Here is a 144,179-nt window from a genome sequence, read left to right on the forward strand (position 1 = left end):
AAGTTGACAGGGTTTAACCCTTGTGTTGACTTCGGGTCACATTGATCCGTTTTCAATTTTTGTTTTATATCAGAAAATATGGGACGTAGAAATAAGCGCAGAAAATGTGTAGAAGAAAAATTTAAAAATTTAAAACGTTGGAAAAAAAGTTTTTTTCAAGGTTGACGGGAAGACAACACAAGGGTTAAAAGACAGAAAGTTAGAAAGTTGGAGGTGGCTGGTTTATGTACTAGAAGGCTGGGGGGTGAGATGAGCAGCAATGGGAACATGTATGTATGTAGGCCTATGTACGTCAGTCCGTCCGTCCGTCTGTCTGACTCCAGTTGAAAGCTCCAGTTAAAATATGAACAGAATAATGCACAATGCATTCGAAGGCCTGAAAACTTGCAGTTATGCAGAATTTCACACATTTCAAATGGCTGAAAAACGGTTGAGCAACCTAATTTGAGGTTGTCAGCACTCACTGCTCCTCGTCATCGCCCAAGTCTGATTCAGTCTGAAATGTCTGCACAGGATGTGAAGAGCATCTGTCGGTCTGCTGCTGACAAATGTTAGAGGTCGCAAAGAGCAGGCAGCCATGCAGAGACCAACACTCTGACGAAGCACTTCCTGAGATTCCACAACACGGTGCTACAAAAGAGAGTTACCGTGGAAACCAGATTGGGTGGGGCTGCTTGGAGAGTGACAGCGAGGGTTTGACATGACAAGTGAGGGGCAGCGATGGCAGTGCTTCATCGACTGAATTATATGTTGAGTCACACAAGACAAACACGGTGTCACGAGTCCAGAGGAGGAGCAGAGGGACCAGATAAAACATATTTCATATCATCATATAAAATATCATAATTTCAATTATTTGATCCTCTTCAATTGTGAAAAGTGATTCGCAGAGCTGTTTTGGGGGTCTTTAGGGGAAAGTCCAAGTGAGGTTATCTGTCAAGTAACAACTTTTTATAAGCAAATTGCAAGTCAAGATAAGTCTTTCAGGTGTCAGAATGCTAAAATTACACATCATTTGAACATTGTTATACATACATACTTCCACAGCTGTGTTAATAGTGTTTGAGACCGCACAGGCCCAATCATTCAAGGTGTGCAGGATCTGTCTGTCACTGTTTATTTTGTATTGTCTGAGATTTTAAGTCAAAAAGAATGATGACGTGAATGTTTTTGCTTTCAAGTCTCATGTCGTCTTAATTTTGTGACATAACAGATTTTTGAGAAATGTCTGTCTCTTTAGCTGCTAAATGCTTAACTTTGTCTGCTGAGAGTGAACTAGAAAGGTTAAATTCCGATTACGATTTATAGAGCTGAGGGGACCTGTAGCATGGGATGATTCTCTGTGGGTTTGTCACTACAAGTGACAACTTTCAGGTAAGTAGAGCTTTGGGTATGCAATCTTAACTTTAAAAGACACTTTGTTCACCTGTGGAATATGGAATATGACAAGGTTGACAAGGTCTCCCACCTCTTCCACCTATCTAACCCTGGCCACATCCTGATACAAGAACAGCGCACCCACTGAAAACCTTCGTCATCGCTGACCTACACCCTCCACCTCTGCTGACAGCTGTGTGTGCACAGTTTATACCTGATCCAGTCAAACCTGACATTAGCTGTGCCATTTCCAGGACAGCAGTCTTTCCTGACACTTCTCCATCAATCAGGGATGTGGAAACCTGCGTTTTCACACCATGACACCAAGTGTAAATAAGCATGACCTTAATAGGGTAACACATGTGTTCCATGTTTGCAGTGTGCTGTGTGTTTGTGTGAGAGAAAAAGAACAAGAGAGAGTTCTTGGCGGAGGTGGTGTGCTCCTTTCACCTTTGCCCTCACACACAGTCAACCATTTGGCCATGGTGAATATACTCAATGTGAAAGGGAGAAACATTTCCTGTGGGGTTAATTTCCCAGACTCTCCCAGTGGTTTTAATATGGCCAATGAGAAAAATAGAGGAGACCAGTCTGCATCTTGTTTTTCCGCCAGAATTAAAAAATAGCCACTTTGTTAGCATTGCTAAATGAGCTTCGCAAACATGCACAGAATTTGGGACTCATGTGAAAATGTCTGTGCCTTTTCCTGCTGTCACACCAACTAAGACTGATTGTCTTATGAAACAGAGGCCACAATTCATCACATTAATGAAATTATGATTTCGGAAAGCCAGCGGAAAGGTGATGATATTCACACAGACAGGGCACATTTCCAAAGGAAAGTAAGCTCCAAAGGCAGTGAGGTAGAGAGTCACTCTGACTGACCTCGGTCAGTCGTGTTACTCACACTGTTGGTGTGTCTGCAACGTGCGTTTGCACACCGCCACCCTTGCAACAACTTGCCTTGTCATGTCTCACTGAGCAGGTTGTCCTCAAAAGCTCCAGGAAGAAGGAGACAAAGAGGGTCTTTGACTAGGCAGAACTTTAGCTGGCCTTCAGGAGATGTGAAACACACCGATAAGCCAGCCAACAGTCAGGCAATACATGTACAGGAACACACAAAGATGTTGTTGTTGGTGAGTAAATACATGAATTTCCTTCCGCAGTGAAGACTGTTTGTGCCTAAATTGCTGAGCCAATTTGGATCCATGTCCTAGCTGTTTAACTTTTGGTATTTCTCCCCGTCTTTTAAAACATTCATGAGTAAGCAGTTTCCATTATGTTGTGTTTCACTATGTGCTTTATTGGACAATAGGTTGTTTTCTCTAGATTATGGTAAGCAGACATGCACACAGCATAGAGCAGGTCAGAGCAGGGTATATTCCAGCTTCCTGACGACATTTTAGACATAAAGCAGACTTTCACTGCAGCAACCCCGCAGGGAAGCTGAACAGGGGTTTATGAGAGCCTAGCAAGTGAAAAAATGTAAATTGTCTCACCCTCTCTCTGCCGTGTGTTTTTCTCATTGTCTGCACTTTCCCTCTCTCTCTGCAAATGTGGACTTTTAAGGTCTGAAGGGGAAACTATTATATCTACTAAAGAAGCAATCCTTTGTTGAAACTCCCTAACTTTGTGCGCCACAAACACACAAAAATGTGATTGTCACTAAATATTTTCTGCAACTGAGCCCTGATGATGCAGACACACTTTCCAAACAAGTGAGGGGAAAGATCATTAATTGTGTACCTTGCTGTAAGCATCACCATTACTCACTTATTCCTGTCTAGACGACATGGACATGCCAGCGCACCTGGGGCTGTATGGAGGAGGAGACCCACCTGCTTCATCCCAGGTGAGGTCAGCCTGTTTTGGGAAATGCATGACAAGCTCCACTGCTTCTATTAACATTATATGGTAGGGCTTGGTGGAAATTACAGTAATGATCAACAACAAAAATAACAACCTCTGTCATTTGAGATGCAAGTGTAGGAAACAGTGTGGCTCGTTCCTTAACTGGAAAAGGTCTTTAACAGAATCATGTACAGACCACCACAGTCCCCTCAACACACGCACATAGTCAGACACCTCCACAAATATACACATCCACAGAAATACACAGACACCTCAGCAAACAGTCTGAAAAGTACGCCGACTTTTGTGTGTTGCATGTGGTCACCTCAGGATCTTGTAGCCTAAATGAAACAAGAATTGAAGTACTTCAGTGTAATACTTCTCACAGCAAAATCTTTCCTCCCTGTCTTTGGTTTTGTAGACACACTGGTGTTAGCTTTCTGTTCTGACACCTCTGCTAGATATTATTCACTGGCCTCCATATCAGCCGTGCCAACATGAGCACAGCAGGGCTGGAGAGGCCTGATTCAGAGGGGAAGATGGTGGAGGAAGGGCGGAGCAGCTGTGGATGAGCTGTCCTTGTAGTTGCTGAGCGAAGCTTGGGTCACGGTTCACACCCAGACATTGGTTCTACCAGTGGCTAACAGGAGGGATATAATAGCATTTCTTCAGCATTGGTATGGTGGTGATAATGTTGGGACTGTATATTGTGATCTCTCCTGCAAAGACAGACAAGTAGTGAAATTACAAAACTATCATCAGACAAGAATGTTGAGGGTACCTGGGTAGCTCACCCGGTAGAGCGGGCGCCCATATGTAGAGGTCTACTCCTCGATGCAGCGGCCGCGGGTTCGACTCCAACTTGCGGCTCTTTGCTGCATGTCATTCCCCCTCTCTCCCCTTCCATGTCTTCAGCTGTCCTATAAAAAATAAAAGCCTAAAATGCCCACAAAAAAAAGATAAGAATGTCGATATTACACGATTCTGCAAAACCCTGGATTATGTTCAGCTTGACCTTACTTTCACATTTTTTTCACCCTTACTTTACATTACTGCAATAATACCACCTTGCTTATAACTTGTCCTGCTTTTCAGGTAGTCGTTTCAGTTATTGTCAGTGAAGTAAAAACTGATTATTGAAAAATTTGGGTCTTAGACCTATTTAATTAAGTTTTGGATATGCTTGTCAATACAGCACTACTAAACAGACTATGTTAAACTCTCTGATTCTACCCTGTAGTGTTTCAAGTCTTATCTAGGAACTATCTAGGGCATGTTTTTGCAAGTTGATTTTCATATTATATCTGGGGATAGTAAGTCAAAGAAAACCTGATTTACAGTTTTCTCCTGACAAGGGGGGTCAGTTCCCACACATTTAAACCTTTATGGGTTGTTCACACATTGATGTCATATTATCTCGACACCTGACCAAGACCAAGTTTATTTTTATATTTCTCAATACTGAAATAAACTGAGCTCATTGGCTACCTGGACACTAGAAATGTAATCTAAAAACCTATGGTCGGTTTGGAGAAAAAAATGTTACAGTAATGAAGAATAATTGTGAATTTGTAGTTAAATTGGTAAGACAAAAAAACCACTGGAATGATATTTCAAGCTAAGATATAATGATCCAAATAGTGTTCAGGCAAAGGGAAAGTGGAGGCAGTTACATCACAGCAGCATCATCAAAGAATAATTTTATGTGGGCAAGGATATCATACCACCTTGTATTGTATTACCCTTTCTTTTTTTCCAAGGCACCATCCCCCGCACTCCTCTTTCCTCTGCACTACCTTTTTTGGTCTCAGTCTGAATGCCTTTCTCCATTTGGCTCCATGTGAGACTGACTACAGCCCTCCTCACACCATTTGCCACAGTGCTGTTTTCTGAGGGAAACGTTTTCAGGCTTTGCAACAGAGAGCCAAACACTATGACCACAACGCTTTAAGCCTACAGTGTGTTTGCTACTTGAATGTGACTGTTAATGGTTTACTGGGGAGCATCTTTGACATCTCAGACTGAGAGCCAAATAAAGGAAACTTATTGTTATAATAAACTGTAGGGCTTATTTGGCTCGAACAATACTCCAGGTTGGCTGTGACTCACATGGCAATGCAGCACACAAAAAAAAAGAAATCATAACCAAGCTGTGAGAAAATGACTCACAGTCTGTGGATGGGCACACTGACAGACCTTATTACATTATTTCCCAGCAGAATACTTTTCTGCATGGAGAAACATTAAGAATGAACTGAAAGGAGTTTCCAAAGCTTTCCCTGTTAAATCGAAAGTAGACACACCATTTTAGTTCACCACTGCAAGTGGAGTTACTCGCACTCTTGGAAACAAAATGATCTTGTAATATAACCAGAATAGTTTGATGTATGACTTAGTACTTCCTTACTCAGTCATGCCAGTAACAGAAATTTCTGATTTGTGCTGTGCTTACGAGAAATAGTAACAGGCGAGTGGGCAATGAAGCTGCAAAAATCACAAAGGACCCGAGGCCCAAACCAAACATCGTCCGCTGCCTTACAGCCACCTTGGCTGACTTTGTAGTTTATTTGTCAGACAATATCCAGACTGTCAACTCGGGGTAATCTGTCACATCCTTCAGCTTTGAAGACTGTTAAATAGATGATAATAGAAGACACAAGTATGACATCATGACAGTGTGCATGTGCATGCATGTTTGTGTTTGTGCGTCTCTCTTCTCCTATAATTACACAGCTCATCCTCCCCTGAAGGAGATGATATCATAAACCACCAGCCAGGTATTTAAAGGTGAAAAATGGGAACATCTTCACAGGTTCACACATTATAGAGGCTTATGTGACCTGCTGTTCATCTGACTCAGCTGAGACAGTGTGACGCAACAGAAGGTGTGAAGTGCACATATAGGTGGAGGGAATGGCATATCTGGGATTAACCACCTTTCAATACCTACCTGTGTGGACAACAAACGTCTCTGCTGATATTTATGTGGATACTGTATATCAGTTTGAACTATAGTTGAACTAAACATTGCATACATGGATTAAAGGACATCTAAATGCAGAAGTGTTTGACTCATATACTGTACAAACCTATATTTAACTCCTGCTGTTGCAAATGTGCAATGACGTGGAGAGGCATTGTGAAAGCTTTGTGTTTGTTGTGGAGACGCTTTGGTCAGCGGTGAGTGTCTTAGAGCCAAAGAGGAAGTCCAGAGGTTTCTAATAAATCCTTTGTGCAACGCAGTAATTAAAGCTTTAGTGCGTAACTTTTGATATTAATGAACGTCCGTTACATTCAAGCCATTGCCAAATGAGTTGCTACAAAGCTAATTAAGACTATCAGCTACACACGGGCTCCCAGATAGCTCAGTTGGTAGAGCAGGCACCCATATAGAGGTTCACTCCTCGACACAGCAGGCCCGGGTTCAACTCCGACCTGCGGCCCTTCGCTGCATGTCATTCCCCCTTTCTCATCTGTCCTGTCAAAAATAAAGGCTGAAAATGCCCAAAAAATCTTAAAAAAAAAAAAGCACCGCACAACTCTCTCTGTATTTCTCAGTATGGCTATGTTCAGAAAATGGTGTTGTCCACCGACTTTCGCACACAGAAACTTGAGTGAAGATAATGACCTCTTCTGAAGAGTCCATCATGTTTTATCAATCCTCCTTAAGCTACTAGCAACTGTGTGGAGGAGGAGGGGTGGGGGCTGTGCGTGCTCACGGAAGGCTTGTATCATGTGGACGTGCCGACAGTGTTGTTGTCATTACTTAGAATTCCTCATGAGCACTAATTTCTGTAGGTGGGCACCATTTCCATGCACTCTAAAAGTCTTGATGAGTTGAAGGATAAAGTATCACTCTATTATTCTCTCTTTTTTGATTTTTCATTGGCTGTGAAGACATGCAAGAAAAACACATTTTTATTCAAGAATTCAAGGTAACACGGGATGAGTACATTATATACAGATGATCATTTTGAGGTTGAAGTATTCCTTTAAGTCATGCATATTTCCTTAGCAACATTCAGTAGAAGGTAACTGAGCAACCCTTTCTGCAAACGTGTAGAATACAAACATGTCTCGATAAACATGTCTAATACTTGAGATAGACTGGTTTTAACAGCAAGTCATTTGATCATTTGAATGAATTTGAAGAGCATTAACGGTATCTTGGAAAAAGCAGGAGCTTGTAAATAACTCTGATGACTCTGTTTCTTAAAAAACTAATTCTGACATCCTACACAAGTCTCTTTAAGAACATGTGTTTGGTGTTTTATCCACAGCAGCAGGAATGCTTCATCACCATGTGTCGACATCTTGCTTTTGTCTTCATCAAACTTATTAGCCAGTGACTCAGTGACATCATTATTTGGCAGAAAAATATTAGACTAATAAAATATCCTGTACTGACATTTAAGATTCACTTGGTGCGGTTTTCCAACTGTCTGCAGGAAAGATGAGGAGACAAAACAGAACAGCTGTTTGACTTCACTTCCCACTACTATTTTTCCAAGAGGTTTCGGCTTTCTCAGTTAAAATATGAATAATTCCACCTGAATTATGGATTAATATAATTTATGCATGTAATACAAAATGAAATAATCTTTCCATTTCCTACACTCCATTATTCTTATCTCGTTAATGCCATTCTGAGAGGGCAAATGTTTAATGTAACCATAAATTCAGGGAGGAAGAGTAAATACACTATGAAATGGAGAGCCACTGTGCGTGTGTGCGTGCGTGCGTGTGTGCGTGCGTGCATTATTGACTTACATAACATTGACCCAGACGGTGAGGCCCTGAAAACCAGACCAATGAAAACAGCACCTCTCTTTTGTGGTTGTGTTCAATGCAGCCCCCTTGCCTATGCAAACGCAGCCACTCTGACTGCACGTCACTAACTCACACACACACTCGCTTCATCTCTGCAGGCCCTCTGCTGTGGTGGAAACTCTGCGGACAGTGACATCATCATTTCGAGACCACTGAGTAACATTACAGAGAAGACTGGAAATGTAGTCCCAGGCAACGAGTACCATCACAACACAACGGCACCTTGTTACTGTCATTACTGTACCACAATCTCTCTCAAACACACACACACACACACACACACACACACAAGCAAAAACATCTAAGTGACAAAGTAAGCTCATTTAATCCCTAAAATCTTCTCTGTTCCCCAAAAAAATCTTGCTTCATGATGAAAACATGAATCATCACTGATGCTTAAATTATTTATTCTGGACAGCCATGGATGGCCTCTGTGGACTTGTTTGCTATGATATCCCTCCTTCCATCATTTGTTTCTTCAATATCTCAAGAGTCACCTTTAAACAAACACTGGGGCGGGTCTGTTTATCTGTGCTGTGGAAGATAAGAGGTTCTGGTAAATTGTTGTGCTTATTTGCTCTTGACTCTCTCCCAAGGATTGGAAGCATATGGCTTCATTGAATAACATAGACAAAGAGGGCAAACATGGGGAGAGATGAATTCACATTATTATAAGAAATGGCAGGTCGGGAGACTCCCCTGTTGGGCTACAGCTTTGAATTTTGACCACTTTCCTTCCCTGCATACCCCAAGCTCCTTAGCACATGCCTGAAAACAAATGGAGTGTTAGTCAGTGTTTCCTTTTCCCAGGAATCAGCAGCTTAACACAATTCGACACAATCCAGAGAACGAGTTCCCCATCCACACTGCTGCATTAAACTAACATCTGTAAAGCAAGACAAAAACAGTAACATAACATCATAATAAAATAACTGTGTTCACAAAAAGTGTTCACTTTGAATTGCTTCTGGAATCCAAATCTCTCTCTTTGCTTTTACATACCAGTCTTCCCGAATGCACCAAAGACACAACCTGCATTTAAATTGGCTTTTTGAGAATCCACTCTGAATTTCATTGTGCAAGAAAACATTTTTGTTTTGTTTTTAAAATGGAGGGGTAAAATGGCAACTTGCAGTTGGTTCCTGTTCAGTTGACTATGAAGTGTAAACTAGAAGACCAATTAAAAGGCTGAAATACTTTCACTAAAACTATAAAATGTCAGCTTCTGTCAACTGGCTGCATAAAAGTGATGTATTTGTAATCAAACGACAAACTTTTTTTATATTATTGTTGTCCACACTTATTACCTATCTACAGCACTGTGGAGATAGGTCTGGCAATGTGAGACTACCCACAACCTAAACCATGACAAATAGGCCTAAATACCTAAGCCCAAGTTATCCAACCCTGGAAGATGCAACTCTGATTCTCATGTAAACAAAAGAATGGCACCACCACTAAACTAACCACTGAAAACTAAATGCATGGACTCAAAACAGACAACAAAATAAGTTACTAATTTTGAGCTTGTACACACAGATGATTTAACTAAACAAATATGCGCTGTTTGTTTTCGGTGTACTCTGACAGAAGAGTCTCCTCAGCAGGACAGAGGCAGCACACACTTTGAGTCCAGAGAACAGAATGAATCATTTCTGTGCTAATGGGTGGGGGTCAGAGCCTGTCACTTGGTTTTATAAGGCCGCAACAAGAGAGACCAACACACCCTCTGTCTCTGCACTGTGGCTTCTACAACCTTTGGTCAGGGAAATGGTCGTTTGTTACTTTACACTGCTTTACTAAATACAGATCAGAGGTTCCCATAACTTGGGAATAACTTAACTTTATTTCACTCTCATTTTGTTCCAAAACAAAAATCATACAAGTATTCTCAAGGTTAAATGCGGTTGAACTGGCATGCTAGAGGCAGCGTGGCTACTTTGCGGTCTCTGCCATTCATTTATGCTTTCATAAATGGGTTTTGTTGTCTGTGGCTGCTGGCTAGCTCTGCAGACAATTACTGATCGTTCAAACAATGATCCAAGTCTTCTGTCTAGTTCTGAGTTTGATTCAGAGCTAACTACAAATACTGTCCATATTCCACATATCCCAGATGTCATGCTCCCTCTTACAGTAGCAGGCACCATTTTTCACATTGTACACATTAGTATTTGCCAGAGAAAACACTGCAGGTATGATTTTCCCTCCAGCTCTGAGCTGAACTAAAGCAGAGAGTGCATATCTGTTTATTCTTTGGCTAAACAGATGTGTTGAGAGAGTGAAGATCTTTGCAGGTTAAGGGCACTCTGACTGATGGGAAAGGGAGTCAGACTCTAAGCTGATATAACACAGCTGTCTGGCAGATTGTGTTACACTAAAATGCCCAAACGTCCACATTAATCTTGCTTGGTTACATTTAATGGGCAGTGAGGAATAGTGAAATACAGTTGGGATGGAGAAAGTGCTCCATGGAGACTGTGTGAAAGCAGACCTGGGTTGAGTGTTTATCACCCCAAAGAGATGCTCCTCCAGATGTGCACACATGTAGACATGTAAAAATTCACATGCAGCCATGTTAGCCGCTCTGTGAGGCTGTAGCCTACTTAGGCACATAGGTGCTTTTAGATAAATGCTTATGTCGGCATTCTAACAATGACAATACTAACAGGCTAATGTTAAGCAGGTAGAATGTTTATAAACATGTTCGCCATTTTAGTTAGGCATGCTAGCATGCTAACATTGGCTAATTAGCACAAAACACAAAGTACAGCTGAGGCTGATGGGAATGTCTAAGTTTTGCAGGCACTTGCTCATAAAGTATTGGACAAATTAAAAATGTTTCCTAATGGTGGCACTAGATGAAAAGTCAGAGGATCACCAAAGTAGTAACAATTGATCCTAATCGGGCATGAATGTGTGCACCAAATTTGATACCAATCCATTTACCAGTTGCTGAGACATTTCATTCCAAACCACCACCTGCTGTCGAGCAGTAGTTGGTTCAGTCTGGACCAAAATGGTGGACAGCCCAACCAACATAAATAACCAACATATAACACCATCTGCTGGTGAAGGATCGTGTGATATGATCAAAAGCTTCAGAACAGCTTATAAATGAACCGTAAAAGGAGATTGTTTTGTCAACAGCCGCTTTCAAGGTCCAGAATGAACTCTGAAATTTAAGTAAGGGAAGGATCTCAAACTGATCATTTTGGATTTGAAAGCTCACAGTACCGCCTCGCCTCATTTCACAAAGACTTTGACTCAACAACAAAGAAGACAAGATTTAGCTTATTTGCATTTTTCATTCTGTAGTTCACATGCTATGACACTATTAACTGTTCATCTGTTAGAGCACGAACTTAGAAAACCTCAACTCTGTCATCTTATGGCTCCCGTCCACTGAGGCGGGGCAGTGTTGTGTACTTGGCCATGGCCTCATGGGAGTGATCTGTCCTCTTAAACCACACCAAACAGTACCAGCATTTATTAAAGCCCCTTTCTTGTTTACAGTCTCCCTCTTGAACTCATCTGCTTGGAAGTGGTTTGCCACTAGAGGAAAGCAGGGATCAAAACACTCCGTTGAAAATGAATGCTACGAAAGGAGGAGGATGCGATGAGTTGGTTCTCATTTGGGCCTCCATGCAATGAGTAGGAGCAAAGACTGGTAGATTTGTACAGGTGGACAAAATAAGTCAGACCAAGACCTAAGCATTAGTGAGTCTTCTGTCAAACTTAAAACTCTCCTCTTAGATAAAGCTTATAGTTAGGGAGTGAGGAGTTGCAGCATTCAGACTGGCGGGGGAGGGTGTGTGTCTTCAGACGTGGCACCCCTTCTCTTCTCTGCTTCTCTTCATAGTCGTCAGATTCATCTACCATATAATCAATGATATAATCAAAGTAGAGGGAGGCAGGCCAGTACAGCCCGATCCGGCGGGGGAGAGTTCTAGCCCGACCAGGCTCCTCTCCTTAAAGCGTAACTCTTGCCCAAATGCAACCGGAGGTCTTTTTGTGAATGTACGCGAGTCAAACTTTCGTTTAAAAGCATATTTAGGACGGAATCGCCACTTTTAAGATTGACTGTATTTTCGTTTTTCGGTCAAATGGCCTTTTGAATGGGAGTGCTAGGGGCACTTTTATGCTAGCCTCAAAAGAGCTATTTTTAAAACACTAAGAAGGCTCAACACAACATGAAACTTTGCTCTAAGTATCACCAGGGGCTCTACACCTTAGCAAAAGCATTGACAACATTGTTTGTGTACCCAGAGTTTACTAAAAAGAAAGATTTTGAACAACTCACCGTAGGTCTTGTTGTTTCCGGCCACTACCACCTCGGCAGTCAAAACGAGTCGATGTCCGAATGCGAATGAACGGACTCCATGTGAGGCTCCTTTTTCAACTACGAGGTCAATATTGTTTTTCAATAACGACAAAACAAGAAATAATCCGCGCATTTATATGGAACTAAGCTTTAGGAGCTTTCCATCTTAACTCTCCTCCATGTTATGTTGCATTCGCCCAGCATGTTTCCTTGGATTAGGGTGGCACCTAAATCATGGTTGCAGCTGTCGTCGTAGTCCTGCTGCGCATTCCTGCTATGTCCTGTTACACCCTGCTATGCTCTGCTGTGCCCTGCTATGTCCTGTAACGCCCTGCAGTGCCCTGCTATGCCATGAACTACTATTTCTCGTCACTGTTCCATTATCTTAATTGTGACTATTATTGCCACTGTTCATCACATCCCCAACCGGCACCGTCAGACACCGCCTACCAAGAGCCTGGGTCTGTCCGAGGTTTCTTCCTAAAAGGGAGTTTTTTCCTCGCCACTGTCACACTAAATGCTTGCTCTTGGAGGAATTACTGGAATTGTTGGGTCTTTGTATATTATAGTGTGGTCTAGACCTACTCTATCTGTAAAGTGTCTTAAGATAACTCTTGTTATGTTTTGATGCTATAAATAAAATTGAATTGAATTGAAACCCCCAAAGGATCAGGATTACAACCATAGAGTGGCAGCAAACTTTCAGCTTAATCTAAGGAGAAGAAAGCATAGTTGAGGCTTATGTTATCCTGCTTTCAGAAAGAGACCCAGCACAAAAAAGCTAGCTCAGACTTGTGTGCTGCCCTGAAGTTTACTGAGGGGAAGTCTCTTATCTCGGCCCCAGAAAGATAACATTGTTTTGTTGTTGTTGTCCCAAAGCCCACGGCTTCTATGCAGGACCCATGCTAGTTTTATTTGAGTCTGTAATCTCAGTGAGACACATCCTGACGTTTTTATCAGGATAGACCATGTCTGAAAATGTCTCCATGATTTCAGCTGCCTGGAATAAAAAATACTTATATGATGATTCAGCACTATAAACACAGTGGTGACAAATGAGAACACAAACTTGTCTGTGTACATACAGACAGGCTTTATATAGCCCTTCAGAGCTTTCTGGTTTTTAGAGGTAAGCTCTAAAACATCCATTGTATTGATGCAATCACTGAAGATCACTATTTTTATGTAACCTTTTTATTTGCCTTTGCATCCACCTTAACTGCAAGGACATCAGCACTGTAGCTTGCACAGCAAACCCAACAAATATAGCTTCACATACATGAAACTGTATTCATGATTTATGTGCAGAGTTTGACACTAGGAGGCTGTTTTCACATTCATCTGCTAAAGGGGGAAAGTTTATCTGTGGTCACCTCAAGTCTGAGTTTAAGGCATCTACATACAAGCATGATTTTGTGACAACTTGTTTTGAAGCCAATTGTGGTCCACTAACTCAAGTGTGATGTGAAAACTTGAAACTTCTAGTGCACAAACCCTGAGAATGGACTTTCCTGTCGATCCACTATCACACAAAAAAATAACCTTAAAAAAAAAAAAATTATATATATATATATATATATATATATATATATATATATATATATATATATATATATATATATATATATATATTTGCATATTGGTAGATTCTTCAGTGACAGTGGAGGAGTGGAATAACACCATTTACAAGTACCTATACATTACTATTTGCATATACTTTTACTACACTAGATTCAAAAGGGAAATAGTGCTTTAGATTGACTAGATTTAATTCACAGCTATAGTCAATAGTTACTTTCAGATTAACATTTTACATAAAAAAGCTCCACTTCAACCAGCTACAACATTACCATTCTAAGTAAAAACAACCCAATGTCACAATATAACTAATACTGTAACAGGGGCCATTCTACATAATGAATATTTGTACTTATTTATATATAATTAATTTTGTCTGATAATACTTTTTTTTACTTCTTAAATTGAATGCAGGACTTGTAATTGGGTACTTTTGCATTGTGTTACTGATATTTTAAAATCGATACATTGAGTCATTATCAATCTTTGAGTTTACCCTGAACTTTTTACAGATGTTTTTTTTATTATAAAATTATTTATTGCAAAATTCCTCCTTAGAAAACAGTTTTGATTGATTTTAAAATCAGCACTGGACTATAGTGGGGCCCACTGTCATTCCCCCATGCCTCATAGGAAAGGCGTTTCACTTCACAGCCCTACATTTTTTTGTCTACAAGTGTGCTCAGAGAGAAAGACAATTTCCTACAGTGTGGGTTGCAAAGATTTTTTTTTTTTAAATGATGTAACCTTAAGACCCTAGATCAAATTAATCACAGTGGGACCACATCTGTCATAACGCTCTGTCTAGTTAGTATATAGTAGACAGGGAAGAGAAACACCACATGTTCCATGTTTTCTTCTATCACTCGAGTTACTGCAATTTGAGCTGCATCTCTGGCTGGGATCCTGTGAACCCATTATGGAGAATTTATTTTCCTTCAAACTGTAATGAACTAAGAGGGATGTTGGCTGTTAAGGCCCAGCTCTCGCTATGATAACATGACTCCGCTCAGAAGAAAACACTTCATTGGATAAACTGTTGTTGATAATCTGCAAATGCTCTTTTGGATGGTGGTATCAGATGAGGTGTCCTTCTCAATCAAGCTATATGCAGGACCTTCTGTTCATTGCAAACCCCAGATGTAAGGAATATATATTCTGTCTGGTTAATGTCCTCACTGCTGATTATTACTCACTTCTATAGATGCAAATGTAAGCATAACTACACTGAAAAAAGGACAGAGTTCACTCCAGCTGATCAGCTTCTTCTTTTAAAGAGGGAAAAATGTTATCATACATAACTTTGTGCCTACGTGACAAATAATAGAGGAAGGAATCCTAACTTTGGTATTAAGACACAGCCAGTTGCGAAAAGAAAGTACACAGTGCGTCATTGAACAGTGGTTTCAAAGTGGAGCAATAACAACTGGACAGAGAGGATATTATGTTTGTGGTTTTATATTTTGGCGAAGGAATCAGCGAAAGTGTTGCTTGAAATATGCCTTGCTAACTGTTACGCCACAAAACTGTCAAATAATGCTGTCTGTTAATTCAGTTTATGTTTAAGCTCTTGACTGAAAGGTTGTATACAATCTTCAAGGGGCATCTCCTTCAAATGAAACAAACAAGCCTGTCGGAAAATGAAAACAGTTACTGTGATTTTATGTTTTCCATCTTTACCACAACTTTATGTAACTTGCAACTCTTGCACCACCAAGTGGTAAGGATGGGTGTCACATCTTATTATACCAAGAGGCTTCTCTGATGCAGCGTTTTATTCCACCTCCAAATAAATTGCCCTAAATTAGATTGTATTTCATTTAGAACCAAGGAGTACAACAAACCAAATAAGGTTGTTTTTCCCTTGTTAATAATCGTGGATGCATCCAGATAAACACAAGAACACTAGATAACTTGTGTAATAAAACTGGTATCTGTTAATGATGCATTTGTCTAAATAATAAAAAGGAAAACAAATAAAATACAAAATGTAGAAAAGATTTGATTCAAAGAGAAAAAGATATGCTCACTGCCAGAATTACACAACTTAACACTTGCATAATAAAATAAGGTACCGTGCAAATGTCTTCATTCCGTACATACATTTATTTTATATAAAAGAAAACAAGGGTTGTAATATTAACACTTATACACACAGGCCCGTCACTGGAAAACAACAGTATCCAACATGGCAGCTAGGCACTGAACAATGTTGGATGTCATTAAAACATCTACGTGCTCCTCCAAGTGCCTCTTGGGATCCTGTAAGAGAGACAGAAAATTAGGACAAACAATGTGATTTGTGATAAAGTTTTTTAAACACATACAACTTTGGTTTTGACAAGTCTTTCTTTCAACAAACTTCTGGAAACTTTAATGACAAAGCAACCCGATCTCCGCTTTCATAAAGTCTCTGCTTGAACTGACATGTACAGTACATTGTACTCTTTAACGGACCTCTTTACCTCTAATCAACAAACACTGACCTTGATGTAGCAATTTGTCATATTACAAAAAGAATAGTATGCATAAATAAATGTTTTCTTATCTGAAGCTTGAACTTTCGTCCTTACCTGTTTTCCAACATTCTTGATTGCCAGCTGCTCTGGGGTCATTTTGTCCTCCTCTTCAACAGCCTGAAGAAAACACGACAGTGTCTTAATATTGCAGAGGAGCACACCAGGAGCATGCCATGCGTCCATATTTGTAATGCTTTTTGCCGTATTTGCTCTGCAGAAATACTGTATATCATTTTAGGGCCTCACAAGACCCAAAAAATCCTGTATAAGGAAAATACAGTGCGTGTGTGCACCAGTTAAGCACCAGCATTAGTATGATGGGAGTCTACGAGTATCAAAAGATAATAATAACGGGGTTGGGTTTAGGAAACGTGACACGCGGGACACGATCCCCGGTCTCCTGGGTGAAAGTCCTGTTCCATTTGACCCATCCACCACCCCGACCAACCTCCCTACGCAGATTCTCGGTAGGGTTGGGCATCGAGAACCGATTCCTACTTGGAATAGTTTCAAAAATTACGATTCCAGTGGAATCGTTTCTTTATTGGAATTGTTTGAAATCGTTTGGAGGATTTGGTTTCAAATCTGATCATGGCTTCCACATTTAACATGAACACGATGCCCAACCCTAATTTTCGGGCTTTCATACTACTCGCTACGGCATAAACTGACACATCGCAAGGTAATGCAAGTCAATGGAGGCCAAACGCCGTGGATAAACACGCTTGAAAGCGATTATGCGTCTTGATAACACGCCAGAATGGCATACGAATTGGCGTGTCATACACACGCCACTTCTTGAGATCAGTCTGAATCGTGAACAGCTAAACAGCAGAAAGCAGCTTACCGATCCTCCGACTGCTGCACCGGAGTCAACAGTCTTTCATCTCTGTATTACGAGTTTTTAAAAAGTCAATACTAAGAATACCTAATTAAATACATTATTGTAAAAAAGGTTATTAAAACGCAAGTAAACATTTTTTTAACCAAATGTACAATAATCATGAAATAATGCACACTACAAAAGTCGTTCCCTTCTGTGCTGCCTATAGTAAGATCAGTAAAATGAGAGAGAGAATTTAAGATTGTTGGACGAGGTCTCCAAGGTGTACCTTATTGTAGTTCTTGGCCAGCTCCAGCATCTCCTTGACGATGGTCTCGTTGAGCTTGCAGTGCTCGCTGTAGTCCTGCAGGGTCAGGCCCTCCATCCAGCTCTTCTTATGCAGGTTTAACAGCATCTGAAGAACGACACGAGTTAGGTTTCTCACGTTCTATTTAAAACACCAAAATAAATCATTCTGTGATAGGTGTATTCTCAAACCTTTTGCTCCAGCTCGTTTTTCCTGTAATTGATGGTGATGGAGTAGTAGTGTCTGTTAAGGCCATGAATCAGAGCCTGAAAACATGAGAAACCTAAAAAGGTAAATATATCAAGGAATAACACTCATAATCTCTTGGTGCAGAGAGAAAAATCCCAAACATTAGAATTAATATTCCACTACTTTATTATGATTCAATCCTGTTTGGATCATTGGCAGTAACAGAGCATTGCATTCGAGTGGTTTGATACTAAGCCAAGTGTGCATTCTCTCTCATTATAACAAGATGATTGCTGATGCGATGCTAAGCTGACCATTAATGGATGAAACTTTGTTCATCTTCATGAGGAAACAAGTATTGTTCAGAGGTGTGAAAACCCCGTCTCCAAACCACCTCGAAGCATTTTAAGGCGCTGCCACACCAACCCGATTATCGGCCGTCGGACAGTCTGGCGAGGTTGGTGACTCAAGTCTGTTCGGTGTGTTCCGTGCCGTCGTCAGTCGGAGGAGCCGTCGGCTTTAATTTGGGCCGATTTGACTTGTTGAATCGGCCGGTGGACAGTCGGACTCAATGACCAATCTGATTGGTGGAGTGCTTGCCCTTGACCAGCGAATCAGAGCTTCTCCCACAAGAAGAAGCCCGAGAGCTGACAACGCCAGGATCTTCCTATTACTAGCCATCGTATTTTCTTCTGTTCAGCGAGTAATGACAACAATGATCCTTTTAACTACTATCAACACTCTGATGAAAACAATGACTGACGACAGCGTGCTCTGTGTTTACTAGGTCTAGAGAGATCTTCCGTCATTTCCGGTTTTCATTTTTTGGGCAACAATTAGAGGTGTGGATCTTCACTGATCTCCCGATTCGATTACGATTATCATGTCAGCGATTCGATTCGATATCTCGATGCATCACGATGCGTCAAATACATTTTTCTATTAAAGCCATATAGGATATTTAATTTATAGCTTTTCAAGCTTCAAAAACAAAACATTCTGCAGTGCTCTAATACTAAATAAATTGGATACATAAAACTACAGCACTGAGCACATGGCACCTCCTGAATGTGCAAAACATAATAGAATATGTAAACAGAAATGTTGTTAGGCCTACATTAAATTGTCAACAGAAATAATCGATTATGGCCCGGTCGATTATCGATGCAGCATCGTCCATGTCCACGATTCGATGCATCGATTATTTGATTAATTTCAACACCTCTAGCGACAATACAGATTAGCGCCGCCTGCTGTTATGGAGACGTATTACGTCTCGCGCACGCGCAGAACGTACACTGAAGTCGGTGTCGCTTCGGTGTGTTCCGAGGCACTTTTTGGAATGACTTGGGGCGACGGGGGCCGAATGATCAGTCCGACTGCCTTTTCTGCCGACAGTCGGCCGTCGGGTTGGTGTGTCAGAGCCTTTAGAAGAAATCCACCTTGAACGGAGCCGATGGCGCCGTGTACAATGCGTTACCTGGATTGAGGGCTTGTTCAGATGACCCAGGTTGGATGTGGTTTGTCTTGGTTCATGACCCAACACCATCATGTTGGCATTGATCAATCTGAAGGCATCAATGACAACCTGTAGAAGACAGGGAAAACACATGGAGCAGGTTTACGGAGTAGTAGGTCATTTTTAAATCTTGTACGATGCATGGAAAACGAAAGCTACTGAGTACCCAGGTTCTTTTGCAGCAGGCATACATCTTTACCTTTCCTTTGACACTCTGAATGGGGTCCACCACCACTGCGACGGCTCGCTCTGACAGGGCCTCGAAGCTCTGCTGTGTGTTGATGTCCACGCCAGACAACCAACAGCCAAAACCAGGGTGACTGTGGTACCACCCAACCACCATCTCTGGTCTGATGAGCAACATGGGTGGAAGACAGCATACATGTTTAGAAAGAATCCCCCAAAAAGTCTAAATTTTACAGAGAAATGTGTTGTTCAACATCAAAGTGAGGTTTCATAAAACTACTAAGCCCTGGATTTAGACTTAAATTGTTAGTCAACTTGTTCAAAATAGGGGGGAAAAAAACATGATTTTTCTAAATATTGCGTCTGCAGATATGTGTTTTACCTGCCGGTCTGCTTCAGCATATCCAGCATCTTGGCCTGGAACACAGGGTCCACTGCTTCAACACTCACACCCTGTAAGTTAGAACATATTCACTTAGTAATTAAGAGCTAAAACATAAATTAGCACTATGCACTTTCTTGTAAAATTGGCAAGTTCAGCATAGATACAATAGCCTGGTCCTACCAGACTCTCGTACATTTAATTTGTACAGACAGTCTGGCCTCTCTCCATTGACAAGTGTTAACTTCCTTGAAGGCGGGTACTCTGTTGAAGTTTAAAACTATTGGATCTGCCCAGAGCCACTCTGGATCTGCCGTAACCAATCGTTAACGTTAGCCTTAGCCAACTCCTTCACCACTAACGGAGCGAGCTGGAAAATCAAACTTTTCCCGAACCCCGTGGGGAGGAGGGCCACAACATCATGGCCACCAACACAACTCAGCAAAGATTGTTGTTGCTCAGGCTTTAACTTCGGTATATTCAGCAGCGTTGCTGCCAAAACGGACCAAATGGCTTCGCTCGCATCTTTCTCCGCCGCCATTACGGAACTACAACTTAAACTAGCGCACGACCTCAACGCCACTGTTCTCAGCCACTCCCTCTGTTCGCTGATTGGACCGGTAAAGACTGGCCTGAGAAAACCCAAGAATATACCGCTAACCCAGACAGAGTACTGAAGGAAAATGAAAATTGAGCGGAAGTACGTAGGAGGGCGGAGCCAGGCTATAGATACAAGGCATTTACTACCCAACTACACATCACAACAAGAATAGGTAAGCTTTATTAATTATGTTATAGGGGGAATCATCTTGTTATTGATGAAAATACATACTGTTCCAGACTGGGGCATGGCAAACACATCAATCACTCGCACTGTGTAGTCATCAACAAATTCTCCCAGCATCAATCCCATAACCTCCATTGGTACACCAGCACGCCCGTGCTTCAACATCTAATTTAGGGAAAACACGAGAGGGAGAGAAGTCACAACAATGTTATTAAATAAAAATAAATGTAACATAGCACTATAACAAAAGAATATTTAGTGCAGATGATGTGGGATTACCTTGAGCAGGGCCAGAGAGGAGATGTAAACCTGCTCTGCTGTGTCCACAGCAGGTGCATCTGTTGGGGGGCCCTGAGGAGTCAAAGTAGAGTTTATTTATCTTATCTATTATTTTATAATCACAACAATGACTCTCGTTTAGAATTGAAATGCATGTAATATATAATGGGAGATAACTTTGTATCCTTTAATCCTGTGGTACACTACATTAAGACTTTGTGCTTGAGATGCGATTTGTGTGTCAAGGTGTGAGACTACTTTGGGACTCAAGTACAGTGACCTTGGTCTCATCCCTGAGACACACATTATTGATGCAATCAAGGATCCCACCTGTGTTATGGGCAGACATTTCTAGTTTGCCAATCTTTTTTTTCATTATATCTGATCATTTTAAACGTATAGCATTAATACATTAAAGTTTAAATGTAATTTTAGGATATAAAAGATGAAAACGGTTTGGTTTAGGTTAAGGTTAAATAGCTGTGGTTTTGGTGAGAATAAGGTTAGAGTATCTGGGAGGAACTTTCATTTCTGGCCATAGTTCTGCTAGGAAGCATTAGAAAACTTTGTTTATGTTCAGAAATAACAAACAACGATTCAAACTTTGTGTTACCTGGCCAAGCCCTGGCATTCCTCCACCGAGCCTCAGCAGCCGGTCCATATCAAGATCTGACGAGCAAACACAACAGAGTCATTAGCTTGCCTTCAAACTATATAGCTAGACAGCTATACTATAAGAGATATATACGAAAAAGTTCATTATAGGAACAGATATAAATAAATCGAAGAGCATTTTCGGACAAATTCAGTACAAATATTTCAAAATACATATGACACAAGTAAGGTTGAATAGGTGTTTATTTTTAATTGTAACATACCCTACTTTTCAGACCATTTAGCTCAATGAATGTTCAATAGATCAATCTCTGTCCTTTAGGATAAACAATTGACTGAGTATGTAGCGTTGAAATTTTAAGATTGTGTCTGTATGGGTAGCCTATGTGCTTAGAGTTCTCTCTGTAGGTGAATTTGACAGGTGTGATGACATAGAATAGGCTCCTCTCTCCAACTAGTAAGGGTAACGTTAGCATAAAGTTACATAATAAATACCGGTAGTACAACGTTGAATGACGCCGTGACTGAGAACTAATGAACATTAGATCAGCTTTGGGTTTATAGCTATATCATATATAATACTGGTTAACAAAGAAGTCGACTTGCCGAAATATGTGTTGAAATTATTGAATATATTGGGAATCTTATGGCATGAGGCTGTTGAATTCATGGGTGTTATTAGCGTTAACGTTAGCTATAACGTTATGGTTAGTTAGCTTCAGTTAGCTATTTACCCATAGTCACGCAGAGCAGGACAATTACGCATTTATATTTGATTGAAATTATCATTTATTTTTTTTGTTGTCAATAAAAACAACAGGGAATGTAGCTAGCATAAATGTGACAGTAAATCGCTCGGTTCATTAACATTCAACGTTACTAAAAGCGTTAGCTTGCTGTTAGCATCTCACGCTTAGCCTCTGTCATTTCGCACAAGAAAAACAGCCACACATTATTAACAATGATCCCTTCTCATCATGTTTTATGAAACTTACTGACTGTGTTAAATATGTAAGTTCACTTACTTGTTGTTAAATGTTTCGGGTGTTTAGAAAAGTCTGTATTTCTGTGTTCAGTCGCGTCAAACCAACTGGCTACAATGAATCAGCCCGAATTGTCTTTTTTTAGAGAAACTGCTTCCGTCGCACTGATGACGTGTATTTTTGTCGCCCAACTGGCAATTTTACAATTAAGACACAAGGGGGCGCTACAGTCAACACATTTTATTCTATCACTTAACTGATTACTGCATAAGCTTAGAACTGTTTGATATCTATTAGGCTATGTCTTATTTCCAGTGAAATAATACCAAAAGCTTCCACAATTTCCAAATCCTTTTTGAAATTGATGAGAAGAATGATTAACTACGTACTTAATGTATTATAACCTATTAGGATACATGTTTACAATTTCTGGCATTGTGTATATTTGTTTTTTGCACCTTATTAATAATCTTTATTGTTTATATTTTGTTTTATTTGCACTAGCTACTCTTTCCTACTTCGTACTGCAACTGCTGCACAACAACGTCCCCCTGGAGAAATAAAGTTCTATCTTATCTCATCCATGTCACTGGTTCTGTGTTAATTCTTCAGTTTTGATATTAGGAACTTTTGAAATGGATGAGGTCTTATAAGAAGTTAGATGTTAGAAAACTGAATGCAATATTTTTACCTTATCATTAGTCTGTGCTGTTTAGTCTTCTGATAACATGTTATATTGATATTTATTTATTTTTAAATCTGGAAATTTAAAAATTCTGCGTTTCTCTTGTGGTTGCTTGCTTATGTTAGGTTTATGGCTGTTCATTTACTTATAGTGAAAACACATTTATATACAGTAGCTACATGTAGTATGTTTTCATTTTGAAATTAAGTGTGTTCATGGATTGTTAAGGAGACTGGTGGTAAAACATTACATGTAATTGGGATATTTAAGTCTAAATCTTGAGGCAGTTAGCAATATATTTTCAAACTGAACTGAAAGTAAAGATGCACCCTGACCTTGCCTTCTGGGACATACTGTACCGGTGTCATCTTGATACAAAAATTATTTTTTTTAAAAAGAGCACTGATATAATATACAGCATCTCTCTTTCAATACTAAAAAAGAATGAAAACTGCTGTGATGTTTGTGTGGTTTCTCATATTTCAACATGCAAGCATTTCATTATTCCCTGAGGAGCAACAAACTCTGAGTCAAACCACTAGAACATCTCATAAAATCTCACCCAGTAGTCTTACTGTTTACCACACCGCCTGGCCAGACAGGACGTCAACGAGAATTTCAAATTCCCTCATTCCTCAGTGGACAAGGAAGGGGCAGATAATCATCCACATTCCTCAGGCCCTCCCTCTCCACACCCACAGGACCTCTTACTACCCTCAGTTGTAACCAGGATGTTCTTCCTTGTGATGGGCTTAACTTGTTTCTATGGCTTTTAAGATCCAGACTGAGTTAACATACATTAGTAAGGCATATATTAATGTAGTCTCTAAATTCAATACATATAGTATGTAATAATAAATATAGTATGAATGCAGTCTTCTATAATTACACGTTAGCAACTACATCCACCAATAAAGGATCTGATGTAAGCAATGACTTGATCAGAGTCAAGACAATACAGGAAAAAAAAGACAATACAGTCTTTTTTTTTCCACTGAAGTTGAGCGAGTTTATTGTTTGCTGAATCATTACTGCTGACTGGGTTATCTCATTGAAGTCAGCTCTGCCTGTGATTGGTTGATGGCTTCCCAGGGGTTCAATTTGAAACCTACTCTTTTTTTTGCTCCAAACAGAGAGACAGCTTTTTTTTTTTTTTAAATCACCCAAACAAACAATGGATGGATGGACACATGAGCTAAAGGTTACAGATCAACTGACCCATTGGATATTTGATTTATTTTTTAAAGTACAATGTAAAAAAGTGTACACATATTTCATTTGTGATTGTGTCATTTACACTTAAATTATATATGAAATGTCACCTGTCACCAAAAGGGCTTACATACATTCCATGTAATGGGTTTATCAATCAATACAAACTGGGTGACAACAAGCACAGGAAATCAGCTATGCAAAAGCCACTGCAGCTGATTATTCAGATAGGAATGATTGGACTTTTCAAGGAACATCAGAAGTAGCTTGTAACACGACGCCAGCATGAAACCTTAATCCTACCAGCAGAGGAAATAAGGAAGAGAAATATGATGCTTTAAGAGCTTCTCTGCACTCTGATGGGATTTGGATTTAGCTTCGCTATATAAATCTCCAGCAGGATGGCTGTTTGTGGTAAGCACTGCTTTGTGCTCTAGTGTTTGTATGTGAATATAAAAGGAGTTTAATTAGATAAAAGTAAAATACAAATGTGTACCTAGACTGAGAAGTACAACATCTCTGGGGCCACATATGTGCCTGTGTAGCTGTGTGTTTCTCTGTTGCATCTCTACCAATCTGTTCACTTTAGCTGACTGAATAAACATAAAGATAATTGTGTATGGTGTTTTATAGTGTGATGCAAAGTCTGTGGTTTGATTCTGGTTGGATACATTTGTTGAACATCATTCCCTCTCTGTCCTATCATTTCCTGTCATCTCTGTACTGTCCATGTTTAAATAAAGGCAAAAATCCCCAAAACCTGAGACTAAAAAGACCCAAAAGACTGTCCACTTTCTTTTTTATACTGTACCTATCACAGCACACTGAATTTCCCAGTGGCTTTTGCATGAATAATGACTTGTGATATAGATAAAATACTTACAACACAAGTTTAAAAGGCATATAAGGACATTTTTATTGAAATGAACGTCTACAAAACATTAATAAACAGCTTTTCTCTTGAGTAGCTTTAAGTTTGGAAAGATCATCTATTCATGTGAAAACCTACTTGGAAATAAACCTCATTCTGATTCTTATTCATATTTATATATCTTACTTTCTCATTTCTAACAGTTTTAAATTTTTCTTTTACATCTAGGTCCCAGTATTTTCTAGAAACTCCAGTATGACTTGACAGTATTTTAAATCACTGTTCCCAGACTATGAGGTGAAGAGAAACAGGGTCTTTATAGGACTGTGTATTGAATACATTCTGAGAGTACCTGTGTCTGTAGCATCAAAAACAATCATGTAGGCCTACTGAAAAATGGTATTAAATTATTGATCAGATTCTAAGACTTGTTTCTTAATCTTTTATCAGATATTTCCTAAATTTAAATTAAAAAAAAAATGTCATCCTTTAGACTATATTTTATTTAGGAAAAGCTTTTAATTAACGTAACATGCACAGTTTGATACATTCTAAAAAGGGTCAAAACATGGCACAGGCACCAAGATCCCCCCCTCCCCCCCAATTCCCACAAAATAAATTCAGAAGACATGAACTCGGTGTCCTCGGTGGTAGCCACGGCTCAACATATGAGAAGAATTACCAAGCAAAAGACCTTAAACACAAATTTGTAAAGACTATAGCTGTTTCGAAATGACTTCTGGTTGATTCTATTGAGGGGGTGGACCTGCTGTAATGAGGGGGGCTGTTCCTCCATCTGGGTGCAAGTAAAAGCTTTCTTCAAGCCCGTGTCTGATGAACCTAAAGAGGTCTTACAGGTCAAATGCAGGACATCATGTAGAAAGATGGCCACAACAATACCACTGCATCGTAAAATCAATTCTAAAACAGGATTAGACACATTTGACCAGACGCTATAAAGCTATAGTTCCTCTTTTTTTCAGTGGTGTGTCATTTGTGTGCCATATGGCAAAATGCTTAGTTTACATTTTTACAAGCATATAAGCAAATCAATCTTGTGAATGCACTCAAAAGGGAAAATATGAATGCTTCTCTTGATTTATAAGTTCACGAAGAAGTCAATATTGTGCTTCCACCTAACCCTTTATGTCACAAACAGCACTAGGTCTAGAACACAGGCTTCATTTCAGAATACAGTATATTAAAGATAGGATTTAAGTTTTTTTTTTAACGCATGGTATTTCCGAATATTTGTTTGTATCATTGTATATTAATTCACTCTCTCCCATAGTTGGGTTTTTGTAGGGAGAGTGTGACCTCCAGTCCAGGCCGGTCCCTGCTTATATTTCATTGCATCCTGATTCTCTGACATGTTACTGAGTTGGATGGGGGGAAGGGTAGGAAGAGGAAGTGTGTGTGTGTGTGTGTGTGTGTGTGTGTGTGTGTGTGTGTGTGTGTGTGTGTGTGGGGAGGAGGTGGGGGTGAAGAATGCTTGGTATGTGCGGACGACAACAACATGAAAGGTGACGAGTGTTCAGCCCAACCGATTGTGCGCTTACAAATCAAACCCAAAATCACTTTGTATCCGATTATAAACTGAGCCACGGACACCAGACGTTTCAACGTGCCTTTGTCACAGAAACAGAAACCGCCAGTGCGAGTTTGTTTGAGGCGACCACGCAGTTTATTTGATGTCAAACACCCTGCAGAGGCGTAGATGGTTTGGTCTGTAGTAGGTGGGACTGCCGAGCGGTCTGCAGCAGGACGTCGTAGATCAATGAACCGGACCGAAGGGTTGGTCCATCGCCTGGTGTGCATCTGACTGTATGAGTCAGTATAGGCTACCTATGCAGGACCGAGGCTTTTTTTTGTACTGTTAACCAGCTCGTTCAGTATGTTTTAAAACCGACTCGCTATTTCATAGTGCCCCTACACCGCTTGGATTCCGTCTCTAGTGGCTCCTCGTTGCGATTTTCTTTTTTTGGGAAATAAAATATATCTGTATCTCCAGGATGATCTTCGCAAACACAGGCAACCCGCTGAAGACAGTCAATCGTAAACAGGTAGGCCAAACACACACACACACACACACACACACACACACACACACACACACACACACACACACACACACATTATTTTATTATTATTTATTATAGGCTATTTCTTCTGCCTACTTTCCCCCCACACTTGAGGCAGCATTTGAATAAGCAGGCTGAATGATAGCAGCCACAAATGACATTGGAAAGCCCTTTCTGGCTTTCATATGGGACATATTTAAATATCTAATCCTTTCAACAATAAATTAATTAAATTCTTTAAAGAAAAATAGATCCACTGCTTTCAGCCGACTTGTCAAACGGGATGCTGATCCTCTGATAGGCTACATGGAGATATAAAACCAGCTGCTGCTGACCCGATCTATAGCTCTAAAACCGAGACTTTAATTATTATGTCTATATAACCTTGTTTGCCCAGTCGCCCGCCCCCTCTGGTCAATATGCATGACGGTTATTGTAGTCCATTTTATAGATTAATGCATTCTGGGTGAATCCAGTGAGAGAGGGAGAGTGTAATTCAATGCAATGTATGTCAGTGTGCTGGAGTGAACTGTGCTGCCTGCATCCGTCATTTGACCTCTCTCAGGTGAACAAAAAGGTAATTGAAGGCCGGGCCCCTTTGCTTTCCCATCACACCTTTCGATTTAGATGGAAATAGAAAGCAGGCACAGAGGTGAGAGGCAGCTGCCATTCTAACCTCTGATGATGGATATGTGAGCCTTGGGTCAGATGAAGTGGATTGAGGCTGCAGCCTATAATATCCCAAATATCCATCTCTCAGATTAAACTGTAATATTTATTCATCAGAAGGCACTGTATATGACTTGGAGGACAGGAATCTGAAAGCAGCCACATATGAATCCCTGCAGGGAAGCGGTGAATGAGTTTTCAGTGTAGGCGTAACACAGGTTTAGTCTGCTATAAGGTGTGATGATGCCTCTGTGAAATGTACCACTGTTAGCTGCCCTCTAATGGTGTAGGCGTACAGTCTCAGAGGCCTGATGTGAACCCTTGATGGTCTCAAACAAAGTAAGCTTGAATTGCACACCAACAGAAATGTAAGGCCTCTTACTTGATGACACAACAGGCCTAACAGACAGTCCTGCCACAGCGGTCGGTTCTTTATCTATAAAAGAAGCTGCTATGAACATTTTTCTGTCATTATGACTGCGGGAGAATATCTCAAGTGATTCTTGTTGGCATGGCTGTAGTTGTATTCATGGCTTTGGCTCTTGGAGTGGATTGTCCTTTGGTTATGGACAGATGGTGCGATTCTGCCATGCTTTGTCTTTGATCTGATCGGGAGAGGGTTTGGGGTGGCTGGGAGCTATTTTAATGAATGAGTAAGGGGAAGGAAATGCTTTGCAGGGCAGCGCTGCCTGGTTTGGCTCACAAGTATGAAGAAACCTGAACACAGATTTAATCACATTGTGATTCATAAAGGCACACATACAAGAATAGGTATGTTTTAATGTACTCTGTCTGTGGTATAGCCTACTGGTGGACAGAATCACCTTTTTTCAACAGCCGGGAGCTTAAATGTCAAACCTACCATGCCACTCAGACCCTGACCGTGATGGTATTCAGATCATTCACTTAAGTAAAAGTAGAAATACTAGCCTATAGTCTAAAAAATACTCCATTACAATTAAAAGTCCTGTTTTAAAAATGTCACTTAAGTAAGTATTATCCACAAAATGTAGCCTATTTTAATGTTTAAAAGTAAAAGCATTCATAATGCAGGAACGCTCTATTCAGAGTATTATATTATTAGATATAATTACTTTATGTTGTAATTTTTCAATGTGTAGCTAATTTTAGGTACTTTATACACTACTGTAGATTGTTAGTAAAACTATCTGAGTCTGAAATGTAGTGTAGTAGAAGTAGGAAGGAACAGAAAATAAAAATACTCAAGTAAAGTACCATAGAATTGCTCTTAAGTACAGTACTTAAATGTACTTCCACCACACTGGACCCTGATGTTGTCCCAGGCGTGTCACAATGCAGAAGAAGCTAATCTGTTTTGGCTGCTATGTGGATTATTAATGAGCAGTTCTTATCATCTTAAGAATAGTACAGGGGTGACCTTTAATGCAGCATGTACATGAAATAATAAAGTCCAATCGTGCCCTCTGCATGTTTCTGGATTTTCGTTTTGCTCAGATGATGATGTTCTTGTGATCACTGTTGACCTGGGTTTAAATTAGATTATCTAGATCCCATACACTTTCTAACAGTGGGTTTCCTGTGTGCAGTCCTACCCCATGACTCCGTCCAGTCCCAGCAGCAGCAGCAACAGCAGCAGCACAGGCCTGGAGCAGCTCAGCAAAACCAACCTGTACATCCGCGGCCTGCCTCCTGCCACTACAGACCTGGACCTGGTCAAACTCTGTCACCAGTGAGTACACACACATGTACAGTATGAGCATAACAAGTATGCTAATGTGTGTGTGTGTGTGTGTGTGTGTGTTTTGTCCCTGATATTCTTGTTTGCTGACAAAAGAGGCCAAAAGCGGGCTTAAGATATGACATAGGCTACCAATGTCATTCCAATCTGATTTGATGAAGGCCTCTCCCTGACCTCAGGCACATACTGTCTGTAGTTTGTAACTTGCTGTGACATTTTAAGTTAATGTAACAATTAAGTATTGTTTTTTTTTGTAAATGAATTCCTAATGTAAAGGAATATTTGCCATTTCTTGCCAAGAGTTAGATGAGGGGATTGATACCACTTTCATGTCTGTACAGCAAATATGAAGCCACAGTTAAGAGAGGGTTAGCGTAGCTTAGCAAAAAGGGAAAAGGGGGAAACAGCTAGCCTCTGTAAAACCACAACATGTCAATTTTACACTTCAGTTGTTGTTATGGTAATTAGTGAGTTTGTAAGGGCTGGTAACATCAGGCATATTTTATTACCTTTAAACAGAGCCATGCTAGCTGTTTCTCCCTGTTTCCATTCTTTGTGCTAAGCTAAGCTAAGCTAAGCTAACCAGCGCATGCGGAGGCTTCATATTTACCGTACAGATATGAGAGTGGTATCAATCTTTTCATATAACTCTTGGCAAGACAACAAAATGTGGAATCATTCAAAATGAAAAATGTAGTTATTCTGGGTTTCAACGGGGTTTTAGTAAATCACAAATGTTTTAAAGTAGTTTCTGATAGGTTTCCTATTTCATAACAAGAGATGTTTGGGAAAATTTACTGATAAAAGGAAATCTTTTGCACATTAATGACTATAGATAAAGAAATACAATTGAAATGTGTCAAACAAAATACATTGTGCAGTTTTAGTGCCAAATCATCAATGTTGGCATTGTAAGACACACACTGGTTTAACCATAATGCACTCTGTCATATAAAATGCTCCAACCACCACCATACCTCCATAACCAGACACACATGGAAATGTCTTAGCTCGACTGTGGTATGTGAAGCGGACTGCAAAAAACATTTTCTAAAAAAAGAAAGAAACACTCATGTAAAGCAGGGAACATGTTCGATACATAATACTATAGGCTTCATTCCGAGTGGTTAGTGTGGTGAATGCCATAATTAGTGGAGTTTTGTCTCCACTCTTTCCCTCTGAATCACAAGCATATGGAGAGAGGCATTTGCCCATGTAACCAGCAGCACAGCAGCTGTTTGTGTCCTGTTTGCTTGTGTTTTGTTCATGTTCCCAATGGTGTTTGCCAGCACAAAGCAGAAATGAAAGTGCTTTTCATAGCAACAAGGTCTGAATGGTGAGTAAGCTAGGCATTCAGTCTGTATGTTGTGTGCACTCAGATAGCAGCTTACAGCTTTTGCCACAGTTCAACTTGAGTATAAAGTCAGAAATAAAGCAAAGCCTAGATTCTTTGTGTTTGAAAACGTGTAGGAGAGAGTAGTGATGGACATTATGTGCCTCTGACATATGACCAGTTTTTATTATTTTAATAAAGTATTCTTCTTGTGTTGTATTTTATTTATTTAATCTCACTCGAAATGTTAAGTAAAATTACTCTCTATACAAAATCCTCTGGAAATGGATACACCGAAATTTGATATTACCAATACATAATGAGGAGTCCAAGGCGATTAAGAGACATTTTGATAAAATACTACCACTAATCTAACTTGTTGATTAATTTTTTACAAAGAGAGTTATTTGAAAGTAATCTACATGTTGATGTGTGCACAGGTATGGCAAGATTCAGTCAGCAAAAGCAATCCTGGACAAGACAACCAACAAATGTAAAGGTCAGTACGATTATTTACTTACCAGACATCATTTATCAGGTATGTATATGAGTATATTTAACTATATAACTTAAGTCCTCATCCAGTGGTGGAACGTATCTCCACTGCATGTTTAAGTACGGAGACTTATTGTTTAGTTGTGACTGTTGTTTTCAGCTGACGTTCATAAAGTGTCACAACAGTGTTTTTGTGCGTTGCATTACATTTTATACTATATACCCATGTGACTGCACAATTGTAAGATATGGAAACATACCATGTTATTTTAGATGTTTTGAATGAATTTCCATACCTTCAAGGCAGCTCCTGGTTTTCATTCATTTCCATAGTGTATGAAAATCAATTTGCAGCAACTTGATATTTTGCTTGGGTTGGGTAATCTATCCCCGTGTGAACATGTTTTCTCAAACATGTTATGTTTATGCATGACATCACAGCCGAAAGTACAGCTTGATTTGCAAAGTCTGCACTGCAATACAATGCAATGAAAACATAGCAAAACAGATTATGATGGATTACCTAAATCAAGCAGATTTAGAGGCTCTACAAACCGATTTTCACACTTTATGGAAATGTATGGAAACTATTGAGTAACTGGGATGGGAAAACACATACAAAATCAGAAACACCATGGTATGCTTTGGAAAATGATGAAAAGGAAAGGTATGGTAGGTAACGTATTTTTTGTCATAAATCCAGATAAACATAGATGCTGGTTTAGCTTTTCACGTGTCATTTCACGCCATTTAGTCTCTACTGACCTATATTGTGAAGTAGTATAAAGAGTGACAAAGTCTGCATAGGGAGTAAAATGCTGTTTTGTGTCCCGTGTGAAACCAAAAGTCAATGTGGACTACTAGTACAAGGTACAAGACTACTTAACTTACGTACATAACTTAATGTATGTAACAAACTTGCTTATTTTAACCCACAACATTAACCCCGTTTAAAACTGACAAGTTGGGAATGAGAACTTGGCATTAAATGACAAGCGAAAAGCTTAAAATGTGTTGACATGACATGTAAAATGTCCTTAAAAGTGGCGTGCAATTTATGCACCTTTCCATGAGATCACATTGGCTAGACAGATTTTTTTTTTTTTAATCTTTGGACAGAGGTAGTTGTTTCCCCTGTTCCCAGTCTTTATGCTAAGCTCAGCTAGCTGGCTGCTGGCTTCAGGTTCATATACTGTATACCACACAGACATGAGAGTGATACCAATCTTCTCATCTTACTCTTGAGAAGACAGTGAATCATTTCCCAAAATGTTAAACTATTTCTTTAAAATATTTAAGAAATAATTCTGAGAGAAATCCGATTTTTTTTAATTGTTTTGTAGTGTAAATTAAAAAAAAACAAAATTGCGTGTCATGATTTAAAAAAGCTAAATTGTGTGTCATGATTGATAATGTAAAAGATATATCTTGATATGTTTACAGTACTAAACAGTAAGAATCAAAATGAATGACCCATTCCCCAGTAATAGTACAAAATGTACAATAGATGGTTGCTCTTATTATTTAGTGAGTGTTCATATAAATACCATTCTACCAAACTACAGGTTACGGCTTTGTGGACTTTGACAGCCCTGCGGCTGCTCTAAAGGCAGTACATGCTCTGAAAACCAGCGGCATACAGGCCCAGATGGCCAAGGTGAGTTTGGTGCGTGTGTGTGCATATTTGTCTTGCTTGTGAACATCTCTGTGGGGCTGTGCTTCTGTAACACGTGCATGTGGCCGTTGTGTGTTGGAGAATGACATTAGACTGGTCACATGACCTCAACTGACAAGCTGTTCTTCCCGTGACCCCATTTACTTTCACTGTAGAAACCAGATGTCGCCTCTCTGTCAGTCAGTTTGACGCGTTACACACAACCACCAGCCCACACACTAACACACCACCCTGGTTAGATTTTACCAAATAGATTGTACAGATTTTTTTTAACAGTATTATTACTATGTCACTGAGTGTTAACAATTACCATTCATGCTTACTGATGCATATTGCAGCGAAGCACTATAGCAACAGTACTGCTGCTTCAAGCCATTCTTGATCCTCTGTGACTAATTCAAAGCAGTTTTTCATTTTTCACAAATATTTTTAGATGACAAACAGTGTGTTTCTGCACATTTGTGATTTGTCTGGATCGCTTAATTTCTTTCAGTCCCTCCACTTTCCCAGCCCAGCCTGTGTTGCTTTGCTTGAATTCATGGGTGAGAGTTCATTGATGAAGGGTTGCTCTCTGGAGACCTGCATGTAGCTGCTCTGTTTGGAACAAACACGGCAGAACATAGTTTGTGTCTTGTGGTAGCTAGGCTACGCTGCTCTCCTGCTGTTTCTAGGGAAGACCGTAGAGACGCAGAGCTGCTGCACAGTATAGATGGTGTGTGTGTGTGTGTCTCCATCCACAGGAGAGCCTATTGTTCGTTCTTTTGACCCTTAACCATCCTTTGGTCTTAACCCTGATCCACACAGACAAGTTTCATAGCAGAGAAAAATATATTTTGTTAGTCTTTTATTTGTCAGTGAAGAAATAGCGCAGTTATCTGTGGTTCAATGCAAATGTGCCTGGAATTATACTTGCATTTAAGCATGTGGCTCTCGCTCAGGTCAGATGCCACATGCAAAATGTGCTATAAAAATATGACATTCAATGTACTACTTATTTTCCATCTTCTTTTCTGTGAACAGCAACAGGAGCAGGACCCCACTAATCTGTACATTTCCAACTTGCCTCTCGCTGTGGATGAGAAAGAGTTGGAGAACATGCTGCAGCCCTTCGGCCAGGTCGTCTCCACCCGGATCCTCCGAGACTACAGCGGTAACAGCCGAGGCGTGGGCTTCGCCAGGTCGGTCACAGAAGATTGACAAAAAGGAGCACTCGTTTGTTTCTCTGTTGAATTATCTTTAATTGAGTTGTAGAATACACGTTCAGCTTTGATCACAAACCTGTGATGATAAATAATGAACAAACTAAAAATTATCATTCAATGATTTTTTTCTAGTGCTGCAATGGTGCTACTGTTTGAGGAATAATTGGTAAACACAAATGTAGTTGATTTTTGTTAAAGATAAGATGTTGTGAACATTTGCGACAACTTCTTTGCTTATGTGGTATGTTTTTGACATAATATAACACAATAAATTACTGAAGGTTTCGAGACCACGTTCACACTTGCATCTTTGAGCTTGACAGTCAAACTGGTATGTCCTGTTGCCTGTGCAGGATGTGCTTCCGTATTTACACTGCTGTCAGTGTGTTTGTAATAGCAAACGTAATGTAATGTTTGTGTTCACAATTCTTTTTCTTTGACTTTTGCGATCCTCAAAATAATTTTAATGCAATTGACCAACCTGCTATTGTTTTGAAGGGAAGCCAATTGAAGACAAGTTGAGATCATAAGCTCCTGTTCCCATTCATATACACACAGCTAAGCGTATTTGTGTAAGAATCCGAGTATACTTTGGTTTGTCGATCAGACCTGAATGTGAACTAGCATTAAAAATGAGGAAGGGCAATTATGGTCAGTGTAACGCTTATCAGTTCAATTTTCTAAGCACAAACGGACATTTGGAAAAACAGAAAAATGGGTTCAAATATCCAATTTTTCATTTTTTTTCCACCTTGACAAATTAAAAAGTTGGATCTTTAACCTGTTTTTCCAATTTTCTGTTTTTTATTCAGGGGATCAGAAATTGAGAAAATTACAAAATTGCGTCTGAGTTCCAATTATTCAATATTGCAATGGTATTCTCCCCCTCTACTTTGCAGAATATGCAGGTCATTAACTGCATATGGACCAAAATGAAAAACTGATAGACTTTGGGGTCAGAGGTGCTTGCAACTGATGGCTTCGAGTGGGGTGGGGGGGGGGTGGGCATAGCTAGGCGGGACGAGGGAGAGAATACCATTGCAGTATTGAATAATTGGAGCCCAGATGCAATTTTGTAATTTTCTAAATTTCTGATCCTCTGCATAAAAACAGGAAATTGGATAAACAGGTTAAAGATCCAATTTTTTTATTTGTCAAGGCGGAAAAAAATGAAAAATTGGATATTGGAACCCATTTTTCTGTTTTTCCAAATGTCCGTTTGTGCTTAGAAAATTGAACTGAAGTGTTACACTGACCAATTATGCTCAACTTTTGTATGAAGGGGGTCAAGAGTTATCCCAGTTTGCATCACGCCTTACAATCTCACTTTGTGTTTAACTGTAGATCGTCTCTGTGTGATTGGACGGTGAATCATTGTTTTATCTTCTCCCCTGTCAGGATGGACACAACAGAGCAGTGTAATGCAGTCATCTCCCACTTCAATGGGAAGTTTATCAAGATAGCTTCTGGAACTCTGGGTAGGAGAGAATGTCACCTTTCTGTTCACTCTCCCTCTGATGAAAACTGTGGAGGCGCTGATATGTCGGGTTTTTTTGTGCTTTGCCCCCAGCTCCCTCTCAGCCCTTGCTGTGTAAGTTTGCAGACAGTCAAAGGAAGAAACATGCTCACAGCGGATTTGTTCCCAATGGACATACAGGGGATCTAAGACTAGTATGTATCCACTTATCATCTTACATGTGTTGTAACATTTTGCCCGCTCTGTGTGATGAGAATGAATGAATGAAGTTTTTATTATTGTGTCATGCATACGACCATGCCCAGTTCTAAAAAAACAAAAGCCCCTTCACAATCAAATCTTCTGACCTTTATTGTCTACAACAGAATTCATTCATTACTCGCAAAACATTAACAATGCAATACTGGAGAAAATCTGTGTAAACATGAATTAAATAGTCCATCTTCCCTTCTTTTTAAGACTTTTAAGTTCAAATTAAACACATCAAAAGTATAACCATTCAAATCTTTGATTATCTGAGTATGTTTTGTTGAGCCATTTAATGGAAAATGAACTCTCTGTAATGATTTTACAGTACAAAAGAAAATGAGAAATCAAAAGTCATATTTTCTATATCATTATTTTCATTTAGACCCATTATAACATCACTATTTTTGATTGCCCATTTCCTCATCTCAGGGTGCAATGACTCTTACCTATGACCCCTCCTCAGCGGCTATACAGAATGGGTAAGTTACACTACAAGTCATGACACCATTTCACTTTTAACTAGAGTTATAATTCTTGAGCTTTATTTTGAAATACTGTCTTTTCCCTAGGTACTATCCTTCTCCGTATCCAATGAGCAACAGGATAATGACAATGCAGCCTGCGATGTCTCCCTACATGTCTCCAGTCTCTGCTTACCAGGTACTGCAGAAGTTTCCGAATATAAACAAGTCCATTGGCAAGAACTGAATTTAAATCATCTCTCTCTCTCTCTCTCTCTCTTTCTCTTCCCTATGTTTCGTTTCATTTCCGGGGTTGTTTAGATGCTGCCGAATGTCCCTAATTTTAGGCCAGATGTCGGTCACCTTCCGCTTTCTTTGTGTTGGCATTCTAAACTCCGGTCGATTTTAGTGACTATGGTTAACTGCTCCTCAGATCTCTGAATTTCAGTTTTCCGTTGCACAACTAAATTAACCTTTGGACGCACACGTGTTCCACCAAAACAAGTTCTTTCCCGAGGCTATTTTACAGAGGCACCGTAACTGCGTTTGGTGCTTAGCACCGCCCAAGACGATTGTGATTGGTTTAAATAAATTCCATTAAACCAGAGCCCATTTTTCTACCCTTCCGGAATGTTGTCTGGACTAGCCAGACCTTTCTCCTGGTAGGTCTGACAATGCGAGACAACATTTGAGATAATGGTTTATACGTATATGTGGGTAGGGGTGTATTTTTGCTTGTGTGTGTGTTGTGTGTGCTATAGATGGAAAAATAGGTGTTAAATCTGTCCTGGGCCAAAAATCATGTGATATGACAGGAAGCTTAGCGATTCACAGGAGTGAAGTAGTCAAATAAACCCTCCTCTTTTCAGCAGGTACATCCTTTCTGAGTCATGCCTTCTATGAATTGGGTTCTTGCTCACTGTTTTGTAATATTTCACTCATACATTTCGCTTGAAATAAATTTGCACATGGGGAATGAATCTGATTGGTCTTAGTTTTGAATATCTACCAGAGGTTCTTTAGATGAACCCACAACCTGTTTGGGTTCTCCAGGCCTCTCTGGTAGACATTCCCGTCATGTGGAGAGTTGGTAATAAGTTCTAAGTAATAAGTTCAGTCTCTTTGTGTAGTTTGTCCAAGACAAAACAGCCTAACATTAGATGAAACGTATGCAAAGTCGATCATCGACCTGGCACCTTAAGGGCTCTGGTACTATGAACACTTGCTGTGTGAGCTGTCCTGTGATTGAACAAGGAGTTTTTCGTACTAATCCACAACTAGTATTGACATCTAACAAAGTCTCACCTTTTCAATCAGATGGGGGAGGCACTTCCTCCTAGGTACTCGCCTCCAGGTGTCCTAGTCATTGCCAGTGTGAACACTGGAGTCTCCAAGTAAAATGATGGAGTAGGTGAAGCTTTCTCAAGGACCCAACTCACTCATAATTTTAGGCGCAAGCACCCAGACAACAGTCAGACCTAACCCAGCATTCACGCCCAAGCAACCCTCTCATCCACTGAGAGAAAGTGAAAGTTTTACCACATCTCACTCGTTATTATGGAGGAGTTTGGTTCCAGAGGCAATGCTGGATGAGAAGTGAGTCCAACTACATCCAGTTGGTATCTCTCAATTTTATGCTCCAGCTCCTCCCCCTCATACAATTTGTGCCGCCAACATAACTGCATTCGCCCTAGTCCTGCCCTTTGCCCAATTGGCATTGCATCTGTCCTGATACCTACCTTCTGCCTTGAGGGTTGTGGAAGAGGCTACAAAGACCTGTGGTTCGAAGGTGGGCAAGTGGTGGACACCAGCAGTGATGGAAGCTGTATAGCTAAACAGGGGAGCATTTCAAGTATTGTTTTGTCTTAGGCCAAAACGGTTGCACCCTCTACGGCTACATATACAAAAACGTAAAAAAGTATCGGGCACTCCCAGAAAAAAAAGGCTACCAGGATAACCTTCTGCTAGCTTCAAATAACCTTTGGAGAACCATTGAGCACCTCAGGAGGGGGAGGCAGAGCCTAAACTGGGGATATTATAGAGAGCTCCACGAAGAACTTTATTTAACTCCTAATCAGACAGACATACATTCAGAACAGGAGGCCGAACTGTAAGATTCATGGAGTTTGGATGCCATCTTAATTGCTAAGGTCATTGGGTAGTTTAATAGCTCATTAGCCAACAGAGGGGAAAACAGATTGGCCCTAAAAATTTGAATGCGTTGGATATTTTTGGGACTGTCATGGTTAATTAAAATTTCGGAGCAGAAATAGTGGCTTTAAAACGCATGGATGGACTGATGGATAGAGTATATGCTGTTGCAGTCTAAATGTATCAATTAGACTGATAATACTCTTGTATGTCTGTTTAAAAACAATTGTTATTGCAATGGTAAAGTTAGTTTGTAACATAAAAGTTTCATTCAAGACACATGAATAACTCTCTCATTCTGCCTCTCCCTTCCTGTTTTCCTGTCTGACCCTCCATTAGGTACAGAGTCATTCTTGGGTGGCACATCAACCATATATCATGCAACACCCGGTAAGGGAACAACGACATTTGCTTTTTTTCCCCCATACACTCTTAGACCACCTCCTTTTCTTTGTACAGGAAATGGGTGTGTGGCGCCACTACGGCTCTGAGCTCACAGTGTTACTTTAATCAGCCCGTTCTGCTGACACAATCAAACCTACAACATCTAAAACTTCCCCAAATGTAGGAGAAGAACAGAGCTGAGACACGTTCTGGGAAATAGCCACTGTGTATTTACATATTATAAGTGTGTATATGTGTATTAGAGTGTTTTATGAAAGAGGTACAGCATGGAACAACTAAAAAGACATCTAAAAAGACATTCAGCCACCCCCCCCTGGATCCAGCAGGAAATGCCTGGAGCAGAGACAGTCTTGTGACTCTTCCAACAGATGGTTTCCAGTGGAACAAGTGTCTCTACTGATCTGCCCCCTCCCCCACGGTCTATTCCCTTAAGGCGTCATGTTTAAAGGAATATACTCCATCTGAAAACAGACTAGCGCTGGCAACATCACACTTTTTACATATTTTTTCATCCTGTAATGTAACCAAGGAGCACAACATTTTGTCAAACCTTTTTCTCGAAGCCACAAAATATATATTTTCCCCAGCTAATCTTTCTGGTCTGTCCTACATACATAGGGTTTAAACAGTAACTCATGCTATATTTGTACTCAACACACACTGCCTTCCACTGTTATGTGCTATTTTATCTGGTGTTTATAAGAATTAGTTTGTTTTAGTCTGTAGAAATGTGATATGTGGTAAAAACTCAGCTGCCTTGTATTACAGGGTGCTGTGATGTCTCCCTCTGTGGATCCCTCCATGTCACTGCACCCTTCAGCCATGATTACTCAGCAGATGGGCCAGCTGTCACTGGGAAACAATGGAGCGGTGAGTGGAATTCTGGGATATCCTACATCACACACAGCATTGATCAAATTAAGCCTGTGTATTATAACTAAATAAAAGAAAGGCTTACAAATATTAGGATAACATGTTTGTTTCAGTGTAGTATGACAGTGATTATACATAGACTTATGAATATGCCTGAACAGAGGCTCACTAGAAAGATCTTTATTGGGGCATTTTGCACCCCTGGATTAGTGAGGTGAAATACTTTTCATTTATTTTATTTTTCAAAACCGATTACAATGTAATGTTTATCACACTTAGCACAAATTGTTCCTGATATACAAAGATAAATAGTCTGTGGAATTACAAACATATTGTCTGATGAAAAACAACTAGTGTAAAGCCTTATGTAATGCAGAATGTGACTCGAGTCTGTTCGGTGTGTTCCGTGCCGTCGTCCATCAGAGGGGCCGTCGGCCTTCATTTTGGCCGATTTGACATGTTGAATCGGAAGGCGGGCACTGCCGGCAGTCAGACTCAAATGACCCATCTGATTGGTAGAGTGCTAATCCGGAAACGAGGAGCGGGATGAGCATGACTAGAGTCTCTCAAAATCTGATGAAAATCTTTTAAAACTGACCTTTGTTGATCTGAAATGAAGACAGATTCAGCAACTGCATGGCTTATTTCTCGCTTAAAATGTTTTCAGAAACATGTTTCGGTGAACTATTTTAGTACAATATGAGATTGTATCTCAGTCCATCTTTGAATTTCCGGAGAAACCAGACCAATGTGATGCTTTCGTCCAATCAGCTGCCGGTTTTCATTTTTTGGCGACAATACAGATTAGCGCCGCCTGCTGTTATGGTTACGTATTACGTCTCGCCGCTTTGTTGTGTTCCGAGGCACTTTTTTGACCAACTCGGGGAGACTGATCAGTCCAACTGCCTTTTCTGCCGAGGGTCGGCCATCTGGTCGGTGTGTCTGGGCCTTAAGGGACACCGTTTTCATTAAATGTCCTTATTTTCTGATGGGTTCTTCTAAATCGATGATAGCAACAACAAAAAGTGTCGCAATTGTGGCAGGTTTTATTTGTAGAGGACAGAAGACAAAGTTTTAAGTTTGCAATGTTATGTCATACGTAAGAAGTTACATTTATGTCTGACAAATGTTTCCCCACCTCAACAGTTTTTAAGTCCTATGGGCTGGGCACTGTTATGTGCATGGCACAGTAGAAATAGTAGAAAGTAAATAAAGACCTCTCAGGACTAAATGCTTACATGTATGGCAACGGGTTTTTCGAAATAGTTGCTCTCTGCCTTTCCTTACATTTTCTATTTTTAAAGAGTCAACTTAAAACACACTTTTACTCAGTGGCATGGAATTGTGGCCTAGAATGTGCTCTTATATCTCCTCAGAAACCTCTCTAGGAATTTGTTTTCTGTGCATGCTGTAAACATTTTTTGTGTTTTATTTCTTTGTCATGTTTTCTCCTTTCTTTCATGTTTTATTTGTTGAGTCGAGTAGCACAAGATGCATGTATAGCAAAACTTTCAGGACTGACAAAATGCAATACCATTCAATAGTTTTATTTCATTCTTTCTTATCTTACAGTATATTTCAGCCAACCCTGGTGTCCAGGGAGCTTACATGCCTCAGTATCCTCCCATGCAGGCAGCAGCTGTAAGTTTATTATATCTTTGTCCAATTCAGCTCTTCATTTAAGGCATTCAGCTTTATACCTGGTGTCCATTTAACTGTGATTATATCTTTAAACGATAATTGTGTTAGGATATTACATCATAACAGCCCATGCCACTCCAATCATCTTCTACTCATAGGGCCTTGAGTTGTTTTTGTGTGTTTAGTGTTGGTCCTCTAAAACTATCAATTATCTCAGTGCAAACACAGTGAAGATAGTTATTACCACGCTCTAAATGAGAGATGCTGTTTTTCTTTTCAGGAAAACGGCACGCCGCAACAAGTGGATTCTTCCAACAACTCGTCTCCTTACAGTCAACTCAGCAAGTAATCACAGGTACGCTTTAGTTTCTGAGCTGTCTGACGTGAATGCCTGAACGTTGTTTATTTCAGCAACTTTACTGCCACATAATAGAAGTTATGGTACCACTTTCTAATAAGAACACCCTTGGTGTCTTACTTACTGTATATGCCTAAAAGTATTTGCTTTATTAATGGTTAAATATACTGTATATGTATGTATGTATGTATGTATGTATGTATATATATATATATATATATATATATATATATATATATATATATATATATATATATATATACACACACATATATATATATATGTGTATGTATGTATGTATGTATGTATGTATGTATGTGTGTATATATATAAATGTATATAATATACATGGTTAATAAAATAAAATGCTTTATAGAATTTTGGGCTTACCAGGTTGTAAAAAGTTATAATTTATGAAACCTTTTATACAAGGTGCCTGTGTAGGTCAAAGATAGTAAGATCCTAATGTTGCTGTTGAATATTAGTTCATAGTTTCTATATCAATGCTTCTGCTTTCTGTGTCTGTTTAGTTTTAGGCTTGATTCCCGCTCTGTGAGCCAGAGGGCAGGTGGGCAGGTTGCCAATGACATCCCAGGGGTAACAGTCACCGCCTTCTCTGATTGGACCAGATACATGAACTTTTTTGCACAGCCCCAATGTTTGTGGTGGAAAATGAGGACAGTGTAAAATGGACTCAAGCAGTTGGCTAATCACAGAAAAAAAAAAAAAAGATTTATTTTGATAAAAAACAACATGCTCTTTTTTCCCCTCTTTTTTCAAGGATTCTCAAACAAATGCCAGAGGACCCCCACCCCTCCCCCAGTATGATGTGATATTAAAATGCATGAGATTGAGATAGCCCCCCCCCCTCCAAGATTTCTATGATTTTATAGTTCCTTTATTTGTGATATATGAAAGAAAAACTTGCAAAACCTTGTTTGCACTGAAGTTTAAAGTTTCAGAATATCCTCATTTTGCTTTTCAAAGTCGCCACAAAATAGCTTACAAAATCAAATAATGTTTGACTGCAATCGACAGCTGATACAGGTGGCCATTTCATTAGGTAATTAATGCATTTATTATTGGAAAAGGTGCCTTCCTTATGTCACATCAAACATTCTCCAACATTTCTTTCATCGAACTTGATCAGGTGTCATATTTCATATCTGATTAATCAAACGTGTGTGTGTGAAATCATAGAGATTTCCATTGAGTGTTTCGCTATCTAGTCTTCTGGTAGCAATAAAGACAATGAGAGTCCCACGGCAATACTGAGAAAAAAGAACGGTGACAGACACAGAGCAAGGTAATTCCTTATTTTCCCTCTTTCCTTTTTTAAAAAATCTTCAAGACATGACATGAAAAAAAGAGCCGTACTTTTATGAAATTACAAGTTTTACACCCAATGGACATCTTTTAGGAGGTTTTTTTTTTTCTTCTTGTGGTCAGTTTGACCAGTGATCTACCTCATTAGTTCTGCTGGAGTCTGCTGGTGTTATGGGGTTTGCAGGTAAAGCCCCCTTGTTCACCAGAATGGACGAAGCAGAACAAAAGCCACGCTCAGGAGCTGGCTAAATAGGACTTCTGCCCGTCTGTCTCCCACATGCAGCGTTTCTCTTCCTGATCTGTAAAGAAACATTGTGCTTTACTTCATCTTTATTTGTCATTGCTTCTGTTCTGGTGTTTCTTTTTCTCACTATGATGAGCATTGTTTGGTTGTGAGGCTCCATTTTAGAGATTCAATGTAAGACAACTACTAGCTACTCCTTGAAATAGTTGGTTTACAATGTGCTTGAAACAAATGAATGCAGGCTACGTGCATTTATTTTGTACATTCTTCTGCCTTTGCCATTTTAGACAAATCTTAGATGACTCACCACTTCCCCTTACCTTTTCTCTTTTTCCTTTAATCTTGGGTTACACTGCTCTCCAAAAATAACGCTAGGATTTGGCTAAATTGTGGTCATTTGGTTATACAGCAGCTTAATTGTGTACATGCCAAACAATTTGGATCTCAAATCTTGCCTCATGCAAAAAAAAATGCAACAATCATGTATGAAGTACTTTAAAAGCAGCAGTATTTTACAAGAATTTGATGGAAGTTGAGGTTGGCTTGTTCAGAATAAGATTTGTAAAAATATATGCGTTCGGGGCCAAAAGTGAAGAATAAGTGAGTTGTATTGTTTGCTTTGCTTTTTTTCTTCAAAGTGATTATTTCTGATGTAAGAACTCTACACTACTATGAGACAAGAAAAATGGTTTAAGCTGTATGGTCGCGGTGCTTTTCCCCGATCAATAGTACTGTAGCAGTAAACGCTCACCTTTGGAAAATACAAGCAGTAACCTGCTTTTACTGAGTGTGCTTTCCCATTCTGAACTTTTGTTGCTGCAAAAAAAAATGTAAAAATGAAAAAAAATCTTGTACATGTTATCCTCATTGCTTCCCCCTGTCGCCTTCAACTAATTCTCAAGCAATCTTCTCCTTGCTCTCTCCTTTGAAAACATTGGAATAAAAACAGTGCTGAATAAAAGGCTCTTCTCTTTCTCAGATACGACTCGTGTCTCTAATGGTCTTTTTGCTATTGCACGCTTGGAATGTTATGTGTTTGGAAGTTTAAAGGATAATTCTGGTGTTATTCTATATTTTTCTTGGTCTTACCAGTAATGCATTAATCCATCTTTCAATACTTTCCAACCTGTATGTGGGACTCAGGCCATGTAATCATACTATAAACTGGTATAGTTAATTTAAAAGAAGAAAAAAAAGCTAAATAAGTTCCTAAAAATAGCTGGCCACTGTAGTTTTTAGATAATGTAACTCAAACAGGAGTAAATATGGCAATTTGGGTGACTATATTTGGCTGTGGATGAATAAACATTTGGTGCTCTCTAGTGAGTATTTGCATCAGCAGTGTATGTGGAATTAACTCAAAATAAAGTACAATTCCTATGTTCACTGTAATGAAGGAACATGTCACCCAGTGCATCATGTGTCTTTCATTGTTTGATAATTAAAAAAAAACACTATCACCAGCCTTATTCTCATCAACATCAAGCTAATTGATTTTAAAGTTTAAAGATTTAGAGACTTAACCCTTGTGTTGACTTCGGGTCACATTGACCCATTTTTAATTTTTGTTTTATATCAGAAAATATGAGACGTAGAAATAAGCGCTGAAAATGTGTAGAAGAAAAATTTAACAATTTAAAACGTTGGAAAAAGCAAAAACAAACTGAAAAAATGGCGTCAAAAACGTCGTCGACGTTTTTTTCAAGGTTGACGGGAAGACAACACAAGGAGTACTACAGCAATTAAGTACTGCACTTTCTTACACTGGGGGAACTCGGTGTAATCTGTTTAGAGACAGATTAACAAAACCAAAGGTCAAAATCAGCAGCAGAGGCCGTGATATCCTCACTTTAAATCCCTTGTCTGAGTCAAGCTGCAGAAGTGTTCGATCCTACAATTTCCATTATGCAGCTCATAACATTTTTTTTTTTTTTTATCTTCACTTCCTATTAAAAGCTTGCAACTTTCAAACTCTGCAACTCCAGTTTATAACCCATGCTTTCCATTAAAATGTCTCCAACCCAAAGCCAAAATAACTGTTTTTAAAAAAAATGGATCTCCCTCCAGAGCTACAGAAAACTTCATTCATTACTGTGCTCAACAAGAAAATTGATCTTCATATGTTCAATTGGTGAAGTGCCCATTTAATACTTTAATAGCAGAACGTCAAATCAAGTCCATTATTTTCAATAATTAATGGGCTGTACTAATTATCTGGCAGCAGAGGGTGCTGTGAGCCAAAGTTGTCCAGCATATTTGAAACCAGAACTAATTTTCAAGCTTGGATATCTTTTTGTATGTCTGATCCTATTATCCAACTTATGACGGATCGGATGAGCAACAAGTGCAACATGTGTGTGCTCATGCTAGAGCCCTTTCCTGCACTATTTCAGGCATACTGCCTTTGTAGTTTCACTCTTATACCGGATCTCCCTTTAAGCTCAGACTTAGCACAGTTGATCCCAGAGACATAAAGGCACCATGCCCCCCATCTCTTGCCAGTCAAAGGGATCAAGATTAGCCATCACACCCACCCAACACCATCCATTCAACCCCAACTCCAGGAATATACATACACATCCCATGTAGCACACACACATGTCAATCAAGTGCCTATTGTAAGGGCATCAAGTCTTTGAACATAAGACACATGCCAAGTAGAGTCCCTCTCTCTTTCCTCTCATCCGCTCTCTGTCTCTCTTTTAATTCTCCACAGCTGAGGGGACACATGGCACTGATCCCTTGAGAAGGCCCAAGGTCAGACCCGGGGCACAGGCGTTAAGATGGGAGGCCTGTTTCAGTATCCAATATCATTCATTTAGTGTCATACACCACATCAGCAATTCAACACACGGGATGCTTCCTAAAGATGCAGACTGTTACTGCTTGTTGCTCTCAATAATGTCAATTCCAAATTATTTCAATGTGTTAAAAAGAAAATAACCAAAAGGGTGGTCAAATAGACAGTATACTGAAGCTTACAGTAATTCATTATCGATGATATGCAGATGATTTAATTTCCCGATTGATTGGTCGATCAAATGGGTGGCCGGAATAAATAGCAGTTTATTTTAATTTCATGTTACTTTATCTTCTACTACATTTCAGAAGGAAATATTGTACTCTTTACGCCACTACGTCTATCAAACAGCTTTAGTTACTTTACAAATTAAGATTTTTGCACACAAAACATTTAAAGAGCTCATAAAATATGATGCTTTGTTATAAATCAAACTATCCAACAATATAAGGATGTGCTGTGTTTCCTTCTCAATATTTTAATAATAGAATAAAACTATCTTTGAGGTTAGGACTGTTAGTTGGACAAAATAAACATTGGGTAATTATGACGGCATTTCTTACTATTTTCTATATATTTACTATATTCTATATATAGTATATACAGTAATGCTTTTACTTTAATCTGATCTGAACACTTCCGCCACCACTGCTAAATACAACTTCTTACCTGAACAGTACATGAACTTGGTCTGATGAGGAACCACTATGGATCAAAATATAGTCTGTTGCATGAGCCTGGTGATAAAACCCTTCCTTTTTAAAGTGCCCATATTATGGAAAAAAAACACTTTTTCTGGGATTTGGGGTGTTATTTTGTGTCTCTGGTACTTCCACACGCATACAAACTTTGAAAAAAAAAACATCCATGCTGTTTTGAGTGAGATACGGTTTCTGAATGTGTCCTCCCTTCAGTCTCCGGGCAAGCTGTTCAAAATCTGCACGGCTTTCTACGTCACTAGCCGAGACAAGGGGCCTAGGGAGCTAACCGTTAGCATGCTAGCTCGTTCTCAATGGCAAAACACTGCTACAATACACACAAATTCACCCTAATCTACAAAATAAATTGTATAGAACTACTTACATGTCCCTGTTCTGCAGGTATTCCACGCAAAGTTGGAAGTGCACCCTAGTTTAGAAGAAGTCTCCCGGCTAATCCTGCCTTGTACAGGCCGAAGTTGGAGCTAGCTCATGTAATCCTTACCTAGCTACTGCGCATGTGTGACTGACAACAAAGATGTTACAGAAGTTAAGAGGTCTCACTCTGTAGCTAAAACAGAAACCTGACAGCGTGTGAAAGGAGGAGCTGCAGCAATGTACAGTAGAACAAAAATATGGTGTTTTTTGAAAATTAAACCATGTAAACCTATTCTGGTACAACCTCAAAATACAATTATGAACCTGAAAATGAGCATAATATGGCCACTTTAAGTCCGAACAATAAGGCTATCACTGCAAGAGCCAACTTTATACATCACACCACTTCAACATACTGTACATACATACAGTCAATAAACAAGCTACAGGTGTATGTTGCTTCTTATCTTTTCAATCTGTATGTTTATCTTCTTCTAGTACATTCTGTATCACAGTTTTTTTTTAGGTAAATTGAAGGATTAAATGTACTTTTATCGGTTGAGAAAATGACCATACTTCTTAAACTATATAAAAAAAAACATTGGATAATCTGAAAATTGTTTTGTCACAAAGCTAGTTTTCCTTTTTGGCTCATGAAAAGTCTACACATGGTTTTCAAAGGACAGCGATATTTGTCTGTACATATAGCGTTGTTGCACATCTGTCCATCCAGGAAGAAGAATGACTCCTCTGTTGCTCTTCCTGGGGTTTCTTGTTTGTTTGTTTTTTATTAAAGTGTTTCTCGTGAGGAGTTATTTTAGGGATGGCAATGTCAGTCACTCCACCACTTTGGTCCAGACTGAAAAATCGAAAGAATTAGGCTATTGGAAATGCCATGGCATTTTGTTTAGACATTAATGTTCCTTAGATGATTCATCTTAATGACTATAGTTATTCTTTGCCTTTTTCTGTAGTGACACCATGAGGTTGAGTATGTAGTTCTTGATTGAAATATCTCTACTATATCCTGCCAAACTAATGACATTACCATCAGCTGTTAATTTGCAAATACCAACACATAGTACCTGTTATATCTGCTAAACATCAGCATGTTAGCAATATCATGGTGAGCATGTACTGTAAGCTTGCTAATGGCCTCACACTGCCATTACCATGGCTTTAAACTTGGTTTTAATCTAAAGATAGTTAGTGTTGCATGATGTACAAATGGTTAAGCCCACTGAGTCAAAACATTATGATTTTGGGGCTTCAATTGTTTTATAGTGTAGGCCTATGCTCTATTTCTTTGTTCCACTCACATATGCATGAATGTGAACACCTGCATTCCAGCCATACTTCTGTAAGAAGGAGGCTGTATTAATGAACTGGCACTCCTTCTCTCGGCTTCCTCCTCCTTCTCACTGCAAGAAGTAATTGAACTTGAGCAAACATGTGCATGTACACGCACGCACGCACACACACACACACACACACACACACACACACACACACACACACACACACACACACACACACACACACACACACACACAATCCAAACTAGAAATCCAAAGACAGTTTCGCTGCAGTTCACACCAGCTTTAGCCTCTAGAGCGCAACACTATCACATCAGTCAGGTCGTCTCTTAATAAAGAAGCTGGCTCCTGTTGAGGTCTCACAGCCAACAGTTGTTACTGTCACTCATCATCATCCCAGCCTCCCCCTGCACACACACACACACACACACACACACACACACATACACACACACACACACACACACACACACACACACACACACACACACACACACACAGGCAAGTTGGAGCTTGTGCAAACAGCCATACATGACCCCAGTATGCATGCACACCCACTCACCCTCTTTCAGAAGCACACACACACAAAAGCACACATGAGCCAAGGAGCATGGGCAGCAGGGTCACCCTAGCGCCATGCTTCATAAAGGGCGCCGTTACAATAGGTTTACTGTTACTCTGACGACTGCCGGGATACAATAGGACTGAATGTACTGGCCTGACGCTCCATTTCTCTCAATTTTTCACTTGATGACAAGGAAGACAGACTGAGACAAGACAGCATGATATCAGAGGACACCCCTGAAGGTGAGTTGGCTCATTGCAGGGTTAGTAATATGTATCTCTAGACATATGTCTATGCATAGAAAATGTGTAGTGCTTAGAGAGAAATATGTGGGAGAGTAATTTATGGATTGCTGGATTTTTGATGAGACTGACACTCTTTAAAAATCATGTCATGATGTGCTTCAAACATTACTGTCAGATTTCCGTCACACCAAACTGAAAGGCAATGTTTTAAATTTAGATTAAAGTCAAGTTCAAATGTGAGTAACTGTATGGTGCAACTGTGACACCTTATTAAACCATAAACATCTATAATCCACTTGATCATATCATACAGGACATTAAATCACCTTAAAAATCAGAAGTTACAAAAGAATGGTGTTTGATTGCATCATGCTGACATATTTTCTAAGAAATTCAGAAAATAATGACAAGCAAGGAGAGGAGAGGAGAGGAGAGGAGAGGAGGCAAAGAGGTACAAATGAAAGGGCAATTTCACAGACCAACACTTCAAGAAGGCTACTGGGTAAGGTGGATCAAAGTACAGAGAGCTGAGAAGAGAGGGATGCCATTGAAAGAAGAACGGAGGAGGAGAAAAGCGGGCTGAGAGGGATTAGTATAAGAGGGGTGGAGGTGGGGTTTGGTTTGGGGTGACAGATGGGACTCACCCAGATTCAGAGGGGTGTGGTGCTGAATTGTGAGATTCCTCTGAGTTGGGACAAGCAGCGATATTTGCACTGCAGCTGTCAATGATTCAACACCTACACAGCTCCACCCTCCTCCCCCTCGTATTATACACACAGAACAAGCACACATTCATGCTCACATTTCATATTTTGTGATAGGCCTGCATACTCGGTTTTGCCTCGAGTCAATCGTCAAGTTGAGACCATTCTTGTGAGACAATGATTCATAATCTTGTGTCGTTAAAGATTAACCTTATCTTCTGTTATGGTGTCTGGGTAATAGGGGTATACAGCCTGTATTTGCTTATGATGTGGCCTGTCTGTGTTTTATTATTACTCTTTGGCCAGAGTTCAATGATTAAGCCATTTCTATATGAGTGACACTAATTTCAAGCCTATTACATTGTTGCAGTAATGTAATGAGGGTGTAAACAATATCTTAATGTAATGTGGGCACCACAACAATCCTGTGAAGCAAGTAAGTTAACTTTATCTATCTATCTATCTATCTATCTATCTATCTATCTGAAATAGGCATGTAAAAGTACCAATACAATAACGTAAAAATGCTATGTCCTACATTCAAACTTCTGCTAAAGTACTTATGTTAAAAATAAAGTATTAACAGCTAAATGTACTTAAAGTAATAAAAGTAGAAGTATGCTCATTCTGCAGCAAAATGCCAGAAATATACTGTTACATGATAAGCTAGTTTTAACTACTTTATATAGGCTACAGTTTGGAAGTTTAGGCGAGCGGTTCCCAACCAAGAAGTCACAAGATAAATCTGCTTTTTTGTGAAATACTGGAAAATCTCTTTGAGCCTCAAGGTATTATTTAAATTCTGCTAACAACTTGTAGACATCTGACAAGTGACAAGAGGCCCATAATACACACTGCTTTAAATATTTGCATTGAATTTTATACTCTAAGCTATATGTTTTTTTAAAAAGCTTAATCTGGAAAGTAACAATAACTTTGAAATAAATGTAGTGGAGTAAACAGTGCAATATTGATCTGAGTAGAAGTTGAAGTGGCATAAATTAGAAGTAGGCTACCTTGAGTAAATTTAGCCTACTTACTTTCCACCACTGCACTCGTACCACACCTGATAACTACACTCAGAATGGCTATTAATACCTATAACTATTATATTGTTTGCTCTACTATTTACTGGTGTTGAACTTCTGATAAATGTTCCTCATTATATTTATTCTTGCATTCTTTATCACTTATAAATATGACTACATGTTGAAGGAACAACCCTGATTCATAAGGGGTTTGAAACAAATCAGTTAGCGGGCAGCATGTCAGCAGCTTATGGCTTTGATTTCTCCTCGCGCCCGCCTCGCTTTCTCACCTGGACGGAAGTGTACATAAAAGGCAGAGCAGGTAAAGGCAGCCTCCTCCTCCTCCTCTAACCAGGTAGTGTGGGACGGTAGCGCTGCCATCTGTAGTCTACTTTCTGTTGAGGAGAGGAGGCATGACGCTGGATGTGTTTCACTCGTGTAAATATGAGACAACTTGAAATATTCTTCTTCTGTTTCCTCATAACCAGTAACCTCACGGACTAATGGGGCTTATACTGCTGAGCCTGATTCTTCGGTACTGGATCAACACCGTGGAAGGTAAGCGGAACTGTTGTTCGGATTCAAAAATCAATGGCAACACGCTTATAATGCGCACAAAGAGTAACAGTTACTCAAGAGCAAGACCATAAATGCTGTCTTGGTATTTATGACTGGTGTTTTATTGTGAAAATCATTTTTATGCAAGGAAAGATATATATTTTTAAAACTGCACTTCACCGTAGAGTTATATATGTTAATGAATGTATTACACCTTAAATTAAACAAATTTTTCATTTTATCAGGTCCAAATACTTTTTAAAATTCCGATTTTCTTCCTTGTAGAGATTTTTAAGTGTTGCAGGAAAGTGGTTGGTGTTGACATTCTCACTCTGACTGTGCACTGTGTTGATGTGTGCTGCAGGATCATGTTCAGCTGGCAGCGCTGTGACCTGTGATGAGTGTCTGCAGCTCAGTTCTCATTGTGCCTGGTGCACACAGGAGGTAAGCAGCTAGGGTTGCATGTATGAAAAAAAGGTATTCTGGGCACAGGTGAGCAAAATGACATTGCTTGTTTGTTTTTTTTCATGATAATAAAACTTATATTGTATGGCCAACTATAAAACAATCTCAATCTGACTTTTCCTTCACCTTCCAGAATTTTACAGACTGGTTTTCAGTCAGCGAAAGGTGTAACACACTGGATATCTTACTAGAAAAGGGATGTGCCAGGGACCAGCTGGAGTTCCCTGTCTCCAAAGGCCAAATCCTGCAGGATCGCCCACTCGGAAAGAAGACAGGCAACGTAAACAGCACTCAGATCTCCCCACAGAAAATGGCACTCAAGCTGCGTCCTGGTACGCCACACAGCGCATTCTGATATGATGTTGTGGTTCGATGAAGTAGTTCCTTGTTTTCAAACGAGAAATAAGACATAGATAGATAGATAGATACTTTATTCATCCCGAAGGAAATTTTAGGATCCAGTGGCTTAGACAACCTTAACACAACAAACACATATACACACATATAACACACATACATAAGAATAAAAATAAAAATCATGCACAGAAATGCAACGACCATGATAAGGTGCTATGGTAGACTGTGTGCAATGGTGATAGTGCAAAAGTGAACAGTGCAGGGATTGAACAGTGCAGTACAATATTATTTTATTATTATTAAATATTAACTATGACTATGAAATATTAACATAATAACATTAACTGACCGATTGAATAATAATAAGAACAATATATAACAGGGAATAAGTTATAAGATGTAGTTGTTATGACCACAGTCCAGATTGTGTAGGAGGGCTAATATAGCCTATAAGACAAATAAGGTTGTTATTTGCACAGGCATCCAGGTGACTTTCCAGGTCAAGATTCAACACACGGAGGACTATCCTGTGGACATATACTACCTGATGGACCTGTCAGCATCCATGATCGACGATCTGGCGATGATCAAAGACTTGGGCTCCTCTTTGTCTAAAGAGATGGCCACTCTCACCAGTAAATTTCGAATGGGCTTTGGCTCTTTTGTGGAGAAACCTGTCCTGCCATTCATCAAAATCACAGAAGAAGAGCTGGCCAACCCATGCAGGTAAACAATAAATATTAAAGCATGACCTTTAACAACATCCTCTTTTCTGGTGTTTAAAATTTCAGCAAGATGACATTCAACAGTATCCTCTTTTCTGATGTTTGACATTTCAGCAATGTCATTTGGTATCTGAGAGAATCTAATTTTTCAACTCTTTGGTTTTTGACTTCTGCTGTGTTGCAGTAGTGTTGGCTCAACCTGCCTGCCAACGTTTGGCTACAAACACGTCTTGTCCCTGACGAGCAGCACCGACAAGTTCAACAAGATAATCGCAATGCAGCGTGTATCTGCAAATACTGATGTGCCAGAGTGTGGCTTTGACGCCGTCATGCAGGCAGCTGTTTGTGGGGTGAGATTTTGATTTTCAAATATCTATAAGATATTTAGCTTTAAAATCTAAATTAAGTAAGGGTTATGAAGTGATTTGATTACAAAATGTATTACTAGGATTGTACTCAAGTATTTACTTTCATTTATTTGTATTGGATTTCTGGGTGATTCTATGGGGATTATAGGATAGGCAAACATAAGCCTTGGCTTTAGCCTATTCTTTTTTTTGTTAGCTACGGGGGCAAATTGTGGGAAATAATTGTTTCTTTCATGTATGTTAACCAAAATAAAATTATTCATCATCTTCGTCATATTTAGATTGTTAGTTTGTGATCTGTGTTGGCTCAACTTCATTATTTGATTAGTCACTTGATGATATAAAAAGGAGGATGATCAACATAATGTGTCTCCTGATAGGACAAGATAGGCTGGAGGAATGATTCCATGCGTTTGCTGGTGTTTGTCAGTGATGCTGACTCACACTTTGGGATGGACAGTAAGATGGCCGGTATTGTGATTCCCAACGACGGGCAGTGTCACCTGGATGCCAACAATGAATACTCCATGTCCATAGTGCAGGTGAGTCCACAGAGGTTCTTTGTAGAAAGACTTGTCTATCTTCTGCATTATGCATTATGCTGTAATAGATGTGATTCTTTTTTAAATATCAACCCATTCTGTGACCTCAGTTTCATAACTTTCATTACATGAGTGATTTTAGAGTCATCTATGATGCATCGTCACAGCCTTAAAGCACATTCACGCTTGACATTTCACCATTTTTTTTCCAGGAGTATCCAACTCTTGGTCAGTTGATTGATAAGGTGGTGGAGAACAATATCTTACTGATATTTGCTGTGACAGAAGGACAGAAACTCAACTATAAGGTAACAGCTTCTGCTTTTTAAATGTATTCATTTCTTTCCAGCAGGATATGTCTAAACTGTAGAACTGGAAAATGCAAGTGTTTGTGTGAGCACAATGTTTACTGAGGTTAGCATATTTATGAATGGAGCTGCATTCTCATTGAACCTGTTCGAACTAGCCCTCTTTTCTTCTGTACTCGGGATCTTGAGGCAAGTCTGCCCACATTTCTAACATTGACTTTAATATTTATCTGTTGTTTTTTTTCTCACAGAACTATGCAAATCTAATACCTGGCGCCACAGTTGGAGTCCTGGCGACAGATTCGCGGAACATCCTGGAACTGATTGTAACAGCATACAAAGTAGGTAAACAGTCTTGGTGATCTGTGTGTGTGTGTGTGTGTGTGTGTGTGCAGCCTCTGGTCATAAGAAATAAGACACTTGCCATTATAAAAGCAGTAAAACTGTGTTCAATTTCATTAGTTTTATCCAAGACATGAACATAAAGCATTTATGATTTAACACTCCGTACATCTTAAAGCCAATAGACAGTATCTCTGCCTTCTCCAATCCTTTTCATTCTCTTGCTTTATCTCTTTCATTCTTTCTTCTATTACTTTTTCTGTGGTGTCTTGCATCAGCATGTTTGACAGCAAGTCTCTGCCTGTCCCAGCTGTTTGATCTCCTCATCCCTTCTGACTCTGACTTGCTCTTTCTTCCCCACTCTCTCTCTCTCTATCTTTCTTTCTCTGACTACCTCTTGCACTCCTTCTAAAAGGAAAATCCCCCCTGGCGGCAGTGACTGGTGGCAAGTCCTCTAATTTATTCATCAGTTATGTCTTTTACACCCCCTTTTATTCTCCGCCATGTTAACCACACTGAAGAGAGGAGTCCTTATTATTGCACTGATTGAAGATATAGCTGTGGTTCTTAAGGGAAATAAAAAACAAACAGACAGATATTTAGTGATAGAAGACATTTGATTAGCATTTATACTTACCTGCAATTTTGGATTAATGTTTGTTGCTTAGTGGATAGATATTTCAGCCACCCCACTTTAAATACCCTTCAACATATTTACTGAATAACAGTTACATCTTTTGAATCTGTTCTGCCCACTTCACTGTAATCCGTCTTCGATTGTGTGTATCCCATAAACATCCCCATGTTTTCCCCGCCTTAGCAACACTGAAGGCACAGTACAATTACAGGGCTACAGGAAACACACATTTAACTCTCTGTTAGCACCCAGACAGTCCGTCACAGAGTTCATTAGTCAGTCAAACACAGCCTTTCCTCCAGTTGAGACGATCTGTCGCCCTTTCCTCAGGTGCTGTTAAGAGCCCAGCACACCTGGGATGATGACTCACCGAAAAAGAGAGAGCTAAATAGGAGCGTTCAAACTGTTTCAGTACGCTACAGGTCAGAGCAGGGTGAAAGTGTGATTCCACTTAAAGCCCTGGAAATCCCACTTTGTGAGTCAGCATATTGATTTGATGGTGAATGTTACTATTTTGGGGAGGAAAGCCTTTTGTTCAGTGCCAGATCTGCGCTGCCAGTTGCATTTCCGCGCAAGGTGCTGACATATATTTGTACTGTTTTCCAGGAACTGCGTTCAGAGATTGAACTGGAGGTCCTTGGAGACACAGAAGAGCTCCAGATGTCCTTTACAGCCATTTGCCCAAATGGGACCGTCCTCACTGATGAAAAACGCTGCTCCAACATCAAACCTGGAGAGACGGTCAGTTGTTTTGCTTTAAACTGCTTTTTCTTTATATTTGTATAGCACCTTTTTATACAGGCTAGTGCAGTTGAAAGTGCTTAACATGTGACTGACAAACTGATAAGAGTGTTAGGACAATAAAAGGATAGTAACAGTAAAATAATTGGACACACCAAAAATAAAAAATAATCATAGAGATATACTGAAAGATGTACTCTTACTCTCAGGCCACCTGGTGATATAAAATGTAAATACAAATGATAAAAGTAAAATTGAATAAATGTATAAAGTAGAGCTGTGTATTGGCAAGAATCTGGCGATAAGATACGTATCACGATACATGGGTCACTATTCAATATATTGCAATATATTTCGCTACTGTGCGAAAGGTGATATTTTGGGATTTCTTTAAAGTATAATTTTAGAAAAACTAATATTTAAAAAAAGACATGATGTGCATAAAAGTCAAAGAAGTTTACTTTAGGTAAACAATTCAGTATACAGAAAATCAAACTGCCAGTTTGGGATTGTGGTTAGAAGGTTCTTAGTGAGCAATTTTTTTATATGCTCAAGTAGGCCATAATACAAGAAAATACATAGCCCCTGTCACAATACATAACACATTAAGTGCAATCTGAAAAAAGAAAAAAAAATGCTTGCACTATTCCTACACAGGGTACATCCAACACATAACATGTTTTATGTGCAAAAACACGATAAGTCCTAGTGAATACAATTTTGAGGCCATTTTCCCTTTTTGAGCCTTTATCCTTTTTGAGGTGTGAAAGAGCATCAATTGATCTGGAGACACCTCCGCATAAAGCTGTATGTGCTCTCTATTTTACAGAGCTGCAGTGATGTAATTAAATCGATTAGTTAGTCAGAAAACTAGAAATTTGAATAATTGATTAATGATTTTTCATCCAAAAACATTCTCTGGTCCCCCCTTCTCAAATGTGATGATTTTCTGCTTTTCTTTGTCTTATATGATAGTAAACTTAATATATCTGGGTTTTTGACTGTTCTTTGAATAAAACAAGTAATTTGATGACATCACCTCAGGCTGTGGGTAATTACATTTGTTTCTATTTTCTGATATATTATGGAAAAACGTATAAATCAATTAATCAAGAAAATAATCGACATATTAATCGGTAATAAAAAAAAGAATTGATAGTTGCAGCCCTAATTTTTTTTTTGTTTTTGTCATTTGGTGATTTGGGGGAATTAAAATAATAAAGCTGGCAATAGTCTTCATTTTTCTATTGCCAACAAAACCAACAATGCGTTAGTTCGTATCTCAATAGTTTCTGACTTTCCCAGCCTGTCTGTGTCACACATACAAAGTGTATTTTTTTTTTAAATAGGCTAAATAATTTCCTAAAACAGCTGAGCACTGCAGTTTTTAGTAAATGTTACTCAAAGAGGAGTAAACAGTGCTTTGTTGGGGAATAGAAATGTGGTGCTCTAGTGAGTATTTATGGTAGCAGGATGATATATGTGGGATTGACCCAAAATGAAATACAGTGCCCATGTTCTTCATAATGAAGGAACATGTCCAGTGCAACAGTGTGGCTCATTGATGTGTTTTAATAGCTTTTGGACAAAAATGGAGCTCTGCAGAGGAATAAGCTGTATCAGGCTTTGGTAACAGTCAATACTTTTAAGGATTAATTCATTCTTTTCATGGGGCTTTTTCTTTGCTCCTCAGGTAGTGTTCAACGTGTCTGTGGAGCTCCCAGGATGCCTGTCCGGTGTTCGCCACTTCTCCCTCAAACCGGTGGGTTTACAGGACAGTTTGGAGGTGCAACTGGAGTCTCTTTGCTCGTGCGACTGCCGGCAGCCTCCTGAAGCAAACAGCAGCCAGTGCATCGAGGGCCAGGGGGCTTTCCAGTGCGGCGTATGTGTGTGTCAGCCGGGGTTCCTGGGATCGAAGTGCGAATGCAATGAGGAAAGCGCTTTGTTGAGCAACTGCCTCTCACACAATGAGTCTGAGATATGCAGTGGTCAGGGGCAGTGCTACTGCGGACAGTGCGTGTGTCATGCATCCAGCTTTGGACGCATCTACGGACCTTACTGCGAGTGTGACAATTACTCCTGTGTTCGTTTCCGTGGGGAGCTCTGTGGAGGTGAGTAATTACACGTGATGAATTTTACAAATGATTCACGTGTTTTTGAGTTGAGCCAATTGCTTTAGGGATTTTCTGTTTGTAGGCCACGGGGTGTGTGACTGCGGGGAGTGTCACTGTGAAAGCGGCTGGACAGGGGAGTATTGTAACTGCAGCACTAGCACTGAGGCGTGCATGTCAGAGGATGGCGCTTTCTGCAGTGGTCGGGGGAGATGTGAGTGTGGCCACTGTGTCTGCTCTGTACCTGGAGCATCTGGGGACAAGTGTGAGAAGTGCGCAACATGTGGAGACGCCTGTAGCTCTGCAAGGTCAGAACACATTCATGCAATCAGCTCTTAGAGGTGAATAAGGATGTAATGTGAAGGCTTTTGTCTGTGTTACCTCTGTAATTGTTGTTTCTTTACCTGAAAGATATAAGATGTCGTATCCTTGTGCCACATGATCCGTCTGTTCTTTTGAATACAGACATATCAGGTTCTGGTCCCCTTGTTCATATGTGTCTACACCTTCCATGTGACATCAAAAGAAGAAGCTAATGTCCCCAACACAGCACTAAGAGATTTCCTTGCCTCATTGTAAAGCAGCTGTCAGGGCTAGTGCCATTTGATACCATTGTTATAGGGGAGGTGGGTGATAGAGAGTGAGTGAAGCCTTGGGAAAACTGTGATAAGTGACCAACACTGTGATTTCTTTGTACTCACTGCGTCAACGATTGAAGCCTCATTAAAACTTAGCTTCCGGAGAGGTACTGTATCATCTCTAAGGAAAACCTGACCTTTTGTTTTTCCACTTGTTTTAACACCAGGACCTGTGTAGAGTGCCATCTGCTAGATAAGGACGATGCCAAGTTGTGTGATCAAAAGTGCAGCACCCCCAAAATTTCCATCAACACAACAGCAGGTAAAGCACATCATAATCTACCTGTTCTGTATCTGTATCTTATCTTGTTGTTGGCTGGATAATATGGTTCAAATCATAATTGAGACTTTAATATTGGTATTTTCTAATATAGATATAGATATATATCACAATATATCAATGCATGCAAAATCAGACATTAAATCAATTGTGTGACTGTTATGCATTACATGGAGAACAAAGGCTTGGCATCTGCCAAACAAAACTTCAATCACTCTAGAATTGTATTCATTTTGAATTGGATCATCAATCATCAAGTTGGAAAACAAATTTGGATTCCGATTACATAATAAGAGCAAATCATCCTGATATGATTTTATAATGACATTTGATAAACAATCATATTGAATTGTTGCCCAGCTCTTGTCAAGTATGTGTCAAAATTGTCAACGTTAGAATTTATGTAGGCCTAGTTGATTTTGAAAAGGGTTTAATAATTTGTTGTTTATATTTAACTATGTGCATGCACTTAATATTACTTATCTATTTTCCAAAGCATGCCATATGTTTTTAGAATTGTTTTTATACCTTACCAAGCAGCCACGTAAGTAAAGTGTGAAAATCAACTGGCTGATACTTGAAACTTGCTTCAGATAGTCCATGTATCACCAGGGATTTTTTGTTCCCTTCATGTAACATTACCATCTCATGGGCGTGGACTTTTTTTTATTCTTTTGCCTTACAGAAGAAGTGGGAACCTTTAAAATCTTAAAACTTAAGAAATGGTCACCACAAAGAAACCGTTGTTAAAAAAAGTGTCCATGTTTGCATATTGCTTGTCATCCAGGTTTGTTGATAACATACAGTAGCTGAGGACTACATGGCTTTTTGGCAGCCCAACTTGAATGTGATGGTTTCTTGGAAGAGATTAACAAGGAGTAATTTTCAAAACATTCCTTGACAAGGATACAACACTGAAGGCAAACAAGGTCACTAAATCTTCTCTCTGAAGGATCTCTAGCAGGTTTCAACTCTGTGCAAGTTGATATTCATATTGCACTGGCATGGAATTAAATCAGTTTGATTTAGCTAAAACATGCAAAATAAGGTAAGGTAAGCCTTTTTTAGTTTAAAGTTACAATATCAAGTTTTCATCCAGCAGCTAAGTCTTGTTCTAAAATAAACCTCTATTCCTACAGAATTAAAGAAGACTATTTTTTACAGGATGTACACTGACATTAACACTATAAAAATGTACAATAAGTCCTTTTGCATCGGCCTTTTAGCACAATCACTTACCTGTAGTGTAAATGCTTGTTGTCGCTGGAGTTTGTTCTCTCAGCTCAGTTTTTGATAGTGGTATCAACATAGAGCCATGATAAGTTTCCCCATGGGTCAGAGATTAGGAGGAATGCTGACCTGCATCGACTCGGGTGTCTCTCTGAAGCCTGTACCCCCTCTCTCTAACACAACACCATCCATGTCCATTCAGGCAGCACCAGACAATGGGGAACATATTATTTACCTTGTCGTACAGGCAGAGCTATTGTAGTGCATGTGAATAGCCAAACGACCTTGTCTTCCTTTATAGAAGAGATTATTTTAAACCCGCTATACTTGTGCAAGCGGAGAGGTATATCTGATGATCACAGAGTATTTTCAGGCTTTAGATGTGAAATACAATGGTGTGGTCCACACACACACATGCACCCACACCAGATTGTAGTCTTTGATATGGAACTCACACTGACAGGACAACAGAGGCGAGTATATCCTTTTACATTCTCAGCACAATGTTGAAAGGGAAGATGATCTACTATGGATTCATGCCACCCTTATGGATATGTATGTTCACATTTCCTCTTAGATTATGACAAGAGCCCTTCTATGCAATGCACGCTGATGACGGAGAATGAGTGCCGGATCTCATTTAATGTGGAAGGAAGTGAGAAGGGGACCATTGTCTATGATCTCCAGATGTACGGTAAGTTTTACAACAATGTAGAAAACAGATGAAACAAAAGGGGGAGTTCTGGTGGTGAGTCTTATGTCATCCTCTGTCCTGTCGCAGGTTGCCCGGAGCCTCCCAACATCTCCATGATTATTCTAGGGGTCTCTCTTTCCATCGTGTGTATCGGCCTGATCCTGCTGGCTGTGTGGAAGGTGCTGGTGTCAGTCCATGACCGCAAAGAGGTGGCCAAGTTTGAGGCTGAAAGGGCAAAGGCAAAATGGCAGACGGTAATATACGGCTAGTAATATTCTATATTATTCTTATTGTCAACAAATCCCATGAAAACACTGAAACCAACATTGAATTGATCCTACTAACAGGTATCGTGTGTGATAAGCCAAAACCTGATATAGCTTATTCTGTGCCATAAACCTCTGTTCAATCAATTGATAATCAATCTTACGAGATGTAAACCGGAAGTATAATGTAACAATGGCATTAGTTAGTAAGCTGTGGGCTACAACTTGAACCCTGTTGTATTAGCCTTTAATTATTAACATTTTGGGGAAATTGGCACCATTAAAAGTTTGCTATTAGTAGTAAGCTATTGGCAGTTCCTGTTTGTAATATGCACATGGCTGTACAGACAACTATCACTTTGATGATTCTCAGGCAAGTTCTGAGATGTGTTGTTTTACTAAAATTTTTAAGCAGAATTAAGGATGTTTGTTTAAAATGATATTGGAGATAATGATATCTACAGAAAGTGTAAATCACACCAAATCTATGTGTTTAGATTTGACTGAGTTATGACTCAGAGAAGAAGAATGGATTTTGATGCCAAGGGTTTTAAAGTTAAACCCTAAACTGAATTGCCGTTTTCCTCATCCACAGCAAAAACTGGCCCCCAACAAAAGCACTATTTACTTCTCTTTAAGTAACATTTGCTTTTTAGAAAATAAAAGTATGTATTGCAAATGCATTTATGGTAATTGTTGCTGTTGCCCTAATGTTCTGGTGACAATATGTTGTCAGTTGTTCCATCTTTTTAATTCAAAATGATTATGATTGTTAATTTCAGTTTTTTTCTTTGTCTCTCTGCAGGGGACCAACCCTCTGTTCAAAAGCTCAACATCTACATTCAAAAATGTAACTTATAAGAACACAGAGCGAGAAAAGATCATTACACTGGATCACTACTAATGATAAACTGGAGGCCAACCATATGAGTGCACACTTAAGTGTGTGTATGTGTGTGTGTGTGTGTGTGTGTGTGTGTGTGTGTGTGTGTGTGTGTGTGTGTGTGTGTGTGAGAGACAGAAAGGGCAAAATGTGTACTAAAATTTGTTTTTGTACTAATCTCTGAGTTGATTCAGTGGTGTTATAGCACAGTAGACAACACTGTGAACAGACAAACACACATGATGAATTTGCTGCTGTAAACGTGCACTGTTGATGTACTGTTAAACACTGCACTTTCCTGATGCATGGTCCTACAAACTTTTGTCTACTGTAACATGCAGCTTGGAAAGGAAGAGTCTACACTACAAGTGGTCTACTACTGAAAAAGAACGTTTTATTTTGAATGTAAATATAGGCCACTGGTGGATTAACATGATTTTTTTTTATATTGTCTTTGTTGTTTTATTCTAAGCAAGGCTGAGCCTTGTGTGTTGATAATTGAGTTTTTTTAGTGGCATGGCACATAAATAAAGTTGAATTTTGGCTCTTTGTAAAATGCAACTTTCCGCATTCAAGGTTGTTCCTCTGAAAATTATTGGTAAGATTTGGCATTAAGAAACACAATTTAAATTTGATTTTGTTTACAGTGGGAGAGTGAACTCTGTCAAAGAGTCATCCCTGTATTCTCTCTTTCCAGACCAGTGATGGAAAAGCAAGAAAGTGCATTTCCTCAAGAACTGTATTGAGGTACTTGAACTTTACTTGAGTGTTTCCATTTTCTCCTACTCCACGCACTCAATGGTAGGTTACCCATCGGACAAACTGCGTGGGGCCCTGAAAGCTCAGGTTCATCGCGTGTCCGTTTGTTTTTTTTTGGTAATTTCATTACTTGAAAATGTGCACCACTAATGTACAAGATTATCTGGGTCCTGCGTTATAACGTACTCTTGTGGCCCTTTCTTTTAGGAGGGATCTGTGTTACAGTATATATTGTGCTCACATGGTGCAATTCACTTAATAAAGTTGTTTTTCATCCAATGACCACATAAAGAGAAACCTGGGGTTGGATAGTGTTCTGATGGAGGGGTATCCTACTTGTTGGTTTCTGTGTCTCAGAAACCATATATTACAGCTGTCATCTATATAATATATATAATATATATAATATTGGATTATAATCATTGTCATTGTGTTCATTACTTTAATATTGCAGCTGGTAAAGGTGTGTGTGTGTGTGTGTGTGTGTGTGGGGGGGGGGGTAATGTTAAGTACTTTATATACTGCTAATTCCCCTCCTTATCTTATTCTATAATAATACATATTATTGTCTTTGTAACTATATTTTGTATCAATCTGAATCTGCAAAGGAACTATAGCTAAAAAAACTAAAAAGTACATTAATTGGCTCTGAATTGTAGAAGTAGGTCTATACATTTTAATGCACTTAATCATAGATTCCATTTATTTTTAGCATTCTTATTTACACTGTTGTTATAAATTGTGGTGTGTATATTTTTACATATTTCTTATTTCTATTTTTTCTATATATTATAATATTGTAGAATATTTTTTTCTATTTTTTTTTTAAAGAACTTTTATATATTTCTATTCGACAATGGGAAAGTATCTATCTCTATCTATCTATCTCTATCTATCTATCTATCTATCTCTCTCTGTTTATCTTTCTGTCTGTCTGTCTGTCTTCCTGTCTGTCTGTCTGTCTGTCTGTCTTCCTGTCTATCTATCTATCTGTCTATCTATCTATCTATCTATCTATCTATCTATCTATCTGTCTATCTATCTATCTATCTATCTATCTATCTATCTGAGCCCTTTTGTTCAGTCTAAATAAAGTTGTACTGCTCTGTCCCAGTGAAAACAGACGGCAGAGCAGCAGCAGCTCCTCCGTCAGACGTGACGTTGCTGGTCCCCCGCTGAAAAACTTCTCAAAGTTTTCTATGAGGGGAAAAAAACAACGAGCCCAAAAATACTCTCTCTGACCAGGAGCCTCGGAATGTGCGGACATTTGCACTTCAACATTGTATCCCGCCGTCGAAATGTTAATGCATTTGTTTCGTTTCCTCGACTCCGTGGCTGTCGTGGCGACTATTTGTGTAGCAGTGTTGTTGGCGAAAAGCTGCCTGTGTGTCACCGAGGAGGACGATGAGGTCCTGGAGAAAAAACAGCTCATGGAGTTTTACAGTAAGTGAAATCATCTGCCTACAGCTGCTGCTCGGGGGTCCTTGTTATTATTTATTTTTACTGTTAATGATCTCCTGCAAAATAAGCCCACACTTCATCTTTTGTCCTATGCTTTTAGGTAATTAGGCCTTTTATAACTACTGATTAGTAAATGTGGAGGAGAACTGAACAATCATGACAACATGTTGTCATTGTGCTGATCTTGTGTGTGAAGGGATGGTGATTGAAATCAAACTATTCCTCAGTCTCCTGGGGGACCCCACCTAAACTATCTCCACGTTCCCTAGTTGGCCTCTGGACCACAGTTTGAGCCTCACTGCTGCAGCTTGGCTCACATTACCAACAGTTATTTTGTTTATCTGTAAAGGACAGGACAAGCTAATTGTGCAAGTTCATTTTGATAAAGAGAAACATGTACTGTGCTCTTTTTTTTTGTCCCCAAGATGAATTAATTACTAAAAGTAAACATAAAAACCTAATAAAGTGACATCTGAATAAGGACACATGCAGCTGGTTAACATGTAATCCTGTTTGCAATAGGGCTGAAGTGAATTGTCGCCTAGTCTATTGAGTGATTATCAATGGTCTTTTTGAAAATCAATTAGTTTATGAAGGAATAACGTCAAGCATTCACTGATTCCAGCTTCTCATATGTGCGGATGATTTCCTCAGTTTTATATCATTGCATGTTGAATCAGAGTTGAGACAATTGATGAACTGATTAGTCGATAGACTGCAATTCTGATAATCGATTAATCGTTACAGTTAAAGGCTCATTCTCAGGTTCCAGCTGTTTTTATCTGCTTACTGTAATATATCGTAAATTGAATACTTTTGGACTGTTAGTTGCACAAAACAAGCAATTTGAATGTCACCTTGTGCTGAGAAATTGTGAGAACCTTTCCGATATGTTGTACAGTATTCTAAAAACCTTGATGAATCAAATAAATAATCAAAATTTAAATAATTGATTGTTGCATAATTTCTAGTTTTCAAATTGTAACTCACCATTGTCATGGTACTCATTTTGTCCAGATCAGAAAAAAAAACAACTCTTCTTCCCGTCCAATACACAATTTAATATGTGTATGTATATTAATGCGATGGTATAGTCCATATATATAGTCCATAAACACAAACAGTGAAAATACACCCCCCGATATACACTCTTGTTTTTCGTATCCTGTATGCAATAGAAACATAAAGGAAGAGATAATTCCTCCAGCCTTTTTCAACATTGCAATTTGTATACATTCAGTACTGTATACATCCTCCCTTTGTTGAAAGTTAAAAGGTTTCCTCAGGGGGTATGCTATCATACAATATATTAATCTATTGTTTTGTGCTCTCACTGACTAGACCAGTCCATCCATCCATCTTCCCCACTCAGTGTTACACATTCACATAAATTCCTCACTTCCTCCCCCATGTCTCTCACCCCTCTTCTCTTCACACCTCCCCCTCCCCTCCTTTCCTTCTTGTCTCTCATCCATCTCTTTCCAGAAAAGGGTCTGTTTATCCTGGAGAGCGAGCCGCTGAAACGCTGCATCACAGTGGATCGCTCCAACCTGGTGCTGGAGGACTGCGAGCGGCCCACGCGCCGCATGCTGTGGAAGTGGGTCTCCCGACATCGCCTCTTCAATTTGGGCACCAGCATGTGCCTGGGCCTCAACATCTCTGACACAACGCAGCCGCTCGGCACGTTCGAGTGCGACATGGCTTTCCCTGTGCTGTGGTGGCGCTGCAGTGGAAACATGCTGTATGGGGCATCCCAGTGGATGGTGGCTGTGGCTGGACGTTTGGTGGTGGTAAAGAAAAACTCCTATCATGAGTGGAAAAGGTACAACACCCCCAGAGAGGGGCCCTGCTCATATCCATATGAAGGTAAATGCCTGAAATATCCTGTATGTTCTCTCTGACTCTTTGGTGACATTTGACACACTTATGCAACACAAAACATTGACTTCGTCTTTGTGACTTTCGGACTTGCCTGCATAGGATATTTGTCATTTATAATCATACTAGTTGTGTCTTATTTTCAGATATCCACACTTTGTTGGGAAATGCACATGGCATGCCCTGTGCTTTTCCCTTTAAATACAACAACAAATGGTACTCTGAGTGCACGACCGAGGGGCGCGAGGACCATCTTCAGTGGTGTGCTACCACCACTCGCTATGATGAGGCCGAAAGATGGGGCTTCTGTCCGGTGCAAGGTAAAATGGACACAGACGCCTATAGAGTAAGAAAGGAACTTGAGTAAATACGCTACATGGCCTGAAGTATGTTTCAACATCGTAATGCCCACATGCACAAAGGAAGTTCCATAATGAAATATATTTCTTAGTTTGGTGTGGAGAACCTGACTGATCTGCACAGAGCTCTGAACTCAACCCCAGCCAACACCTTTGGGATGAAAGGGAACGCCAACTGTAAGCCAGACATTATGGCCTAATGTCAGTGCTCAACTTAAGTAGTCATATCAACATATTAATGGTTTTAAAAGGAAATGTTCAAGAATCATATAAGGGTGTAATGGTTGGGTGTCCATTTACTGTTTTCCATATAGTGTATTTACAATTTATGTTAGGGCTTATGCTGGCCTAGTGGTTGATGGTGATGGTATAGAATATACTGTGATCACAACAATCACACGATACAAAAAATATTCTACTTATTAAGGTCTAAGTAGTCTATATCACCGACGTTTCATTTACGGGATTGTTCCTGTGCCCGATGTCCCTCATTTTCGGTCGGATGTCCCTCACCTTCCGCTTTCTTTGTGTTGGCATGTGATTCGGGAAACATCCTCCGAGCTAGAACCGACAATAAAATTATATCTATCTTTTTTTGGTGTAAAATTCTCATCACACATTCAACAGCCATCTTAATTCCAGAGCTTGCCTCCCTACGTGCACATGTTCCACCAAAACAAGTTCCTTCCCGAGGCTATTTTACAGAGACACTGTTGCTGTGTCCAGGGCTTAGCACCGCCCGAGACAATTGTGATTGGTTTAAAGAAATGCCAATAAACCAGAGCATGTTTTTCTCCGCAATGTTGTGGAGATAGGCCTGGCCATGCGAGACTAACGTCTAAGTAAGCTCAAATCTTTCCTACCACACCATAATGAAATTATTGCAGATTTTATCTGACTTCAAAAAAGATACAAACCCAATATCATGTGAAAATGAAGTGACAGTTTGTTGCATTCTCATTTTTTCTTTGACAGGCCATTTTGCTCTATGCTCACATTAACGTTAGACCATGGTGCACTGCATACACTCCTTCCCACACCTGGAGAATATGTGCATACTGACTCGATTTTCTTTTCTTCTCTGTTTCATATTGCCTTTTGAATTCATGGCTTTATTCATAGATTCCAGTTGTGAGCGTTTCTGGGAATCAAACCAGGAGCTGCATGCATGTTACCAGTTCAACCTGTACACCATCCTAACCTGGAGTCAGGCGCTGTCAACCTGTCAAGCTCAAGGTGGAAATCTACTCAGCATCACCAGCCTAGCAGAGCACAGGTACATCAGAGGTAGGCATCTGGTAGAAAACACATGCAAGGACCGTAAAGCTGCTGAATGAAACATCCATCACGTGCTGTACCTGCATCATTACAGGTACAGTACATGTTGTAACAGTAACAGTACACTAGAACTAGAACTACATTACACTACACTGTACAGATTCTTCATTCATACTGCTTCAGATTAGGTTTTGGTGTTGTTCGATCACTCTGTATGTATTTTATCACTGTCTGCTGTCCTGATTAATTTAAAATCCCACAGTGATATGTGAGACCAGCTGATAGTTTACCAATAATTTATTTCTAAGAACATCAGATAAGATTTGCTGACAACATTGTGTTTTTGCATCTTGTGGTAGATCGACTGGCAAGTGTTGGAGCGATGGTGTGGATCGGGCTGAACCACCTGAAGGATGGACGGGGGTGGCAGTGGTCTGATGGAGCACCTCTATCACTGGTCAATTTCACCACAGGTACTGATTATCTGTTTACTCCAGGGATAAGTGAGAGGGCAATGTCTGTTTCATGGGATTTTTTTAACATGAATATGTTCAGTGTGTAGGTTTATTGTTAAATCGTGTAGAGCGCTTGCAATTTTGTGCACTTCAAAGTGTGCATAAAACCTGCTCGTGAGTTGATGAACAGTGTGGAAACAGATTGTAAAATGTGTGCATGACATAAATACATCTATGAGCCAGAGAAGCTTCATCAGCTCATTTAGTGACGTTGTAGAGCGTTGAGTGTTAATTGCTCTGAGTATGCTTAACAATAGCTATTTATTAGCAGTCGGTAATACCTCTCACAATACAATGCATTGCGCTCATTCTCAGCTGGCACCTTATGTAACATAATAAGAAATGAAATGAGAGTTGTCTGTTGTAGTTTTAATATTGAAAAGATCATTACCATAACAATAATCCCATCACTGATGCAACTGAAAAAGTTGCTCTAACAATGAGGAACTAAAGATGAGGAAGAAAACACGAAAAATAAAACATTGCTCCCATCACTGTGTTCCCATCAGCTCTGCCTGCCAGCCCGCTGCAGGACAACAGCCAGTGTGGAGTGTACAACTCAGCCTTCGAGGGTCACTGGCAGAGTCTGTCCTGTGAGTCTGCTCTGCCTTACATCTGTAAGAAGACGCCTAACGACACCCAGAGAGCCGAGCCACTAGGTGAGAGCATGTGCACGCATGCATTGCTTAAATACCTGACATCCAAGACTGTAGCACGGATGAATTATGAGTCGTAGTGCAAAATGTACGATAACCTTTTTTAGCTCTTGTAGCTTTTGGCCTCAACAGCTGCACTCCACCTGGGGAGTTTGACTTTTGACCCTTCTCTCTATTGCGCTGTTGGTGGCTAGACCAAAACAATGTTTGCTGTGAATTTGTGTTATTCTATTCTGTTGTGTTCTTATTTCTCCTCCTCCCCTCTCCCAATTCTTCTTCCTCTTACAGTGAACTGGCAGTATATCCGCACAGAGTGTGCTAATGGCTGGTGGCCTCATAATGGTTTCTGCTACCGGCTGCTGTCAGAGACAGAAGCAGGAAGCTGGGAGGATTCTTCCCGGGCCTGTGGCTCTCAGGGGGCAAACCTCACCAGCCTCCACTCTCTGTCTGACGTGGAAATGCTGCTCAACCTCCTGGCTAACTGTAAGCAGCATCATGCAATACAGATACTATATGAAGTTCGACTTGTTATAGTATGTATACCAAGGGTATACTAAATACCATTTTGTGTGTTTGCGCGCCCTCATATTTCACAGTTTCTGGGGAGAGTATCGAGGCTTGGATCGGCCTTTGGAAAAAGGCATCTTCTCCGACTGTAGAGTGGTCTGATGGCTCCCCAGTAACTCTCACTCTTTGGCACCAGTATCACCCTCTTCGCAACCTGACGGATGCAACACTCTGTGTCAAAGCAGACAGGGAGGTGGGAAACCCTGTATTGGTGCTTCTTTATTGTAGAAACGCTCTTGAAGCTAATTATAAGTGAGTTAAGTTAGCAAATTTAAATGAAATGAATCCCTTTTAGAGCTGCAACTATTGATGATGATGATTATTATTATTATTCATTAATTGTTTGGTCTGTATGCCCATTACAATTTTCTAGAGCCTAAGATAATGTCTTCAAATGTCTGTTTTTGTCTGACCAACAGTTCAAAACCCAAATATATTAAATTAATTTAAAACAACTAAAAGCACCATATCTCTCATTTGAGTAGCTGAAACCATCAACTGACTAATCGAATGATTATTTATCAATTATCAAAATATTAAATTATCGACATATAATTAATCATCTAATCGTGTTGGCTCTAATCCCTTTTGTAATGTTTGTATGCATTCATCGGGTGTTGCCGTAGTGGGAGTAAAGTGTTACCTCTTTCACAGGAAGGTAACTGGCTTTTAGCCTCATGTGATGAGCGGCTGCCTGCTGTGTGTAGAAGAGAAAGCCAGAATCCCATTTATCAGCCTGGAACCTGGGATGAGGGTTGTCCTGAGGTAGGAACATGACCGCACAAGTACACGCACATACATCCAGGTCAACATTTACTCAATGGCTGATTCAAGACAAGGAAACCCAGTTTTGTATAGTAGCTCAACCTTTGCCCTAACCTCTCACTAGAAGGGGATCAAGAACAACACATTACATGATTACGCAACACTTAATCTTCTTAATGTACCTCTGATAAGACTTTACCCATAATGTGGCACAACTCTGGTTTCAGGTTGTTCCAGTATTTGTATAACTAGTGCAGTGCCCGCTGAAAATGTGCCTGTTTGGAACGGGCCGATTGCTTGGTCTGTGGTATTGCTGCCTGTAGAATTCTTCAAAACCAAATTGTACCCCAAAATTACTTACAGAAGGAACCCAAACCACTTAATATGCAACTCCACTGTATAGCCTACTACTGAATTACAGTGTAGGCTACTTCTACATCAGAGGAAGACATTGTACTACTATATTTACCTGACAGAGAACGCTGCAGATTCAGAATGTAATCATAAAATATCACAATGAAAATGTGGAGTAATCAGACATTAGCCTCATGGACTCATGGCAGTGCGCTACCCAACTGGCCCATTATGAGAGCTAATCAGCACATATCTGCGTTAATCAACCACCAGAACTGGACCGTGTGTGTGTGCGCGCGCAGAGAGAGAGAGAGAGAGAGATTCCATACAGGTTTAGTGGCTTGACGGTTAATGGTGAAGTAGGGGATTTGATTCGCGGGGGTATTTTGGCGACGGTAATGTTAGTGTTGTAAGTTAGCAGTAGACTTAATTAACCCGACCCAGGATGAGTCTGATGAAAACTGATGTGTCTGCCTGGTTCAACTCTGAGATTTTCTCGCATTGCACAGCGCTCTGAAGGAATAATCTCTGAGATTACGTCATGTTCTGCCAGCTCATAGCAATTTAATACAATAGCAGGAAAAGAGTCCCCCCCCGCTTTTGTAAAGCATTCTGCATGTGGCGTCTGCGTGTGATGTGCAGGTTACCTTCCTCCCCCAAACACGCCCCCAAACACGGACACACATATATACAGATACGTCTCGCTTTATAAGATAGATAGCCTGCATCACGCTCTGTCTGCTTGTTGTCTGTAGCTGGTTGTGCTTTGCATGTGTGGGATTCTGAAACGTCCTTAAATTCGGGAATTGTCGTTTGTTTATTCAAAGTCAAAGACAGTCCAAAGTAGTGCAACTTTGCACATTTTTGTGGGTCTGAGGTTTATGTCACATTTTAGCTGCCAAAGCTCCGCTGGTCTCTGTCTCTGGTCACAGTGTGAGAGGGTGAGTTGCCAACGGCTAGAGTAGCAAAAGCCAATGGGTGCTTCTTTTACCTACATATTTAACGATATAATTTGCATTTCTAATCCAAACAACGTCAAACTTAGCACTGCACTTATTCATGCCCGTAGCAAGACACCTGTCAAGTTTGAAATCCATCGGACTAACGGTTCGAGAGATATGTGCATAACACACAGACAGACAGACAGACGTTCCTGCAATTTATAGATAGCTGTATTCCTTTGTAATGGACTCCCTTTGATTTGTAAGAAAATCTGATTTGTTGACTTGGTTAATGTTTAATGGTTTGACCACATCTTAAAAACAAAATTCTGACTGAAACAAAAGTGACTTTTTTTTTGACTCTGTCAGGCAGATTATGTGCTGTGCAGTGTTACAATAGCTCCATACAGATCAGGACGTGCATGAGGCGGAGCCACACGCCCACTGCAGTTCAACTTCTGAGCAAGTTGCCCTTGCAGAAGCACAATGAGCTGGTTCACTCCACTGCTGACGTATTGTCTGGAGTTCATGTTGCTCCCTGATTCTGTTTACAAGAATATCAGACTCCTGAGTCATCGGGCTATTTCATACCCTGAAACATGAGGCCAGAAATGGCCCTGAAGGCGCAATATCAGTGGATATGCTCGAGCAGTCTATGATGATTCCTGCCAGGGTTTTAACGAACAAAACTATATTTTCCACTTTAGTCTCTTCATTGTCTGGGTTGGAAATGTTTACTGTAGTGACATTTTGTTGATAATATGACTGCAGACACTCTAGCTTTAAAGAAAGCTTTGAGTGTTGCTATCATGTTAATGTTTATGTAGGCCTCTGGACCCCAAGTATATGGAAGATAGGGGGGTAGATGGGATTTAGGGGTGAACAGGGGGAAAATTAACACCACTTGTCAAAACACTCCCACCACAGCCTAACACACACACTTGCATATCATTGCAACACATAGAATAATAGGGGTGCACGATTCGGAAAATGTCACGATTCGATTCAATATCGATTTTCAGGCTCAAGATTTGATTCAAAATCGCTATTCGATTCAAAAACGATTCTTGATTAAAAAAAGGATTTACAGTATGTAAATGCAGTTACTTTTCCCGTGTGATTGCAGTAGACATGCAATAAAAAAAAAAAAAATATATGAATCGATTTTTGGAATTCTATGAATCGATTTTGAAATCGGTAGAGCTTGAATCGCGATTCAAATGTGAATCGATTTTTTTGCACACCCCTATAGAATAACCTTTGCCCCAGATTAGGACTGCGTAGCATTGAAAGTTATCAATAGAAGTACCAATAATACGGCGTAATAATGAGTTTTGGTACTTGATGCCAAAAGCAAACCTTAAAGACCTTGAGAAATATAAACATGTAACAGACTAAAATAAGATCGTGAACTGGGTAAATATTACCTGATGAATATCATCATGCCATAGATGTTAGCATTTTGCTCAAAGCACCGTTTTAGAAAAGACGTTCTCAAATATTAAATGTTGCCTAAATACAAGCAACCATAGAAGAACTTTGCCTGAATGAAAACTGGCAATTTCTTTTTATTTAAATCGGGAAGTCTCAGAACAAAGAATACTGTAAGTAAAATAAATCGCAAATCTGACCAAACAGTCAGTGCCAATGTTAAGTACTTGATGAATTTAGATACTGGGGGCTATGGACATATTATTGGATATATTATCATATCAACTGTGCATGTATACTTTAGTTTGTATTTGTTCGTATCTTTAATTCTCATCTCTCCCTCTGCGTCACAAACCCAGTGTCTGTGCTCTCTGCTGAATGTTACTGCAACTTTATTTTGTAGTGCTGTTTCTTCAGTCCATGACATTCTTATCATACGTGTGTTTTGATTAAATTCCAGGTCCTCTGTGGAGGTACTACATATATATTTGATGATGTTTTTGTTTTGTGCAATATATAAAGAAGCTTCATCAACACAGATGGAGTTTGATTAGGGGATATTGTTTTGCTGATGTTGCAGGGCTGGAAGCGACATGGCCACTCCTGCTACATGGTGACTAGCCATGAACAGAGCTATGGAGATGCACTGATGGGATATTACTGCAAGGCTTCTCTCCTAACTGTGGAAAACAGGTGGTTTATTGAGCAAATGATTTATTGTGTTTTATTTGTGGCAACATTGGCTCCTGTCCCCTCACCTCTCCTCTCTTCTTCCTCGTGCTGGCAGGTTTGAGCAGGCATTTGTCAACAGTTTGCTGAGCGAGAGTGGGACCAACAGCAGCAGGTATTACTGGATCGGCCTCACGGACCAGGAGAAGAAGGGAGAGTACAGCTGGCTTCTTCACAATGGCTCCTCGCTGCCTCTCACCTTCACAAACTGGAACAAACACCAACCAGGTCGGCACATTTGTATTTGCTTATTATGCATAAGTATACTGTGATTGTGTTTAGCTGGGGATTTGGTTTAATGTAAATACCCCTCCACCCAGTGTTGTAGTACTCAAGATCGGTCTTGGTCTTAAAGGAACACGCCGACTTATTGGGACTTTAGCTTATTCACCATATCCCTCATCTCCATGAGAAGGGTAACTGAGTGAACTCCAGGCAAACTCTCTATTCCTCACCACGGGGCTTCTCAGGTGCTGCGAGCAAATCACTCCGCCCAAGTAGCAGTGCTTCGCCTTCTGAGAATATAGTTCCCAGTTTGTATACGATTAGAAGATGGCTGTGTCTCATGTGACCTTGTTATTTGTACACGCTGTGACTATACAAATCACAACAGGTAAATAGGAACATGTTGGCGTTATTTTGTCACTTATTGGGAGCAGTAGGCTAGATGGAGCCGGTTACCTCCAGGATCTGGGCTAAGCGAGGTTAGCGGTAGGTGCGTCAGTTACGACACGCACGGAGATGAGAAGGGTATGTATAGACTTATCTAACTCTGGGGGATACGGTGAATAAGACAGAGTCCCAATAAGTCAGCGTGTTCCTTGTCTCAGTCTCAGAAAGAGAGGACTCTGGATTTTATTTCAAGACTGGTCAAGACCACAACTGCAGGGATATCACTAAATTAACTGTGCATTGTCTAATTTTATATGTTAACGTCATTACATTGATTGGATGTAAAACATCCTGCTTCAAATGCAACCAATAACTTGACTCATTTCTAATTTGAAATTTGTAACTGTTAACCCCCTCTCCCCGCCCCCTTAACACGCACTCCCAAGAAAGTAATATCTCGGAGACAGAAGAAGAAGTTCTGGCTGTCTGGCACTGGTCTGGTCTTGGTCTTGACTCAGTCTCAACCCCTCAATCTCTGGTCTTCTCTCGGTCTGGATATACTCCGGTCTTGGTGATGACTCGGCCTCGGTTTAGGTGGTCTTGACTACAACACTACCTCCACCTTTTCAACTCCTTCATCTTCTCCTTTCCTTTTCCTTTCCTTAGTCAGTGCCGGTGGATGTGTTGCTATGTCAGGTGGCCCAGCTTTGGGTCACTGGGAAGTGAAAGACTGCAAGTCCCACAAGGCCTTTTCAGTGTGCAAGCAGAGCATCAGCAGTTACCATGATGTCCAGCTGCCAGAGCACCACATTGATGCCTACGCCCCCTGTCCTCCAGGGTGGGAATCACACTCTGGGATGCTCCACTGTTTTAAGGTAGGACCTCTGGAAGCGTTTTACGGGGAAGAACAGTCTCTTTAATATTAATGTTCTTGTTTTCTGTGATGAAGGTCACATGACACAAAGTGTAGTTACCTGTGATGTTCTTTTGTATATGTTAAGTGGTATACCATGACTTTTTTATAACTTTTTTGACATACTATGCTATGTTTTCAACATGAGTTATTTGGTGGCAGAGTGGCTCAGGGGTTTGCAATGTTAAAACTAGCACCAACAAGATGGCACTGCAGACTCTGACAGAGGTTCAATTCCCAGTCCGGACGGGCTTTTTTTTTGTGGAGTTTGCATGTTCTTCCAGACTTTCTTTGACATACTATACTATTACTTTTTTCTACATACTATGACTATTTTTGGCAAACTTTACAATGACTTTTTTTCAACATACTATGCTATCACTTTTTTCACCCCTTTTTTGACATACTATACCTTTATCATTTTTTCATTCCCACTCCGGACGGGCCCTTCCATGGAAATTTGGAAATTCGCAAGTTGAGATCATTGGAAATTCGCAAGTTGAAAATTACACAAATGAAATCACATCCATTCTTCACAAATACTCCTGTGTGGCATACCTGAGGCAGGGTTTGAACCCACGTCTCCTGGTCGTCAGTCAGCGTCGCTCCCCACTGGACCATCTCTGGGGATGATAAACACAAGATCCAAAGAGAAAGAAGAAACTTCATCTTCATCAACCTTGTCTTTTCCTTTTGTTGCCTTTTAAAAACTCCTAAACATGCAGATAATCCATTAAAACATTTCAAATGTACAGAGAATCCTTGAAAAGCCCTTAACACTTTCCAAGACATAAGTAATAACAAATCAAATCCTTTAAAATAGTGTGATGCATTTATCTATCCATGAAATAACCTAAAACCTGCATCACAAAAGTGAGGCGACTCTGTGAAGTTGAATCTTGGTTGAAATATTGAGATTACTTTTTAGAGTCCTGAGAGCTCAACTGAAAAAGAAAGTGCTCCAGTCTGAAGGTTCAAATCCCACCTTTATCATTTGTGTTTTTCTTTTTCATAAAGGAGTCTTATTCACTAGGGGGAGCCACCACTATAAATATAGCTATTTAATATAGCTTGTAATTGCTGCTTAAACAAGTCAAAAGTAATTTGTAAGGTGACAGTACAAGCTACTGCCTGCTACAAAGAACTGCCTCAAAATAATCATTTGAATTGAGAAAAGATTTTAAAGAAAATTTAACATTATGTGGTTCACCAAAAATGCATGTATTACAGGGTTATAATGTTGCTGTTCTTTTTTGTTATATTGCTTTTGAAAGTTTGACATATTATTGTCATTCATGCCAGAAACATTTTGAAATTGCTGAAAACATTCACAGAATATATGTATGAAAATATACCGAAAAAACAAAAACTGTTTCTATGATGCATCTCTACAGCCTTATTGATAGTGTTTGTTGTCCATTTAAGATGTACTGTAACTCTCAGCTGAAAGTAAGTGTTGCTCCTCTAGGTGTTCCACGATGAGAAAGTTCTGATGAAGCGTTCCTGGGTGGAAGCCAACTTCTTCTGCCAGGCCCTCGGGGCTCAGCTGGCCAGTTTCCACCACTATGAGGAGCAGGTGTTTGTTAAGCAGCTCCTCTCTACCATGTTTGAAGGGTTGGTACAGCCCTCTGGGCCTCGTCAGTGCAGGAATGTCATGGGAACTGATAAATGCATCAGTTGTGGTGTTTTTATTAGATGTGCATAGAGCAGCAGGTACACAATTTAATGATTGGCTTCTGAAGATGAAATATGGTTTAGGATTGTTTTATAATATGTCTACAGATGATTTATTTTTTTACAGGACGCCTCCAGTAAAAACAACAACACATAAATAAGTCAAGTAACTAAGTACAGTAATACATTTTAAAATATCAAGTTTCTTAATGGCAATTGTAAACAATAGTGGATGTGCTGTAATTGTTTAATAATGTTGTAGAATCAAGTAAGTGTTTTTAATCTAACTTTTTATTTTGAATTTATTATAAGAACATTTGCGGACATCCAATCGTTCACATCTGCTAGACTTCTAACCAGAGGACAGTTCAGAAGCCTTATTGGGCAACACCATGTCTTTGTATGATGTGACATTTCCTTGGAAATATTCCCCAGAATTTCCAGCAAAAGTTATAGACAATTTACATTATATCACCATATACCATTACCTATAAAGCGATGTTGCGTTCATTGCATTGTGCTTTTTGTTCTGCTTCTTTTTTGTTTTGTTTTTTAGAACAGAGGGTCGCTGGTTCTGGGTGGGTTTAAATAAGAGAGACCTTGAACATCCCGGAGCCTGGGAATGGTCTGATGGTTCTCCTGTAAGTACATACAGATGTTGACGCCTTGTTGTAACACAAAGTTATTTTCAGAGGCTGTATCCGTTATGCTTTTGGCTCTTATGTGTGTTTTGGTGCAGGTGGTGACGTCCTTCATAGCGGATAAGAACGAGGAGGATGACAGGAGGGACTGTGCTATGTACAGTGACCTGACCAACACTCTCATGCCTCAGCCCTGTGACACCAAACACGAGTGGATCTGCAAGCTGTCCAGAGGTAAACGCCCTCAAAACCACCACTCTCCCCCCCGACATACTGCACATACACACATCAGTACTGCATTACTTACCGAACTCTGACTTATGTTGCAGGTGATAAACTGAAAAAACCCTATTGGTACACTGAGCGTAAGTGGGATTTCCATTTCCTTCATTGTTTAACTAAAAAACCTTTATCATTTGGCAGAAAAGGCTGACTTACCATTGAATCCACATACAACCCAAACGTATTACACTTAATACCATACTTTATATTATGCTTAAATTTTACTATACTTATTTTCTTAATATTGTATTTTCTTTTTTTTAATATTGTAATTCTACTACTGCTACCTGTCTACTCTGGAACAGCATCTTGCTTTACCTTTTTTGGAGTTTTTCTTATCCGGTTAGAGGTTCTTTTATGCTGTACAGACTGTAAAGACTTTATGTGTTTTGAGTAAATCTCAAATACATATAATAAGAATAAAAATGCAAGTCAACAAAATGTATTTCTTCTATGTGGAATGCCATTATTAGATGTGAAGCATCAGTTAGTAAGAAATTAGAACTGTGTATTGATTCATTATACCCATCGATATATATTTAAAATTGTATTACCTGAAAATGTTGTAATTGTCTGTCTGGCTCCACCACAGAGAGCGAGCCCTGGGTGTTTTACCGCGGGGCTGAGTACCTGCTGGCCAAGCAACCCTTTGATTGGGACGCCGTCTCTCTGGCCTGTCAGATGATGGGAGCCTACCTGCTGTCCATTCACTCCAGAGAGGAGCTGCACTTTGTCAAGGAGCGCTTGCGGCGGGTCTGTTATTGTGACTGCTAAAACCTAGATTCACAGAATTTCAGTATTGCTAGACTGCCATATATTTGTAGGATGGCTTCTGTTTTATAATAACTCTGAGGTGGTAGCATACAGCACTACTGTAATAGTTGTAATACTTTTTGTCCTCCCCATTTAAAACTAAACATGGGAGTGAATTATCAAAAAAACACCCTAAGGCATTTGTCAGAATCTAAATTTTGTAGTATAATTATGTCGGCTAAAGTAATAAAAAACTTCTACTAGACGATATCATATATACAGCACAAATGTGTATGATATTATTGTGATGAAGAAACCACAACTAATTTATATTGCAATATCTCTTTCATTCGTTTCATTGTAAAAACTGGAATGTAAAAAATGTATTCCAGTTATTTCAATAACTATTTTATTTAACAAAAAAATATAAAATGCATCTAACATTTACTTTTTCTCCATGCAAATACTCCCAGCATCTAATTACGTGACTATAATGATGCCAGGGGCGTTGGGACATTAACACTTTTTTTGGGGTTTCAGTGAGCAGGAGCACGATTTCACACAGGAATACACAGCCACAGCAGTGTACTTAATCACAGAGGCTCTTCTCCAACGAATGGCCCAATAGGCCTTTTCTCCTAACAGTTCACACACACGCACACACACACACACACACACACACACAGTGAAAACAAACAATTGACTCACTCATACAAACTCAAGTGTTTACAGACACACGTCGACCAGCTAAAACATACCTCATGTGCGGACACTTTCATGCTTGAGTGCCCCCACACACAGAGAGTAAAAAAAGGCTGTTTTTCGGCGGCAGCCTTTTGGACCACACTAAAAAAGTCTCTTGTGGTGTTGAGGCTTGTAAGGGGATAAAGGGAACAAAAAAAGGCCATGAAAGAAGGGAAGCACGGGCCAAGGAGAGTGCCTGAATGGCAGAGAGGCTCTGAAAAGCCGATCTTCTGGCTCAGTGAGGGCTGGATTGCAAAGGAGGAGGGTTAAAAGTGAAGTTCTTTTTCATCTCTGTTCCTATAACTGTGTCTCCTCAGCTCTCGCTGGGCCCGACAGACTGGTGGATCGGCCTGTCCATTGGTCAGCCTGGGGAGGAGGTCAGGTGTGTGTGTGTTTTGAAGTTTGTTAAACATTTCCTGTGGCTGCCACTGATTCTTTTAGAGCGGTCGACACTTTGTTCCCCGTCTCAAGTAAAGAAATCCTGATGTAGTTCCAACCCATCGGCCAGAATCACAAAAGCAATATGCGAGCCGTGCTTGTGAACAGATGGTGGCAGCTACTCACAAATTGATACATTTGCGAGTTGTACATGGCTTTTGAATGCTCATTCGCAGGTAGTGTTTTGATCAGTGAAACATGTTAAAATGAGCAAGAGGAAATGATCATGTTGCAAATTGTTGCTTGCATGTTGCAAATTTGGTGAAACGATACCCAGGTCTCTAGGGGAAAGCAACTTAAAGCCAACTGAAGTACAAATCATTAAAACAAACTTAAACTGAAGACATTAAATCAGAAATAGAGCCCAGCTACAAAGAAAAAATTACCTGCAGGTGAAATATAGTATATATTATACACTGTATAAATATAGAGTCTTGTGTGGCAGGTTCATTAAAACCAGGACATCAGTGAGGGCCTTTCGTTAAATGTATTTGTGTGTGTGTTTGCAGGTGGAGCGACAAGACAAAGGTAGAATTTCAGAACTGGGAACAGGGGAGTACCAGTGGTGGTCCAAGGAAAAACGAGTTGTGTGTCACCATGTCCTCTTCGTCAGGTAAGCACATGCACGTGCAAAAACACTCACTGACACATGTTTTACCTGCACATGCTAGAATGTGTTGAGGTTTTCTTGGTATGTCGCAGGGAAATGGTCGGCGAATAAATGCAGCGATCTCCACGGCTACGTTTGCAAGAGAAAGACTGTGTCTGTGGTGGAGACTCCCAGGGAGCCGCACTACATCGGAGGATGTCCGGAAAATTGGCTGTACTTTGGACACAAGGTTCAGACACTTGGACACGCACACACACACACACACACACACACACACACACACACACACACACACACACACTGTTGAATCACTGATTTATATACCTTATTTCAGATTAAAGCATCGTAACAAACAGTTACCCCTGTCTGATGGGTTATTTTGAAGTTTACAATTTGCAGCCATCTTATCAGTTGTTTGGAGACAAAACAAATCCAAATTCAAGTAGCAGGGTGGAGCTGAGCTGGGTCGAGTAGCAACAGCCATCATGGATGTGTGAAATTCACCTGTCACTCGAGGCAAAGACACCTCAAATTATTTGCTGACTTTCATATAGAGCCTTAACTCAGTATATGATTGTAAAGCTGGTAAAGTAAGACAGGTATAAGGTTTAAGGTTATCTTTATTTTCCCACTAGGGGACATCTGTAATGCAGCCAGGGTTCACATGAAAACAGAATACAAAAAAACAACATCAACGACACAACAACATAATAAATCGCAGAGCTAGAGCAGGGGAACGGAAATTCAGATGTACAAGAGGGCAAATGTGCAAGTAAGTAAGTAAAAACCATTTATTAAATGTTTATATAGTGCTTATAAATGCTAGATATGGGGGGTTAAAGTAAAGTGTTTTAAATGGTTATCTGCTTATTTTGTTGTAATTGTGCCAACTGCAAAAAAAGTGGCTCTTTTTATCCCGTTCTCTCCCACAAATTCCCAGCTGCCTCTCGGGTTGAAGCAGGATGTTTGTGTTTACATTCACTGTTCTTTATGGAGTTATGTTGACAACTTCAGAATAACCCCCCCGCTGATCATGCTCAAGCTGAGTCAACCTCCATAAAGAGCAAAACCAGCTGATCTTTTCCTAAATTCTGTGTAGTACCAGATGAGACCCAGTGAGGTGGAATAGATGGAGTCTTTAGCAAGACTATCATATCATATTAAACAGAATGAAAAGCCTTGTAGCAATGTCTTTTCTCTGCATGATCAGCAATTGTGGAACAAAGCCATTTGGTGCATTTAATTAGAGTGTTGTTGACAGGAAACAAGGGGAATGAGAGAGATGAGAACACCATGACACAAAGTTCGCTGGACAGACTCGAACCCTGGACTTTATGGGTCATGGATGACGCCTTAAACCTCTAGGCCACATAGGCAACCCTTTCTAACTGGTTTTAATGTTAAAAATAAATTGAAGTGGCTTTTCGATCTGAACTTGATGGAAATGTAATCATTAGAGGGCGCCTGGTTAGCTTACCTGGTAGAGCAGGTGCCCATGTGGTGGTGATGGCACAGTGGATATAACACGTGCCTTTGGTGTGGGAGATCTGGGTTTGATTCCCACTGCGATACATCAACCAATGTGTCCCTGAGCAAGACACTTAACCCCTAGTTGCTCCAGAGGCGTGCAACCTCTGATATATAGCAATTGTAAGTCGCTTTGGATAAAAGCGTCAGCTAAATGACATGTAATGTAATATATAGAGGTTTACTCCTCGACGCTGCGGGTTCGACTCCGACTTGCGGCCCTTTGCTGCATGTCATTCCCCCTCTCTTTCATGTCTTCATCTGTCCTATGAAAATAAAGGCCTAAAATGCCCCAAAAATCATCTTAAAAATAAATAAAATTGTAATCATTAGAAGCAGAGCTCTTGTCGATGCATAAAGCTGCCAAACACCAGTTACATGAAATCACAGCCTTCTCGTCAATCAAAGAAGACTACATGCTCAGATTTTGTTTTACTTTGAATCCTGACCTCTCCAAACAAGAGTCCTAGTGGTGATAGGGAAATAAGGATTTGTATTTCACAATGTGATGTTCATGTTTTGTGTGTGTGTGTGTGTGTGTGTGTGTGTGTGTGTGTGTGTGTGTGTGTGTGTGTGTGTGTGTGTGTTGGCAGTGTCTCCTGCTTCACCTCCCTGACAGCCCAAAGGAGGGAAAGAGTTGGAAAGATGCCCAGTCCATCTGCTCCTCATTCGCTGGTTCGCTGGTTGCTATAGAAAACGAGATTGAACAAGGTAGAGGCAAAGTGAACTGCACCACCATCTGACTAATGGCTAATTTGAGAAGTTCACTTAGTTTTTGTGCTCCTCTCTAGCTCTGTTAGTAGGCATGTCAGAAAGGAATACTGCTCTATGTTTTTATTTTTGTTTTTTATATTCCTGTTGTCACACTGTCATTTCTACAGCCTACATCACCATGTTGCTCCAGGGAAGCTCTGTAGGTGTGTGGATTGGTCTGGAGGACTCCATGAAATGGACCAATGGGAAATCAGTCAGCTATACCAACTGGTCTCCAATTGAACCAAAGAGCTACCTAACTGTAAGCGCCTGTGAATGCTTTAGGTTGACCTACACTGCTAACTTTTATAATCGTAGCAATTTGTTGTCTATTCTTAATGTCTGCTTGTGTCTGTGTGTGTGAATGTGCATCATCCCTCACAAGTCAAAAAAAAAACAGCTTTTGCAGAAAGGATCTTCTTCTAAATCTTTGGTCTGTTTTTGTATATAGAGGAAGGGTGATATGTGAATCATTATTCTTACAGCGTTATTATGTTCTTAAACTGCTGTTGAACAGGGCACTGTGAGCCAAGACAGGTATACTCTGCACAGCTCCAAGTCTCGTCTATGTCAGATGGAGGAGTTTGAGACTATGTTAAGTGAACACAAAAAAATTGTTTCTGGATTCATCCAAAAACATATACCTTTGACGTTTTATAAAAAAAAAAAAAGAAATATATATATATATATAATTCAACCAGAAGAGTTTTGTGCACATCCAAGCCTAGGAAGTGTTCTAAGTGACAGTCACCTGAAATTCCCTGTGCAGAAAACAATCAGAACTCTTACTTCTGGAACCCTGGACTCTCAAAATAACTCCTCCAACTCTGCTACTCTTGCATAAAAAAGAATTGGGAAAGAAATGGACTTGCATCTTAAATCACATGAAATGGTTGACCTGTTGCAGGTGGCGGTATAATGTGAACAGTTATAATCACCATTTCACATGTGCAAACACACCAAGTATTGGTTGTGTGTATTTGTGTGTATTGATATGTACTTTATGACCCCTCAGGAGGATCAGTGGCTCACTGGATTTGCTGATGAGCCGTTGTGTACTGTTCTGTCCAACAACCACAACTTCCACCTGACAGGGAAGTGGTACGATGAGAAATGCAGCGAGAGTGGGTATGGCTTTGTTTGTGAAAAACCTCAAGGTATGATTCCCTCAGTTTCTTTATCTTTGCCTCTCACTGTCTGTCTTTCACTGCCTCTTTGACTGTTTTTCAGCATGTCTGTCTTTGTCTTTTGCTGTCAGACCACTCTGGCTTTCTGATGCTGAATGGTCTCTGATGCACTTCTCTTTAAAGTTATTCTCTCTCTCTCTCTCTCTCTCTCTCTCTCTCTCTCTGTTTTCTGTCCTGACAGCCACATACTGTGGAACTGGCCCACAAATAATGGAAGATCATCAAAACTGAAAATACTGTACTACAGATATATCATTAAACACATTAACAAAATAGAAAACACAATGACATTTAAAGGCTCACAACCTGAGCTGAAATTTTGTCTTTGCTGACCTCCAGTGGTTTAACTTTTCACCTTGTAGCAGTGGTTTAAAAGTGTACTGTGACAGCTGTTGAGTGTGGTTACAGGTGCAACAAAGCACAATCAACAACAGTGCAATTATGTCATATATGGATTTAATTTTGAGTCTGTGATATTTTCATTTCACATTCCCCACATCATCTGCATTCTGATGTTACTTATTGTGTCTTTAAAGGACCATTTTGATATATTTCAACCAGGTGTGATTCTATTGTATTGACCCATATGTAGATCCCCATTCAGTTAGCCATATGGGCTATTCCAGTTGGGTACTTTCTGTACTGTTTGCAATGATTTATGTAAAAATCATGTTTATTTGGGAAGCTGTAGAAGGCTGGCGCAGCTTGCCCTGATATCCTCGTTTCCCGTATCCTCGAGTGCAAAGATAGCATGGAGTCACAATGGCCACATTTAGGGGAAATATGCCAGGTTGAAATATATTTAACTTTAAAGAAATAAACTCTAAACACACAATGACACCAGTGATGGTAGTAAGTCACATTTCTATGGGTACACCAGGTCTCTGCTTTCATGTGGCTTTGTGTTGTGTGATTAAAATAATTGATTGCTTTAGTTGTTGAATAGTTCCAACATTTTTGGAAAATCGCTCATTCACTTTCTTGACGAAAGTTAGATGAGAAGATCGATACCACTCTCATATCTGCTTGTAAAAATGAAGCTAAAGCCAGGAAACGGTTATCTTAACTTAGCATATAGACTGGAAACAGTTAGCCTGGCAGCACCTCTAAAACAAACACATTACATATTGTTGTTTAGGTACAAAAAACAGTGTGGTGGTACTATTTCTGAGTATTCCATTGCAAGAAAGCGAATGAGCCCAAAATATCAAACTACTTCTCTAACTGATGTGTCATCCATTGATTGTGTATGTCCTAAACATTAATGCCTCGAAATAATCATTCTACCCTCTTTTTTTTTTGGTACAGATACATCCAAACCCCCCACCCACTCCTATCACCACCCTCTCCCTGACAATATTGAGTACAGGAGCCGCAGCTACAAAGTTGTGTCTGGCAACATGAGCTGGTACGACGCGATGCATATGTGCATAGAGAATGATTCTGACCTAGTGAGCGTTACAGATGCCTACCACCAGGCTTTCCTTACTGTCCTTGTCAATAGATTGGCAGTCCCCCACTGGATTGGACTGTATAGTCAAGACGTATGTATCCTCTCATGCAATATGTACTGTATACCTCTGCACTGTGTATGTCTGCTGTATGTTTGTGTTGGAGAGTTGGCATTGTGTGTGTTTGTCTGCTTTTCTACATTTTGTCTTTAAAGAAATTTTGGGAAATACATGTAGTCACCTTTTTAGCAAGAATTAAATAAGAATATTGATGGCACGCTCATGTCTGTGCAGTAAATATGAAGCTGTAGTTATATAGTAACTAGTACATAGTTAGTTAGCTTAACATAAAGACTGGAAACAGGGGGATGCAATGAGCCTGGCTAACTAATTAGCATGTTATTTCTTGTTTTTTATTTGTTTTATCCTTATGAAAACATGTAAAAGTGTAAAAACAACAGATTGTAGTTTACAGGGAGTTGTGTGCCGGACTATTACGTAGCCGGGAGCAGTAGCTTTCTAAGTCTCACGGTCATGGCGACCAACAAGCCTCCAAGCTAGCTGTTTCCCATAAGCTCTTAAAATGGTTTTTTAATGGACCTACAGTAATGTGTTATGTCTAAAGGTGTATGCCTCTAGGGTATTTTCTCTGGCTTTTGTCCATGTAGAGGTATTCTAATCAGGCATGTGTCAGAGCCTTAACATTTACATTCAAGTATCGCTGAACCCCCGTGGAATGTCTTAGAGAGAAATGAACACAGGAAGTGAGGGAGCCGTTGCTCTCTCTTTCTCTTTCTTTTTTATCTTGCATGCTCTTGTTTCATTTCTGCCTCATGAGCCAATAATTTTGTTCTTTTAACTTTAATTGCACTGATTGATACAGTAACCATCCTAGTTCAATACTAACAAATTTGTATTTTTGTCACTGTTTAGTAACTATTATGACTGCTGCCAATCATGTTGAATCATTGTACCGTGGTCGTGGAACACTGAATGTGTTTCACTTCTGATGAATAACTAGCTGGAATCTGCCCTCAGAAACATGCACCTCCTTAACTAAACTATGGGACATATCGTGTCAATGTTAAGAGTTTTAAAAAAATATTTAAATTTTAGTTTTTACATTTTGTAGTGGTTCTAAATTAAAAAAAACAAACCCAGGGTACAGTATTTCAGTAAGCACAGTGAAATACCAATAATTGTGAGTGGATACATAGTCCACACATTGCAGACACCCAGTACCACTGTACTATAGTAGTAGTATATAGTACTTGGCGGTCATACACAGCACACATGTTTTATAAAAGTACAATAATTTATGTAATATTAATGTAAATAATATAATAATCTAATGTTAGCATAAGTGCAAAAGATGCAATACAGCAAAGACAACACAGTCACAGGTCCATGTGAATTAAGTGTTGAGAGTTACTGGCAGAGTGCCACCACAAGTGTAACTTCTTCACTGACACTTTGGTGACTGTGCTTGCTTACAGAGTGGCATCAATTATCAGTGGTCAGATGGCAGTGACACAGTGTACACACACTGGGACGCAGCCGATGACGACGACAACTTTGTGACGGGAGAATGTGTATACATGGACGTGAGCGGAGGCTGGCGGAGAGCTGACTGTGAAGCTCTGCTGCCAGGAGCCCTGTGTCATGTTCCCCCACCAAGTCAGTGCTACTTCAGGGAAAATCTGAGTGCTTGGCACGGCTCCTCAGCTGCTGAGTTTCTGTCACTCATAATGTGTGAAACCATTTTCTGCCTTTCCCCTGCTCTCTCTCTCTCTCTCTCTCTCTCTCTCTCTCTCTCTCGCTCTCTCTCACAGGCAGTAAACCATTTATCTCATATGAGGTGGCGTGTCCCTCCACGTGGGTGAAATTTGGACATGGCTGTTACAACTTTGAGCCTGTGGTGCAGAAACTTACATTCAAAGAGTCAAGAGAGTACTGCAGGCAGAAAGGTAGGGATTTATAATTGTGGTTATTCATTACCTGTGTAGCCATTATCTGTGTAAGTTATGTGTTGCTTTAGTAAGATGACAGTGGTATGATTGAACATGTGTTAAGTCACTATAATCTTCAGGATGGAATACATACTCCCCCTACAGGTTAAATATAGGAGCTGCTCTGAAATGCTTTAGGAAACTGTGGTGGCGTTTTTAATTAAAAATGTCTAGAGGAAATAGATGTAAATGTAAATATTCGTATTCGTTTTTCTTGCAGAGAGTTTCCCAAAATGTCAAACTATTCCTTTGAACTGCACAGTAGTTGTGAGTTTGTTGTGCTGCTGTCACTTTCTAGTCAACACCTCAGATGTCCTGACCATTGAGAGTGAGACAGAGAATCGTTTTGTTCTGGAGCAGCTGTGGTCGTCGGGGTTCCTTCACCACGCCGTGTGGTTGGGGATGTATTTCAACATTGACAGTAAGAATCTCTCATACCCATCGTATGATCACGATCACCTGCAATCCCATTTCATTAAATTGTGGCCTCTGCTTTTAGCTGATTCTATGGCCTGGGTGGATGGTTCACCTATGGACTACACCAACTGGCCCAACAAAGCCCCAGACTCCAAGCTGCTGACTGCAGATGCCTGTGTTACTACCAGGGTGGTTGACGGTTTGTGGCACCTGTCACAGTGCACCGAGCAGCTCGGCTTCGTCTGCAAAACCATCTCAGGTAAGTTGAATCGGGAGGCCTTCTGAAAGAATATCGGGTCCCCTGTGTTGAACTCATACAAGATATTGTATATTTGTTGCCTTAGCTGTGGGTGCCCAAAATAATCATGTCAATGTTTTGTTCACAACTTATTTCCGCTACCACAAAGTTTAAAAATCACAATTCCAACAAACCATCATTCTCCAAAACAGGCCTGGGAGATACTTAAATGTTAACTTCCATTTTTGATCAAGATCACATTTCATAGCGATAAGCTTTCAGGATGTAATGTCAGTGTCGGTTTACTTCTTTGCTTATACCACGTGGTTTGAATACCCAAGATGATACATGATAAGTTATATTGAACTTCACTGTATGTGTTCTTTTGCAGATGTAATTACTGAGGTGGAAGTGGAACCGCTAAATGGTAAAGTGCACTTTAATTCAAATGATTTACACTTTTGGTTAGGTGCCATATAGCAAGCATGAGCATTTGTTTTACATTGTGACATATCTCCAAATTTGGTGAATTTGAATTTGATTAGCTGGAAAATGCCTCGTCACAAAGCTGAAACAGGGCTGTTTTTCTCTTAGAGATACGTGGTTCTCACAGGACAGCGATGCTAAATGATGTTCTTAAAGAATATGATGCATTGCTGTAGATTAAACTACCCAACAGTATATAAAGGAGTTAAAATTAGCACAACCTTAAACATCTACAGCAGTAAAATGCAACATACACATTAATGCAGCAGGAATATTAATCTGGAAACATCATATATAATATAAAATGCTGACAAGGAACATGCTACTTTTGACTTAAGTAAATGTTGCTGTTGATACTTACACACTATTACTTTAGGTTTTAAATGCAGGTCTTTAATTTGTAATTGATTATTTTCACAGTATGGTATTAGTACTTTTACTAAAGTAAAGGATCTGAATAATACTTCTTCCATCACTGCAAAAATATATATATGTATTTGTATCTTTATACGTGTAATTCCAAGAGACCATACATTAAAACAGAAATATGACGACATAAAAGCTATCACGTTGTGTATTTCAGGTTTACATCATGGCATCATCCCTGCTGCAGTGCTGGTGGCTGTACTGATCTTTGCTCTGCTGGCAGGAGCGATGTGGTTTGTGTACAAGAGGAACGCTTCACGTTTTCGTGGGCTTCATAATCTCGGCAGTGCTTATTACAGACAAACCAGCTCACAGGCTACAGAGTCGGATGGAAATGTGCTGATCACAGACCTGGAGGCTCACTCCGGAGAATAGCACTCGATGACTCCTTGAAGTTCTCTGTTGGTTTCTCGCCATTTCGCCATCAGGTATGAATGCCATATGACACTGTAAAGCTGTGACTCCTCGGGACAGTGGTGAGATGATGACGGCAAAGATTTTGTTTTGTAATTTGAGAATGTGTTTGGAGGATCCCAGTTGCCCTCAACTGTTTTCATTCATTCAAAACATTTAAAGGAGACATATCAGGCTCATTTTCAGGTTCATACTTGTAATTTGGGTTTTTACTAGAACATGTTTACAACGTTCAAAACAATTTATTTTTCACATACTGTCAGTCTGAATATATCTGTCTAAAATGCTCTGTTTTAGAGCCTGTCTCTTTAAGTCCCTCTCCCAAAAAGCCCAGTCTGCTCTGATTGGATTCCAAGAAAGATACGGCGCACCTTTGCAAAGGTAGTTTTTAACCCGTGTGTGGAGATACTCATTTATAGGGTGGTATATTCTAATGAGCCAGCATGTGACATAGGGGAGCCAACTCGGAATGGCTATTTGAATCCCATGTTTTCTGACCTTGGCAGCCTGCAAAGAAATTGACTTGGTTTTCTTTATTTCAGTTTATGGGTTGGTATTCACTACAAATACCCAAATGTTTGTGCACAAGCACTGAAAAAGTGATATTCATGATATGTACCCTTTAAATGAGACAAATGTTTTTGAGGATATTTTTTGTGATGACAATGAAGAGCCCACATTTGAATTTCTAAACTAACAAAGTTCACATAAATTGCAATGTTGAAGAAGGGATGCTTGAGTTGACTTGTTAAAAGAGGTACTGAGGATTTACTCAATTATATTTGGTGAATGGTATTTAGGTAAATTATTTGGATAATAAAGAAAGGTTTTACTTAACAAGATTCAAACAGGTGAAAGAAAATCTTGGTCTACTCGTCAAGGTCAAAATGAACATTCATTGTCATAAATAAAAGCCAGATTGATGGTGATGTGTGTGATAATTTTGCATATTTCATTCAGAATTCAGGAGCTGTTCAAGCTACACACGTGGCACAGCAATGTTGTCAGTATTACTTTTGTATTTTTATTTTATTTTTTTAAGTACACATGCTGTATATTGATAAGAGTTTTTTTGTATGTTTAAAAGTAACAGAAAATGTGTAAGGCATAACTGAGAATTGCATTGTTCTCTTGTTCATGTTTGTCTGCTGACGCAAAGCAACATTTTAGATGTATTTTGCACAATTTTCTTTGTGTTTTAATAAATTGTGGTTAGGCCTAACAATGCCAGTTTTGTCACTGAGTCTTGCTGTGTGAATCAACAGAGGAGTCGAAGACATAAAAGGGAAATCCTCTGATCGTTTCTCTTTTCAGTCTGTCAATTACTTCACTTTTTTTTAGTCTAATAATAGGACAGCAGGATTTCTTCACAGCATGGCCATAATGTGCTATTTCCTCCTAGAACCTCCTCATTACAAAAATAACTGAGTTCAAAGCATTCATACAGTAATAATATCTACCCATGCACTATATATATATATATATATATATATATATATATATATATATATACCCCCTTGCAGGGTAAGTTGTTTGCAGTTTATGCCAGTCCTTTTGGATAAATGTGTTGTTTCCTTGTGAGAGAAGAATGTATGAGTGATGGTAAAATACTACAAATTGGCATATCCAAGGTCAGAGAATTTTTCAGTCAGTTATTTTTTTTTCTTCCTCTTTTTTTAAATGAGATAATGCATCTTTGCACCTTGAATATTATCCCTGGTACTCTATCTTTTCGCATTGAAATTCCCAGTGACTTACATCACTGACAAGACAAAACAAGAAATATGGTCTCTCTGCTAACAACTGAGTTTGTAGGCCTTTGTGTAGAAATATAGGCTAATAATCAGGGTTCAAAATTTACTTTTTCGTCCACCAGCCAAATGGCTAGTCAATGTTCACATTTCACCAGCCACTCTATAGATTACCATTGTTTTTTTGGCTGGTGAGTGTAGCAAATGTACCAGCCACTTGCATATTTTACCAGCATTTGGCTGGTAGATGGTGCTAATTTGGAACCCTGCGAATAATCACCTAATGTTTAATTGGTCTTAAAAAAATACTACAATATATTGCCTAAATAAAGGTATCAGCGTGCACGGGATAAAGTGAGAGCAAAGTGCAGCTGAGCTATTGACCATTTCTCTGACACTACAGTATCTGACATCAAGATGCGAAGTGATTAATAATTCAAACCAGATGCTACGTTTACAAATAAAAACAACAAGCTGTGCTGCACCTTCGCTGTAGTTGGTGAATCAAAACAACGCGGGTGCGTTTCAGTTGACAGAAACTACGCAGTGGGCGTGTAGTGGGTAATTGGAGAAAATATCCGGACTTTCTGGGAATGTGAAGGGAGGGCACCAACGAAAAGAGCAATCAATTGCAAAAGCAAACGGAAGACGAGTAATTTCGCCTTCAAAATCAAAGCGTATGGCCTACATGAACATTGCTGCTCAAAGAGACCATCAATGTTATATCACTTCCACCACCTATGCATATTGGCCACAATAAATGACAATTAAAAGTATTAGTTTAAGTAGAAAAAGAGAACATAAGTGATGGTTTTCTTGGCTTATACGTTCAGGTAGGCGTTTACACATTTTCAACTGCAACTGTATGCAAAGATATGGAAGACAATATCCACCATGAAAAGAAAAAAGAAGACTTGTTTTGGTTTGGCACAAGTTTGGCTAATAATACTTTTTGACAAAGTAAGTCAAAATTATGAGATACTTCGAGCCAAAATTATGATATAGCCCATGACTTGTGCCTCATAATTGTGGTCTAGTATATCCTAGTATAATTACTTAACCTAGAGTCTTCAGTTTGATTTAGTAGCTTTTTTTTACTTATATGTCTTTTCTTGTTTAAATTAGTACCTCATAAGTTTGATATAGCATCTAATTTGAAGTGTCATACGTTTTTCCAGGCCTCTCTCTTTTTTTTTTTAATTGAAGTCATAATTTTGACTTAGGTTACTATCTCACAATTTTTGTAACTAGGGAGACATTTTGACAAGTATAACTTTCTCTCCGTAGACCTAAATAATACGTTTTATTAAGTAGTTCTTTTTTTACTTTGTAAGTCAAAATTGTATCATATAGGCCTATCTAGTATCTAATTTTTGTTTGATTTAATATGTAGAATAATGTTCTTACTATTTTGCTTTAACTTTATCTTATCATCTTATTTGGCTCTTGCTTAGGATCAATGTAATACCAATTTAAGAAATGCGCGGGGATATATAGATCTTTTATTAGAGTCAGACACATCCAACAAGTATAACGGTAGAATTTCATAATTTTTGACTTATCTCATGTTTTTACTTAATAGCCCAAGTCATAATTTTGACTTAATGTTATATCTCATTGTTTTTACTTAGAGTAAGTCATAATTTTGACTTGGCATTTTATTTTTGGGTTTTCAATGTTTGACTTAGTAATTTATACGTTGGCTTACAATAAACATTTCCAAAATAAATTATTATAAATAAATGTTATATTGAAATAATGACTTTTTGACTATTTTATACTTTAAACCGGAAGTCTATTCCTTCACTTTGGCTATTGTTAGCTAGCTTGACGGCGTCGTCGGAGCGGGACTCACTCAACACAACTGACAGTTGGGAGAACTGGATTAGATTAGTTATCTACCTATCTTTCGGTTTGGAGTTCAGTTATCAATCAGTCTAGCTACATTCACAGTTCAGCACTCCGGGAGGGCAGATTCTTTATGAATCCAACAAAAAGACTACCGGCGTCACCATGCTGAAAATATCCAATGCGACACTTTGCTTTTGTTTTTGGATTGTGTTGGAGACAACTGTTTTCTTCGTAACTTGCTCACCGGCGGCTAACGTTAAAGGTTTCGGTAAGTAGCTAGCTACCTCAAGCTCCGACACTTTGCTTTCATTTCTGTCACTTTTTTAAATATTTTTAAGCCGTTTCTACCATTCAGTTTCGACTTAGCTGGATAATAAGTTCGGCCACAGAAGCGCGAGATGAATCCGAGGACAATAGCCTCAAACCTGCTGGACTACAACAAGTGGAAGTATAATAAAAAAAAAGTGGCTTTTAGTTTAAGTAGTTCGTTTGTTAGCTAGTTAGTTAGTTAGTAGTTTGACATTGTTCCCATCCCCCAGTGAGTCTGATGCCTGGCCATATTCTGACAGGTTAAACAAATTGCATACTCATCCCTCCCCTAGTAACTCCGTGAAGTCATGTTTACATCTAGAAACAGCTCTCATATTTGTGCGTAGGCTAAAAGCTACTCTTGACGCTCAATAGCGTTGGGCTATATATGGAAAGGAAGGAAGCCTGAATAACAGCAATATTATACAGAGAATCTGTAATATGATATTGTTTTCTATTTTAGAAAGCCTGTGTGGGTAGGTAGTAGCTAGCTAGTACTGCAGTTTTCATCTGTATTTTGCTGTAATCACCCATAACTATTAACCCAGGTTGTATTATGTCCTTATTTATTGTCCACCTTTTCTTTATTCTGTTAACTAACGTTATGCAGTTACATGCCTCTTCTGTAAAATGTATATTCCAACATGTAGATCTAGCAATAAAGCAATACATATATATATTTTCGTTTCCGTCCATATAGTCTTAAAAATACTGGACTCAACCCCATAAAATACCCATAAAGTGTGAGGGTTTTTAATATATGGATACCTCGCATATACTGCATATAGTCAATTATTTCGAATATTTAGTAAGTAGTAAATAAAGTTCAGTTTATTTTATCGACAAATGCAGGCCAGCTATCCTTGGAGGGTTTACCTGCAGCCATTTCTTCGTGATCGGGCCTTCTTGTTAGCAGCTTATTAAAAGGATATTCATCCTGTGTCATAATTTTAACAGGGATCTGCCCAGGTATAATGTGGCAAATAGGCAATCAACTTCTATTCCAAATATTTTCATTATCTCTCTTGCCAACATGAAAGAAGCACAGGAAATAAGAAAAATTGTCAGCTTTTCTTTTTTGTCATCAAGGATGACATTGCAACCCCCCCCCCCCCCCCCAATAGTACAGAGGACGTGACCTCAATATTCTAAATTGTAGCTATGGTTACTGTCAATTGTAAGTAATTCAAGCCATAGTGATCATTCCTGTATAGCCTACAACAATCACATAAACAGTAATCATTTTAGACTGGAAACTCAATGCAAAGGTCCAGTCTAGATCTTGATGGTAAAAGAAATCTGTCATTTTTTTAAACCGTAATGTTTTCTGTGTTTGTCCCATAACCACAGACGAGGATGTTTTCACCATCCAGCACACGAGCACAGGGAAGTGCCTAGTTACAGGGGCTTCTGCAGACTTGAGTCTCACCTCCTGTGAGCCAAACAGCAGGTCCCAGCTGTGGAAGTGGGGTTCGGGTCACCGGCTCTTCAACGTGGACACGTCCTTCTGCTTGGCGTTGGATGTCCGCTCCAAGGCATTATCCCTAGTCGACTGTGGCGCCAACATCCTGCTGTGGTGGCGTTGCCTGGATGGGGCTGTTTACACAACCTATCAAATGGGCCTGGCGGTCAGCGATGGCAAAGTTGCCACCAAACGGGACACTAATGACACTTGGGTAAGAGGAGGATCCCAGGACAACATCTGCCAGATGCTGTATCACGGTGAGTGTGGTTTCCTTTGTTTTATCTGAGAGAGAAAATGCATGTATGCTCTAGATCAGCAAAAAGTGCTTCATGCTGTCTATTATGGATCTCTGAGGACTGACTAATGCTTGAGGGAATGATCGGTCAAGAAATGAGAGTAGTGTCAAATTCAGCTTGTATTGTGTTGTAGCACATTAGCTTCCATGAGAATCCACTTCCTCAGTTGAACCTTGTGATGTGTCACACCCTTGTATAGTCGCTGGCTTTTGTGTTACACCACCAAAACAGGTTCGTGCGCATTTGTAACAGAGTCCGACTGGTTGTTTGGTTATGTTCATGCCTATCAATTATTTCTGCTTTTATGCTCGGTAACAACACGAGCAGGTTAAAGACAAGGAATTCCTCTAAAAACTCTGAAGTATCTCAGTTTCAAAACTGTGTCTTTGAATTTTTGGGGACTACCCAAAAATTCCGGGTGTGCTTAATGATATGCGTATGCCGAAGGTCTGCGTGGCACGGTGCAACATAAAAGCTGGCTTTCACTTTTGCTTCATGTATTGCTCACTGCATGACTGAATGTGAGCTACATTCGATCACATGCAAACACCTACACCTTATGTAGAAATATTTGGAAATTACAATAAATGTATGTTTTCTGTTAGTATAGTACATTTAAAAGGCTCCATAAGGGTAGACAGAGAAAGTTTAAGTGTTAATAATTGTAGGTTTTAAAATGCACATTTTTTTAACCTTGCTAGTATAACTTTTGATTGAATTGCTGATGTCTTGTTGATTGTCATTTGTAAGATCTACAGTAGTATTTAAGTGACAGTTCTTCAAATTATTCATCTTTATAATCCAAATAATTTCTTATTTAAATAGGAATTCATGCTTAAATATGAAATCTAATGTCTGTATCCTTGACTGTTACTTAAAAAACTCACACAAAGCAGGAATCAAAGTTTTAAACATATCTCTTATTTAATGTATATCCAGAGGACACAGACTATGAGTGTGGATGGTGAATGCTTTCTTTATATTAAAACATAAATATAAAAAAAAAGGATGTAGACTGGCATGAAGATGCATTCACGATTTTCATTTCTCATTTTGTTCACTTGTTACTTCTTCGTTATAGAATGTTCTTTCTCCTTGTTCATAGTCATTCCTTTTATTCACCATACAGGATCTGATCTCAGTTTAGGGTGAGGTGCCTATGTAGAAACCTACGTTCAGTTCAATATAGTTTTTCATTTACATTAGGGATAGACCGATAATCGGATCGGGCCGTTTTTTGGCAGTTTGCAGATTATCTGTATCAGCGTTTTATTTGCCTGATGACCGATAAAGTTAATAATTTAAAAAGTGCGCTACTTTGGCTCCACTACAGCTCTGTGTCTGTCCCTCTGCTTCTGTTTCACTCACCACTGAATCTGACTTAATGTCCCGTCCACAACGCTATCTGACTATCTTTTACTGTGTTATGATGAATGTTTCTAATTTATTAAATAATTGCTTAAAGCACTTAAAGTTTTGTGTTGGAGTTTGTAACATTCCAAAATCTTAATTTTGACTTAAAGGTCCTATGACATGCTGCTTTTTGGATGCTTTTATATAGGCCTAAAAGCATATCCGTTCCAAATATCGGTTATTGGTTAATTAACTACTAATAATTGGTATCACTATCGGTCGATCCCTAATTTACATTTGCAAAAATGCAACACTGAACTAACTAGGCTATGTCTAAAGGTTTTCTGTGTTTGTGGGTCCGTTACACAAATAAACACATTTATAATAATGTTTTTATAATAAATAAACACATTTTTTGTCTATGTTGTCCAACAATGTTTCCAAATAAAAAAAAAAAAATCCTCTCAGCTTAGTTAAGTGTGGTCTCATTTTAGTGATATTTCCTGCTAGGTGTGTTTGTGTATTTTGAGAAGTGGTTTACGCAAAACAAGACACCAAATTTCACTTTTAAGAAATCCCTGTGCTGACATGGTTTTTCTTAGAAATGACACAAGCATACTAGAGGCTTGTAATGGGTCTTTGACTTTGCCCTTTGCTCACCTCTCCTCTCTGTGCAGTTGTCCACACCACCGCTGGGAACTCTGCCGGCTCTCCCTGTGAGTTCCCCTTCAAATACAACGGCAGCTGGCATCACGGATGCCTCCCAGATGCAGATTTCCCTGGACTGTCCTGGTGTGCCACCTCATCAGACTACGACCAAGACAGAAAGAAGGGACACTGTCTAATACCTGGCATGTTGTTCAATCATTTTAAGGATATGATCATAAGTTTCACAATTTTTGTCCCTTTTACCCGAAAAGAAATTTACCATGGGGACATTCAGCGGCCCTTTTTTTTTTTTAAATATTATTTTGTTGGGGGGCATTTCAGGCCTTTATTTGACAGGGCAGCTGAAGACATGAAAGGGGAGAGAGGGGGGGAATGACATGCAGCAAAGGGCCGCAGGTCGGAGTCGAACCCGGGCCCGCTGCGTCGAGGAGTACACCTCTATATATGGTCGCCCGCTCTACCAACTGAGCTATCTGGGTGTCCAGCGGCCCTTTTTAGAAATTTTGCCATTACTGTTAAATATTCTACTTTTGGGGCGGTCTCTAGCTCACCCAGTAAGAGCGTGCGCCCCATTTAGGCTGAGTCCTTTGCAGCGGTGTGGGTTAGAATCCGATCTGCTGCCCTTTGCTGCGTATCATCCCCCGTCTCTCTCCCACCTTTCCTGTCTATCCACTGTCTATCTAATAAAGGGAAAAATCCCCCCCAAAAAAAAATTAATTCTACCTTTGTCTCCATTAACGTTGCATGGCTGGATGTTTTCCAGGACACAATCATGTTGAAATCACGTTAAATGACATCCGGCGGCATTAACAAATGATGACTGACGTGCTTAGATTCTCACACTGACACTGTCTCTTGGACCTTGCAGAGGAGGGTTGCCAGACTCTGTTCGCCGGGCCGGAAGGGGAATCCTGCTATGAGTTTGTTTCCGGTGCCGCGGTGACCTGGCAGGAAGCTCTGGATTCATGTCGTAGTCAGGGAGCCGATCTGCTGAGTGTGTCTGAGCCGAACGATCTCCACTCCAAAACCTGTAAGACTGATTAACTACGTATTACTTGTTCTTCACCTTCTTCAACTTCTTGTTTCTTCTCCACCTATGAGCAAAGTCACCGACTTCATGTTGGACGTATTGGATTCAGCATCAACACGATCAAATGCTCTGATATGAGAGGAACGCTTCCCAACGCACACATTTGTAACATGTAGAATGATAAAAACTGCCATAATAATTAATTTGGCAGGGCTACAAAACTTCTAAATATATCATCTGGCCTGCATCTCTCAAAGCCCAGAAACTATATTTATACTGTAATAACTTTAAAAGAAATAGTTTGATTTTGAGGGCCAGCCCTTCCCCCTCTGTTTGGGTAACAAACTATTTCAAGAAACAAAACAGAAAGCGATTTCAAATAGAGCTACATCTATTTTAGTCATGCGCAAATGCAACACAAACACACACTCTTTATTGATATGGATCACAAATTATCTTTATTAAATTGATTGTTATCACGGGTAAATATCACATGATATAAGCTTTACCATTAGTCTGTGGTATTGAAAAAAGTTTTATTACACAAAGATCAGGTATCCAAAAATAATGTTTTGTCCCAGTCTTTAATTTCTGTATTATATCTGTATTATTTCTTAATGGCTCCATGTAATGACTTTATTTCATCTTTTACTTCTTCAGCTCTCTGTAGGTGTGGTTTTCCTACTTATTGTTCTTTATATGAAAGTTAACGAAAAGGGAAAACAGCTGAATCTAGAATGACTAAGAACCATGTGTTTGTGTGAGTGGAGGCCTGACCTCATTAACAGTGAGTAGTTGTTGGCGTGTAGTTGTCACACAATGCTGCACCGGACTACTTGCAAATGCTGCAAGTGTGGATGTTTGTCTATTTCTTCTTCAATTTGTTCTTCTTCTGCTTCTTGTTTCTTTTCTTTTTTTAAACCTTGTTCATCGTGCTTTCGGTTTTCCCACTATCATTTCTACTGTGTGATACGTAGCTGAAAACAATTTAGACTAGACATGTTTTAAAAAAAAAAAAAAAAAAAAAAAAGAAGAAGTAAACTATTTTTTTTTTTTAACCTTTTATTTATTCACTGAGAGGAAGCCTCTCTTTAGCAGAAACCCCCTGGTCACATTCACACAGTTCCACATTCATATCTGGAAGCTGGCCAGCACAACCACAGTCTGATCTGCTGGCCACTGAGCAGCTCCACTGGGGTTAAGGGCCTTGCTCAAGGGCACCTCAGTGGTGGTAATGAGGGAGAGACTTTCCCCACCCAGATTTTATCCTGTCGGTCTGGGGATTGAACCGACGTCCTCCCGGTCACAAGCTCGCGTCTCTAACCTTTAATTCAATTAAATTAAATTTTATTTTATTTCAAGTGCAATATCACCATAAGACTAAACTCAAAACACTGTACAACAGGGAATTCAGTAAAAAAAATAGTATTAAAAATAAGTAAAAAAATACATTAAAATCATTGCGGATATACAGTATAGGTAAATAAAAAGTGGTACAAGGGTAAAAACTAAAAATAGAGGAAGTCATAATGATGGTCTAATATTTGGAAAAAAAAATGTTTTGAGTGTAGATTTAAAAGTGGTGATAGAGCTGGCTTCTCTGACATGCAACGGAAGGTTATTCCAGAGGTACGGTGGCCTGTCCATATCTTTTTGACCCTAGGAATTTCTAAAAGATTGGCAACCACTTTAGGCCACCACTGCCCAGTCTTGTAGGCTCAAGGATGCATTTCAGTTCCTTCCTTAATACCTTCTGTGGGTTTTTGGGGTCATAAACACTCTAACAACATGGTTATTATCTTAGCTGTTATGACTCATGTTAAGTTAATGTTGTTAGCTGTTTGAGAGTGCAGCAGTTGCAACTGCTTTGTTGTAAGTGTGACACATGAAGGTGTGAATAGAGCAACACTAGTTCCCTTGATAAGGCTGACCGTCCTTCCTGCACCAACAGCTGTCAGCGACATTTGACTCATTTGACGCTTACACATGGTTACTTACACCTGGGTAGCACAGTTTCATGTTCCAGTTGTGGCTTGACTCTTGTATGTTTCTCCTACTCTTCTCCTCTCTGTCCCTTTCAGTCAATTCATTATGTATCCCTGTGTTTCTGTTTAAATGTTTTTACATGTTTCACAATCCCAAATGATCTTGATGAGTCATATTATGTTAGACTTGTAATTTCCTTCTTTTTTTTGATTCAAATGTATGCATTACTTGTCCTGTGTGCTGTGACGTTGCATTGCGCAGTATTAGACGGCCTCGACGGAATGCCTGAAAGGATGTGGATCGGCCTTCACCAGTTAGACACTTCTCACGGCTGGCAGTGGTCAGATGGTTCCCCTCTCACCACTCTGCGGTGGGAAACAGGTGATGATGGTTATATCTATATGTAAATGTTGTCCTATTTCTGAGAGTATCTGTGTAAATTACAGTAAACACATGTATAGCCATATTCTACTGCTCTACTGCTCTTCATACTATTCATCCTGCACATACACTTATTCTTACTGCTCTTGTAATGTTACCACACTGCACACATAGCTGTACATACTGTACATATGTGTCTATACGGTTCATACAGAATATCCATATTTATTCTGTTTTTCTTAATATATATTCTGCTAATACACTGCATATATCTATATTAGTCGTACTACTATTATAATGTCACTCCTACTACATTGCACATATCTGTACATGTTGTTCATACACTGTTCATATTACATAGCCATATTTATTCTGCTCTTATAACACTGCAATATATTTCTTGTCCTGCCTATGCACCACCTGTCTATACTTCATATATATCACATTGCACGTTTCTGCTCTTTTGCACTTCTGGTTAGACACAAACTGCATTTCGTTGTCTTTTGTATTTGTACTCTACACAATGACAATAAAGTTGAATCTAATCTAATCTAATCCAAAGATGTAAAAGTGGGGAACAAAAACAAGGTTATGGAGCTCCAAAGTTCTGCTGCAACTGAGTTTGTGGCTGAAAACACCTGCTCCATCTAGAACAGCAAAACCAGCATCCTGGTGTGATCTGCTGTTGTTGCTGCCCTTCTATAAACTGCGACTTGATGTCAGTCAGAAAACAATGAGGCCAGTGTTGTAACGAAAGCTCATTGTGCCTGTTTTTTGGACACAGTGTAGCATTGGGATTGTTACTGTTGCTGAATAACTCATTAATAGTACTGAATGGGAGGCTTTATAAAGCCTTCTAGCTATTGTGATATGTTTTCTGTTTTGTTTTTTTGTTTCTTCTCAAAGGAAAGAGATTGTTCTTACACTGCAATGTCAACGTCAAGGATACTGCAGCCATCTGGCATTCTGCTGATATGAGCTCTTTGTGATTGCTATAATTTACAACATGTCGATGTTGCTACTAGCAGCACTGTGTTCAACCGTTATTAGGACATGAATCGTTTCTTTTATTTCAACTCTCCGTGTGAAACATAGTCGATAAGCTGAACCTAGAAATAACTTAGAAAGATACGCAGAGGTAAATGCGATGTGATTTTTATGTGTATTTATTGTGTGTGGGAATGTGATTTGACAGGAATGCCATCCACCCCCATACTTTTGGAGTTAGACTGTGGAGTCCTGAACTCCAAGCAGAAATATGAATCTGAGGCGTGCAACAAACGGCTGCCATACATCTGCAAGAAGAGCGTCAATGCCTCTCACACAGCAACAACAGGTAGGTCAGCTGCTGACCTCACTTTGCAATAGCTTCTGTTTCTTTCTTTGACCCTGTTCTGCAGATCATAAAGCTCTTTGAGTCAGATTTGTGAATTGACCTTACCTTCCCTCTATCTGTCTTGCTCCTTCTCTACAGAGTCTTTTGTATATAAAGAAACAGTGTGTGCAGACGGTTGGGTCCCATGGAATGGCTGGTGTTACAAGTTGGTGAAGGACAATCCTCAAAGCTTTACAGATGCCCAGATGATCTGCAACAACACAGAGGGAGGAGGGGGAGGCTTTCTGGCTAGCTTCCACTCTATTGACAGCAAGGAGATGATCAGCACTAATTTCCATGCAGGTAAATGAAAAAAAATACAAAGAAAAAGTCCTCTCAACCAGACCCCTGCCTTGACTATTTGAGTTTAATTTTAAACAATTCCATAAAGTGATGTTCTCATGTGTGTTATGGTCTGTCAGATGGCCAGTTGTTGGACGTGTGGATCGGTCTGATCGGTATCGGCATTGACACCACCGTCTTCAAGTGGGTCAACCAGGCACCCGTCACTTTCACCTACTGGGACCAAAACCAACCAGTCCAGCCCACTCTGAATACTAGCTGCGTCTTCTACTCTGGAGAGGTGTGTGTGTGTGTGTGTGCGTGTTGTGTGCGCGTGTGTGTGTGCGCGTGTGTGTGAGTGAGTGAGTGTTTTGTGTAACCCCATCCATTGTATTCAGTCTTTGTGTGTTGGGCCTGTGTGTACAGTGGCTCAGTTTTTGTCTTCTTATGATCTGCTGTACAAGTTTGTTTACACAAGGCTTGCAAATCCAACCTGTGATCGTGCTCCACAGCGTCATGGTTGGCGGGTTGGGGACTGCAAACAGAGGCTACCTTTTATGTGTCAGAAGAAAGGAGATGTCAAGGAACCAGCGACACAGGCCGGATGTAGCTTTGAGCATGTGAGTATTGTCTAGTTTACCTGATTTCACAAGGGACGCTTGCAGTGTTTTGCATTACCTTTTAAATTGTATTGGCAACTGACATGTAATTTAGGTCCAGACTCAAAGACTATGTGCACATTACAGGCCATGCTCAGTTATTTTTATTTTTTATTGACTTTTTGGTCAAATGTGATCCTTTTGTTTATTCACCTCCATGTTTGCAAGTGATATCTGTCGTTCCACACGTCAGCAATAATCATGAAATCATGAAGAAGAATGGAGTAGCCATGCAAGTGTGCATTTAAAGGATTACTTGCTGTTAAGGTGAGATGACATTTGGACAGCTTTTGAGTCATAAAGGGGTGAATGCAGATCTCCAGCTGCATTAGCAGCTATTGCAAGGATGGAGGAGATGTGTGCAAAAACAAAACTATCCTGGTTGACTATGATGGTGACAAAGACATACTGATCTGACTGTTCTCAATACAGTCCCTTTGCCGAGGACTGGATGTGTATGAGAATCGGTACTTTGCATGAAAGTGACAGATGTTCAGCTTGTAAATTGAATGTAGCTTTTAAGTGTTACTGCTGTCAATCACTTTAGGGTTGGAGGAGACACGGCAACTCCTGTTATCAAGTGAACCCAAAACAAGTACCCTTCAAAGATCGCTGCAACATCACTATAAGAAACGGGTAGGAGTTTGTTCAGCTGCTTGATCAAAAGTACACACTGACACTCATCAAGTGGTGCCCACGTAAATACTTTCTGGTATTCTCATAGTTGAATGTTCTTTCTAGGTTTGAGCAGGCCTTTATCAGCCGTCTACTTGGAGAGCAGATGAAGAAGGAAACTCAGTATTTTTGGATAGGGCTGCAGGACATTAAGAACACAGGGGAGTACCAGTGGCTGAACCAGGATGGGTCCCCGGGTGTGGTTACATACACCAACTGGGGCTGGTTCGAACCAGGTTAGTGAAAACCACTTCTGCTCCACTCAGTACCTAATGCAGGAATGGCACAAGACCAGAGGACTAGCCATGTCATAACAGACTCATGGTTATTGAAGTAGTGTGGAGGTTCAGATTTACTGATTTACTAATGCATAAAAAGCAACCATAACCTTTTACCATCACTTTTTCGCATGCAGGACACTAGCAGTATGTACAGTATATACAGTATGTATGTATCTATGTATGTATGTATCTATGTATGTATGTAAATGTCTGTTGTTGCTCTAAAAGTTTGATTACATCAGTGATGTCTGTATACCAGAAGTCTATAGATGTCTATATTTCCACAAATTTTATATTTATTGAGCTAACAAATACAAAACTGTAGATTTTTAATCTGGAAGTAAAACTCTTATATATGTTAAAATACGTGTTATTTACATGGGCAAAAATAAATAACTATATTAGCAATTTAGCACATTAGATGAAACTTCTATGTATTTCCTCTACTTGTGTATTTCAGCTCGGGATGGAGGTTGTGCAGTGATTTCTACCGCAAAACCCTTGGGCAAGTGGGAGGTGAAGAACTGTACCATTTTTAATGCCGGCACCATTTGTAGAAAAGACTTCAGTCCAGCCCCAGAACCAGAGCCGAACCCCAACGTAACCTGTCCTAATGGATGGGTGTCCGGACCAAACATCAAATACTGCTACAAGGTGTGTGTGTGTGTGTGTGTGTGTGTGTGTGTGTGAGTGAGTAGACATTTTCTATAATTTGGAGGCATAGCTCCTTGGTAAAGGTGATGGTGGCTGTAGGAGGAGTTCATTAATTTTACACAACAAAGTCAGTTTACAGGTCTTGGGGAGCACTGCTGCATATGTGACAAAAAGTTGTATAAAGCCTTCTTATAGATTGACTCAAGCGATGTCATTTGAGTCAGTGTCGGTTGGGGCTGAAGACTATACTTTTTAAAATTAATAAAGTTAGTCAGTGGAGTTAGACAAGTGAGCTTACCAGACTTCTGTAGCCTGCTCTCATCTCTGCTTGAGGCTAGAGGCTACATTAGCCGCTACTAGCACAATACACCTGGCTCTCCGAACGAACTTTTTTGTGGTCGAGTTGCCTTGTGGGTAATGTAGGCGGCAGGTTTTTACAAGGAAGAAGAATGCTTGGAATAAAGAAGACACTATTTCTGTTTCTAATGTATCAATAAAAAAAATAAAAAATCTATTAACATCATTCCAAAACCTCATCGTTGGGAACAGATTAGTAATGTAGTTTATTATAACATATTGTATGAAGTAAAAGTATCTATTACTGAAGCTGCTTCTGCATTGGACCAATCAAAAACAATGATATGTATTGTGTATTTCTCATAGCTTTCTTATTGTACAGATTCAACCATTGTCACTAGACTCTGAATTACATGATCTGACAGTTATATTGGCTTTCTTTACAATCCAGCCTCTTACTTTATGGGCACTGCTTTAGTAGCTGTTGTAAATGTTTGTTTCATCTTGTCAGGTGTTTCATGAGGAAAGGCTGAGCAGGAAACGCTCCTGGAAGGAAGCTGAGATGTTCTGTCAGGCTCTGGGAGCCAACCTGCCCAGCTTCACTAACAATGGTGAGATGAGGGCCCTGCACAGCATCATGAGAGACACCATCAGGTATACACACATGCACACCAGTCCTGTATGTATTCCTTTTTTGAAGTATTTTTTTTTAGCATTAATGTATTTGTCATTGTTTTATTATTGGAAAATTGTGACATGAACAAATCTAAATGAATTGTTGCTTCACTTTTGATTCAAGCTTTGTACGCCCTTCATGCAAAAAAAGTGTGGAGGGACTGACACTACAAGTTACTTAACAGAAAGAGATGAATGCTAAACATTGTCAGTTTGTCACATAAACACTCAGCACTTCTCTTACGTTTAAAGTAAACACATCTCAGCTGGCTCACATTTCACACTTGTTCAGTGAGTTAATTTTAGTTGTTAACAGTGAGTTAACAGTTGTATCTAAGAATACAATGCCAACTTCCCTTTTTAAAATCTCAAGGCTTAAAACGATTTTTGTATTATCTTCTTTGAAATAAGATTGATTTGGTGTTGTGAATGACGGTTGGTTTGCTCTGGTGTCCTTGTTGCAGTGATAATCGGTACTTCTGGGTTGGCCTGAACAGGAGAAACCCAGCTGATCGCTCCTGGCAGTGGAGCGACGGCCAGCCTGTGAGTATAACTCTAATCCTAAATGCCTCCCTCAGAGGCAAGTGAGAAAAAAGAAAATTCTGGTGATCCATTTTCTAAGTCTGATCTAAGGCCGGTTACACACTGCCTGCGTGGCGTGAGCGTGGCGTTTCTGTTGCGTGTCAGCTGCGTGGATTTTTCTATGTCTTTACACACCAGAAACGTGTCTGACGCGGTGCTGCTGCTGCTAGCCTTGTGCACATGTATGTTTCCCATTGATAAAATGAAATACCATGTTAAACATAAATATATACTGATTTGATTACAGCAAAGACAACGTCGGCAGTATTGACGGCAAAACAAATATAAACGGACACGCCACGCAGCTGGCACGCTCGCGCGACGCATCCAGTGTGTAACCGGCCTAAATTGTTTTCTCGCTGTGATTATGACTTAAGAACAGCTGAAAAGGATAATTGTTCTATATTACTTTCATCTGTAAAACAGGTGGGATTTCTTTTTCCAGAATAATGTTTCTAAATTACTTCTTTCTTTTTTTTTTATCTGTGAATCTAGTGCTAATTAAAATAGATTTCTAGCCAAAGAAAGAGATGAAAGTAATGTTACATATTTTGCTTACACACAATATATGTACCTTGTGTTTGTGTTTAGAGTGCATAGAGAAATTAAAACTCACCTGGAAGAAAACATGAATGCTTTTAGTCTATTTTTACTATTTAGAACGTGGGGTAGTGGTTAGAGCTTAGATCGGCCCAAAAAATCAAGCCCGAACCTGCCCGAGCCCGAGCACGTTGCGTCCGAGACCGGCCCGGCCCGACACATTAACTGTAATTATGAGCCCGAGCCCGATTTAAACCCGACAATTTTTTAATACGTGGGCCGTTATAACTGACGTTCTCAACTACAATTCAGAGTTGTTTGAACTACAGAAATCTGTTTAGAATAATACAAGGACGAAGCATGTAAACTGCTGTTTGTTTATTCAGAATGGAACAGATCGCAAATGGATCTGAATGAAGAAACGTAAAAAAAAAAAGAAACAATGATGAACAACATATTGTTGTCACTGCCCACGACTTGTTTAAACTGCTTCCATACCTCCGACTTTCCTCCACACTTGCTCAAAGTTAATTCTCCTGTTTTTCTTTACATCTTCAAGCTCCCGGTGTGATGCGTGCGAGAGGAGGAGACTCCGCGCATGAAGTGCTGCATTTTGTAACTGCAGCCTAACTTTTGTAGGCTACACATTTGTTACTTTTATATAGCCTATATATATATATATATATATATATATATATATATATATAATATTTCTGATTATGGCATAGCTATCTCCCCACCCAAATAGGATAATAAGGTAATGGATAAAAAAAAAATAAAAAATTGCTTGATCAAGGGTCCGGCCCGGGCCCGGCCCGGCCCGAGGATGTGGCGGAAAATAACGGCCCGAGCCCGACCCGAGGTCCGGTCTGGCTCTGGTCGGGCTCGGGCCGAGAATCTAAACTCTAGTAGTGGTGCACTTCAGCCTCATGTGGCTGAAATGAGTATTACAACAACAAACCATTGAACTTATCCTGACAAAACATTCTTTTTTTCCTAGCAAAACTTATTTTGCTAACACTTTACTTTAAGGTATCTACATAAGAGTGACATGACACTGTCATGAACACATGACACTGTCATGACACAGTCATGGCACATGAACTCTAACCCTAACCCTAACTTGTCATGACAAAAACTGAATGACACTTAATGACAGAAGCGTTATGTCATAAACGTTTATGACTTGTTTATAATGTTTATGACTTTATATCACTCTTATGTAGATGCCTTCAAGTAAAGTGTAACCCTTATTTTTCACGTTTCACAGATGACATTTTTTTAAGGAACGTAGAAAGGTTATCCATACTAATACTTTGTAAGAAGAGCTATTATCTAAGACATATTTTTAAGATTACATTTTCGGTATGATATCATTCAGTGTTTTAAGAAATAATAGTGATACCCTTTGTAGTGACTATGTCCTATACTTAGCCGCTACTGGTTGCTAATTTCGATTATTGTTTCTAACGTGTACTCAGACAAAACGATATCCAGTCCTTTCCAGTAGTTTGCATTTTGAGTCGTTTATTTTCTGCGTCCTTACAGCGTTCACTTACAATAAATAATAAGTCATATAAAGTCCCATAAACAACATATTCCGAGCACAGTTAAAAACTGTTTGCTCCTTTTCTTCAATTAACAACACCTGTTTGCATCAATACAGGAACTTAAATTACCCAAGGCCAGCGTCGGCCTTGACAACACAAGGCAATATCATGCCCCCTGTGGCTTGGAGGAAAACAACCCGTATGGCTCCTACACCCTTTATGTCAAGACAGTGAATACTTAAAATTCATGAATGAGTATATTGAAAACAATAAGAAGAAGATGATATCTGTGCTGGATTAAATGACTTATGCAAGGACTATAAAAGTCCTTGCGTATAACCCTGCAGCTGAAACTGCACCTTGATTTATCTCAAAGACAACATATTTGGCTTAAGTGTACTTATTACACCGTATTGCATTTATTTCTGAGTGTGAAGTCTGTTTATTCAATGTCACCACAACAGGTGGCTATGGATGTTTTACACCAAGATTTCCATGAGGATGACGCATACAGTCGGGACTGCGCTGCATTCAAGGTGGGCATGGTAGATTAATTTTTTTAAATGGAGACTTTAAGGGAGGAATAAACACTTGTTTTGCCTTTATCCTCCATTTACATACCCAATTATGTTTTTTGTTTTTTTTTATATGTGTAATCTCTTATATTTTTATTAGCTTTATCTTTATGAATTTCTTATTTTATTTTAGTGTAGTCAGATTTGGTCATCCATACTGTACAGCTTGATCTGTGAATCAAGGCCATTTGCTCAGCTGTTTGTGGGAGTCACAACAAGAGCTACAGCTGAAATCTGCCCCCATTGACTCAGTGATTTCATGTCCTACATGCTTTCTTGAAACAAAATCCCAGAAAAGACAGCTGGTCAGAACGGTGTTTTGTTTTTTCACATAATGTCACTTGCCTACGTCAAAGTGGCCATGATGATCATTTATTTTGGTTCTTTTGACAGTGCCAGCTGATTTGTCTCTTGCTGTTGCCCTCCATTTAAGTACTTTTTTTTTTTTGTTATCTTGACCTGTTTTTATCTTGACCTTATTTAGGTTCTCAGTCAATGATTGTGTTGTCAGAAAGAGAGACTATCACTGAGTTCCAGGGAGCAACAAGATCTGTAATGTCACAGATATAAAAACAGCTTTCTTTTTTATATTTCCCTCATGATAATGTTTGTGTCAATCAACAATCTGTGTCCTAGACATCGAGGAGTAGCTTGAAACACCTGTTTGTGTTTCTGCTGCACGACTTACCTCCGACGCCTTTCTACGCCAGACCATTTCACTGTGACACCAGGCTAGAGTGGGTCTGTCAAATACCTCGCGGTAAGACTACACATGAAAGCACAGAGCTAAGGTTGGTTTTTGTTGGGAAGAGCTCACATCGCTCATCAAGACTGCTTAATTAAAGGGATTTCTAATGTCACTAGAATGTTGAGCTGCAGCACACAGCTGTTGCCTTGTTTGTGCAGTTTTATTGAACACAACGAAGTAAAAAAAAAAAAAAAAAACGTGATTTTAAAAAAATCTACTGCAACACAACATGATCTCGTTATTTGTGTGTCGTTGGTTTCATTTGGCTTTTAACTCATTCTTTGTTTATACTTCAACAGGAAAGACACCAACGATACCATCCTGGTACAATCCCGGTAATGACCAAATCTTTCCAGTTTCTGTGTTGAAAGTCTAATTATCTTATGGGTTATTAGTTATTATAGTGGCCAGAATTTCTTTGATTCAGCTTCTTTTTTTTCTTTTTTTTTTTTCTCTCGATGATCTCCGAAATACAACTATTTCATCCCTGCATGTCTGTGGCTGGGTGCAATATGTCGTGTTGTCACTGTCTGAAAAATGCCATGATTTTAGAGCGTGTTTGTTGTGCTTTTCAGGTGGACACCATGAGACCTCTATCTTCGTAGATGGAGCAGAGTTTTGGTTTGTTAATGAGCCTAAGCTAACTTTTGAGGAGGCAAAGCTGTTTTGCGGTTCGAATGACAGCAAACTGGCTGCACCACTCAGCTCAACTGCTGCCGGACAGATCCACCAGCACCTAAAAGATGTAAGTTACAGGAGACTGTAAGTGGCCATGTGATCAAACCAGGACCTGTTATGCCTGTTCGGCCCACATGCAGGTTACAGTGATAACGGTGACAGATACACCACTTAAAACTCACAGTAATTGTAAAACAATGGGTCTTTAATATCAGACAGAGGCAGACAAAAGCAGGTTTCTCATTTCTAGCCAACGACTGGGGATTTTGTCGGCTGAAATGACGACTGTCGCCCAGATTTTATTCAGCTGTAAGTACCTAGCGTAAGCTAATGCTAAAGGTTTGCCTGAAGTTGGCTGAAAACTGTCTCCAGATAACTTTTTGATATTTATTTAATATTGTATTATTATTTTTAAAACAAGAACCATGTAAAATGGTTTGATATTGTGCTAAAAGGCTAAAGCTAAACTGGTAAGTCAGGCTTGTTAATGTATGCAGCTCATGTCAAACAAGCTGTTTATTCTTTAGACTTTATATTATTATAGTATACATTATTTCTAACAATTTTGCTCTTGTGTTTTTGGTTTTGTAAAGGCTAAAAGAAAGACACCTCTTCCCACCCTCCAGCCGCTAGAGATACTGATTATAGCTCTTAGTACAGCCCCATGCACACCGTTTCAGCCTACAGCTGACGTGTTTATAGTCATCTAAAGCCAGACAGACCTGCCATGCCTAGTTACAGTTGCCAAGCTATTATTGAGCTATCGCTGTTCGGATTAACTGGGGCACTTAAAAATACCTAAGGGTAAAACACGTTCTCTCTTTTTGCAGTTTACCTTGTTTACAGTTTACCTTGTTTACTCCATTTGTTTTTCTCTCCATTGGCATCATAGCTGATTTCAATCAGGAGAGACTTTGTTGCAGATATGCAAATATTTATTGAAAATAAGCATAATATGAAATGTACAGAGTCTTTGGGGATTAGACTCCATCATTAAAAATATTTAAAGGGGTATAGAAGCCAACATATTCTCCTAGATGGAGCCTAGACACTGGTGATGGCGGAGAGGGAACCCGGAGACCGAACGAAGGACCTCTCTGCCGGAAAGGGACTCAGGTTGCAATGATTGCCGTTGCCCGGAGGCGGAAGGGGAGGAGGAGGGTTCCACGTTTGCCTGAAAAGACAGCTGATAGCAAGGAGAGAAGACATTTAAAGCAGGATGTCATGCTGTGATTGGATCATGAATTTCGTGGCCAATTCCGATTGTTTTACTGAAAAGTAAACGCCTCTTAACAGCTAAATAGTTTTAGGGAGAGATAGTGGTGATTGAGTAATATAGAAGTCTTCCTGAAAGAATTTGTGCTGAGCTTAATTTGTACAGCCTAAAATTCATTTTCATTATCCATTATCTTCTGGTCAAGCTGACATTTTTTCATGAAAATACAGCTATAAGCAGTCAAAATAAAGTTCTGCCTCCAAGCTAACTACTTAAAATAAAAAATAAAAAATGAAAACAATGTCCTAAAAGCTTAGTGGCACTTTACAGTTCCTTTAAAACTAACCATCAAATGTATTTATTTATCTAAAAATGTGAAACACAGGCCATCTCAGCCTCTGCTGCATCAATCTTGACCATTCCGTTTTTATTCCATCTCTTGTGAGTCCTCCAGCTTTATGGAAGTGCAATACTGAATCACTGGAGAGCTCCCAAATACTGTATGTTATTGACACAGACATGAACTACAGTCTAAGTAATTTTTCATAGATATTTAACTATTTAATTCCATAACCCCATGTTTCATTTCACATTGAAGTGATTTTCTTTTTTATATTGTGTGTTTTTGTTCTAAATTCTCTCATTTTGTAAAAAGTACTTTATAAGTTCTCTTTAAGACAAGTGGTAAATACATTGACTTTAGAATTATTTTATTATGTGGTTCTGATGCTTGCGTGTTTTGAACAGGACAACTCAAGTTCTCCCAAGCAAAGCTGGTGGATCGATTTGACAGAGCCTGCCCGGGTATTCCCCATGACGTAAGCCAGTACAGCCACACACGTATACTGTTCATGTTGTACAAGCACAATGTGATGTTGACTGAAATACTCTTATGTTTCAGGTACACCCAGATGTACTTCTATCATGCGGCTTTCTTGGGCAGATGCACCTCCATCAGTTCTGACCGCTTCTTTCCAGGTGAGTCAACGTCATAGTGTTTCTATACAGCTGAGTTTGAGGAGGGATCTTTTTTGAATTTACCATATTGTGTGGATAGAAAACAACTTCAACTCAAATCAGTTAAAAAAAAAAAAATCCATCCAGGTGACAATTACATTTGGCTTAGTGTTATGAGACTGATCATTTCAGGCTTTTTGAAACTTCAATTAAAAACCTGGTTCAGCCAACGTAAAACCAGAGAAATAGCTCCCAGCAGGTCAAATCCATAACATAAGATGGCCCTGAAAATCTACCCTCTCAATCAACTTTTTACTAGGAGAGACGGGGGTCCTATGTGAAAACAAAATGTTGATGAATAACCTTGCTTCTTAAGATTCTTAAGATTTTAAACCACGTTTTCAGGGGTTTTCAAAGCTGGATTTCATACAACAGTGTTTAAAAATGTCCTCTGTTTTGTAACCTGAAGTAAGCATAAGCGATTTTGTTTGAAACTCCTTACTTGGAAAACAACTACAACAAGACACCACAGTAATAAGAAATAATCTGAATTCAATCCTTGCAGAGAGCAAAAAAGCTCTGACGCACATCACTTGATTTGATTTATGCCAGGCATGTTTACAGTTTATTTTATATTCACATTTACAGTTGTGTGTTTGCTTTGCAGAGCATGAGCGCAGTTGCGATCAGCGATTGCCTTTTGTGTGTGAGAGACTTAACATCACTTCAGTGGAGCGAAACGCTCTGGATCCTCAACCTGGAGGACTGCCCTGTGAAAATCAATCTTTGTCTTTCAGAAATAAGGTCCGATCCTTCAACACATTTCACTCTGCATCTACATTTTAGATACTGCTCGATACTGCAAAACAGATTATATAAAAATGTTATACTTTAAAGTGCTCATATTATGCTCATTTTCAGGTTCATAATTATATTTAGAGGTTGTACCAGAATAGGTTTACGTGGTTTAATTTTCAGAAAACACCATATTTTTGTTGTATTACACATTGCTGCAGCTCCTCTTTTCACCCTGTGTGTTGAGCTCTCTGTTTTAGCTACAGAGTGAGGCATCTCACTTCTGTTCCATCTTTTTTGGGAGTCGCACATGCGCAGTAGCTAGGTAAGTACTGCTAGCTTGTCAGAAACAGAGTATGAGGGCGTGCCACGCTAGCAGCTAGACGAGCATTATAACGTGTGTTACAAAGTGACGCACGTTTGTCACGGAAGTAAAGGCTGGACTACAATAGAGCTGTTTGGAGCAGTTTGAGAACAGTGTTTTCTGTTGGAGATGGTAAGTCCCTTTGGGGTGGACTTTGGCCTTTTTCACTTTGTAAACCTATAATGTGCACAAAAAGATATATAACACAATAAAGGAAAGGGAAAAGCCAAAAAGCATAATATGAGCACTTTAAAGGAAAATCCACCTGAAAACTCTTTAGTAGAGACTGGAAATCTTGCATTCGCCATCAAGAAATGACCCAACAGACATTCTCAAGGAATTAAAGAGCTGTGGCTTTATTTCAGATTGATTTACTGCCTGAGTGAATGTGAGATGATCTGCATTTAAAGAAAAGAACTTTAATTTTGAATAATTATCTATTTCGTCACTTAGGTTGGTTGCAAATGCAAAATAACTGTTGAGCTGGATGGGTCAACATTTAAAATACCTTTGCTTGGCATCTGCCCACTGCGTATCTCTTTGTATATTTCATTTAACCTGTATTAAACTTGGAAGTCTTTTGAGATATTTTGTCTCTGTGGCAAGAAAAACTGGACAAAATGAACACAGGGTCATTTACATTCACATATAGCACAATGACATACAGTAGGAGCTGAAAGGCATAAAGGTTCTATTTATCTCAAAATGAATGAACACTCTGAGATACGGCTGTCTTTTTTTTTTTAATTTTTTTTTTAGTGCTACACACTGATGAGGAGCCAGAAGCCTGTGATATTTCAGTATGCAAATGAGGAATGCCAGTCAGTAAAGGGAACCCTGGTCACTATTTCAGATCAGGTGGAGCAAGGTGAGCACCGCTATTGTTCTAGTTCTGTTTAATAAAGAAGACAAGTGTGGTTAACATGCCTGTCCTGACTCAAGTGATGTTAAACACATTGTTTTTTATGTTTGATAGTTTGTATTGGCACCAGTCAAATAAGAAATAATAGTTCCTGTGTGTGTGTGTGTGTGTGTGTGTGTGTGTGTGTGTGTGTGTGTGTGTGTGTGTGTGTGGTGTGTAGACTTCATCACCACCCTTTTGCCGAAGCTGATTAACATGGACAGAATATGGATTGGTCTAAAAATCAAACACAACGACCCTCAATGGGTGGACCAGACCCCAATTAACTACATCAATTTTAACCCCCTGCTTCTGGGCATGCACAAAGCTATACAAGTCAACGTAAGTTCCCCTTACCTTCACTGCTGAGTTAAATGGGTTGGGACTCTGCTGATTTTACACATATATCAGAGTCTGTCTACAGGTCTTGGGGAGTACTACTGCATGTGTGAACAGAGGTAGTATAAGGTCTTTTGTGGCTCCAGAGGGAGCTGTGAGAAATCTGATAGCCTCAAGGGATTTATTGTGGGCATTTTAAAAAAATGTGTAGAAAAACCTTAACCACATTTAGGCTCACAATGTAATTTTCATTTGTACTTGTTTTTTTTTTCTTTTCTTGACAGTCATGGGATTCAGAGAGTATGGATCTGTGTGTGTTTTTGGTGAATAACCCCAACTCTGCCATGTTGGGTACCTGGGACTTTTCTTCCTGCACAGACAAAAACAGACAAAATGTGGGCGTTTGCCAGCACTATGCAGGTAAATCACGACCAACACCTAATACACCTAATACCACTTTATTATCCAGATGTTTTTTGCAAAAAGTCCCTAATCAATTATCTTAATCTGGCATGCTAAGGTCCCTTTTAAGATTTTTTTTGGATTATTGTTTTATTAAGTATAGACTATGCCTTAAATGTTAACATCGAAGATATATTTTAAAGGGCTGTAAATAATGCATGGCTTAAACCTCAACATCGTTAAGGGCTGGTGGCCTAGGGGTTAAGGTGCCAGCCATTGCATATCATTCTCCATCTCTCTCTCCCCTAATTTCCTGTCAGCTCTCTACTGTAATCTCTCTAATAAAAGCAAATAATGATAATAATAAAGTGCCCAGATAAGTCCACTTATTTTTGCAACCAATGTATTGAGGCAACATAGGTCTCGGGCCCAACTTACAAGACATGATGTTCTCTTAACACAAGGCTTACTCATTTCAGATAAACTAGAGGAGCCCCACATCCCAACAGAGCCATTCCAGGTCAATAACCACACCATTCTGCTGCTGGTCAAAAACCTCACCTGGTTTGAGGCCTTAGAGCAGTGCAGTAGTAACAACATGGAACTGGCAAGTGTGGCCGATACCCTCCTGCAATCCAGCCTCACTGTGCACGTGAGCCGTGCGCGCACGCCCATGTGGATCGGCCTCTTTAGCGAAGACGTAAGTGTGCCGAAGAAGGGCCTTTATTTTAATCCACTCCTTCTTACAAGATACTTCTTGAAATCTTCCTTTGGTTTTGTGTTCAGGAGGGAATCCACTACCGCTGGACTGACCACAGTCACACTGTATTCAGTCGCTGGTCTTCTGATGCCACCAGTGGCTCGTGTGTCTACCTGGACACCGATGGCTTCTGGAAAGCCACCGAGTGTGAGGAGGAGCTAGGAGGAGCTATCTGCCACAAACCACACAGTGAGTGGGGGTGGGGTTGTGGAATGCAGATGAACAGACATGTCTGTTGCACCTCCTCATGAAACTAGTTCCTCCTAGTGGTAGTGTATGACACATTAAAAGGCTTACAGCTATGCCAGTTCTAGCTCAAAATGTTTGTGTGCTGTGTTTACGTTTACAACCCTGCTGATAAGTCCTCTGTGGTAACAGGATGTAGAGTCTGTTGTAGAGGAACTTAAGAAACGCAGAAAAGTAGGCTCTGCTTTCCTAATTTGTCCTAACAAAAGCACCTGGAACATCTGGGTGTTATTCCAGCTTTGTCCAGTTGTAAGTTTATAGTCTATACAATTGAAACTCAGGAATATCCCGGCATTTTCTGTTGTGAAAACAGCTTCAGAGAAGAAAGAAATGAAATGGGTCAATATTTTACTTTCATATCCTTGTTTTTAGCCAAATGTCTATTTCTGTGTACTTTGAGGGCAACAAAAAGCCAGAGTCAAATTCCCTGTGTGCTTGCACTTACTTGGCTATTAAAACTGATTCTGATAATTCTTCTGATGCATCCTTTTCTTGTAAGTCTTGAGGTTCTAAAAAAACTTTACAGGTTTCATCTCCTCTAAAATCTCTTCCTTCTCTTTTGGCATGCATCAGTATGCTTGCAAATACTAATGTAATCGAAATAAAAATGTAAACCTGTGTATTACAGAAGAGATCATCACCACACCTGATGAGGTTGCGGTGAAGTGCCCCCATAAGATGAATGGTCCAAACTGGATCCCCTTTAAAAACAACTGCTACTCCTTCCAGCTGGTCGGCACCAGATGGGACCAGTTTGACCAAGGACAGATTCTGGATACCTGCAAAAAACTTCGTAAGAATGTCACGCCATTCGGGCACGTGTTGTTATGTGGAGGTTTGCTTATGAAACTTTCTATAACAGAGGGATGTTTATGTTTCAGATGCAGATGCAGACATTCTAACCATCCGAAATTCAGAGGAGAACGAATTTGTTACGCAGCAACTCATACCGTTTCAAAACTTGGTCCAGTTTGTATGGCTGGGGCTGTTCAAAGATGAAAACGGTAGGCACTTTCACTGACTTTTGTGTAAAAAAAAATGTTATGTAATAGGGAGGCAAAGCAGTTTTCTGCTACATACAGGTCCTGATACCTAAACTCAGGGTATTGGCAGATATTGATCTGACACCAGAGATCTTATTTCCTTTCTAATTTAAAACAAAGTTCTTGCGTTCCAGACAGTCTTATAGAGAGGTCTGATTATAGACCCTGACTAACATCACTGTTACCATAACAGAACTCACTGACCTTAATTTGTATGGATGCCGGGAGGTGCTGCTAGAGCCCTCTGATTGGTGTGTTTTTCCTATAACATGTATATGGTACCAATGCTGTTGGCCTATATGAAATCAACCTGATGGTCTGGAAATATTGTAATGAAAATGATTTAAATATTGTATTGTAAATAAAGTGACAAGTGCAGGATTTTCTCTGTTTTTTAAAATTGAAAAATCGATTGTGTGTGCGTGCGTGTCACTATACAGGGGTTAATAGTTATTTTGTTTGGCTGTAGATAACCAGATGAAGTGGTACGATGGCACAAATGTCCAATATTCCAACTGGGCAAAAGGCAGACCAGATGTAGACGGACCATTCTTGGCTGGTCTCACCGTTGATAACAACTGGATTCTCATCTCAAACCAAGGCTTATTCGCAGAGTTCAAACAAAGGACCATTGTGACCTGCAAACTGGACAATGGTTGGTGTATCACACTTCACATCCTAATTCACATTTCTCAGTCCACCTCTGTTGTTATCGTCACTGAAACTATTTTACATTTCTAATCCTTCACTCCCAAGAACCAAAACAGGAGTACACCGTGTCATCCAAGGATTTACAACATTACGCCAACTTAACTTATGAGGTTGTAACCCGAAAAATGAGTTGGTACCAGGCTTTGGAAGCGTGTGGTCAGCATGGAGGCCACCTGGCAAGTGTCCACGATATCCAGCACAGTGTGCACGTGAAGCTCATTGCTAAGACGGACGGCTTCCCGCTCTGGATTGGCCTATCGAACCAGGATGTAAGAATTATGCCTAACCAGAATCTGAGCAAAAAGATTTTACGAGTACATTCCAAGTATATCTCATTTGGACTTCTTTCACACGGTGGTGCCTCATAATTCTTTGCTCACAATTGCACTTCACCAGCTAATACGACGGTGTCTCTCTCTCTCTCTCCGTGCAGGTTAGTGACTCAGCCTTTGAGTGGTCTGATGGAACGAGATTGGACTACAAAGCCACCATCTCTGACTCTTTGGAGGGCGCCAGCTCAGACAAACAAGAGGCCAGCTGTGTATTTGTAACCCCTGCCGGAGCCTGGGTGAGAACCAGCTGCAACACGTTGGTAGACGGAGCCATCTGCTACACGGCCACCATCACCACCCCATCCCAGAGTAAGACACCTGTGTGTTTTTATATATAAAACCACATTCTTCTTTTTTCATCATGTAGAAAAAATGACTGCAGTTGGTATTTAGTTTTTAAATAAATAATTTATTTATTTTTTATTGAAATGTATTGAATATTGTCTGGTACAGGATATAAAATCCTCTATTCCAGACTCAAACGACACAAAAACAAAAATGATAGAAACACATTTGAAGCACACTGATTTCATAAATCACATTCATTTCATGATTAAACATGACTTATGTTTCATAAATAAGTTACATAAATTACAAACCAGCTTTATAGTTGAACATTACATCTTCTTACAGACAAAATGTATCCAGCCTATTCTTTAAAGTGCTCATATTATGCTCATTTTCAGTTTCATAATTGTATTTAGAGGTTGTACCAGAATAGGTTTACGTGGTTTAGTTTTAAAAAAACACCATATTTTTGTTGTACTTCATATTGCTGCAGCTCCTCTTTTCCCCCTGTGTGTTGAGCTCTCTGTTTTAGCTACAGAGTGAGGCATCACACATGCGCAGTAGCTAGGTCAGCACTGCTAGCTTGTCAGTTGCAGAGTATGAGGGAGTGCCATGCTAGCAGCTAGGCGAGCATTATAACGTGTTACAAAGTGACGCACGTTTGTCACGGAAGTAAAGGCTGGACTACAATAGAGCTGTTTGGAGCAGTTTGAGAACAGTGTTTTCTGTTGGAGATGGTAAGTCCCTTTGGGGTGGACTTTGGGCTTTTTCACTTTGTAAACCTATAACATGCACAAAAAAGATATATATCACAATAAAGGAAGGTGGAAAAGCCAAAAAGCATAATATGAGCACTAAAGGAAAATCCACCTGAAAACTCTTTAGTAGAGACTGGAAATCTTGCATTCACCATCAAGAAATGACCCAACAGACATTCTCAAAAAGCATAATATCAGCACTTTAACTGAAGGGGAACGCACAAATTCTTCTGGAAGCTCGTTCCAGACGTATTGAATGGTTTAGATTTAGAGGGAAAAAACTACAGTAGCACCACGGAATCATTTTTTATTTTTACATTATGGCATTATGCATCTACTTGTGACTTAATTCATGTTGGAGTGGCATTGACCGTGTCCATCTTGTTTCTGTTGTTATGGATCAGCGGCCAGACAGCAGGTTGCCCCAGTGACCAATCACTGCCCTCAGAGTAACGGTGTGTCCATGTGGGTGCAGCATCAGGATCACTGTTACGCCTTCGACATGGGCTTCTACAACTACAGCGTGTACAGCATGGAGAAGGCCCGGAGCATCTGTCAGAGCATGGGTGAGTTGTTGTCTGGTGCATGAAGGGTTAGAGTTAGTATTCATCTGAAGCAACTGTAGTCCACCAATTCTTTTTTTTTTTTTTTTTTCTACTGACAGATGCTCAACTGCTGACCTTAAAATCCAAAGAGGAGAACGACTTTGTGTCAAAGTACATGTCTGATGACCCTCTCATCACCAGTCGAGTGTGGCTCGGCATGGAGCTCGACACTCAAGGTAAACCCTATCATGCTATCATCATATAAATGGAAGCAAAACGGTAAAATGTCATTGAGGATTTAGATAACATTAAAGGCCCAATCTGCAGTTTTTTTTAAATATTTCAATTATGATTATATTCATGCATATAATTGCATTAGTTAGAGTTTGACTTCTAGATGAAAAATCTGCATTTTGTGTTTCTCATATGATCATAATTGACACATACTTGACAATATAGGCTTGTTTTACTACGTAAACGTTTAAACTTCGCAGCAACAGAAAACATTAACTTGGATTTAGCTTTAGAGTGTTTTGAGTGAAAAGAGAATCTCTGAGTATTTAAATACCTGTCAGTTCATTTGGGAGTGATAGCTGATTACAATCCAGTTTTGAATTGTAAGGTGGTTGACCTTTCTGTTTACATATGAAAAAAAAATAAACTAAGAACTAGAGCTGGGCAGTATATCAATATTATATTAATATCGTGATATGAGACTAGATATCGTCTTAGATTTTGGATATCGTAATATGGCATAAGTGTTGTCTTTTCCAGGTTTTAAAAGCTGCATTACAGTAAAGTGATGTCATTTTCTGAACTTACCAGACTGTTGTAACTGCTCTATTATTTGCCTTTACCCACTTAGTCATTATATCCATATTACTGATGATTATTTATCAAAAATCTCATTGTGTAAATATTTTGTGAAAGCACCAATAGTCAACACTACAATATCATTGCGTTATCGATATTGAGATATTTGGTCAAAAATATCGTGATATTTGATTTTCTCCATATCGCCCAGCCCTAAGAACTAAAAAACGAAATAGTGATTAGACCGGTATTTTGAGTTCTGCTGCTCTTAGTGGCCAAAAAAAAATGTAACATTTTAACAAATCTGGGTCAACTTCTTCGTGTGAGTCGGAAATTAACCCTCAACATCATACAGAAACACATTATTTGTGACGTTAATGTTGAGAGTGATGATAGTCCTGCTCCCTTTCCCCGCTGATGATCTCCTCGTTTTCCCTCTCAGGTAAGCCTGTATCCTGGCAGGATGGCTCGGCTCTGGCTTACTCTAACTGGAAGTCTGATGCTTTGGTTACTGTGAAGAAGTCCGAGCACTACTGTGCCGTCATGATGGCAGGAGATGAAGGAATCTGGAAAGTTGTCAGCTGCGAGGCTAGCCACAGTCGTATTGTCTGCAAAACGGAAGCAAGTGAGTATCACAACTGCATTAAAGGAATGTTTTGACATTTTGGGGAATGCGCTTATTCGCCAAGGTGTTTCAACCCAAACGGATATTATTTACATTACTTAGTTTGTCTTAAGGCCCGGACACACAGAGCCGATAATCAGCCGTTGGACAGTCTGGCGAGGTCAGTGACTCGAGTCTGTTCAGTGTGTTCCATGCCGTTGTCCTTCATTTTGGCCGATTTGACATGTATAATCGGCGGGGCGGGCACTGCCGGCAGTCGGACTCAAATAACCAATCCAATTGGTAGAGTGCTAACCCGGAAACGGGGAGCGGAATGAGCGTGACTAGAGTCTCTCAAAATCTGACGAAAATCTTTTAAACTGACCTTTGTCAATCTTAAATGAAGACAGATTCAGCAACTGCACGGCCTATTTCTCGCTTAAAATGTTTTCAGAAACACGTTTCGGTGAACTATTTTAGTACAATATGAGATCGTATACCCAACAAGCCGCCATGACAGTCTGTCTTTGAATTTCCGGAGAAACAAGACCCACGTGACGCGTTCGTCCAATCAGCTGCCTGTTTTCATTTTTTGGGCGACAATACAGATTAGCGCCGCCTGCTGTTATGGTTACGTATTACGTCTCGTTGCTTTGGTGTGTTCCGAGGCACTTTTTTTGACAAATTTGAGGAGACTGATCAGCCCAACTGCCTTTTCTGCTGACGTTTGGCCGTCGGCTCTGTGTGTCTGGGCCTTTAGACAGAGAGTCTGAACTCAGATAAAAATTAATATAATAATAATAATTCATATTAAAGCTGTATGAACTCAAACATGATGACATCTTGTTTAGTGGGCACACGAAGACCTCTAAAAACTATTCTATATCCACGACGTTCCACTTCCGGGATTGCTCCGTCGGCCGGATGTCCTTTACCTTCCGCTTTCTTTGTGTATTTTTTAGAATTTTAAACTCCGGTGGATTTCTGAGGACTATGGTTAACTGCTCCTCAGATCTCTGCAGGGTAAATCCAGACAGCTAGCTAGACTATCTGTCCAATCTGAGTTTTCTGTTGCACGACTGAAACAACTTTTGAACGTACACATGGTCCACCAGAACAAGTTCCTTCCCGAGGCTATTTAGCTGCGGCACAGTGGCTCTGCCCGGCGCTTAGTATGACAAATGTGATTGGTTTGAAGACATGCCAATAAACCACACACAGTTTTCTCCCATGCTGTGTAGACTTACCTGACCCTCCTCCGCAGCGCTGTGGAGGAGGGTCAGGCGATGCGAGACTACTAAAAACTGACTAACTTCACCTTTGCGTCCTCAGAGTCCGGAGGCTCTCCTGTGGCGTTGGGTCTCTTCGTCGTGGTCGTCCTCGCTCTCCTTTTAGCCATTGGCTTTATCTTCTATAAAAAGAATAGAGCCAAATTCTCTTCTACCGTCCGCTACAAGAGGACCTTTGATGATTCAGACGCCACCAGCATTATAACCGACGCTGACTGAGCTTGCTTAAGTAATCAGCCTCAGGGAGTATTAATGTGCCTTGTGTGCATTTTAGTACTTTTCAGCAAGAGTAGATGCAGCCTTCCCCTTTTTTAAATTATTAATTGATCCTGCTCAAGCCTGCAAACTTTCTAGAATTGTGTGTAAAATTGTAAATATTGTTAGAGAATTGTGAATATCCGCCAACTCAGTGTCTTAATTTTGGTTATTTTAGATGTGTGTTTATGAAGAGCCCTGTGTTATACCTAATGTAAATACTGGGACTGATGCTCTCTGGTAAATGTCGATCATTAACATAAGTGGGATTGTTTTTGTTTGCTGTTTTTGTTTTTAGGTTGTAAAAAGATTTTGAGTTGATTAATGTAATGGGGTAAGGGTTAGGGTAACTAACCCTAACCCTATTGATGCCTTATAACAGTTTAAATTGCACTGATGTATGAGTGACTCCAAACTATCAGAAACAAAACATGCATTTTGGTTGTTTACTGTATATACCGTTACTCAATCTATCCCAGTTTTATTTTTCAACTTCAGAAGTTTTGATTTCCACATGGTTACAATTAATAAATACATAAAATAGACTTTTAAAAGGCCAGTTCACCTGAAGATACAGTAAAACCTGTTTTCTTTTGACTTGGAAGTGATATATATACATATATATGTATAGTTTATCCTTAAAATACTCACAATACCGCACCCAGACATCACTAGGAATAGATTACAGAACTAGATTTCTACCATAGTAAGCCCCTTAACTGTCTGCAAGCAAAAGGAAGAAACTAAAGACTTTTTTTCATTAGGCTCCACTTATTGGTCTGATACATCCAAACAGATAAAACTATCTGCATTGAGATATTGCACTATGACCAAGAAAATGTGTTATGCTGTATTTTTAGTTGCACTGTGCCTTTAAATAAGTAGAAAAAAAATGTGATTGATTGATGATCTCACTGACTGTGCCTTTTAACATTCAGAAGAAATGGGAGTTTGTAAGCCACTGGAAAGGGTTATTTTCAGTGTATTTACTGATTAAGTTGACTTATTAATACCTAACAGTATGTTTTAGTTGTAAATCTGAAATTTTAGTCCTGCTGATTAGTTTTCAAAGTGTAGGACACTGTCTTAGCCTGAAAAGGATTCAGACATCTGATTGTATAATTTGTCTGTTTATGTAGATCTGACTTTCCTATGCACGCAACTACTAAGCAAGAACGCACTTTAATATGTCTTGGAGCTACAGTTCCTTCTATGTTTAAGCACAATGAGGTTCGGAGTTTTTAGGGACGTTGAAATTGCACTGGCGTTTGCTTTGAATGCTTTGTAAATATGTTTTATAACCATGAATGAACCAAAGATGCTCTGAGTCGTTTGAATGTCAAAAGCCTGAGCTTTCCTTTCACTTTGTGGAGCTGCCTAAATACGGCTTGTTCATCCATTCATATCAAATTGTAAACCAAATGTTATTGGGTTGTTTTGTTGTTTTTTTTAACTTCCCCACCATTCCTAAACAGATCTATCAGCTCAAATCAGGTACAGTATCATTCCAATAAAATGTCCTGCCTTCAAAGACTCTTTTTCTATCTTGTTCACTGTAATTAGTGTTGTGATGTAAAGCTATTATTGTAAACTATAAGTTATATTTTCTTTACCAGTATTGCATGTGCAAAAGTCATTTCAAGTACTTTAAAGAGGAAAATCCAGAATGTACACAGTGCTATATCACACATTTAACAGTAGAGCTAATATTTACAATTATTCACAGAATGGAAATCGGAATTTAAACCCTTTAGGGTTGGTCTACCGACAATACATTTGTTAATCGCTCTATTGACTCTGACTTTTAGATATTATATCCAAGCAACTTTTATTTATGGCTACCAATGGTCAATCCGTTTCAGTCAAATCATCACAGCTGCTATCAGCGTCTTAAGTTTTTCCCATTCACCTGAATTATGTCTTGTATGTATGTATGTATGTATGTATTACATATCCCTGTTAACAAGTGAACAATGAAAATTGTGTTTTTGGGTGGATTTTTCCTTTCAGTCTTCAGAGTATTCCTATTGAAGTGTTTAGAGGCAGCATGATGATCAGACTCGGGGCTCGACATTAAGGCTTGTCCGGGACAAGTGGATTATTTTGTAGGGCAAGTGGAAGAGAAATTTAGTTGTCCCACTGGACAAGTTAAAACTGAAACTAAATAAAATGCCATGTTACTTCACGTAATGTGCCACTCATTACGTCTATTTTACCGATACGGGACACGTTTGTTTCTACTGTTTCAACTGAATTTTATTAAATGCTGATAGTGTTTGGATGCCTTCAACGGTTTGTTCGAATTCTGCATTAGCAAAACACAAAAAAATATATATATATAAAATGATAAATCTTTACCCGGACAAGTGACTTTTGTGCATGGACAGGTGAAACGTAAATGTACTTGTCCAAAGGAGAAGTGCCTTGAAAAGTTAATGTCGAGCCCTGAGACTGAGCTGCCATTTTTGTTTCACTTCATTTAGTTTGAATTGCTGAACAAATAGGAGAAGTGAATCCCAGGCCTGGAACTGGACTAATTTAGAAGTACTCATATGTCAGAGGCGGCAGCAGTGTTGTTGTCCAGCAATTCAGCTCTAGTTGAGAAAGAATGGAGCAGAGCTTCAACCATCAACTACAGCAAGCCCTGTCAGACAAGTCTGCATTCTGCTAATGGGAAACACTTGTTAACTATATTATATATTGTACCTGCAGCATAAATAGATAACAGTAAATCAATATATAATAAAAGTAGACTTAACAAAAAAAGCAGGTTGCATTTAATCTTTATTTTCAAAATTGAAAGCATGAAACTAGATTTGTACATACATAAAGCATTTCAAACACTGAAACAAAGATGAAGAACATTTGTTGATGTGGTTACGTTCTCTTTTTCTCTTTCTCAGTGGGAAAAGTCAGAGGAACACCAAAAGGAATAACCACCACTTTGTATATTCTCTCCTAAAATCATCCATCTTACCATCACACAAGTACTAATCGACATTTATTGTCCTATACTATTTCAATTCCTGCCTTTTCATTCAAACATTAAAGCACTTGTGGTATTAACAGTTAAAAAGACTTGCATTTTTATTTAATTATAATTGAATAAAGTGCACTCATGAGAAAAAAAAAAATTACAGTTGTGTCAACCAAAATATTTTTACGCACTAGTTCATTTCGAGTTTGCATATCTGCAAAAGCCACCTGCAACAAAGGCGAGACGTGTTCTGTGCACTGCCGCTCAATTTCAGATGAATATGATGATGTCAAAAGCATGTGTGAAAACTGGGTGAGCTACCATATGGCATCGAGTGACTCACGTTTTTTTTATACCCATAATCCACCCCTTTCACATAATTAGTACTCCTCTTCGAGATCGTCGTCCAGGTCAGAAAAGTCAATAGATGGTCTGTTGTCTCGCGTCTCCTCGTCACCTTCCCCATGGGGAACTGCAATCCAGACACATTAAGTCAAATTATGTAGCCACATGATAAATATAAAAATGAACACACAAAAGGGTGAGCAATCTACATTATACTACGGCTTTTTATTGATTTATTTTAACACATTTTATTGATTTTTGCCAATAAAAAGACAATTCTGAACAAGTTGTTTAAATCTTGGTTGCACAAAAGTGTAGTATAAGTGGTATAACATAGTAATAATCAGACCACCCACCCACCTTACTTCCCACCCCACCCTCATCCAACCACTCTACTACAGCTTTAAATATGGCATTTACAGATAAAAGCTTGCTTGCATATCAGGACTGCCTTTCAACAAACATAAGCATAGAAGAGAAGGATCGGGCAAACATACTTTCAAGATTGTCCATGTGTTCATGAAGAATTCTCACCAGGTTGAATAACTGGGTGAGAGAAGGAAGCAGTTTCTCTTTTTTAAGATTTATATTCGACCACAATTCATCATTTAAACATTTTCAAATTGTGTGAATCACTGTCTACAGATCAATGTGTAAGAAGGCTGTGTGCAAACAAGTATATATACTAACTAAACAGGACTAGGTTGAAACCTAGCATATGGCTGGACTATGTACTATATGGTCAATGTGCTAAATTCTGGCCATATTGTTGCAGGGATAGTCAGTGGTAGCGTCTATAATGTGAATCATGGATATTAAATGTTAATCTTCAATTTTCTGTAGCGGTTCCAGGACTATTTGTTCTTAAAGTGACTGAAGTAGCATATCATATATTGATAGTTACGTTATTGTAACTCCAGATTCTATGAGTATAGGAATAGCGCTCTAAGAGCTGTTGCTATTGAGTTTATCCCTCGCGCATGCGCAGTCGTGAAGATTTCTTTTGCGCCCTTGTGCCCTGCACGGTCCTCTTACGTCTGCAGTTACTGTATACTGTATATTACAGCTGTGAGACCAGAGATCTGCTCCCTATTCTTCTTCAGCTTCGAAGAACAGCGGTGTCCGCCTGTGTATGTTTGATACTGCTTTAATATAATTCAACAATAATCAAGCTGTTTTTGTTGTTCTGGATTACTGATCTTAAAGTGCTCATATTATGCTCATTTTCAGGTTCATAATTGTAGTTAGAGGTACCAGAATAGGTTTACGTGGTTTAAATTTTCAGAAAACACCATATATCTGTTGTACTGCACATTGCTGCAGCTCCTCTTTTCACCCTGTGTGTTGAGCTCTCCGTTTTCTGTTCCATCTTTGTTGGGAGTCGCACATGCGCAGTAGCTAGGTCAGCACTGCTAGCTTGTCAGTTGCAGAGTATGAGGGCGTGCCATGCTAGCAGCTAGGCGAGCATTATAACGTGTGTTACAAAGTGACGCGCGTTTGTCAGGAAAGTCAAGGCTGGACTACAATAGAGCTGTTTGGAGCAGTTTGTGAACAGTGTTTTCTGTAGGAGATGGTAAGTCTCTTTCGGGTGGACTTTGGGCTTTTCCACTTTGTAAACCTATAACATGCACAAAAACGAGATAACACAATAAAGGAAAGGGGAAAAAGCCAAAAAGCATAATATGAGCGCTTTAAGTGTTAGTGTAATTGTGTTACTTTGTTAAACACCAACAGACCTAAGTTACACCCCATGAGAATTATGAACGTGCCCACAGCCTCAAGTGTTGGTTCGAGAAGTGGCAGCGTTTATTTTATTATTTACACTGAAACCTACAAGGTACATTAACGACTACCTGACCATTTTACTATCACTACTCTTTAATATCTCTTCTGCTCCGATCGCTAACACCTGTCTGCCCTGACAACCGTGCATCGAGGAAGCGCATCAGCTGATTGATTGCGGAGGCAAAGACGTTACCAGCGGAAACACTGCCGCGCCTATTCCTTTTGAAAGAGCCACGGCCAATGGGAAAACGCGACCGACTAATGGTGTGACGTCATTACTCCCTTCGACCAATGGCGTAACTATCGTTCAGGGACAGACCTTGACGTTTATAGGGCTGGCTCCCGCTTTGCTGCGGTTCAGCCAAAAATACCAGGAACCACTGTACCCTGTAATACAGTCTATTGACAGCAATAGCATACACATGGCACTTTCAGACAATGTTGAAAAAGACTGATGTAATTCGAAAAACTGTAGAGCTGAATTAGTACTGTAGCTCTAGTAAATGTGAGTGTGTTCTCACCCCAGCTGCATCGACTGCTCCAAGGACATCGGAGAACCTCTGCTCACAGAAATGCAGCAGCACCACCAGATAGAGACCGCTGCTGATAAACTCATCATATTCTGACTGGGAAGCAAGAAAAAAAAAAAAACACCTTTCAGTAAACTGCACAGGTTTCATCCAGAACATGTACAGTACAGTACAATACACCAGGGGTGTCAAACTCATTTTACTTCATGGGCCACATACCCCTAATTTGATCTCAAGTGGGCCAGACCAGTAAACTACTCCAGAAAAATCAGAAACTTGATCTGCCACGGAGTTTCTTGTCAGCTTGATGTTGGAAAACGCAAGTCGCTTCTGCTACGACAGCTAGGGTTGGGCATCGAGAACTGATTCCTACTTGGAATCGGTTCGAAAAATTACGATTCCAGTGGAATCGTTTCTTTATTGGCATTGTTTGGAGGATTTGGTTTCAAATCTGATCATGGGTTCCAAATTTAACATGCGCAAGTTTTGGTTTCCGTACCTGCCAGGCGCTTGTGTTGCAGCCATGGAGCACAGTAAGCGGCGCTCTAGTGTGGCTTTATTTTATGTTGGAAAATCCCAGTAAAACTGCAACCCACCATTGGATCAAAATAAAACTTTCCTCTTATTTGTGAAATAAGCATGTGGCCCGTTTCAACTCCACCCCTCAAAGAATGGAGAATTGACAAGAACCGGAATCGAAAGGAAGAATCGCAACTGGAATCAGAATTGTTAAAATCTAAACGATGGCCACCCTAACGACAGCGTTCTAAGGCCATTGTAGGAGAAAACGATTATGTTACGGACCTGGGAGAGAGGGGTATTATTTTGAGAAAAAAAAACTCAGAATTTCTAAGATTACATTCGCAAATTTACGGAAAAAATAACCGATATTCTATGAGATTGAGAAGTGGTAAATTTGGAATTAATTACTTCTCTGCAATTTTCACCGGAGGGCCAGTTCTGGCCCACGGGCCTTATGTTTGACACCCCTGCAGTAGAAGGTTGACAAAATAAAAGGATAACCCAACATGTGTGGAGCCACCAAGAGCTTCCACAACAGTTTCAAAGCCGCATGGCATAGATTCTAAAAGTCTCTGGAACGCCATAGCATACGACTCACATCGTACTCCAACCATTCAATGAGCACTAGTGCCCTGCATGGAACCATCTGCATTTGCTTTGTTTTTCCACTCATTCATTTAGGGGGTTTCCCCTTTAAACTGTCAACAATCTGTTTATATGTAAACTGGTACTTTGACATGATGTTAGTCTAGCTAACTTAAACACGTCATACAACATCGGCCCAGGATACCATGCTTCATTATTATTATCAGATATCAGACTGGGGTTTGGGGATGTTTCCAATTTGTTATAGACACACACAAAAATAAAAAAAAGACTAAGATAAATGAATGTTTTAGTTTCATTTAGCAGTTTTTTTTGTTGCTTTTAATTCATTAGGAATGTATCAGGCGCTGTACATTTTGAAATTCAATTCTCTAACTAAGGGAAGTTAAATGGTGACTCACTTGCACATGTGTCCTGTATAACTCCTGGATGTCAAAGTTGTCTATGTTCAAACGCAGCTTCTCCTTGCAGAGCTCACATGTTGCGATGGCCTCAAGGTTTGTGCCTAGAAGAAAAACACACATTGACTCGGTTGACAAGACGAGGTTTTGGTGAAAGCTGTAGCCAAGTAATAGGTTTATATAATATATATATATATATATATATATATATTTACCTGAGCCAATTTTGGAACGGAGCCACCTCTTGATGCAGTCCTGGTGGACGTATTGCAGACTGCCTGTACAGCGGCAAGGCTGAATCAGGGGGTTGGTGGCAGATTCCTCCCCCATCTGGCAGATTCGGCACAGATCGCCTTCTTCCTCGTCAGAATCCTCCAGCAGCAGTCTATAGCAGTAAAGGAGGATATTTAGTTCTACGGTTGATACAGTAACTATTTTTTACATCTCGTTTCATATATAAAAAACCTTTACTTATAAAAGTAGTACTTTCAGTTAGTACTGTACTAACTGAATTACTTAAAATGTAAGACTATAAAAACACTTTTGAGGGCATATGGGACAGTAGTTTTCTGTCTTAGAGAAGGAAACACATTAAGTTCAGTATTGATGTACCATCAGCCCAAGAAGTAATTAGCCTAGCTGAAGAATGTTACCGATTATCTGACAAACTGAAGAGATTTGCAGTCAGTAAGAATGGCACGAGAGCCACTTTTGGTCTACCTTACTTAATAAAGTCGCCTGAGGCTACAATTCAAAAGAAAACAAAAAAGTCATATGTATTGTGAGACCAATTCCCCCTGCAACTTTAATGTAAGACAATATTTTAAAAATTGTAAATTACACAGTTAAGAATGAAGCATTCTATTGTAGGCTTGGAGTTCGCTACGATGTGATGTACATTTGTATTATAAAAGGGTACAGCCTGAGATCAAAATCCATTACCTCTCCTTAATCTTGCGCAGCTTCTCTTGATCCACGCTGGAAACGGGTTTCTCCTTCTGGCCATCCAGCTGGCTCTCAACACCACCCAATGGGCCCATAGAAAGTGAAATGTTTTCAAATACTCTGACTCTGCGACGCGGCGAAAATTCAACCGAGGCATCTTCGAGTTCAGGTAACGTTTCATCCTCGAGTCTCCAGGGACGACCTGTGCCAAAGGGCTCTAAACCAACCGCTCCTTCATCTTCTTCTTCTTCTTCTTCCTCCTCCTCTTCCTCCTCCTCCTCTTCTTCATCTTCCTGCGTTGCTTTATGCTCAATGTCATCCCACCTTCTCAGTAAATGCTGTGGACGGCTGTAGCCTTCTTCTAAGCCTGCAGATGACTGCGCATTCTCGTCCCGAGCATGTCTTCTGAGGCGAGAGAGCAGGGGAGGGCAGCGGCCACGGAGGGAGGAGGAAAGCCAGGAGTAGCTGCTGCCTCCTCCGCTGCTGCTGGTATTGCTACTGCCAACGCCAGGCTCTCTCGACAACGCCGTTCTGGACTGAGCCAGGCCACTACGACAACCATCGTTGTTTTCCTGGATAGGGGCGAGGTCGGCTCTACGATTCCGGAGGCTACCTGGCGTTGCCTCTGATCCTCTAGTGTCAGGCTCCACACTAGACATCCTGGCTCCCTCGTCACTGTCCACAGACTCTCCACCAGTTGATGGACTGTCGTCATCGAGGGAGCGAACACTGGAGGATCCACTAGAAGAGTCTTGGCTGGAGCGCCGCGAAAAGAGACGGGACAAAAGGCGGCGGGTGGAGCTGCGGCCCTCCGTCTCTCCACCTTCAGGGGCTGGCCTCGAAGGGAGCGTGACCTCTGGTCTGGGCAGGGGAGTGGTGTACCTGGAGGTGTGCGAGGAGTAAGAGGAGGAGATACCTAAAGAGGAGTGAGGGTTTCTTGTTTGTTCCTGAGATGAGTGGAGGGTGGATGAGCCGTTCAAGAAACGGGATGGGGTTCTGTCGCTGAAGTCACGCACTGGAGGAGAAGAGCGGTGGGAGGTGGAAGATGAGAGGTGGCGATTTAGGGAGCTTTCTCTAGCAGTGGAGGAGGAGGAGGAAAAGGAGGGAGAGTAGGCACTCTCTTTGGGCCGAGCGCCCTGTGCATATGTGGACGTCACCCTGTCTGTCGGATCTGAAATGAGGGAAGAGAAGAGCAGTTTGTGTGAAATTGGCTTACAGTATATGTAACAGTACATTTGCATAGGTTGTGTACATCACAAAATACGCCTACACAATGAGGAAGCCAATCCAGGAGTACTTCTCCTTCTGTCTCCCAAACCTGAGAGACTGGGCTGGTTCTTTGTCTCTAGCTCTCTCCTGGACAACAGCGGCTTTGAGGAGGACGATGACGGCGACCGTGAAAGTAAACGGCATGAGCTCCACGATGAATCATAAGTGTCACTTTGTTTTTGACCTGTACCTGTTAAGAAAAAGAATTGACAAGCTGTTTAGAGGCTTGCTGTGTTCATTTTCCAAATCAGTTGAACATTGTTGGAATTATCAGAATTATCACATTTACACCTAGTAATTGCCAGGTGTAACTGTTTTGTCGCTAACTGGACCAACTGACAACGCTTACCTTAAGCCTGCTAATATAGAAGCTGTTTAGAGTGAACGAGTAAAAGAAAGGTAACGGGATGGTCTTGACACTTGATTAAAATGCTGTTCAATAACAGTGTAACTTACTATGTAAGTTTTTTAAATTCTATTTCACAAAATCAACACAGTATATAACTCAAATTAAAAAACGTTATTTGAATATTAGACGGAATGACTAAATGACTGAGGTTAGCATTTGGTTACATTTTTCTCAAGCAACAGCTTCACCCAAAGTTAAGACATGTATTGAGGTGGTGTCACTACCTCAAAAGATGCTTGTTCTTTCTGCATCAGATTGACTGTCGCTGCAACTTAAAGGTGCACTATGAGTTCCTGCATGGTTTTAGCGCAATTTCATTTTTGTCTCAAATCGTAGGCATCTCTCTTTGATCCGCTAGCTGCCTGTTCCCTGAATACACTGTGAAAAAGCCCGGTCTTGGGAGACAACACAGGGGTCGTAAACATCAAACAAACACTAGGGGCACAGGCTGTGCACCAAAATACAACAAACACTCCAGCCAATCACCGACAAGATGGTTGGGGGAGGGGGTGGGGGTTAGTGACAGTCAGTTAGTCATGACAGTTACGGAAACATAGTGCGCATATATATATATATATATATATATTATAATTAATTTTCCCTAAAACAATCATATTTTGCTTTAGTGTGTCATGGTGACTTGTTACTAATGCGAGCCAATATTAATTAACCACCCATGTTACCACAGATTTGTTGTTAGCACAGCTTTGTTGACAAGAGCACTGTTTGTTAATTCTTATTCAAATCATCTCTACTTTGAGCACCACTGTTTCAATACTGTTACCACCTGGACTGAAGCCAGATCAGACTACCCGACAGACTACTGAATACCCGGTATTTTCTGTGAATTTACTGTGAATAATCATAGGCTCATTATGTAATTTGAGTTTCGGGCATTTCAACTCATCTGTTTTAGCTTCTACTGCTAAGGAGCCAACAACACGTTGGTAAAAAGCTCATCATATTTTGGAGACGCCTCAGCTGTCCACTGAAGGTGAGTCAACTAAAATGAGGAAATACAACCATTTTTTCCATTGGTACAGAGCGCCTGACGTGTGCATCTTTCTTGGGCCTCGCGTTGTGTTTTTCTCGCGGCCTGTTAGAAGCGCAATAGTTAAAATATCATTATCTTTTCAGCGAATGTCAATGTCATACTTGGCCCAGACAAATCACATCAAGCAAGACGTGGGCTTTACATTTTCTGCCGACGGTCGGTCGTCAGGTTGGTGTGTCAGAGCCTTTAGGGTAGTCTCGCATTGCCAGACCCTTCTCCAAAGCGAGCTGAAGGAGGGTCTGGCTACTCCACATAGCATTCGGGGATGGGAGTAAAACGTGCTCTGGTTTAATGGCATTTTTTTAAACCATTCAGAATCGTGATGGGCGGTGTTAAACTTCGCACAGAGCCGCTGCAAAATAGTCTTGCGAGAGAAAACTCAGATTGGACAGATAGTCTAGCTAGCTGTCTCAATTTACCCTGCAGAGATCTGAGGAGCAGTCAACCATAGTCTTCATAAATCCACCGAATTTAAAATTCCAACACAAAGAAAGCAGAAGGAAACGGAAAATACATGCATCCGGCAGAATTTCCTGCCGCACCGGAGCAATCCCGGAAGTGGAACGCGAAGGATATGGACTAGCCTTAGGGTAACAGTTTTTCTTATGACCTCCACAGGTCTGGTATTATGTACCTCTGCCACTGCTAAGCCCAGTACTGGAATAAGTGGATCCTGTAACTGAGGTGCTGGTCGTTCTTGGGTACAGTCCTCTGTTGCTGTATGACAGTTTGGCCCTTTTAGAATCGCCATCATCACTGGCATTCAACAGACCAGAGTGCATCCCCAACCTCCCTTCAGAATCAGTCTGGGAAAATTAAGGCAGACATTAAAAACTGAATATATTTCAATGACATCATTCAGCAATATTCCTCTAAACTAATAGGTTTAAAGTTTTAGAAAATACCTTTGACCAAGACTGTATTTTGCATGCTATAGACAAATGAGACAGTACAGCTTCAGTACCAGTTTGCTCCTGCTGCTGAGGGAGGATTCAGCCCACGGGCGATCATAAGATCTGCTGGACGATGTCAGAGAAGAGGGCAACTTCCAGCTGGGGGAGCGGCTGTCAGAGCTGCTGTAGTCTCTGGACGAGCTCAGGAGACGAGAGCGCTTCAAAAGGAGAGAAGGTATAACAAGTAGCATTAGTTAGTAATCACACACAGGGCCAAATAAGTAATACAACAATGTGTAAATGTTTCCTGTGTTTTAGTAGTGGCACAATCAATAGTGGCGCAGGCGCCCCGTTTTGTTTGCATCTCGTAAACTTAGAAAACGTTTTAACATATTCAGAAGATTGGCTTTGGAAATGTTCTATGAGGAAGGATATGCATTCAACAAGTTGGTGTGTTTTGGCAAGAAAAACCCAGTGTAAACATACTGTAACTGTAAGAAACCTCCACAGGATACCTTAAATGGCCTGTAACTGTAGAACACTAACTAAACATGTATGCACACAAGTTGCTTTCTTGTTAAGAAATACCCCTTACCCACTTGCCAAAAACCCACTTATACCCACTAACATTTGGTTGTAGTGGGAAAAGTTACAATGTGCATTCACTCCCAGGACAAATGTATTTATCGACTCCAGCTCCAAATCAGTAACAGACAGCTGGGTGAACACGCTAATTTTCGGCCCTTTTCTGGTGCAATGCTGTGACGCAGGTCGACTTTGTCACAAATTCTGTCTGTCTCCCCCCAAGCAGCGCTCAAACATTAAATTAGTCGGCATATATAAACTTCATTAGTCGGCCTCCATGCTGCGTTCTACTGTTTACTAACCCCACGTTGTAAGAGTAGCATGTCTCTTTTGGAGAATAGCAGAGCCAGTATGTAGTGTGTGTGTGTGTGTACAATATAGATTTGTCTTTCAATGCATACTATTTTAAGAGAATAACTTAAATTGGTGCTCATCTCATTATGCCCATAAAAAAATAAAGCCATGGTGAGCGGTTTGTTGGGTCACCTAGCTTGGACTCTTCTGGAAAGAACAGGAACTAGACAGGGCCCAGGCCAACAGTAACACTATCTTGACAAGCAGCAGGACTGAAATACGCTCGTGTCCCAAGGAATCTAGGCTGCCCTATAAAAAGACCTCCAAAGTGTCTGCTGGTGAACCAATGGTATATGTAGTCAGCTACTGTACCATGCTCCTAAGGGAACCTGTAAGAAAGGAGCTTACTTGAACACCCTCTCTGGAATGCACTAGAAAGGCAGATGACTAAAGCCCCAAGTGGAATAGAAACACAGATACAGCAGGATGATGTGAACTCAGGCCCAATAAGTGCAGTTGTTGTTATTGTCACTCTTGACTGTTTATCCAACTTAAACCAACACTATTTTAGCTGACGTTGACACCGTACATGACCTTTGCATACCAGGCTGAATTAAATAAAAGCTAGTGTTCTTTTACAATGACAGCTAAACAACACCTACCCAAATAAAAGTGTGTGTGTGTGTGTGTGTGTGTGTGTGTTGTGTGTGTAGTAAGCCTACCTGGTGGTCCAGGTCTGCTTTGTAAGCTGATGATGCCCTCGGGAAGCGGTCATTATTCAGCACCGTCTCCCTACTGTACAACCTACTAGAGCCCAGTGATGAGGAGGAGACTGTTGGACTGGATGTGTACGAAGATCTTGAGCTGCTGGGCAGACAAAAAGGCAGTCTGCGAGACCTGGAGTCCATCATGGATTGCCTGTTGCGATGTGAAGATGAGAAATCCAAAAGATATTATTGTACGATAGTTGAGATGAGCTAGCAGGAAGCAGAAAGAACTTGCTCACAAATGCATCTTTTATTCCCCATCCAATGATGAAACAGGGCATGAAGTTTACATTTTACAGCACAGACTTTTAAAAAGGGCCTGCAACTTCTCAATCTTTCTAGTAATAATGCTTGTGTGAGCGTGTCAGATTTGTTGATGGAGCGCACCTGACTGTATGTCTGCAAACACTCAAATTTGACACCGTTCTGCTTCCTGGACTTGGTATCAGTGCCTATCTTTGGGACTATGAACTCGGTCACATGAACATGACACTTCCATGGAGCAAGCAGTAGCACTCTGAGCTGTGTATCTAAACAAGCAAGGTGCTCTAAAACAGTTATGAGACACTGGGATCATTTATTATTAAGCTGCATTACTAAATCCAACGATTAGAGCACGGTCAAGTAAATTGTAATATTCTCATTATTTTTATTTGAGTAACCTTAAGTGCTATTGCTGTATTAGCTAAAAGTCAAACATAAAGGTGGTGCAGTATGAGTTACGCCCTGGTAGTGATATGGCTCTATTAGCTACAGCAGCTGTGGTCAAAGATAGCTTAGCAAGCCTGCAGCCTGTCAGACTGAAATGATCAGCAGTAAAAAAAAAAAAAAAACATTTTAACCTCAACACAGCAATTAAACCTTTTAACCACCAAAAACAGAATACAAGATATTTAGGGAAACGTAAATGTTTTATCATTAAACAATGAACAAAACTTAGTAGTCTAGGAAGAAATAACCTACAACAATTTGCATATACATAAAAACTTGTATTGGTGTGGTTAACTACCAGTTACAGATATAGTTCCATTTGCTGCTGCCATTAATTTATGTAACAAGCTGCAGGTGTGTCCTGTCTCCTGGGAAACAAACACCCTGCAATGAATCCTACCTTCACAAAGCTTTTAACGTTCAGTTTACATTGCAACTGTTTCAGAGAGGTGTCGGTTCGACTTTAAGGGTCAAAATGATGAAGGCCGTGGTTTGTGGTGCTGTTGAATTGCGTTGCCTTACACAGAAACGTGTTTCTAACATTTTGTCCAATCCATTTAGGTTAATGAGGGCAACACAATTCAACAGCACCACAAACCACAGCCTTAGTCACAATGACCATAGCGTTGAAACAACATATAGCTAACATTAAAGGATTTATTACAGAATTGGTTGTTTTTCCTCTTATCCCTTGCTGCTGCAACAGTGTGAATTTCTCCATTTTGGGATTAATAAAGGATTTTGAATCTTAAATCCTAATAATTGCAGTAGTTTTAACTAGGTTTAATTAAGTTAGACAAAATAATACCAGCTGAGCAAATGGCTATGCATCAATATCCCTATCAATTAGTAACCATACCTTTAAAAAAAAAAAAAAAAAAAAAAAATAGTATCAGCAGACAGCTTAGTCATTGATTGAAATTGAGTAAAAACATGTTAACGTCTTGTGTTTTCAGTGTGAGCCAACATTACCCTGCCTGACTTGTCTTCAACTAGTCAGCGTTAAGTTAGCTGACGTTAAATTAGCCGACTATCGAAAGTTGAATGACGCTTAAATGGTAACATTAGCACTAGCTAATCTAACCCTAGCGTTATATACAGTCTATGGTTATTTCTGCTAACGCTTCCTGCTCGAAACGTTCACGTCACTGTTTAGATATTTTAATTGTTATAGATATTTGGTGGTTGTAGCTAGCTAGCTAGATATTTGAATGTTATATATTTGATTGCTATACATATTTGATTGTTATAGATATTTGTTATAGATATTTGATTGTTATACATATTTGATTGTTATACATATAGCTAGCTATATATCCGATTGCCTTGCACATTTCATATGCGACAAGTAACGTTACCGTTGAACGTTCGGTTAGCTACAAAATAACGTACGTTAGCTAGCTAATAAAGAAAAAGAAGCAGTTTAACACTTGCCTCCCTTGTCGCTGTTCAGATGTGCTAACAGAGTGGTTCAGCTGTTGTTTTTCGGAAGAGCTGTTTGCTACAGCGGCTGAAAACTCACTTAGCTATTAGCTAGCTAGCTGGTTAGCTTGTCATTTGTACGCTGGCGTTGAGAAGCCTTGATATTTTGTGAAATCAGTGGCGCTAAATTTAACGTTGAACGATGTTTGTTTGAGACAACCAGTTTCAGTACTAGGTGTCATTTTACATACACTATATTTCTAACACAATACACTGCTGTCAGCATTTAAACATCCTCACCTTTGAGTTCAATCTTCCTTGCTTAAGCTAGCACAACAGAAGCGATGGCGTCTGTGTTGACTGCTGTTGACGCAATGACCCGAAGGGAGTGATGTTATGGAAAGCCAACCAGTTCAAATATGCGGGATTGCATACTTGTTAACGCGTAGACAACACGAACAACATGTGCCGAGGCTTCGGAGCTTGTCGACTGTCGAGTATCCAGATGTTTTCAGCGAAGCAGTATTGTAGACTTGTATTGTTTGTAGACAAGGCGTCATTGATGGCGTCTAACACAGTGATAAATTATTGCCCTGAATAAAGCGAATAAAGTCTCCCCTCTACATCATTTTCCTAGCTAGTTACACAAGCACATCCACTGCCCTCTGCCCTGTTAAACCACTGCCACTCCAGTTTTAGCACACTAGTATTGCCACTCATGCCATTATTATAAAACTTTTATTTACCAAAGGACTGATTACACACATTTGATGCATTACTCACTGAAGCATAGGCCTACTTATCAGAAAATAGACACTATATGAATAGGTCATAAATGGATTACATCAAAATTGATTTCTTTTTTTTCATTGATGACAATCATTCTTCCCAACATTTATTGGCACAAAATACATTAGGCCTATATCACAGATGGTTGAGATTATCTGTAATATATCTGCCTGTTTTACAGTCTTTGACCAACAGGTGGTTTTGTGTAAAATGAACAATTTTGCAAACCAATTTACTGGAACTTCAATGCTTCATGAAGCTTCAGGAGGGAGTTGTTTAGATTAGAAGATTGTTTCAGGTGGTTTATTATCCTTATGCACAGTTTTTTTTTAAGGACAGTTTTAACTAGGCCCACTAAATTAATGCAACCAGAGTAGAATAGACAGATTTATGGCAATGATAAAATCAAATTTTATACCTCACACCGATTTTGAAGCCTCAAATATAGTCAAATAGCGTCCTCATGTGGCTTAAATAAATCAATTGGGATCAATTGATTTATTCCACCACCAACTCCAATGCTGACACACTGCATATGTTTTTTGCACAAATACAAGCCCATACATGGCTCTACAATACAACATTTGGGCTCTGGAATAACCTGACTACACCTAACGTGATTTTATTTTATCAGTGGGAGTCTGCTTCTTTCTCAAAATATGTCACATACAGGATGCTTCAAATTTCCTTTGTCACTTCTGTAATCATAGCATGGTTTTCAGTACTCAACACAGGCAGGCTGCTGCTTTATGAAGATCTCTGTGTACAATCCTAAAAAAGTGTTACTTAATGGCTTAACATGAGTTGAAGTCCCTGGAGCAAATATTTGTTACTGAATTTTAAACTATTAAAACAAAACAAGTGAAACAACGAGAGAGTAGTGTCCGTGTACAAAGATTGGGTGATCTACAAAAATGTGGAATGAGGTATGCGAAAAGACAATGAGCCAGCATTATTACTGTAACAGTATGAGATGTGCCAGTGTATTGTGGAAAGTATTACATGTGCCATGGATTTTTAGTTATCACCACTGCTAGTTTGTGTCAGTGAGTTTGGGATATTGGCAAACACTGCATCTGAAGCAGCTCAAAACAGACAGTGAATCCAGCTGGAAATAAAATAAACAATTTGGGGTTTAAAGTCTGGAATATAACTTGTGAATAAAGCAGATATACAGTAAACTATACAACACTGTGTAGCAGGTGAGATGCCATACTTTCTCAGACTATTGTCTGACAGAAAACTATTTGAGGATGCAGTTCCCCTCCTGAAATGTTGATTAAGTCATTTAATTTGATAAATGTAGCAGTTCAGCCTGTGTTCTGTTTGAGTTTCATTTTTCATTTTTATCATATATTACAGGCAGTGGTGGGAAGTAACTAAGTATATTTACTCAAGTACTGCGCTTAAGTTTATGTTATTTACATTTGATGCTAATTAATACTCCTACTTGACAACATTTCAAAGGGAATTGTTGCACTTTTTACTTGATTTGGAAACTAGTTACAGTTACTTTGCTAATTTAGATATGAATACAAAAAAGATTTAACAAAATATATGATTGAATGAAATATGTAGCCATGTTACAGAACAAACTACCCAACAGTGTATCAAATCAAAAAACAACTCAATTAACAACATTAACATGCTGTTTAAATATCTGCAACAGTAATAAAACTCCAACATAATGATATTATAACATTCTGTAAGGGGTCACTCTGCAGTTATGAATAATAAGCACTTTTACTTTTGATATTTAAATAGGCTGCATATTGTTGATAACACTTCTACATTTACTAAAGTTAAGTCATAATTGCAGAACTTTCACTTTTAATAAATTACATTTGACAGTGATACAGCAATGAGTTGTTTTTTATTATCATTGTTTGACATCTGATTATTATGATTATGGCAAACTAGCTTGATAAACCTCACACTTCCTAATGTGATGAGCAGCAAAGACATGGATGTGGAAAAATGAACTTAGTACACGACTGTCAATTTAGTACAATGACAATAGAGAAGATGTTGCAATTAATGTGATGAAGGAATATATTAGCCATCGCGAAATGGGAAGAGAGACAAATGGCCAAATGTTTATATTTTTATCTGCCATGATTTATTCACGCATTAAAATGGTGATCAATGAATCTGTTAAAACATCTAAATTGTAGCAGTTTTAAATTGAATGTATTGGCATGAAAGTTAATGTAATTCAAGTTTCAAGTATCTGTCTTTTATATAAAATATCTCTCACACACACACACACACACACACACACACACACACACACACCACTCATTGGATTTCGACTAAACTGGGTCATGTGATGCATCTTACGTGCATCATGGCATTTTGACATTTTCAAAATGACTGCCTCAAGGGAGTCACTGTGAACACAAGTCAAAATTAATAAGTGAAAAGTTTGCTTACAGCTACGTACATGCTTTCCAGCACTGCTGAGCAAATGCTAAATAAGTGTTTTTCTATAAGGGTTATGAATTATTTGAAAATTATCTGAATCTGGGTCATTTTGTAACAAAGGTAGCACACACACACATACACACACACACACACACACACACACACACACACACACACACACACACACACAGACAGTGTATACGCTGGTGCTGTCCAGGGCTGGCGTCATTATGAAAGCCAGAGGAAGCTAACAGCCACTAAGTGGCGCTGCAGCTCACACTTTCTCCCTCCACATCCTTGGAAGAGGCAATTGAGTGGCACTATTATTTGCATGCCAGAACTTGGTGTTTGTTTAGTCAGGGAGGCAATTAAAGCCAATTTCAACAGGTTTAATTACATTGATTTGAATAATTGTTTTGAAAGGCCTTGTAGATCCCGTCATCACAGTAAATCCAGGATTAGCAGCATTCATTTGATTTGCATACTTTAACTCACATCTAATTTAGTAGACCTCGGGAAGCATTGATCAAAGATTATCCTGAACATATACTTTTTTAAATTTATTTTGTTATTGTTATTGTTTGTGTGTGTGTGTGTGTGTGTGTGTTTTTCACTGAGGAAAGTGAAAATGTATCATCTAAAACTGTAACACACTGAATTCGTGTTATGTGTGTGGGGGCTCAGAAAGGTCAGTTTGGAGCGAAGAGGGAGCCCTGTTGCACAGCAGATGCATAATAATGTGGAGGTCAACAAGACACTCATCATGCTTGGTAAAATGTAGCACTTGACAGGCCGAGCAATCCTTTATTAGTCGCATGGATACAACAGTGAACAGTCAGTGATCTAACCGAGTGTAAATCTACCCAAGGCTAACAGAACAAGAGGTGAAGGAGAAACTGAGAGTGAAAAGGATAAATATAGGAGGGCGGTGCTGGTGCTGCAGATTAATTACTGACAAAAAGGACGCATGACCTAGACAAATGAGGAAGTACAAGGTCTGTTAAGTTGGGGAGGAGGATGCTCAAACCAATTGCGGGTCTGTAGGCCAATGCCACTGCCCCCCCCTTCTTCCTTCAGACACATGATTCTGCTACATGAAGAGAGACTACAAGCTCTCCTCCCCCAGTGCTGCTGATAGGATGATAATGGAGCATTCCTTGGAGCTGTTTCTCATTCATGCTAGCTGTGACAAGGGAGGAACATGCTTCTTTTCCCACTGGGGGCAGCCAATGCTTTCAACTAAGATCATGGGCATGTAACCTGATATTTGCACACAATGCCCTCCTCTTACTTAAATCCTCTTGTTTATGTGGTGTGGATATGAGATGCATATCTACCTGTCTCTCTGTGCTGTTTATCCCAGCTGTACAAAATGCCATGGTGCAAAATCAAAGTTTTCCTATGTGCAGAGCTAGAAAAAAAAAAGCCTAATTAGTTCAAATTGGTGGTGACGTTTCCCTCAGGTTTTGCTGTTTTTCCAAATAAAATAGCTTTAAAAATCACAAAACATAACTGGAACAACGTCTCACAACAACCTGAAGGACATGGAGATGTTGATGTTTACACTCTGCTCCTGAAATTGACTTAAACTCAAGCCTTAAGACAGAATAACTGCAAGAATGTCTGGATTTGTAAAGGGCTGTGTAATCACAAAGGAATGTCCTGAGACATTTCTTGCTTTTCCTCTACAAGACCCCTCTTTTCCCACGACTCGTCCAGGTCTTGAGAATCTGTTTCCTCTCACTCTCTCTCTCCCTCCCTCTCTCTATGCCTCCCTTCCTCCCTCTCTCCCACTCTCTGTTTGTGAAGACACATGAATGCCACAAAGGCTGGTTTATAGGAGAACTACAATACAAGCTCAGTGTCTTCAAGAGCACAAAGAGCAAGAGTCTATGCCTTTTGAGAAACCTCTAGGACGCAACATCCAGGCCAAGGTTGTGAGTTATTTCCAGTGTAAATCAAATTGAAGATTCATGAAAACAAACATGCAACACAGCAGAGTTGAGGGAACTTACAAAGCACATATTGTAGGTCGTTGTCCTGGGGGAATTTCCTATGTTGTGTTGCTTTCAAAAACCTTCTCACCAAGACATGGGTTCTTTTTTTAAAGGTTTTGTAGAACAACAAACCTCAGGCTAAATGTGGCCAAAGATTTGTGATGCGTGGAGTTCAGTTGCATGCTTACAGTGTAATATCTCTGTTAGTGATGTTCTCATTGAAGATAGGCAGACAATGTACTAATATTTTTATAATGAGGAAGTCTTTGCCCACTTGAGGATGACGTTTGGCTTTATTTAAAGTGTGTATGGGCCTGCTTCAAACACAGGACTGCAGACATACATCTAAACAG

General features: G+C 39.7%; 6 protein-coding genes and 1 long non-coding RNA gene across 12 annotated transcripts; 5 read left to right on the forward strand and 2 right to left on the reverse strand.

Annotated features, from left to right (window-relative positions):
• Positions 1-16,044: 16,044 nt before the first annotated feature.
• On the reverse strand, positions 16,045-22,749 carry psmd14 (proteasome 26S subunit, non-ATPase 14). The gene is made up of 11 exons (XM_031306376.2): positions 22,589-22,749; positions 21,562-21,617; positions 20,949-21,020; positions 20,715-20,834; positions 19,883-19,953; positions 19,514-19,664; positions 19,276-19,383; positions 17,798-17,872; positions 17,589-17,714; positions 16,531-16,593; positions 16,045-16,219 (listed from the first exon to the last, which is right to left on the reverse strand). Exons 2-11 carry the CDS (start codon positions 21,607-21,609, stop codon positions 16,121-16,123), a joined length of 933 nt encoding a protein of 310 aa, XP_031162236.1. The 5' UTR covers positions 21,610-21,617; positions 22,589-22,749; the 3' UTR covers positions 16,045-16,120.
• Positions 22,750-26,908: 4,159 nt separating this feature from the next.
• On the forward strand, positions 26,909-44,652 carry rbms1a (RNA binding motif, single stranded interacting protein 1a). The gene is made up of 14 exons (XM_031306203.2): positions 26,909-27,377; positions 29,633-29,775; positions 31,558-31,616; positions 33,178-33,269; positions 34,308-34,465; positions 35,888-35,967; positions 36,060-36,160; positions 36,645-36,694; positions 36,785-36,875; positions 39,167-39,217; positions 40,001-40,102; positions 41,678-41,746; positions 42,027-42,101; positions 42,635-44,652. Exons 1-13 carry the CDS (start codon positions 27,327-27,329, stop codon positions 42,093-42,095), a joined length of 1,116 nt encoding a protein of 371 aa, XP_031162063.1. The 5' UTR covers positions 26,909-27,326; the 3' UTR covers positions 42,096-42,101; positions 42,635-44,652.
• A 4,770-nt stretch (positions 44,653-49,422) lies between these two features.
• itgb6 (integrin, beta 6) lies at positions 49,423-63,800 on the forward strand. Of its 3 annotated transcripts, none has more exons than XM_031306202.2 (16): positions 49,423-49,673; positions 51,897-51,966; positions 52,331-52,410; positions 52,565-52,763; positions 53,268-53,514; positions 53,698-53,863; positions 54,262-54,423; positions 54,636-54,731; positions 54,983-55,072; positions 56,317-56,451; positions 58,145-58,562; positions 58,648-58,870; positions 59,368-59,462; positions 61,288-61,404; positions 61,492-61,658; positions 62,476-63,314. In XM_031306202.2, exons 2-16 carry the CDS (start codon positions 51,912-51,914, stop codon positions 62,572-62,574), a joined length of 2,349 nt encoding a protein of 782 aa, XP_031162062.1. In that variant the 5' UTR covers positions 49,423-49,673; positions 51,897-51,911; the 3' UTR covers positions 62,575-63,314. The 3 variants fall into 3 exon arrangements, with proteins under 3 accessions (XP_031162062.1, XP_035855527.1, XP_035855526.1); XM_035999633.1 differs by lacking the exon at positions 49,423-49,673 and adding an exon at positions 63,776-63,800 and having other exon boundaries at positions 51,730-51,966; positions 62,476-62,600; XM_035999634.1 differs by lacking the exon at positions 49,423-49,673 and having other exon boundaries at positions 51,729-51,966; positions 53,701-53,863.
• Positions 63,801-64,441: 641 nt separating this feature from the next.
• pla2r1 (phospholipase A2 receptor 1) lies at positions 64,442-91,051 on the forward strand. 2 transcript variants are annotated; one of them, XM_031306319.2, is made up of 30 exons: positions 64,442-64,755; positions 66,259-66,639; positions 66,798-66,971; positions 68,133-68,297; positions 68,648-68,761; positions 69,313-69,462; positions 69,748-69,942; positions 70,056-70,219; positions 70,681-70,791; positions 74,098-74,210; positions 74,305-74,474; positions 75,525-75,733; positions 77,240-77,385; positions 78,002-78,086; positions 78,185-78,320; positions 78,416-78,451; positions 78,961-79,121; positions 80,183-80,247; positions 80,813-80,916; positions 81,006-81,142; positions 83,034-83,151; positions 83,322-83,455; positions 84,209-84,350; positions 85,689-85,924; positions 87,328-87,508; positions 87,664-87,798; positions 88,139-88,261; positions 88,340-88,516; positions 88,887-88,922; positions 89,565-91,051. In XM_031306319.2, the coding sequence occupies exons 1-30, from the start codon at positions 64,611-64,613 to the stop codon at positions 89,780-89,782; spliced, it is 4,461 nt and encodes a 1,486-aa protein (XP_031162179.1). In that variant the 5' UTR covers positions 64,442-64,610; the 3' UTR covers positions 89,783-91,051. The 2 variants fall into 2 exon arrangements, with proteins under 2 accessions (XP_031162179.1, XP_031162180.1); XM_031306320.2 differs by lacking the exons at positions 64,442-64,755; positions 66,259-66,639; positions 66,798-66,971 and having other exon boundaries at positions 68,133-68,286.
• Positions 91,052-93,397: 2,346 nt separating this feature from the next.
• On the forward strand, positions 93,398-123,709 carry ly75 (lymphocyte antigen 75). Its single transcript, XM_031306318.2, has 36 exons — positions 93,398-93,691; positions 95,083-95,454; positions 97,524-97,697; positions 98,384-98,545; positions 100,793-100,912; positions 102,108-102,248; positions 102,387-102,590; positions 102,710-102,870; positions 103,082-103,189; positions 103,776-103,864; positions 103,970-104,139; positions 104,645-104,838; positions 105,647-105,789; positions 106,275-106,353; positions 108,947-109,018; positions 109,694-109,817; positions 110,105-110,140; positions 110,381-110,550; positions 112,447-112,517; positions 112,601-112,677; positions 113,324-113,460; positions 114,575-114,683; positions 114,898-115,058; positions 115,340-115,475; positions 115,937-116,157; positions 116,244-116,406; positions 117,092-117,256; positions 117,345-117,467; positions 117,976-118,161; positions 118,263-118,486; positions 118,651-118,858; positions 120,000-120,161; positions 120,260-120,376; positions 121,396-121,578; positions 122,890-123,441; positions 123,484-123,709. Exons 1-35 carry the CDS (start codon positions 93,586-93,588, stop codon positions 123,063-123,065), a joined length of 5,244 nt encoding a protein of 1,747 aa, XP_031162178.1. The 5' UTR covers positions 93,398-93,585; the 3' UTR covers positions 123,066-123,441; positions 123,484-123,709.
• A 2,129-nt stretch (positions 123,710-125,838) lies between these two features.
• Positions 125,839-126,696, forward strand: LOC116054662. The gene is made up of 2 exons (XR_004106115.2): positions 125,839-126,323; positions 126,375-126,696. It is a non-coding gene; the product is annotated as an uncharacterized LOC116054662 (long non-coding RNA).
• marchf7 (membrane-associated ring finger (C3HC4) 7) lies at positions 125,992-139,073 on the reverse strand. Of its 3 annotated transcripts, none has more exons than XM_031306321.2 (11): positions 138,917-139,073; positions 136,439-136,634; positions 134,909-135,055; positions 134,579-134,750; positions 132,483-132,671; positions 131,210-132,383; positions 130,483-130,652; positions 130,268-130,371; positions 128,730-128,834; positions 126,921-126,969; positions 125,992-126,550 (listed from the first exon to the last, which is right to left on the reverse strand). In XM_031306321.2, exons 2-11 carry the CDS (start codon positions 136,625-136,627, stop codon positions 126,459-126,461), a joined length of 2,391 nt encoding a protein of 796 aa, XP_031162181.2. In that variant the 5' UTR covers positions 136,628-136,634; positions 138,917-139,073; the 3' UTR covers positions 125,992-126,458. The 3 variants fall into 3 exon arrangements, with proteins under 3 accessions (XP_031162181.2, XP_035855529.1, XP_035855530.1); XM_035999636.1 differs by lacking the exon at positions 138,917-139,073 and adding an exon at positions 138,629-138,841; XM_035999637.1 differs by lacking the exons at positions 136,439-136,634; positions 138,917-139,073 and having other exon boundaries at positions 134,850-135,041.
• Between the last annotated feature and the right edge of the window lie 5,106 nt (positions 139,074-144,179).

This window comes from Sander lucioperca, chromosome 3, assembly GCF_008315115.2.
Source record: "Sander lucioperca isolate FBNREF2018 chromosome 3, SLUC_FBN_1.2, whole genome shotgun sequence".
NCBI classification, from domain to species: domain Eukaryota; kingdom Metazoa; phylum Chordata; class Actinopteri; order Perciformes; family Percidae; genus Sander; species Sander lucioperca.

Bases quoted from the DNA above. Each gene is read 5' to 3' on its own strand.
- pla2r1 (XM_031306319.2), top strand. From the start codon at position 64,611: ATGTTAATGCATTTGTTTCGTTTCCTCGACTCCGTGGCTGTCGTGGCG. The intron at 74,475-75,524 runs GTCGGCACATTT...TCCTTTCCTTAG, and splicing joins CTGGAACAAACACCAACCAG to TCAGTGCCGGTGGATGTGTT. The intron at 83,152-83,321 runs GTAGAGGCAAAG...TCATTTCTACAG, and splicing joins AGAAAACGAGATTGAACAAG to CCTACATCACCATGTTGCTC.
- itgb6 (XM_031306202.2), top strand. From the start codon at position 51,912: ATGGGGCTTATACTGCTGAGCCTGATTCTTCGGTACTGGATCAACACC. The intron at 55,073-56,316 runs GTAGGTAAACAG...ACTGTTTTCCAG, and splicing joins TGATTGTAACAGCATACAAA to GAACTGCGTTCAGAGATTGA. The intron at 61,659-62,475 runs GTAATATACGGC...GTCTCTCTGCAG, and splicing joins CAAAGGCAAAATGGCAGACG to GGGACCAACCCTCTGTTCAA.
- rbms1a (XM_031306203.2), top strand. From the start codon at position 27,327: ATGATCTTCGCAAACACAGGCAACCCGCTGAAGACAGTCAATCGTAAA. The intron at 27,378-29,632 runs GTAGGCCAAACA...TCCTGTGTGCAG, and splicing joins AGACAGTCAATCGTAAACAG to TCCTACCCCATGACTCCGTC. The intron at 36,695-36,784 runs GTAAGTTACACT...TCTTTTCCCTAG, and splicing joins TCAGCGGCTATACAGAATGG to GTACTATCCTTCTCCGTATC.
- marchf7 (XM_031306321.2), bottom strand. From the start codon at position 136,627: ATGATGGACTCCAGGTCTCGCAGACTGCCTTTTTGTCTGCCCAGCAGC. The intron at 130,653-131,209 runs GTAATGGATTTT...TTACTGCTATAG, and splicing joins CTGCGCAAGATTAAGGAGAG to ACTGCTGCTGGAGGATTCTG. The intron at 128,835-130,267 runs GTGAGTCACCAT...CTTGCTTCCCAG, and splicing joins TATACAGGACACATGTGCAA to TCAGAATATGATGAGTTTAT.
- ly75 (XM_031306318.2), top strand. From the start codon at position 93,586: ATGCTGAAAATATCCAATGCGACACTTTGCTTTTGTTTTTGGATTGTG. The intron at 110,141-110,380 runs GTAATGACCAAA...TGTGCTTTTCAG, and splicing joins ACCATCCTGGTACAATCCCG to GTGGACACCATGAGACCTCT. The intron at 110,551-112,446 runs GTAAGTTACAGG...TGTTTTGAACAG, and splicing joins TCCACCAGCACCTAAAAGAT to GACAACTCAAGTTCTCCCAA.
- psmd14 (XM_031306376.2), bottom strand. From the start codon at position 21,609: ATGGACCGGCTGCTGAGGCTCGGTGGAGGAATGCCAGGGCTTGGCCAG. The intron at 19,384-19,513 runs GTAAAGATGTAT...TGTCTTCTACAG, and splicing joins TTCAGAGTGTCAAAGGAAAG to GTTGTCATTGATGCCTTCAG. The intron at 17,873-19,275 runs GTAACGCATTGT...TCATGTTTTCAG, and splicing joins TGAACAAGCCCTCAATCCAG to GCTCTGATTCATGGCCTTAA.